Source organism: Oncorhynchus mykiss, chromosome 25 (assembly GCF_057628025.1).
Source record: "Oncorhynchus mykiss isolate SJ-2025 chromosome 25, ASM5762802v1, whole genome shotgun sequence".
Taxonomy (NCBI): Eukaryota; Metazoa; Chordata; class Actinopteri; order Salmoniformes; family Salmonidae; genus Oncorhynchus; species Oncorhynchus mykiss.
In genome coordinates, this window is record NC_143046.1 from 34006036 (window position 1) to 34150214 (window position 144179).

Below are 144179 nucleotides of genomic sequence, written 5' to 3' on the forward strand. Positions count from 1 at the left end.
TGCTGAAAGGAGGGATGGGGAGGCTTTAAATGGAGAGTTCGTCAAGTTCATAGCTAACTGGTCCAACTGTGTTTTTATTTGTAATTTCCCTTTATACAGAGGAAGAGGTTGGGACAAAGTAAAATGGCTGCCACTGACTACTGTTTCCTCAGAGAGGGCTATGACTGGAATGAAAACCTTCAGAACCAAAGCTCTGGTCCAGTCTCACTTGATGCAAAAGTATGTATTGCAGAATGTGCTGAATAGTGATATCACTAGAAAGGGGGAAAACAATTCTGGGACTGAGAAAGTGACTAAGAGATACAGACAGACAAAGAAGATACAGACAAAGACGGAGACAAACGGACAGACATACAGGCGAAGAACGAGAGACACTGACCTCCATGAAGCGGGATATGCTCATGATGGCCTGGTCAGTCTCGTTGAAGACTTCCCTCCAGGTGAAGGCGGTGCCGTGGGGACGTGTGTCCTCTGAATGTTTGGTCAGGAAGTTGGAGACATCCTCCACGGTCCACTCTGTGCCCGCCAGTTGGGAGGTGAAGAACCTGGCGGTGCCATTGTTCTTCAGTAGGGTCTGGGAGAGAGGGAGGAAGAGCAGGAAAGTAGCCGTGAGTAGCTGTCCCGCCTCCCTCCACAAGATGCCAGTGTTGACCATCTGAAAGGGCTACTTACCACCACTTTACTTTATAATCATGTATTTTCTTGTTTTGCTATGTTAACTGTGTCATGTCCTGGGTGTGTCTCTGAGTTGCTATGTACTGATGCCATTCCAAAACAATTTCAAAGGTGCCCTACAAGGGTAACAGAGTGCCTTCAAAAAGTATTCACACCCCTTGACTTTTTCCACATGTTGTTGTGTTACAGCCTGAACTTAAAATATATTACATTGAGATGTTGTGTCACTGGCCTACACACAATACCCCATAATGTCAAATGTGAACATCTGAACTGTCTTGAGTCAATAAGTATTCAACCCCATTGTTATGGCAAACCTAAATAAGTTCAGGAGTACAAATGCACCAAACAAATCCCATAATAAGTTGCATGGTCTCACTTTGTGTCCAATTATTGTGTTTAACATGATTTTTAAATGACTGCCTCATCTCTGTACCCCACATACAATTATTTGTAAGGTTCCTCAGTCGAGCAGTGAATTTCAAACACAGATTCAACCACAAAGACCAGGGAGGTTTATCAATACCTCGCAAAGGCGCCTATTGGTAACTGGGTCAATTTTTAAAAAAAGTAGACATTTAATATCCATTTCAGCATAGTGAACCGGGGGCACCGGTTAGTCCTCAGAACAACCTCAATTTGTCTGGGGGTTTTCGCTCCTCCTTTGTACTAGATTGATGAATTAAGGTAATTAATTAGTAAAAAAAACTCCCCTCACCTGGTTGTCTAGGTCTTAACACTAGGCCCTCCATGGAATGTGTTTGACAACCGTGATCTTGCCCAATCACCCTCTGAATGGCACACACACACAATCCATGTTTCAATTGTCTCAAGGCTTAAAAATCCTTCTTTAACCCCCGTCTCTTCCCCTTCATCTACACTGATTGAAGTGGATTTAACAAGTGACATCAGTAAGGGATCATAGCTTTCACCTGGATTCACCTGGTCAGTCTATGTCATGGAAAGAGCTGGTGTTCCTAATGTTTTGTACACTCAGTGTAAGTGTGATGATGGCTGTAGTAGAGACAACAGATAAGTCGGACATACCCTTACTAGGTCCATCTGTTCGCTACTCTCCAGGAAGGTCCAGACCTTGGGCCTCACCTCCTCCCACATGCCCCCCAGCTCTCTGAGGACCCCCAGCTCCTGGAACGTTCTGTTCACCTGCGGAAGAGGAAGAGGGCGAGAGTGGGGCAGTTAGTGTTCCGCTTAAGACAAGCTAAAGCAAAACTACCACTTAACGCCGGAATGAACTCTGGATGAAGTGCAGCAATATGCTGTAGCCATGTTGTATAATTGTACTGATACCCACCTCGTGGATGATCTTCTGTGTGGCGGGAGTGGCAGGGGTGTACAGGATCTTGCCCATGAGCAGAGGCTTCAGGGCCTGCCAGATCATCCTGGATACGGGGCTGGACTCCATGTTCCTCATCATTGCGTTGCAGTATGGAGCTGCAGGGGTCACAGAAGAAACATTGACGTCCAGTCTAGACCAGGATGTCACAACAATCTTCGAAACAGTTTTGGACAATCAGGGAATAGATAACCACGAAGAAGAAGTTGCTTACTGGATGCGTTGTCGTAGGCAGAGATAGGTTCCTCCCCGTCGGTTGTGTTGTAGTTGCCGAACAGGGCCTTGTAGTTGCTGTCCTCGTACCAGTTGAGGGACTTGATCTTTAGTCCGCCGCCCTCGGGGTGGCCGCAGACGATGCGCGACACGGCCTGGTACATGTGGCTGGGGGAGGACGTGGCGTTCTCCGTGAGGAAGATGATCTCGTTACGCAGGTCGCTCCAACTCTTCATGCTGGCCAGCTAATTTGGACACAAGGGGTTGTGATGTTAGCAAATGGGGGTCAGGGAGTCATCTTGTAGGATGCAGGTGGGACTGTGGCCTGGATTTGGAGCAGTTCATTGTGATTCGAGACCAGCTTGTTGACATGGATACATATTGTTATGAGGCAATTTGTCAATGTGATGGAATTACTTCCTGTATGTGGACAGATGGATACTTTAGGCTTCGCCTTCTACCTATGACCTCAACACAGCCATGCAAAAACCATCATAAATCACACCCCCTCGTCTATTAATGCTTTATCGATCTATTATGGTTTTGGCAACCTTGGTTCTTAGTTCGGTTTACCAGAGCATTTTACAACAACTTGTGTTTCTGGTCACAATTTGATTTTGATACCGGATTATAAAAAGGGAGAGACTCTGAGCCAACTAGGAGCATTGAAAACACAACAACAGATCTCACAAGAAGCCTGAAAAGCTTGTGTGCTAACTGTCCTAATTCCCCATAACGCTCAACACCTTGTAACAACATTAACACAATACAGTACTAACAAATGTACACTCTTATGCCTGCACAGAAAAGCTAGAATCTTTTGTAGCAGATTTGCCATTCTACGTTTGCCCTCTTCTCTCTCACTCTCTTTTTCTATCCTTATTTTTCTCTCTCTCTAACACGGGTATCCTCACCCAGCATTTGGAAACAAGGAAAGTCAGGATTAAGAGAACCCAGTAAGTGCTTGAGGGAAAGATGACTCTCGGTCATTCATCACTGGCAGAGGAGGAGAGAGGTGTTATCGACTGGCGACTGAGTCTAGTTGACAATGTGGTTACATACATGCCAGTCAGGCCCTTCCGTCTCCTCCCCTTCCCTCCTCCCCCCCTCTGACTCAGCCCGGCCACATCAGCAAGAAGGCAGTCACATGCTTCCAATTTAGCCCGGGCAACACACCGGGAATGGTGTGTGTGTGTGTGTGTGTGTGTGTGTGTGTGTGTGTGTGTGTGTGTGTGTGTGTGTGTGTGTGTGTGTACGCGAGAGATGCGGGGGAAACAGCTGTACACACTGAACTCTCACACAAACGGTCATAACCAAATGACAGCAGCTCTGGACCCCTCTAGAGGTGTCTGTGGGGGGTTGGTTAAAGTAGGAGGGGCCATACCCAAACATAACCCCAGGGTAATGTGCCAAACCAGGACAAGTCATATTTAGTGGCTCAGAGTTTCTTGACATCTTCAGATACATTGTTGGGCTTAGCAGGGAACAAAGAACAACAAAGTGTGTGTCTACAGAGTGCTGGGGTTGTTTTAGAAACTCTTAAGTGTAATTGCCCTAAAGACTGTACACCATACTTTAGTTTAGTTAAGAGCCTTCATAAACATTACATAAATATTCATACATAGCTTATGACATGTGTATGCAGCTGCAACATACAGATGTAGGGTCTTAATTTGATCACTCTTTTGTCGCTGAGAATGTTCATGCACAGCAGGAAATGCTAAATTGTACTGTATTTTAGTTTTAAAAAGGCATATATAGTTTGTAATTTACACTTGATTTGCCCTCACGAAAAATGTATCAGCCCCTACTAAAATGTCCATTCATTATAATCCACATAATAATTCACATTTCCTGTAGCTGCAGGATTATGTTCCTGCTGAAGCAAACGGTCTCAGAATAAGATCCTGCATCTGTATTGGTTTGAAAACATAAGAATTAATGTATACTTATAGGGGTTATTCTTATTGATTTGATTGATTGATTTGAATTTAATTATTGTAAGTAAATGGTAATTCCACGGTGACAGAATGATGCTGAGACTGAACATTTGACAAAAACACATTTACTTGAAGAACAGCGCAGATGCTAAGTTTGGTAACAGAATGGCGGTTTGTGCCGTTTGTGCCGTCATTCTCTTACCAAACTTTGCATCTGCACCGTTCTTCAAGCAAATGTGTTTTAGCGAAATCTTCAGTGGAAATTATTAAAAGTCATCATTGTGCATAGAGTTGTATGGTTCGTTTAACTTTGCAATCATTGCTTTTTGTTTGGCGTACATTTTAAAGCGACACAAATCTGAGTCTTAGCATCACTCTTACTGTGGAATTGCCCCAAAGTATTCAACAGAGCACTGATTGGTTGAGAAAACACAGCCAACACACTTGGGTAAGGTCGAGCGAGTCTTAAAACCTCCTGGTGGTTGTCATAGGGGCATGCATTCACCTCGTAGTGTAAATCAGTCAACTTGAGTCAATTTTCCTTTGGGTAAATGCTGACCAGCCCACTAACTTGTTTAGAAAGCCTTTCCTCTTTGTTCTGCTGTTCCCAGTCATCTATCTCCCAAGGGAAAAAGGATCTTTTCTATCTGGACTCAGAGACACTGGATACCTATACAGTTACTGCCAAGACACTTACAAGGGCCTTTTTCTACCGCTGTGGAGGAGAGTGGAACTGACAAAGCAAGAAAATAGCGAGAGCACACAGCAAGAACACAGAATCGAGAAATTCTCCTGTTCAAACTGAAACATATAAATGTGTCAGACCTACAAGTACTTGACTTCATATAAATAGGTGTAGTGCCTCCATCCCATTCTGTTTACCTTTTCACATGAGAAAAACTGTGATTATCATCACATTAGAACATTGGTAAACAGTTGTCCTCGACATTTAGCTGTGGCTCAAACGCCTAGGGGACAATTGCAAACAAATCCAAACAAATTGGGTCAGAAGGTTATCAGGCAACAAACAGGAGGGAGTTGAAGGGGGCAGATAAACACTACATACAGTTTTAGTCCAGCCTCTACTTCCTTATGCTGTGGAACTTCAAAGAAGACCAGATGCAAGAAGTACAGTAAGGGGAAATGAGGTCGGGGAGGGGGGCTCTTGGCGGCCATCTTGTAATGATGGGATAAAGAAACTCCATTGATGTTTTCATCCTATACATCTACGGTTCTGTCTGTGGCCCTGCCAAGAGTAACCTGCTTCGCTGCTGATCCAAGGTAGGGGAGCTCATTATGGTCGACACAAAACAAAACATGGACAAAATACCAGGAAATGCACTTGGCTACGAGGGGGCTTATTCTGTGGGTCTCCGTCTGGTGACACATCGAACAACTGATAATGATGAGGTCAACCTCAGTAACCGTAATGGCCAAATGTAAGACCATAACCATTTTCAATGCATAAGAGAGCCTGCTAGGAAATGAGGCAGCAGCAGAAACCTTTCTAGTTGTCAGAAATGTGTTTAGTGTAGTGATGAGAGTGATGCCCACCTCAATGGCCAGGGATCCCAGGCTCTCCAGAAGGTTGTCTGTGGCCTCAGCCACTTGCTGGACAGCTTCAGGGTCAGCCCTCACATCTTTCTGTAGGGGGGAAGGAGCGAAGAAGTGTCAATTCGCACACGCATACAGTCGAAAAGACGAACAGCGACATTCTGTTGGTTACAAAACACCCCCACAGTCCCACGCCACAGCTTCCTAACATATTTTCACAGGAAGTCATTTTCCCATCGGAACAAGAAACTTAACAGCAACGTTTTGAACTGCTCTTGGAAACCCTGTGAACTGTTTTGATTTAATAGCACCCTGCATGTCTTGTCGCCTTGTTTACCATGTCTTGTTCCCTAAAGGCTACAAAAACAGTAACCATAAGGACACAAACACACTGTTTGTTATCATATGAATAGGGAAACTGACCGCTGTGGCATGTCAAAATGAGGACAGGGATCACATAATAACACCTTGCCCTAGACTCTTCCATGTTTATCATTGTGGACAGTCATACTGTATCTGAATGACAAGGTGATACAATCCTAAGCACTTTTATATATAACAAATCACACTTCTCTGACTGATTTCCTGGATCCTTGTTCACAAGCTGTCAACACTGCGCAAGATGCCCTTGATCATGCAATTTCTGACCATTGGAATTCAATTAATGGTCTACTCTCTGGGCAAAATTATCATATTGCAAGGATGGTTAATGATATATTTCCCTTGCACTGGTGCTAAGGTGTCGAATTAAAAGTTACCTTTATAAACTATGACTCAGAGAGAAGTGATACTCGTGAATGACTAACGTTTAAAGATTGAGGCCAAATCCTCTATTTGACGGCAGTTCGTCTTCAAACGTATCTCCAGAGTTGGGTCGACAGGCAACAACATGCCTCCACCTACGCTTACCCCCTTCTTTCTGAGCCTCTGCTTTTCCCCGGGCCCCTACGCTTTGTTTGGTTCTCGGCACTGTGCACGTCAGTGAATTAGGTCACCTGGCTCTGGTCTTCAGTGGAGAAAAACAACCATGGGAGGGGGGCTTTGTGGTGGGCCTCTGTTGTGATGAGAATTGATCCTCGCCACTATATCAACTAGCTACGAGGTAGGGGTAAGGTCCACATTCCAAAGTCCCTAAAGGTGTCAGCATGCTTCAGTTCGGCTGGCGCCCTTAATAGATATTTTATACATTTTTGTTTTTTTTTTGCAATCCCCTCCCTCTCAGAGAACGTTTCTGATTTGCTGATAAAAATCAGTTCAACTCATTTGGGCCGTCCCCGACTTGCTGGGTGGCCTCTGTTGGTTTCACAGCTCCTCTAGAAGCAGCAGATTTTCAGAAGGGGCCATAAAACAACTAGAGTTCTGATCAATAGTGTCTGCCCAAAGCCACGTTAATTAACCACAGACAAATGTCAACGTAACCCATGGCTATACGACCCTGTGGCCAGGTGGCAACAGAGTTCTAAATTAAAAATGTTTATTCGGAGCACAACATAACATTTTAGGAGCATCAGAAAAGCTTTTTTTTTCCCTTCTAGCTACTTTTTAAGCACACGCGGAGCACTTGAAACTATTAACTCTGGAAAGACGTTGTTTAAAAGGCAAACATTTTGAAACAAATACCTGTCACTGAAATGACAAAGTAATTTGTGGAATATTATATTTCTATTATATTTTGTAAAAGCACTATTTTCCTATTGAGAAGGACTACCTGTAGCATTGTCTCTTCACGAACATCAAGAGATCAGTCATTCATTCCTTTATATTGCAGTGGTCACTTTATCTGGGTCAAAATGCAAGTCGAGATCTACTGCTCAGATTTGTTTTTAGCATGACTTAGAAAACATAAGCCTATGCAACATTAACCTATTAGAAACAAGTCTCTGCAGTAGGCTATAGGCTATAGTAGACTATAGGCCCAATACATTATCATCGCATACTGGCTATGCTTGAATTGCCCTGCCAACGTTAATTGTTCTCAGACCGTTTAAAAATGAAGGTATGGTCACACCAGTAATAGATCAGTTGTTGTATTACTTGTGACTGAGGCACAGCTGAGTGATCAAACATTGAAATAATGATTTTCATTTTATTGGACTAATGAGGCCTGCATCTGATGGTCAGTTTCAGTTTCCTTCAGCTCTGCTGAGACTGACCGTGACCAAAAAGCGGACACGGTCTTCAAGCTGATGGCGAAACTCGATTCTCACCACATTATTTCTGCCTCATCCACAAATTCATGTTGTTACTCTTTATGACAAGAGAAAGTGAAATATTCCTTGATATTCAAATAGACACAAGCCGCTAATACTAATAGCGTAGGCCTTTTGAATCACTTTGATATTCATTGCAGCTACAGTGTTGGCTGAAGCACATTTTATAGCTTCTTCATGTAATTATACAACAGGTGGGTCTAATCCTGAATGCTAATTTGTTAAAACCGCATCCCAGCCGGTGTCTATTCCACATAAAAATGTAAACATGAACTCACTCAGAAAAACAGCTTTGCTGTATTTGTTGACAGTCTCTGTCGTCATGGTTTTACATTTTTTAAATATCACAGTGTTAACTTTGCTGTGCGCTCGATTGGCCAGCCGTGGGCCAATAGGTGCACTTCATTTGCTCTACGTGTCCGTGGAGTATGGCGCTCGACTCGGAGGCAGCGGAAGGGAAAATTTTAATCATAACTACAATTATTCTGGGTGATTTTATTTGTAGTCGCACTGGTGCTCCCATATTAAAATGTCAGGTTGCTCAGCAAAATATTTAGGAGCATATGCGACCTTTGAGCCCTGGGTGGCAATAACCTAGAAAATATGTGGAAAACCTCTGACAGGAGGAACATCTCTTATGTGGTTTGTAAAGTTTGTAATGGGATCTTCTGACATTTCTATGCTAAAACTGACCGTCTGAGATCAGTGTCTCGAGGTAACTTCTACCTCAAATCAAATCAAATTGTATTGGTCGCATACACATATTTAGCAGATGTTATTGCGGGTGCAGCAAAATGCTTGTGTTGCTAGCTCCAACAGTGCAGTAACATCTAACAATACACAACCATCTAAAAAGTAAAAGAATGGAATTAAGAAATAGGCCTAGAGCCCATTTGTGCTTACCCGTATTGGTTTGAGGAAGTCCAGGTTGTTGAGGAAGTGGCTTTCTGCTTGGTTGAGCCAGGAGCCTGGGGACCGGCAGAGGATCTCCTGGACCAGACTGGACACCTCGCTGTCTGTGATGGTCACAAAGTCCTCCACACTGGTGCCGTTGCTTTTGCACATGTCCCTCAGGTGGACACCGAAGCCTTTGACCAGCACCTGGAGAGGGAAGGGGAGAAGGGTCGATGGGTAATGGAGCAATGACTAAAGACAGGCAGAGAACAGTATTTCTCAAACCTCGAAAGTTGCACGTTTTTCATTCATCTAAGCAGATGTGCTCGTGCAGGGTTCGAACAAACATTTGAAACACGTAATTTTCGGGGGGTACTGAAAGAACAGAATTGAGAAACACACATGGGATAAGGCCGTGTGACTTTGGAGTTGCATGCATGTTGTTATCTCGGGGTTGGATACCACGGAGCAATATTAGGACCTGAATTGTTTACATACTGTATCTAGATTCCCATTGCTTCATGCTGCTGCAGGATTGTGTGTGTAATGTGAGGGCATTGTCACTATCAAATTGTTGTAATCCATTTAGCTGAAGAATAAGGCCTAGTTGAGATTATTTCCACATAGGCCTACAGTGGGAAATCATAACAGGAGACCTTGAACATTTAAAAGATCTTTAACGGGGGGGGGGGGATAGGATAGGAAAAACCAGATGGCAGTTTCTAAAACTGTGAAAGAAAACAAATATATCTTCATGTTTTTGAGGAGAGAACAAAGACAGTGGAAGATGATGTCTTGCAGTAAAAACTCTCCAGTGGTGAAGGCTACAGTACTAGCCCTTTGGTCTACTCACTGCTTCATCACATTCAAACACCGCAGTAGACATCTCTACCCTCTCTCTGCCCTCTCTCTAAAGGGTTATGCCCCTGAAATAAACAGACTTAATTAACTCACAGGTGCTCCATCAAATCTAACCCAGAAACGCTACTGACCTGTTCTATATCCGCTACTGGGAATGTTCAGCAACTACTACACGGCTTCTAATACTGTCCATGATCGACTGAACTGACCGCAGTAATAGGCCTTTGCCTCATAGAACTTTGGGAGGGTGGCATTTTTCCCCTCTTACCTTTTCCAAGTTCACGTCGGCCTCAATGATCTGGTGCACGGCGTGTTCCGAGAAGGAGGCGTTTCGCAGGAGGAAAGTGGACAGGGTCTCATTGTCGTGGAGGAAATCCTTCAGCTTGAATCCTGTGGGAAATAAACACAACAACGTGTTCAAACTAGCCCTCTCCTATACCCCGACATTACTAGGTATGTGTGTGTGTGTGTGTGTGTGTGCTTGGATGGAATGATCTATCGTAATAGGGATATTTAGCAAGTTTTGGATGTTCCTTCTGCCAAATCATGCTATTTTCCTTAGTTGTGGGTACTGTATTAGCTTTCAACCTCATTCAAACTTTTGTTTTGCCCAATTGTCATGGAGCTGCATCTGATTGGTTGCTAGTTACTCAGGTGACCAACCCTACAAAACGATTGCCGGATTATTTGGATAAGCTTTCTTTTTGTATTTTACAGTTCAAATTACAGGACAGTAAGTTATACCTCCTCAGACCACACACACAAACATCTAAACAAACAACTACGCTGTGGCTCCAGTGGCACAAACAAAAGCAGGTGAATACTTAACCCCCCTTTAACCCTACCTTTTAAAGGAAGCTTCGTGAATAGCTTTTCAGAGGCTGGAGAAGAGTTTCCCTATGCAAATACTGACAACAACATAGGCTAGGACAATTCTGTACATGTTCAAGGCAAAACGGCCAACACCGAAGTAGACTGGGGTCCATGAGAGGTAAAATAGCAATATACACACATTTGCTGCCTGGTAACATCTTCTGATTGCTGTTGATCATTTCAATGAGGTGCCTTTAACATTTCATTCATTTAGCAGACGCTCTTATCCAGAAGTACTTAAAAACACATCACAATCGAATGAAGTACATTTTCCCTCAACAATGACATCCCTCAACAACAACAACATCAACACCAAACACCTTGCAGACTGTAGCCCATTGCCAGATTACATCAATTTCAACAATTCATTGTGTGTGAACTGAAATAATCAACCGTTGACAAAGACCTGTGGAGAATGAGGTGACACATCCACAGAAGGCTGCCGAGAGGAGGACGGCTCATAATAATGGCTGGAACGGAGAGAATGGCATCAAACACCTGGAAACCATGTGTTTGATGTATTTGATACCATTCCACTTATTCTGCTCCAGCCATTTCCACGAGCCCATCCTCCCCAGTTAACGTGCCACCAACCTCCTGTGCGCACATCACACTTTCAACCACAGTGACGACATTCACACTGCAAATCGTCTGCTAACTCAAATCAAAGTGCATTTGTCATGTGGACAGGATACAGCAGGTGTAAACAGTACAGTGAAATGCTTATTTGCAAGCTCGTCCTTAACTTTTTATAAAAAATAATTTATAAATTTATTTTTTATTTTTTATTATTCACCTTTATTTAATTAACCAGGTAGGCCAGTTGAGAACAAGTTCTCATTTACAACTGCGACCTGGCCAAGATAAAGCAAAGCAGTGCGACAAAAACAACTACACAGAGTTACACATAAACAGACATACAGTCAAAAACACAAAATAAAAATCTATGTACAGTGTGTGCAAATGTAGAAGAGTAGGGAGGTAAGGCAATAAATAGGACATAGAGGTGAAATAATTACAATTTAGCATTAACACTGGAGTGATAGATGTGCAGATGATGATATGCAAGTAGAGATACTGGGGTGGAAAAGACCAAGAGGATAAATAACAATATGGGGATGAGGTAGTTGGGTGTGCCATTTACAGATTGGCTGTGTACAGGTACAGTGATTGGTAAGCTGCTATGACAGCTAATGCTTAAAGTTAGAGAGGGAGATATAAGACTCCAGCTTCAGTGATTTTTGCAATTTGTTCCAGTTATTGGCAGCAGAGAACTGGAAGGAAAGGCAGACAAAGGCAGTGTTGGCTTTGGGGATGACCAGTGAAATATACCTGCTGGAGCGCGTGCTACGGGTGGGTGGGTGTTGCTATGGTGACCAGTGATCTGAGATAAGGCGGGGCTTTACCTAGCAAAGACTTATAGATTACTTGGAGCCAGTGGGTTGGCAATGAATATGTAGTGAGGGCCAGCCAACGAGAGCATACAGGTCGTAGTGGTGGGTGTATATGGGGCTTTGGTGACAAAACTACATCCAGTTTGCTGAGTAGAGTGTTGGAGGCTATTTTGTAAATGACATCGCCGAAGTCGAGGATCGGTAGGATAGTCAGTTTTACGAGGGTATGTTTGGCAGCATGAGTGAAGGAGGCTTTGTTGCGAAATAAGAAGCCGATTCTAGATTCAATTTTGGATTGGAGATGCTTAATGTGAGTCTGGGAGGAGAGTTTACTGTCTAACCAGACACCTAGGTATTTGTAGTTGTCCATATATTCTAAGTAAGAACCGTCTAGAGTAGTGATGCTAGTCGGGCGGGCGGGTGCGGGCAGTAATCGGATGAAGAGCATGCACTTAGTTTTACTAGCATTTAAATGCAGTATTCAATATAAAAGGTAAGAAAAACTGAAAATCCAGAATATAATCTTACAAAGACCACAGATTCAATACTAGGTCAGATAAAATAAAAACACACAAGAACACCTGGTGTTCACGAGCAAAATGACATCTAAAAGACGGTTCTGAATAAAATTTGAAAATACGTATTTTCCAGACGTTGAAATATTTTTTTAAAAGAACTTTCTACAGCTGTACATCAATTCACTTATATCTACATGTCAATTAAGAAAGAATTATATCACATTCAAACATTCTTATTCCAATTAAAAGAAACTAGAGCCAATTCAATATTACAGCTTTGAACACCTATTTTTGCCATCACATGTTTGCTTTTTCAAAAGTTTGAAACTTGCAATGATTATGCTTAAGCTTATAACCAACAGAACTCTTAACACTCTCAGTAACAGTTACAGAAAAGTTTTTCTTGCTTTGACTGTGATATGTGGTTGTTATCTACCTTAGCTGAATGCACTGACTGTAAGTGGCTCTGGATAAGAGCCAATCATAGACGTCTATGTTTCACAGTACATAGAGCACAGAAGAGTGCAATAGAATGCTATGCCGCACAGTAAAGTACTTTAGTAGAGTAAAGTACAGTAGAGTACTGTAGGGTACAGTAAAGTACAATATAGGACATTATACTGTACTCTACTATGCTGTGCTCCACTATACTGTAATCTAGTGTACTACACTCAAATTTTCTTTACTATACTGTTCTATGCTGTTCAAAATTCGATCTGAACCAATCATAGATGTCTACGCTTGGGGCCAAATCAAGTTCGGTGCGGACCAGACCAAAACTGGACCAAATATAGACGTCCATGGTGGGTTCAGATTTGGTCTGGACGGACATTGAAATCAAGGCCAGTGCGGACGGACCAAATGCCAACGTATTTTCAACGTCTGTGCTCACAGGGTCAGTACCAGTACTATATCAATGTGTAGGGATACTGCCCTCCCTCTCCACTTGGCTCCTTCCCTCAACTCCTGGGCCCTTTCAAAGAACAAACGCTGGAAGTGGGTTCTGATGGCAGTGGGGGGTCGGGGGAACAAAAGGCCAGGAGGTGGCAGATTCCTGAAACATTAACCCCCCCCCCCGGCTGGATGGATGTTTGAAGACAGACGAGGTGAGTGGGTGGGAGGTCAAATAAGGTCTCTGAAAATCTGGGGCCTTTTCAAAAGCTGACATACTTGTTTAACTGTCTAAAACATGCACCCCTGTAAATCATTAGAAATAAATGTCAAAAGGAGTTACAAATTAGCAAAAAATATCCAACAAACCATGAACATGCTTTAGAATTTTGCGATAGGTCAATTGAATCAATGTTCCTCCACTGGTCACAGTCCACTCCCATCCCCCCATGACACCTTTCAGTTAATCTACTCTGACAAATCCTTCAGTCTATTGTATTGGGACATTCACAGGCTTTTGTGAATTCCTGTTGAATCCCTGTGAAAAGCCTCTCTGGAGGTAAGCCATTGTAGCCAAGGGCTTGGTTTTTACAGGACTGTCTGACAAAACATTGGTGGCCCTAGGTCGAGTTCATGATCCTTACGGCGTCTGCATGCTTCCCAGCCGAAACAGTTCAGAAGAGTTCATGCATATATTATGATTACATTTTGCGATGTTTTCGTTCGTTTTTGGACTTCGGTGAGGAATTTTTCAGCTGCTCGGGCACATGACACTTTTCTAGAGGCAAGCTAGTGTTCAAAGCCAAAGTCTCCACCCCTTTGTCTGTGATTGGTCAACAGTAGGGATTCTTAAATAATGTCTTTGTTGTCATTCAACAAGAGATGACTCATTTTCATGCACATTTTTTTCATTGAGAAATACTGCACCAAACATCTTAGTTAGATGTAAAATTGCGTTACTAAGATCTCCTCTGCAAAAATGTCAAAATTAATGACAGATTTCTTTAATTATTTTAGATGAATTCTGACAATTTTGAGAATTGGCTACTGCGTCTCAAAATGGACAAACAGTACTATTGCCACTTTTTTCTTGTTTTTCAAGCCAAGGTCTTTTAAAGGAGTATGAGAGCACACTTGTTCAGTTCGCCTAGACGAGTGAGGCGCCAGCCAAACTGAAGCATGCTGATGCCTTTATTGTTAAACGTGAGATTAATCAATCTAGATATTACAACATATCATGTTAAAATCCGTCTATAAAATGTGTGCCCTGCCGAACACCAAAAAGATGACCCTTCCTGAAATAGATTGGATCCAAAACTAGAAAATCAAATCAAATGTTATTTGTCACATGCTTCGTAAACAACAAGTGTGGACCAACAGTGAAATGCTTACTTACGGGCCCTTCCCAACAATGCAGAAAGAAATAAAATAGAGAAATAATTGAAAAGTAAAACACCTAATAACAAAAGTAATAATAGATACATAATGATTAACAATAACATGGCCATATACTAGGGGTACCCGTACCGAGTCGAGGGGTGTGCAGGGGTATGAGGTAATTGAGGTAGATATGTACATATAAATAGAAATAAAGTGACAGATGGTAAACAGTAGCAGTAGCGTACGTGATGAGTCAAAAGAGTTAGTGCAAAAAGGGTCAATGCAGATAGTCTGGTAGTTATTTGGTTATTTAACTAACTATTATCAGTCTTATGGCTTGGGGGTAGAAACTGTTCAGGGACCTGTCACCAGACTTGGTGAATCGGTACAACTTGCCATTGCGACAGCAGAGAGAACAGTCTATGACTTGGGTGCCTGTAGTCTTTTTTTAGGGCCTTCCTCTGACAACGCCTGGTATAGAGGTCCTGGATGGCACGGAGCTTGGCCCCAGTGATGTACTGGGCCGTAAGTACTACCCTCTGTAGCGGTCGGATGCCAAGCAGTTGCTATACCAAGCGATGATGCAGCCTTTCAAGATGCTCTCAATGGTGCAGCTGTAGAACTTTTTGAGGATCTGAGGGCCCATGCCAAATCTTTTCAGCCTCCGGAGGGGGAAAAGGCGTTGTCGTGCCCTCTTTACGACTGTGTTGGTGTGTTTGGACCATGATGAATCCTTAGTGATGTGGACACAGAAGGACTTGAAGCTCTCGACCCGCTCCACTACAGCCCTGTTGATGTGAATGGGGGCATTCTCAGCCCTCCTGTTCCTGTAGTCCACATCTTCCCGACGTTGAGGGAGAGGTTGATGTCCTGGCACCACACTGCCAGGTCTCTGACCTCCCTATAGGCTGCCTCGTCATCGTCAGTGATCAGGACCAACCGCCGTCGTGTCATTGGCAAACATAATGATGGTGTTGGAGTCGTGTGTGGCCACGCAGTCATGGGTGAACAGAGAGTACAGGAGGGGACTAAGCATACCCCCGTATTGAGGGTCAGCATGGCAGATGTGTTGTTACCTAACCTCACCACCTGGTTAGGAAGCCCATGATCCAGTTGCAGATCCTGGACTTACAGCTCGTTGAGTGCAGTCTTAATGCCAGCATCGGTTTGTGCTGTTAAATAGAAAGCTACGAAAAATATTGTTGAAAATTATATGGTTTACAGCTTATCATGAGGTATTCTAAGTCAGGTGAGCAGAACCTCGAGACTTCCTTAATACTAGAGATTGCACACCAGCTGTTATTAACAAAGAGACACATCACCACCCTTGAGCTTATCCAACGCTGCCAACGCATAGAAAACACAGCTAAAATATTATCCATGTTTCCGAGAAAAATAGGATGTTAAAGTTCTCCAGGACCCGTTGATAGGATAGTCTCGAACGGAGTTTGTTCTCCAGTGATTGTACATTTGTGTCACGCCCTGACCTTAGATATCTCTGTTTTTCTATATATTTTGGTTAGGTTAGGGTGTGACTAGGGTGGGTACTCTAGTTATTGTATGTCTTGGGTTTTGGTAATCTAGGGCTTTTGTATGTCTATGTTGGCCTGATATAGTTCCCAATCAGAGACAGCTGTTTATCGTTGTCTCTGATTGGGGATCATATTTAGGTAGCCATTTCCCCATTGTTAGTTGTGGGATCTTGTCTACAGTAAGTTGCTTTTGTGCACTCCAGTAGCGTCATGTTTCGTTTGTTTAGTGATTTTCTCTTTATTACAATTATGTGGAACTCTATGCACACTGCGCCCTGGTCTCACTCATACGATGATCGTAACAATTTGCCAATAGGCGGTTTATTTACTCGCTGCCGTAGTTTCATCTGGGTGCCCGCACGTCGGCCACTGTACCACTTTCTCTTCCGAGTATTGGGGATCCGGGCCTGATCCGGGGTGTGCAGTACGTCCTGCGCCGCTGACTCATTCAAGAAGAACAGTGGTCGCTGTTCTGATGTCCAGAAGCTCTTTTCAGTCATAGGAAATTATGGCGGAAACATTTTGTACAAGTTAAGATCAGCGCAAAGAAACTGTCACGACTTCCGCCGAAGTTGGTCCCTCTCCTTGTTCGGGCGGTGTTTGGCGGTCGACGTCACCGACCTTCTAGCCATCGCTGATCCATTTTTTTATTTTCCATTGGTTTTGTCTTGTCTTCCATCACACCTGGTTCCAATCACATCAATTACATGTTGTGTATTTAACCCTCTGTTTCCCCTCATGTCCTTGTCGGTGATTGTTTATTGTAAGTGTATGTGTACGTCTGTACTGGTGTGCGTGCGTCGGGTTATGTTACCCATTGATTTTTATTATTATGTTTTCCGGTGTAAATAAACTGCGCTGTTGTAAACGGTTATTTCTCTCCTGCGTCTGACTTCTCTGCCGCCAGTTCACACCCTTACAGAAACACACAAAATAGCCTGTAAAACGGCCCCTATACATTCTAGCACCATTCTCGTAACACAATTGCAAAAGTCAATGTAAGATTATGCAAACCCACAAAAACATTGATTTTGAGCAATTGAGTTGGAGCTAAAATAATTCTGGGAACTTTCAATAAATTCCATGGTTTTCCCGAAATCCCGGTTGGAAGAATCCTAGAATCAGGAGAGAATAAGCTAGAAATCTAGAATCCTCCATCCAGGATTTCTGGAAAACCGGGGAATTGATTGAACATTCCCAGACTTTTTGAACCCTAGTTGGAGACAATCTTATCTACTCTTTTAGATAGATGGCTCCACTATAAATACATTTTACAGTGCCAAATTGTATCTACTAAGACGTGGGTCCACAATGTGTCCAAAAAGTAATACGTCTCTGCCAAAAACAAAAGATATTCAGATTTTTTTTTAAAACATGACAAGGAAGAATATCAGATTCTTTTGGTCCATGTGAAAGCTTCGAGGGCTTTTAAGGGAAGAGCACTGTGCAGTCAAAGCTCTGTTCACAAACTCAATGACACCAAGTATAATCAAAAGAGCTTGAACTCAGCATGAGGGAAGCACACAATACCTGGCAGAACCTTTCAAAGAGTTCATGATGGTCAAGCAGAAGACTTGCTGACATTAAAGTTATTGTGGAATTTGCTATTATTGTGGTCCTTCAAATCTCTGATAACCTATTCAACTATCCTCCGTTCTAACATCTTTATCCCGTTCAGAAAGGCTTGATTAACGGATATCATCAACGTGGATCATCAGGAAGGAGTATCTTGATCACACCTGTGACTGTACTAAAGGGCATATCGTCAGTGCACTGTGACCTCAGGAGCCAGAATGACCGAAATCAACCAACACTGTTTTTAAAAAAATTAATTTTGATAACATTTCTAAAAACCTGTTTTTGCTTTGTCATTATGGGGTATTATTTTAGAACAAGGCTGGAATGTAACAAAATGTGGAAAAAGTGAAGGGGTCTGAATACTCTGAACTCAGGAGCCAGAATGAATGTCATCAACCACCACTGCTGAAGAGATATTGCGTCATCCCTGTTCATACTTATATATGGCGGAGTAATAAACCGAGCCGCTATTGGGATGAGTCGCGATTTAAAATGGTCCTGTCAAACTCTAAGACAGGTTTATCAATATAATGCTTAGACTAGTAAATAGGTCGGGAGACTGAACCAGGAATTGATTAGCAATATCTAATAACTTAATGGAAGTATGTTAAAACAATTGACCACATTAGAGAGAGACCTAGCACATCTTTCACCTCTATTGCCATGAGCAAAGGCTCAAATCAGATTCTGTTTTGGCTCATTTTAATGTTTTAGTTGTTTGAGGCACCTACACTTATGCCTAATTGCACCTCAGTAGAGATTTGTCTACCAGCATCCAGTGGATACACAGACACAGCAAATATATCATTTATTACAGTAGTACTGTATTTGCCTTGATATTGAAGTCTCGTCTGTATGTTGTTATACTACTCCCGTGAAAGGCTTATCCTTTTATAAAGTCCATTACCCAAGCTAATGTAATATAAGGTCACATGGCTAAGAAGGCACAGTCCTATTGAGTATCTCACACTCTTTACAGGAATCTCACACCACTTACCCTGCATACAGCAAGTAAGGGAGTAGGGAAAATCTGTCCTATCATGAATGACATATGAGAATACCTCCAAGCCATGTGCCCAAACATCAGCCCACCCCATGGCCTGCCACAACCTGCCAGTGGGGAGAGGCTCTGCCGACTTTCATCCACCCACGGCCTCTCATATCACGCCACCACTGCCACTCTAAACACAAACTCATCTAAAAGCTCATAACGGAATGTAATTATAGAAGAAATCTGAGTGTGAAATTGAAGTGGCATAATCTATCCATCTACAGTCATTCACAGGCACAGGAGGATCCCCCAGAAGACAGGTTGGAGCAGGACAAAAGGGGATGGGAGTCCCGCTGTGAGTCAGCACAGTGTAAGGGAATTAGTGTTAACCCTATTTTTTCTGCCCAGAAGTGGGCATAACTCTCGGGGGCCAGATCAACAGGGCGGAAAGTTCAGGGCACGGCAAACAGAAATGCACTACGTAGACCTGGAATGACTCTTGATTCAGCTTCAGCGAAACTACTGTCTATTCTGAGCAGTGAGTTCCCCTCAAATGAATTGCCCCCTGGTGTTTCTTGTGAATGTAGTAGTGTGTGTGTAGTCTCTAATAAGTTGGTTTCATTTCATTTCATAAGATAATCCATCCACCTGACAGGTGTGGCATATCAAGAAGCTGATTAAACAGCATGATCATTACACAGGTGCACCTTGTGCTCGGGACAATAAAGCCCACTCTAAATTGTGCCATTTTGGCACACAACACAATGCCACAGATGTCTCAAGTTTTGAGGGAGTGTGCAATTGGCGTGCTGACTGCAGGAATGTCCAACAGAGCTGTTGCCAGATAATTGAATGTTAATTTATCCATCATAAGCTGCCTCCAAAGTCGTTTTAGAGAATTTGGCAGTATATCCAACCGGCCTCACAACCGCAGAGCACGTGTAGCCACGCAGTCCAGGACCTACACATCTGGTTTCTTCACCTGCGGGATCATCTCAGGAGTATTTCTGTCAGTAATGAAGCCTTTTTCTGGGGAAAAACTCATGCTGATTGGCTGGGCCTGGCTCCCCAGTGGGTGGACCTGGCTCCCAAGTGGGTTGGCCTACCCAGTCATGTGAAATCCATCGATTAGGGCCTAATACATCTATTTTAACTGACTGATTTCCTTCTATGACCTTAAACTCGGTAAAATCTTCGAAATTGTTGCATGTTGCATTGATATTTTCTGGTCAGTATATGTTTCGCTAACGTTAGAAAATGAATGATGGAGAAACGTTTGGAATCATTTCCTTGTTTTATGGGTATTATGACTCATACTGTGGCACTCTATGGAGGTGCCTCTTACCTTCGGTGTTGGCCTGTAGGGTCTTCAGGGCTTGGATGAGGTCTTTAAAGCCGTCCAGATTCCGGTCATTCTGACTGTACAGCAGGATCTTCTTGGCATCCGAGAACAAACGAGAGATTCTACAGACATCCCACAGTGAAACAGATTAACAGAGAATACAATTGAATTGGTTCAAATCGAGTTATAAATGGGATATTTTAAAGAAACATTTAAGAGACCATTTTCTTTATTTGGATGTTATTCATCTAATGAAACGAGCCAAGTACAAAATAAAGTGTATTAATATTTTCATGTCTTATTAAAGGGAAACTATCCGATATAGAGCTGCAGCTTGGGGTGGGAACTCACATGGACTCATTGAAGTTGCCCACGACCCCAGGGGACTCTCCAGGAGTGGGGTTGCGGAAGCAGGGGTTGTTGGCGTTGCAGATGATGCCTTGGATCCACGGAAGGGTTCCTGCCGAGGGCATGGCCTTGTTGGGGAAATGACCTGACGGAGACACAGGCAGGGAAACCATCAGTAACATCACTGTCAGTTATGTAGTGGTGAAAAAAGTAACGCTTCCTATTTTCTCCAATGCAAAAGGTGGGTAAACTGTTGGGCAAAAGAATTTACTCTACTACACCACTGGTCAATGTACAGTACATTCATAAGACACACAGAGAGAGGACGCGGGAGAGCAGAGGAAGAGATCCAGGAAGAAAGAGTCAACTTGGTACATGTTGAAATGTAATAATGTTTACACCACATTCAACTACATATATGAATGTAAAATAAGACTTTCAAAGTATTCAATTCCATCTTTCTATTCAGTCTATTCACCCACTATCAACAGAGAGCGGACAGGAGAGAACACCGGGTAATCCAGCCACGTTTGAACTGATACTGAGACACTTAAAAGGCTTCTACATCAACCTGCTGAATCTACTTAGAGTGGTCTTTAGACATCACGTACAGAGCTCCAAAATTGTATTTTTGTCTAGGCAAAATGCAGGTACACCTGGATGAGCACAGATAGCTGATGTGTGTTCTCAGATTGCCTTATCGGGCCAGCAACGGATGTGCTAGCATCAGCTAACCACGTCTTGTCCCATCCTAAGGGTTTCTTTCACTCAGCAGCTACAGACCTTATTGACGTGAGGGAGTGATTGCCTAAGTAAAATGTAGGACCTTGCCCCCCAAGATGCCGTCTCTCCCTCCCCGAGAGGCAAGCAGTTATTTGTGTGTGTTATCAGTAAACCTTAAGACTACCAACTGTCCCACTGCAACGGAAAGCAGAGATAAGAGATAACCCCAAGTAGCCAAGTGCTTAGGAGATTCAGGGTGGCCATCTTGCTTTTAAGAGTGATCGTCATCAACAGCCTACACAGTTTTACGACTTAATTAACTAGTGGGTGATAAATCGGAATCCTAAATGGCATTTAGCTGGGCAGTTTTCAAACGATCACCATATTCAACATAAACCATTTTAAATATTCAAAAAGGGCATTATTTGGTGACTTATCGCTCTGTCATGTTTTTTAATTTTTTTTATCATTTTATTTTTTTGTGTGGTTTACATCCATACCCAAAAGCAATAGGTTAGCCAGGCCCTGTGCAAGGAAGAACATGTCTTTCCTATCTGGTGTTTGAGCAGTTAGAACATACACAGACCCACGTGATGTATGATTCAAAGAATAGTATGCCTCTGCCTAGTGCCAAACCAAGACTTTAGGTGGAAATGAATGCAATTTACCAGCTAATGCTTCTGTTTTCTGGCAGATGGAAAAAGCACAGGCTTCCGGGAATGAAAGAAATTGGATATTCTGTTGTAGACAAGGATTTCTCAGGAGATGTGTTCATCCCATTGATAATAGTTATTAGTGGCTGTATAAATGCTTTGTCCTCCACAACTATATCCTAAAGCACGTTTGTAGACTCTTACACAAAGTAGGATCAATATGTCCACCAGTTTGACTTTGCTAAACACATAGCTGTAACACTATTTTGTGTCTCGTAAAGAATGCAGAGTATCGAGTCCCATACTAATAAACATAAGCTTCTTTAGCATAGGGGAGGTAGCTGGCCAATTTATTGATCCTGTTCTGTGAGGTCCCCCCCAGAGATATAATTAACGGTAACCCAAGGTTTCTCTAGCATATCAGAACGTCTACCGGTTATCTCATTCTGGTGAAAAGATGCTTGGTTCCGCCAGTGCATGTCCATTATGTACATTTTCCCCATACCCGTGCCAAATGGTCTACCTAGGCCTTGCGACCTTCATCAGCTTTCACATATAGAAAGCTGATCATGAGAATGGAGCGGCAATAAAGGTGTCAAACTCTGAAACCCCCCTAAAACCACAAATATGTCCACCGCCATCATGAGCCACTTCACGAATAAACTGTCAAATAAAATAGAAAACGTAAAACATATATCTGTACCGTTTTGGCTGATCAAATAGGCCCATTTGTCTTAAACAAATGATCAAATAGCCCCCCACCACTCTTTTGCATTCAGAACAGCCTCAATTCGTCGGGGCATGGACTCTACAAGGTGTCGGATGCTGGCCCATGTTGACTCCAATGCTTCCCACAGTTGTGTCAAGTTGGCTGGATGTCCTTTGGGTGGTGGACCATTCTTGATACACACGGGAAACGGTTGAGCATGAAAAACACAGCGCTTGGCACCTACTACTTTACCCCATTCAAAGGCACTTAAATCTTTTGTCTTGCCCTCCCCTTCATCTACATTGATTGAAGTGGATTTAACAAGTAACATCAATAAGGGATCATAGCTTTCACCTGGTCAGTCTATGTCATGGAAAGAGCAGGTGTTCATAATGTTTTGTACTCACAGTGTGTTTAAATATATATACACTGGGCTACTGCAGAGGCTGTCGTTTTGTGTACTTTTTCATAACGACAACTACAAGTTTGATGTCGGACGACAGTAGAATGTTCATGATGTCACTACAACAATTGTCTATATAAATGTTGCTAGATGGACAGTAAACCAGCCTTTAGGCTATATTGCCAATTGGTGCCTGTCATACAGTGTATGTGTTCCCCTGAATCAACAACTACCCTAAGAATGAATTACTAAAGGGTTCCGCAAACAAACATTTTCCCCTGGTGCCACTAGTCCCTCTAGCTTTTACAGTTGTTGGCACTAGTCCATGATTTGATGATTTGGTCAGACCTAAATCACGAGTAATCATCTTATTAAGTCCTTCGTGGTGCTTTATTAAGAAGTAGACTACTGAGGTATTCAAGGGGATAAGTTGTTTCATCCAACAAGTCCAAGCAGGAAAGCATTACTCAAGATATTTTGGATGTGCTTTAGACAAAAAACCCAGTCATAAAACATCCACACCTGATAAAGGCCCCATCATAAAAATCAACACGGTTAGGCTGTATGTGGAAAACTATGTATTTCATTTTTTGGCCTGAGTGTGTTTACTCGAGTGGCCAGCATAAATGCCTCCACATGGCACTGTGGCATGTCAGTGCATGATATTGCTAGCTTGTATACTGTAGCTTCTTTGGCCTGTACAGAGCACAGTGTACAATTATTAAAAGGCAACAGAGTTCATCCCCAGATTTCAAATCCAAATGTCTCTGTGGCCAAAACAGCAGGATGCGTTAACCAACCAGTTGAGTGTCTTGTGAAGAAGTGGGTGCTGAAACAATGAAAAGGACAGGGAGGTACGTCATACTTACACTCATGTTGTTCGTACGGAGGGTAGTTCAGTCTCACTGATATCAAAATGAAGAAGATCAACAGGGGCCATACTATCTCAATTAGCAGTTGGAGCTAGAGAGAAAACACAAACAAGAGAAGAAAGCCAGTCAGCATTTTCATTAAGGAGCATGGCCTATGGAAACCATGACTCCTCCCCCTCTTCCCCTCTTTATTAGTGTAGGCCTAGCTTGTCTGCTAATAGTCTGGAGCTCTTAAAAGCTGGCATTCAAAATTGCTCCCTCACTGCAACATATAATATGTCTGCATCAACGCCATACGCAGGCAGGATGTAGCTCTCTTAAGATGGCTTTTATTAGTAACTCATTCATAATAGATGCAAAGCTATCAATGCAAACAACCCTGACTTCAAAATAGCCAATGTTGCACATCCACATCCAGCAACAGTGAAGTCAACTCTGTTTAAGGGTTATCAGGTGTATGCTGATTGAATTAGGAGACAGAGAGATGCTACTCCAGCACATGTAAAGCCATCTAGAGGCAGGATTCTAAGACATGTGGGAAGACTAGTACAGACAAGCTGTAGTAGCAATTAAAGCTAACGTTGCTAAGTTAAAGCGCTGTCCCTGTGGCATGGTTGGGGAGTTGTGAATTACATTTTTTTAAAACCTTTATCTATGCAGGTTTTTCTCACTGAGATAAAATCACTTTTTTCGAGAGAGACCTGGTACAACAGCAGCAGAGGGAACAAAGTTTCAGACAAAACAACTTACATACACTAACACAATATGAACAAAACTATAGACACACATACACTACAACAATTACATATTAAGTAAATAAACACACATGCAACGTAACTGGTAATTTAACTTCATTTTGCAGTAAAATGTGTGACGTAAGCAATCATTTCCTTCCTTTTTCGGCATCAGACCAGCCTTAAGGCGAACACATACTTCCCAGCCGAAACAGTTCTGAACTGTAGACCCAGTATGTTCTTCTTAATACAGTAATAATACAGTAATAATACAGTCATTCCAACATGTTTTGAATATACTGTAAACATTATAACACGAAGAACATAATTATACATTCTATTTCACTAACTTATTCATTTAAGTTTCCAATCAAACAAAGCCAGGGGAAAAAGGTCCCAATTCCATACCAAGGACTTCTACACTTCACACAATCTGATATAAAGATGGACTGCTTACCGTTTGCCTTCTTCTGTAGGTAAAGTTCTTCCACAACAGCAAGCCCAGCTGAGTTGAGATGGACATCTCTACTCTGGACCTCTTACGCGCAAGCTTCCCTTGGCTCTAATTCTCTCAACTGAAATGACACACAGGCAGTGGTGACGTGGGGTAAAAAGACACCAGCAAGTCCAGCCAGCCAGCACACAGCTCAAAGGTACAAGGTCAAGGGTCACTTGTCTATCTGGAGCTGACTAGATCACATCTCTCCAATATGTCCTCCTCATATGGGAACTTCTTCTACAATGTGTTCCCAGGCAGACTGAGAGAGAGGAGGGGCGGCGGGGACGTTCATACATGCAGATATTTACAGGTTTTTAGAGCTTCCGTCAGTGCACTAATCACTGATGATCACTGATGAACCCTGATGATCCCTGATGATCACTGATGATCCCTGATGATCACTGATGATCACTGATGATCCCTAAACAGCACAGGATTGTTTTTTGAATATGATTTAAATAGTAATTTAGCGTATGCACTTGGGGAACTACATTTGAAGTTGTTAAAGGAGATCCCAATTTTAAAAAATGTTTAAGTCCATGATTTAATCAGCATTTCACACAGATGTAATTATGTGATGTCTTTGATAAAAAATCACAAACGTTTTGGGGCTATCACTATCCTGGGTTGCAATGCTCTACCAACATGCATAACAAGGTTATAGATGCTTTGTGAAGCCTCAATTTAATATGATTTTATAAAGCCTTTATTAAGCTGTGCTTATTATAAAGCACAGGTTTATGTCATATTTTACATAGTGGGTTATGTCACATTTGACTTTGGTGGTTATGTCACACAGTTATGAAACCTTTATAGAGCATGACATACGGTTATAGATAATTTGTGAATCATTTATGTGGTGCTTATGAAGACTTTGTGAAGTTATTCTTGTTAGGCCTACGACTTATCTCTTAACGTAGCATAATAACTGTATGTTATCATGTACCGGGCACTATGCATATGCAAAAATCTGACAAGTTCAAACTTTAATGGTGATACTTGAATGAGATACCATTAACAAAATATATATCAAAACAACCCTCCTCTTTGCATTAGTGTGTTCAGCGTAATCAGTTCACGAACCCAATAAATGGGACATGGGTATAAGTGGATGAGTGGGCTACAATCAGCGCCTCTAGCAGTCTTTCAAAGAACAGTCGGTGTACAGTTTAATTATCTCTCTGTATTTTGACCTTACACAAGAGCCAGGTGGACTGCGCAGGTTATTTGACAATATAAATGACAACAAAATAAATTCTCACAAATGATTAACGGACTTATTAATACCATGTTATTTTGCGGGGCTTCGTATGATGTGTAGCCTGCAACAAACAGCCCATAATGTACATTGGAACAAAGTAACTAAAGCTTGTTTCTAACTTGATTATTGCCGTGTTTGGTGGCGATATGTTGCTTCGTAACGTGCGCAGAGATAACTCAACAAAGAATATCATAAAATATGGGATAGTGTTTATTTAATACGTCTACTTTTGTCTAACACTAAGTATGGGTTTACTGAGAATATTCGTGACTTGTGGTGTTCTCAGGTTCCCTTTCAGAGAAAAATCGAATATTTTTTTTACAACTAAAATAAACCTGCATAATATTGAATGTAGCCTATCATCAGGTATTTTTCACATAATGAGTAAATCAATTGTACAAGACAACAAAAAACGTGGTTGCAAATGTGCCCGAGGACTAGGATACAGCAGCCTTGTTCATGTTTTCTAATGAAGTAGCCTACAATAAAAAGCTACGACAAACACCCTTTTGCTATAAAACAAAAAGTCTATAATTGATGTTGACAATAAAAATATCAGAAGTTTCATATTTTTCTTTAGTAGATAGTTCTACCATTGAAATAAGAGAGAGAAAACAAAAAACTAATTAGAGACAATGAATGAGTGGAAAATGGAAAGAGCCTACCTTTTTCCAAAGGCACGAAATCAGACCCCTTTCAGGAATTAATTGTGGTTACTCCCAAGCTAAATAACACTCCACTACTTTTTTGATGTTTTTGTCTCGGCTTGTTATCCAGGCATTTGTGATCTGTACACAGAGGAGGAGAAGCGTTTGAATCTAGACAAGCTTTTATATGGAGAGAACCGTTGCTATATCCGCTTGTAGAACTGATGTTATACTCTCGGTCATGGATATGTTCTGTGATTAAACCCCCCTCTAGTGGAGCACGTGTAGGCTCAAAACAGCTCTTGAAGTGCCTCCTCGCACTTCCCGACCTCCTAAAACATCTGGAACTGATAATCACAATTAGGAGAATCAAAATAAATACCATAGGCCATAAATAACACCGGCTGTACATGTATTGAACGTAGTAGGCTCCGTAGTAAAAAATAATCCACACAGAATGTAATATGAAAAATCACAACTTTGAATCCATGTTTACATTAAATCTCAAACATTACAGTCAACACATAATATGGTCGTGTTTGACTTTCATGAGATCAAATAATTTAATTAAATATTTATCCTGATTTCTTCCAATCATTTCCAGGTTGCATGTACTGGTAGCAATAGGCCAATGATTAATCATATCGATCACTTCAGAAACAACAATCAGTTCAGCTGAGGGGGTGTGTTCTTTGTAAAAGACTGAAAACAGATTCCCAAAGGCAAAACACCCAGTACAATGTCATTGAAAGGACATACATGTGTATTTGAGTATTTGTTATTGAAATACTTTATTGTCTGTGTATTTGAGTACACAGCTGAAAACAAGTACTTTTATTTGAGTATTTGAATAGTTATTTGCAAAAAGGTTGACCAAATTGTATTTTCTACATTTTCAAATACTTATTTAAAATCCTGTTTTCCAATACATGGGTTAAAATATTTTTGTATTTTCTACATTTACAAATAACGATTATCTGAATGCTTGATTTGAATTGTATTTAAAAGTATTTGAAATTCCTGAAATAATATTTGAACCCAGGTCTGGTGAAAACAGTCATTTGCTGTCCAAAAATGGCATAGCCTCTCACCTCTAAATTGGATTAGTTAAAATAAATATTTTAATAGGTGGAAATCATTAGGCCCATTAAATAGTAAAATAATTGCATCATAGGTAATGCAGAGAGTCATGAAACCAATTTTAGTAGATTTAACTTACCAATATTGATCTTTTCAATATGTGTGAAATGCTTGATAATGTATGTCATATCAACAGAGAAGTATATTTTCTGTGTGATTTAAATATTGACTGGCTCTCTCATCAAGCTGCCCACTCAAGAAACAAATTCAAACTGTAACCAGTGCCTGCAACCTGGTTCAGGTTATCAGTCAACATACCAGGGTAGTTACAAACAACACAGGAATGAAATCATCAACATGTATTGATCACATCTTTACTAATGCTTCAGAAATTTGCCTCAAAGCAGAATCCAAATCCATAGGATGTAGTGATCACAATATAGCAGCCATATCTAGGAAAACCAAAGTTCCAAAGGCTGGGCCTAATGTAGTGAATAAGAGGTCATACAATAAGTTTTGTAGTGATTCATATGTTGATGACGTAAAGAATATTTGCTGGTCTGTGGTGTGTAATGAGAAGCAACCAGACGCTGCATTTGACACATTTATAAAACAGCTTATTCCAGTTACTAATAAGCCATTAAGAAAATAACTGTAAAAACTGTTAGAGATACTCTGAATGATCGGCTCTGAAAAGTCAACTGACATTTACTCCTGAGGTGCTGACCTGTTGCACCCTCGACAACCACTGTGGTTATTATTATTTGACCCTGCTGGTCATCTATGAACATTTGAACATCTTGGCCATGTTCTGTTATAATCTCCACCTAGCACAGCCAGAAGAGGACTGGCCACCCCACATAGCCTGGTTCCTCTCAAGGTTTCTTCCTAGGTTCTGACCTTTCTAGGGAGTTTTTCCTAGCCAATGTGCTTCTACACCTACATTGCTTGCTGTTTGGAGTTTTAGGCTGGGTTTCTGTACAGCACTTTGTGACATCAGCTGATGTAAGAAGGGCTTTATAAATACATTTGATTGATTTGATTGATTGATTGTCAAATCCCCTTGGGTGAAAAATTGTATGGTTGAGAGGAATGAGACAAAAGGTATGGCAAATAAGTCTGGCAGCACAACTGAAAGTGTGTGCCCTCAGGCCTGGAGGGAAACTAAAGTCATTCCGCTACCTGAGAATAGTAAAGGCAACTTTACTGGCTCAAATAGCCGACCAATCATCCTGTTACCAACCCTTAGTAAACTTCTGGAAAAAATTGTGTTTGATCAGATACAATGCTATTTTACAGTGAACAAATTGACAACAGACTTTCAGCACGCTTATAGGGAAGGACACTCAACAAGCACAGCACTTATACAAATGACTGATGATTGGCTGAGAAAAATGTATGATAAAATGATTGTGAGGGCTGTCTTGTTTGACTTCAGTGCAGCTTTTGACATTATCGATCATAGTCTGTTGCTGTAAAAACGTATGTGTTATGGCTTTACACCCCCTGCTATAATGTGGATAAAGATGTACTTGTCTAACAGAGCACAGAGGGTGTTCTTTAATGGAAGCCTCTCAAACATAATCCAGGTAGAATCAGGAATTCCCTAGGGTAGCTGTTTAGGCCCCTTGCTTTTTTCAATCTTTACTAACGACATGCCACTGGCTTTGAGTAAGGCCAGTGTGTCTATGTATGTGGATGACTCAACACTATACACGTCAGCTACTACAGCGACTGAAATGACTGCAACACTTAACAAAGAGCTGCAGTTAGTTTCGGAATGGATAGCAAGGAATAAGTTAGTCCTAAATATTTCCAAAACTAAAAGCATTGTTTTTGGGACAAATTGTTCACTAAACCCTAAACCTCAACTATGTCTCGTAATGAATAATGTGGAAATTTAGAAAGTTGAGGTGACTAAACTGCTTGGAGTAACCCTGGATTGTAAACTGTCATGGTCTAAACATATTGATACAAAAGTAGCTAAGACGGGGAGAAGTCTGTCCATAATAAAGCGCTGCTCTACCTTCTTAACAACACTATCAACAAGGCAGGTCCTACAGGCCCTGGTTTTGTCACACCTGTACTACTGTTCAGTAGGGTGTTCAGGTGCCACAAAGAGGGACTTTGGAAAATTGCAGTTGGCTCAGAACAGGGCAGCACGGCTGGCCCTTAAAAGTATACAGAGAGCTAACATTATGATATGCATGTCAATTTCTCATGGCTCAAAGTGGAAGAGAGATTGACTTCATCATTACTTGTTTTTGTAAGAGGTGTTGACAAGCTGAATGGACCGAGCTGTCTGTTTAAAATTCTAACACACAGCTCAGACACCCATGCATACCCCACAAGACATGCCACCAGAGGTCCCTTCACAGTCCCCAAGTCCAGAACAGACTATGGGAGGCACACAGTACTACATAGAGCCTTTTCTACATGGAACTCTATTCCATATCAGGTAACTGATGTAAGCAGTAGAATCAGATTTAAAAAGCAGGTAAAAATACACCTTTAGGAACAACAGGGACTGTGAAGAGACACACACAAAGGTACAGACACATGCATACGCACACATTGTGATATTGTTGTGTGGTGGTATTGGACATTTTGTATTGTGGACATGTGGTGGTGTAGGGATGTTATATGATGTACTGTTTTATCTTTAGCTCATTCAGTACAAACATAGTTCACTGTTTTATCTGTTGTTTTATATGTAATGTGGGTGTTTTGGTGTGTTTGGGCCCCAGGAAGGCAGCAGCTAACAGGGATCCCTAATAAATACAAATACAAATTCCATGCATAAAAGAGGAAACAGAATTGGATTATGACCTTTCCACTCTGCCAATCTGAATGGGAAACTCAGCTGGTTCAGTGGTCAACTAGGCCTACTCAAAGCTCAATAACTTATCAACACAGTAGCCAGGCTTCTGATCAGATAGAGCATATTCTCAGCAGACCACCTTCAACACTCTAATCAGAAAAGGGACAGTTCAAAGTTTGCAAGCCAAGTTGATGTCATCCCATTATAGGCATCAGGAGAAATCTGCAGTTCATGCCTCACTCCCTTAATTAATGTGAAAGATGGGAAGAATGTATTTGCAGAAGCCTAGTACTGTGAAACAAATAACACAGAAAATGTAATGTTATTAACCACCAACATTTGGAGTACACTGATCTGTGACTGGTGACTCAATTCTTTCCAACTTCCATTGCAGTAAATTAAAGGTCCAATGCAGCCATTTTTATCTCAATATCAAATCATTTCTGGGTAAAAATTAAGTACCTTACTGTGATTGTTTTAATTGTAAATGGTCTAAAAGAAACAAAAGTATCTTCTTAGCAAAGAGCAACTGTCTGGGAGTGGTCTGAGTGGGGAGGGGAATACGTAAAACTAGCTGTTATTGGCAGAGAGGTTTGGAACTCTCTTTCTTATTGGTCTTTTAACTATTTTACTGCAGGCAGGCCAAAACTCCATCCCACCAAAACAGGCTGAAATTTCAACACTGAATCTTTGACCTGTCCATCCATTTGACCTTTTGCTGCTGGGATTGGGTAACCCTACTGTTTTGCTGACTCCTCCAACTTTCAATGTTTTTCACAAGGTGTGTCTGCTCTCTAGTGGTGGAAACGAAAATGTAAAGAAATTAAATTACTTCATCACTGTACTGTACAAAGAGAAATCATCTACAAAATGATAACTCATCAAATGTTGCACGTTAATCTATTTAAATGATGTACATTTCATTAAAACAAACACAGAGAACACTTAATCTGTTAAGAAATGTTTTGTCTACATTGTAGCCATACAGTTGATGATTAAAACATGGAAAGATATTCGAAAAGGACAAGGAAAAACAAAGCACTCACTTGTTATGAGGACACACACACCTCTACACTCCCTACATTTGAGAAAGGGGTGCCACTGGCTGATAATGCACACTCACTCATTACAGCCTTACAAATAAAAACACCACGTGCACGCGCATACGCGCTCGCGCACCCACCCACACTCACACACTACTCACTCTCTCCCTGGTACAACAGAAAACAATGGAACAAAGGCCCCCTTTTTTGCCCTCAGACTGCCATCTCCCTGCCATTGCTGTACACAGCCTAGAAGATGGAACAGAGAAGACCAACAAGCGGGTCTCAGCAAGGGAGGCCCAGGAAAAAGGTGGATAACCCGTATTTGGGGACAGACTACAGCATGCAGATAAGTCCTGGATACCGTATGAGAGTGAGGAAAAGCGTTAATATATCTTTGTGGGGAACTTTTGAGGAAACGTTTTGGGAAAAGTGATTTGTGGTTATTTTTTCAGATTGAAAGACATTAGATAGGTATGTCTACTGTACTCATTTAATTATGATTATGAGTTTGTCAACAAATGACTCTTTCAAAAACGAAAAGGGCAGTTGATAGAATATTGATCAAGTAGTTTAGGCTAGAGCATCATCTCTTGGCTGATAAAAACGCATAAATGTATTAGACTCATGTGCATGCTATGGGTTTATTAGGCTACTGTTCACTGTAGCCAATTTGGAATTAGATGAGCAGCAATTGTTATTCCACTGTGTTCATTTTAATTTGATAATTGTGACACAACATATTTTTATTGGAACATGCCCACTTAGTTATTCTACAACCATTTACAATTGTAATATGTGCATCATGTCTTTTTAGGCCCACAACATCTCCAGTTTTCATCATGTCTTATTGCCTGTTATGTACCAGTGCGTCATCATGTGTGGTCACAGTGGATGGACAGAAGGCGGGTAATACAACGACAAAAGTGGCGCGTTTGGAAATTGCGCGCTCCGCCCAACGTCCCGCCATCCTCCTGTTATCTAGTCGGGTGCCAAATGCGCAGGCGCAATGAGATGAATGGACTCTACATTCCTTTTCCGGCTGCACCTGCACAATCCCCCAGGAAGTGTGGTGCGATAAATCCTAAAGTATTAATCCCTTATACCTGGAAGAAGGAGACCGATATTAGTATGCATTTCGGATGGAACATACCATTTGTGTCGCCTTTCTAATCTACAGGTCGTTTAAATCGGCGCTACGCAATTAATGCAGGGTAAACATAATACCGTTAACTCCCTGCAAGTTTGGGTTATTGTTTTTATTGTGCTGTAGCGTTGAGCTATTCGAAAATCGAACCCTGTCCTGCAATGGGATGCTGCGGTAGCACAGAGGTAAGATACCGATTTCCCCCACCCCTATGTTGCATTATTTATTTTAATGTTGCAAATTGAACATAATGGAACAGAGATTAGGCTACATTGTTGCGACCGCTGTCATCCAATGACCATTCTCACCACCCCAGTCAGATTAGATAAGAAGCCTAGGCTATGTTCATCGGGGAAGGCTAGTGTAATCCCTATTATTATCGAAACCGAAAATTAAATATTAGGCTATAGGCTGTAGCTTCCATTATAATGGGACAATAATTTGTCTTATAGTTTTCTAGTGCATTTACCACCGACATTTCGCACAGGCTACCGTTTGAAAGCAGTTTTGCATACCATAAATAGCTCGTGAGCACCGTTAGCCTTGTAAACAAACCTCACCTCTCGCAATGTGCGAGATTTGAAGCTATTGAACGGCGCCTCGACAATGAAGGAGAGAGTATGGTTAAATGTTTGTTTTCAACGCAAAGTGTAACGTTTCTTTACAGTCGGCCACAAATAGCCTTTATCTACGAAAATTAGATGTCAAAGTGAAATTGCGGGGGACAAAGGAAGTCAGAACTTGGCCTAATGACATTCACGGTGACTGCTAGACGGGGCGCGTTCCATTGAGGGACATTTTTTTTGTGGCATATGTGAAATAATATTTGTGTTGCCTACATTGTCACGATTTGAATTGACAAAGACGTCTATAGACTATTTGCTAATGTGGCTCTGCCGATGTGTTGGTATTTTGTTTTCCAGAGGACAAAGAGAGAATGGAAACCCTTGGAGGATCGAAGTTGCACGGATTTGCCGTGGTTCCTTTTATTTACTGTTTTCTGTGTCGGAATGGTAAGTAGCCAGTATGCCGATTCATTTGACAGTTGCAAACAAAGAGCATTGTTAAAAACATACATGTATATAGGTTAAAACACAATAAATACAAGGCTCACAAACAAAAGTAGTTTAACTTGTCATGACACTCTTTTTTTAAATGTCCAGCTGATTGATTGCCTGACAAGTGTCACCTGTGTCAGGTTGCTACAAGCATGCAGACAATTAACACCTGCTGAAGTGTAAAATTGAAGAGTACTTTGACTTTTGAGAATGGGTAACATATGGCTCAAATTTATGAAACAAACAAACCCATCTGAATAGATCAATTTACCAGTCATTTTCACTGTTCTTATGTTGTAAACTCACGCTAACATCATGCAGCACCATCTATTACAGACATGGAATGACGTGTTTCTTGTTACATACAGTAGGGGTTTTCATCGATGTAAGCCTGTTATTTAGGAATATCAGTATATTTTATATTTCCTACGGCATGTGCCTACTAGCCTATACTTAGAGTGAATATAACTTTTTGTTTGAATCTACAACTGAGTAAAGAGTGACTTGAAGAATGATGTTGTAAAACACACACACACAAAAAAAACAAGGTTATGGCCCATGTTTCCACTCAAGCTTTTTGCATCTGAGTAGCTTTAGCTACCAGTAGCCAGTTAGCTGGAAATTGGCTGTTTAAAATCCCGGTCCTGGCGAAGGAGGGAAAAGTAGGTATTTATTTTAGATGGTTTCCATTGCCTACTGTTTTGTCTTTCAAGCAAGACACCTAATACACCCTAAATAGTTCCAGGGACACTGGCACTGCACGGCAGATGACCCTGTGCCTCTCCCAAAATGTCTGGTGTGTTGTCTGGGAGTTTGGAGAGTAGAATAAGAATAGCTGTTGTAACAGATGGACAAATGAATTAGAATTCAATTTATGTGATTTTAATCTGTGTACTTTAAAAAACACCGGTCACTTCAAGCTGCTTGGTCAGCAGGATTTGGCTGTTAATGCTTTTCATTAAACTATCCGTAAGCTTCGCAGTTAGACAGTCAGGATGGTACATTACATTTTATAGCTGTCAACAATCCATTTTTACACAATCATACTCCACTGTCACGCACACACAGTGTATTGAATTTGCAGCATTTAATGCTTCTTTCAGGGGAGTATCTTTGGGTTCACCATTGCCACAGGGGGCGCAGCCCGCCTGGTCTTCGGATATGACAGCTACGGGAACACCTGCGGCCAGCGCAATGAGCGGATTGAAGGGGTCAGACTGAGTGGACTGGATCAGACGGACAAAAAGTGAGTCTTACTTTCTCGGCCATCTTTCAATCTTACTCCACTCTCTCCTATCTTTTTCTCGCCCAACTTTCACTCTTTTAGCTCAGTGACAGTGCCTTTTCAAAACCCACCACTCTGTTTACAAATTCAAATGTTAGGGTGAATTAGGCCATTATTGAGAAATGTTAAGAAATGGCTTTGCCCCGTTGCTCATTGGTTCAATAGAAATGTCAAAATTAAATGATTTTACCACTGGCATATTGGAATCTAGCATAAATAAAACCTTGAATAAATATGCAGAGGCATTAGGACGTTCTGTCACGCTGAACTGTATGTACTTACTGCACACGCCATCCTTTGGGAACACAGGTATTTCAGCCCACTTCATCTGCATGGCAGGCTGATTACATCCCCCCTTTGGACTGACTGTGTGCTCAGTGCTTGGCTAGTAGTACAGACCTGTGAGTCATCAGCAGAGGGTCATTTATTTATTTTGGTTGTGCCACTGAAGAGATATTAATGGCTTTGAAATCGCTTGGCTTTATGTTTTTCCCCTTAACGTTCGGATAGACTGATGGAAGATGGAATTGTTCATCATTTGAAAGCATGATGCTAGTTCCTATTGAACACCCATGTTAATGTGTCTATGGACGTTATGCGTTGTTTAATGTTCTTAAAAGATTCTAAATGCAGATGCGGCGCTGCCAATGTTTACAGACGTAATCATAGGGTGTGGATAACGAAATTGGCTTGGTATCAGTTTGTGACTGTTAGTAAGTGACCGGAGGAAGACGTTTCAGGAGAGGGTTCTGGCTGACACAAGGAGGACCCTGTCACCCAACACTTTCAGATATCATTGGCTGGGAGTCTGTCTCTCTATCTGTTTTTCTTTCTCGCTCTCTTTTGCTCTATTTCTGTTTATTTGTATCTCTCTCTCTCTCTTTCGCTTTCTTTCCATACATCGTTGTTTACGGCTCTGTATCTGCTGTCGGCTGGTGCCAACACCGCCTTGTCTCCGCAACACTTGGCGCGGTCTCACCAGTGTTTTCCCCAAGGAGGTTTTTTTCAGCAGCAGTGGCAGTTTGCAGGGTGGGGGGTGATGACGACGACACTGCTCCCTCTTCCTTTGGAACAACCACAAACTGGCTGACTTGAGCACAACACCCACACAGTTAATTTGTGTGCTGAACTGTCTTCGGTTCCATTTTAAAGTGGAGAGTTGTATCAACAATGAGTAAGCTGATTTCACTTGTAGTGTGCTCTTGATCCTTGTGGTAGGGTTGTGTAAAAACATGCCTGTGGGCAAGGCCATTTTGAAATTAATAGCTATAGGGATATTGGACCCTTTGTTGTTCATGGCTATTGTGTTGCTTGATACCCCTGTGACTAGCATGCCAGTTTGATAGTCACTCATTTGCCCAGTTTGAAATCATCCTCAAACCTCTAGTCCTGGGTAATAGTCTGTGAGTGTGTGTGTATTGACAGGCCCTTAAAAATGTATAGCGGCTTTATTGGCTGAACTATTTAGAAATTCAACATCCTTTTTCCCTTGATGACCCTTTTCAGGCTCACTGGTTAGCTCCCCCGGTCCATTATCACCACATTAGCCAACAATGATATGCTTCATCAAAGCACCTTGACAAGGTTGGCTTATTGATGTGACTGACACTCACACCAGGGTTGAATACAGGTGACCGGTATCCTGGGACATCCCGTCCAAGCTCCTTCCCAATTCTCGAGGAAAAATAATGACGAGACTCGTGGACCAGTAACATAAAAATGTATGCCGCACTTATGCAAAAATACAAGATAAGCAGGTGTGACAAGCTGCATGAATTGGACATATCAACTCTCTGGCTTCATTCATATATTAGACCAGTCTTCACAATGCAAGCAGCCTACCATATTTAGCCTACTTAATGTAAAGTCTCCATTATAAAACATCACTTAGTTGTGTAACTTCTATGAATTGGATTGCTGACTATCATGCGTAGGCTACAAGCGACATCTCAACGCAGTTACTGAAGAAAAGGTCAATTTCACATTCACAAATCTCCAAACTATAGTGCCTTCAGAAAGTATTCACACCCATTGACTTTTCCACATTTTATTGTTATAGCCTGATTTTAAAATTGATTAGGTGTAGATTTTGTTGGTCACTGGCCTACACACAATACCCCATAATGTCAAAGTAGAATTCAGTTTTACATATTATTTTTTTTACAAATTAATAAAAAATGAAGAGCTGAAATGTCATGAGTCTAATTATTCGATCCCTTTTAGTATGGCAAGCGTAAAGTTCAGGAGTAAAAATATGTTTAACAAGTCACAGGTTCCATGGACTCACTGTGTGCAATAGTGTTTAACATGAATTTTGAATGACTATCTCATCTCTGTACCCCACATACAATTATCTGTAAGGTCCCTCAGTCGAGCAGAGAATTTCAAACAGTGATTCAACCACAAAGACCAGGGAGGTTTTCCAATGCCTCGCAAAGAAGAGCACCTATTGGCTGATGGGTAAAAAAAAAAAAGCAGACATTTAATTTTTACATTTTACCTTTATTTAACTAGGCAAGTCAGTTAAGAACAAATTCTTATTTTCAATGACGGCCAAGGAACAGTGTGTTAACTGCCTTGTTCAGGGGCGGAACGACAGATTTCTACCTTGTCAGCTCGGGGATTTGATCTTGCAACCTTTCGTTTACTAGTCTAACTCTATAACCATTAGGCTACCTGGTGCCCCTTTGACAATGGTGAAGATTAATTTAGTGATAGAACTGAGAATGGATCAACAACATTGTAGTTACTCCACAATACTAACCTAATTGACAGTGAAAAGTAGAAAGCCTATACAGAATAAAAATATTCCAAAACATGCATCCTGTTTGCAACAAGGTACTGCTGCAAAAAAATGTGGCAAAGCAATTAAGATGCAAAGCATTATGTTTGGGGAAAACACATTACTGAGTACCACTCTCCATATTTTGAAGTATAGTGGTGGCTGCATCATGCTATGGGTATGCTTGTCATTGTTAAGGACTGGATAGTTTTTTTCTTCAATGAAAAACAAATAATAAATAAACAGAATGGAGCTAAGCACAGGCAAAATCCTAGAGGAAAACCTGTTTGTCTGCTTTCCACCAGACACTGGGAGATGAATTCACCTTTCAGCAGGACAATAACCTAAAACACAAGGCAAATCTACACTGGAATTGCTTATCAAGAAGACCGTGAATGTTCCTTTGTGGCAGAGTTACAGTTTTGTCTTTAAATTTACAAAAGAAATCTATGGCAAGACATGAAAATGGTTGCCTAGCAATGATCAACAATCAATTTAACAGCGCTTGAAGAATTTTGAAAAACCATAATGGACAAATGTACAATCCAGGTGTGGAAAGCCCTTCGATATTTACCCAGAAAGACTGACAGCTGTAATCGCTGCCAAAGGTGATTCCAACATGTATTTACTCTGGCTTATCTAATCAAGATGTATTAGTATATTATACAATTATTCTACAAATGTTCAAATTTTTCTTCCACTTTGACAGAGTATTTTTGTCTTGATTGTTGACCCCCCCCCCCCCAAAAAAAAATGACAAATCCATTTTTATCCCACAAATTGTGGCTAAAGTACAGGGGTGTGAATACTTTCTGAAGGTACTGCAGCTTTGTGGCACTGGTAGAGGCATATAAACTTCTCACTGTTAACAAAAGCGGATGGTGCGTTATGTCGACACACACTCGAAGCAATATACATTTTCAATATTGTTCCATGATGTTACAGTAACAAAAGCGAGTGCATGGGATTAGCTAGTCAGATTTGCAGGGATTTGGTACTGAATCTCTGCTACTAGGCCTGTTTCTTTCTCTGTTTGTTTAGCTGAGAATCTGCTCCCTGTTCACCACCACAATAATCGGGTTATCACGGCGCTACATCAACGAAATGGTGTGGTGACTTTTGGAAATGGTGTGGTGACTTTTGACTTTGAGTTGATTCAATTGTGACTAATACAACAAACTTAGATTCCAGTCCATATTTTTCATGTCAGATTTATTTAGTTGGTATTACATGCTTTTAAATAGCATTTTCCGGTTCGAACAGGAATACCAGGATGGGTGCATACACATGGACAGGCGCTGTAGACTGAGATCACTGGATTAATGCTGGCCCCAGCATGTGTGTGTGTAAAAGTTTCATTAGAAGGCTATTTTGTCAGTTTGGGATTTGATAAGGTTGATAACCAGGAGACAACTCATATACACACACACTTGCCCTATCGGACGCAGAGGGTGTGTTTTTTTTAAATTTAATTTAACCCCCTTTTCTCCCCAATTTCGTGGTATCCAATTGTTGTAGTAACTACTATCTTGTCTCATCGCTACAACTCCCGTACGGGCTCGGGAGAGTCGACGGTTGAAAGTCATGCGTCCTCCGATACACAACCCAACCAAGCCGCACTGCTTCTTAACACAGCGCACATCCAACCCGGAAGCCAGCCGCACCAACGCGCCAGAGGAAACGCCGTGCACCTGGCCACCTTGGTTAGCGTATACTGCGCCCAGCCCGCCACAGGCGTCGCTGGTGCGCGATGAGACAAGGACACCCCTACCAACCAAGCCCTCCCTAACCCGGGCGACGCTAGGCCAATTGTGCGTTGCCCCACGGACCTCCCGGTCGCGGCCGGTTACGACAGAGCCTGGGCGCGAACACAGGGACTCTGATGGCACAGCTGGCGCTGCAGTACAACGCCCTTAACCACTGCGCCACCCGGGAGGCCCTGAGGGTGTGAGTTTTGAATGACGGCACTCGCCTCAAGCGCAACCACCTGATGCCGAACTCCGCTGAGAATGCAGCTATCATGGGATTCAATTAAGGACTACACAGCTGTCAGTCCTGTTTCTATCTCTCTCTCTCTCGGTCGTGCTCTGTGCTTCCCCTCCTCACTTCATAATCTGTTGGTAGATCTTCTCTTCATGTCATTAGACAAAATAACACAGCATTGGTCTATAAAGTATTACTTTCTTGGTGGTAGTCAGACATGGTTTGTCTGCCAGTTTCTGCCATTCTGTGGGCGAAAAAAAAAAAGTCTAGCATCATTGGTGGGGTGGTTAAATGTAGGCCCAGTTGAGGTTGTGTTCAGTGCTGTATTCAGTCCTGCCCTCAGCAACCTTTTACATGACCTACCTGTGCGAGGTATAGGCTAGTGTCACATAATGCGATCATTAGTGACAACAAAGTCAGAGCTTAAGGGATTACTGGTCAGGGTTTATTTGGCTAATACTGTTAAGCAGCTCCTCATTCACAAGGCAGGGGCCAAACGTAAACAGTACAATGCTGTAGGCCTATTCTTCTGGCCATGGCTGCTGGTTGATGATCCAGGATCAGTTGATCCATGTCCGATCCTAACCTTAGCTGTTAGGAAGAACTGACCTCAGACAAAGTCAAACTGCCCTCGAATATTCTAATCAATCCAGTATGACTTGATTTTCATATCGATCTTCCTTTCAACCAGCATGCGTGCAGTGCAAACCACTGAGCCAGCTTATGAATCACCAGAACAGTTCATTTGGACTACGTTCACTTTAGCCTGACCGAGACATTTTTCTGGACCAGTGTAATTACACTGGCCTAGACATAGACTGGGCTTCACCAATGTAGACACTACTGACTTCATTCTCCCAGCATTGTAATGTTTGTCTATGTATATTTTGTTCATTTTCAGCTTTTGTGTGCAACACCCAGGACAATTGCTCCTGCAAGTGTGTGTGTGTGTGTGTGGGCAGGTGAGGTGCCCACCGCGTAGTGTATAAAAGCACCAGACAGATGGACTACAGTGAAGGATTCTCTTATAAAAATGTCCTTGTTCCTTTCTCTCTCTGTTCCACTTGCCAAGTCCCATGGACCAGTTCCAACAGCATCAGCAGCCAATGGCTCTCTTGTCTCGTGCCATTTTTTATCATTTCTCGGTGAATAAGGTATTGTGGAGGCATTGTGCCTTGCTTTGTCCCCAAAACGAACAGGACATTGAGGGGAGGTGTAGGCTTCAGGACTTTCAGGTCATTTTGTGGCTTTTGTTTTCCTCTCTCAATATCACGTTCCCACGCCCACATTTTCACATTCCCTTCTTTCTCGTGACTCATTCCTCACGTCGGTGATGAGGGAAGTGGATTTTATTGATAAAGATCAGATAAACAAATTGCTGATATTCTCACATCCCTTGTTACTCATTCCTTATGTAGGTGTTGATAAAGAACATCTTTGTTTTTTTTTTGTTGTCTGTAGATACGTGTTCTTTCTGGACCCGTGTAACATTGACATAGTGCAGAGGAAGATCAAGTCCATGGCCCTGTGTGTGTCTGTGTGTCCTGATGAAGAGCTGAAGACGTACCAGGACCTCAAGCGGTTTGCCGTGCACAACGGTGAGTAAAGTGGGGGCCCCGAGTGAAACGGAGTGAACACTGTCAGCGGTACGTTTTTCTGCCGTCAAAACCACACAAAAGCATAAAGACTGACAGCATATTGAACCATTCACTGATTCTCTATTCCTCTCAGTAACTCTATTGGTCATGCTGTGGAACCCAACACATGCAAGGTATTGATTTTGAAAATCTGCTTGTCGGTAGCGGGCATGTCATGATTTGATACGAATGGAATTTATTTTAGTCATCACAATCTCACACATCCCATATGTTTTTTAGCACCACAAATCTTTAATGAGAAGGCATACAATCAACTCAAGACTGTCCCATTAGGAAAGAGTGGTATGAGGAGCTGGTGTTTCTCTTCCCCAATCAACAGAAGGCTACTAGGTCATCATTACTGCAGCCATCCATCACGTCATTGACAGTGACTCACTGCCATCCTATGGAACGACAAACACTTTCCACAAACGGTGACATGCCCGTGACCCTGTGTGCCATCGACCCCTTAATACTGTCCTTTCATTCACACACACACGGTCTGGCACAGTGGGGGCACCTTGGCACATGTGGAGAGAGAACTAGATTAACAAAGGCACCATTAAGGACAATTCCACCCGTTGCTGAATGGGTTCTATTGTTAGTGCCATCCTAGCCTGTCCTTCAGCTAGGCTTGTGTGTCTACTGCCAGTACTGTATATACTTATCGTGACACACACACTCCATGTATGCCCCCATGATAGACTGGACTGGGTATATGTAACTTTGCTGTCTGAAGGGGTCTTGTGTTCTGATTCGACTGGCTGTTTCTGAATTCCCGGGGCGGTGAGCATAACACCGTTAATGAGATTGAGGAAATGCGATTTCATCCGTCATTATGCATAACCTGCTCAGTTGCATAAAGGGGAAATGATGGAATCTGGATCAGGATATTTTGGTCTAGACACGATATTGTGCAATAACTTTGATCACTTTTGGGGAGACTGAATTTCATTTAATGATCCTTGTGTTGCTTGGTGTGTTTTTATGGCTGCACTTCAAAATAATATTTGTCTCCCTTTCACTCAGGGTCGGAGCTGTGCTCCTACGAGCTAGCCGGCCACAAATATCCCAGCCTTCCAGAGAGGTTTGACAAATGTCCCAAACTTCCAGTTCCACCAAGGTAGGAAGACTTAACATTAGGGGTGCATTTCAATGTGTAATGTGATTTTTCACTATTCTATATGTACTGAGATGTAATGTTCCAAGCATATTGTTCACTATATGTCTGCTACAGAGAGATGAGAGAGCATAAGAAAATGAGTTTTGATCAGTCATGGAAATAAGTACTCACTAATTAAAAAGGTGGAGAACAAGCAATAGGATGAAAAATACCCGAGTTTTGATGCAGGTACAGATCACTAGTGCTAGCTAACGCTACCTAGCGGAACAAAAAACTACATCAATACTTGGATTCAAAGTATCAATAGATTTTATTTAACTGATTGGTTATTTTCCCCTATCACTTATTTCAATAGTCTTAGACCGCTTCCGTTCCTCTTCTCATTCAGACCCATTAAAGGACTTTCACTTAACCAGTCATATAGATCAGAGATTGTTTTAGAGAAACTCCCAGGTCATGTGACATTTGACCTCTACTTCGCTCTATCCCACAGCAAATCTCTCCCGGTGTTTAACCGCTGCACGCCGGTGGACATCTCCTGCTATGCCAAGTTTGCTGAGGCTGTGGTGACGTTTGTGAGTGACAACAGCGTGCTGCACAGGCTGATCGCTGGTGTGATGGCCAGCAAGGTGATCATCGTGGGCCTCTGCCTGCTGGCACTAGGTGATGACCTCATCTGCAGGCGTTTGTTGTCAGCAGTATCTCAGGGGAGGCTGGATAGGTATAAGTGATATGGCGACATCTCCACCAATCGGGGTTAAGGTTGAGCTACTGCCATTCCTATCCAATTATTTCAGATGGAGAGCCAGGGCAAGGGGATACGGGTTGTTTCTGGACAGGGCCTCCGTCTCTGAACCCAGTGAGAGTGAATAACCTGACTCTTCATTGTATTTCTGGGGCCCACTAGTCTTTGAGCCTTCCCTAATGTGAGCCAGTAAGAATAGGCCTGCATAGGAACCATCTGTCCTGCTCTAGTGCGTTCTGCTGATTCCTCCATATCGGTATGATGTGTCAGTACACAGGCAGTTACTGTAGGTCAGACATGGACGGTGGAGAAACACAGCGCTGGGCGGAAAATACAGCAATGTCATCACATTTTTGATTCTCCCTTGAGACTGTAGGCCCTCTTTGGAATGAGAGGAAGAAGGCTTGAAGGTAAAGGGCATGCCATGGGAGCCATGAACTTGTCCATTTGGGAGTTGAAGCTGACACCTTCAGAGTACATGTGGGTTAGGGTTGGACAAAGTTCTCCTATATGTCGATTCAAGGCCAGTTTTTTTTTTTTGTTCTTTTTTTTTTGTATCCTTCCAATGAAGGAGACTGATTTGAATATTGTTAGCTGATCCTTACTTGGGGAACTCCTAAGTGCTTATTCATGATCCGTTTTGATTGTTTTTTTTTGGGGGGGGGGGGGGGGGGGATAGGGTTGAGGCCGAGGGCGGGGTTAGCTGATACTAGATCTGTCTTCTTAAAGGTTAGTTTAAGTGCTGTTTTTCCTGTGTTGTGCTGCAGTGCTCTCCATGATCCTGATGGTGATCATCCGCTACATCTCTGCTGTGCTGGTCTGGATCTTCACTGCCACGGTAGTCCTGGGCTCTCTGGGTGAGCTCACTTCCTGTCTCTCCTGGGCTTACTTCCTGGCCAGGGTTTTGATCAATCAAGGAGAACTGAAAACAATGACATAGTTTTGCAATTAACAGTCATTCTATAATAATTCTTGGCTGTTCCTCTTTGCATTTAGCAGTGTGCAGCTAGCTGTTCAATCTGTCAATGATGCAGCAGCTTAAAAGCAGTCTGTTTTTCTGTAGCGGGCACAAGCATCCTGTGGTGGATGTACATAGACTACCGGTTAACTGTCAACAAGACCCTATCTAAAGAGACTGAAGATGCTAAGGAGGAAGCTGAGATGTCCAGGGACAATGCCCAGGTGCTGCTGGTGTATGCCATCGCTGCCACCGTATTCACAGTGAGTACAGTGTTTGGGGTGAAAGGGAGACTGTGGGCAACCATGTGTTGTACGTTGTGGGTGGAGTGTTGGGACATTTTGGGATGAATGTCTAGTGCTGCTTTAATCTCAAACTCCTGGCACTGCCCACTTTTTTTTATTATTTTTTCTTCCTTCTCCTTGTTGACTCTCACCTTCCTTTCTCTCTCTCTCTCTCCTCTTGGTTGTATTCCATTTGTTTTAGCTCTCTCATCCTTTGTCTTCCGGTCTCTTGTCTTCCCATGTCCCACCTTGCTCTTTTCTCTTCATTCACTTGCATCCTTTTCCCTCCTTATCTCTCTCCCTCTCTTTCTACCTCTGATAGTCTGCTTGATTATCCCCTTCCTCTCTTCTGTTGTCTCATCCTCTGATTCACTCTCTTCAGGTGATCCTTCTCCTGCTGATGCTGTTCATGAGGAAGCGCGTGGCGCTGACCATCGCCCTGTTCCACGTGGCCGGCAAGGTGTTCATCCACCTGCCGCTGCTCACCCTGCAGCCCTTCTGCACCTTCCTGGCCCTGCTCCTCTTCTGGTTCTACTGGAGTCTGGTGCTGCTCTTCCTCGGGACCACCGGTGAGGGAGGGTGTCCGGGACGGGGAAAGGGGCATTGGTCCTCTTTTGAATGTGCTTGAAGTGAAAAAGGGAGGTATAAATAGGAGAGGGAAGGGGAATGAAAACAGGAGAGAGGGAAAACCTCTTTACATAGGTAAGTGATTCATTCCAACAGGACACTGCACTAGTATGGTTCAGTTTCCCTGGGTTGGCCTTATTGAGGAACTTTTCCAAACTAGTCCCGACCACTAGACTGAGTCTGACATGTCCCCCTCAGGGAATCCGGTCCAGAACGAGGAGACTGGTCTGACAGAGTTCCGGCTGACTGGGCCTCTGCAGTACATGACGTGGTACCACGCTGTGGGCCTCATCTGGATCAGTGAGTTCATCCTGGCCTGCCAGCAGATGACTGTAGCTGGGGCTGTGGTCACGTACTACTTCACAAGGTCTGGTTCAGAAATGTTTTCATGATTTATGTACAAATGTATGTTTATTTGATAGGATATCGGCTATAATCATGCTTAGTAACAATATTTGATTTTATTGTCCGCTTGTCACAAAAATTTGCTTAACCCATAAATACCTCATTTTTTTTTATTTTATCACAGAGATATTGAAATTAGAGAGAATAACAGGAATGCCAATTTAAACTCCTCTCTGCCCCCCCTTTCACTGTCGCTTCATTTAATTTATCGTAATTTATTTTTTGAAGATTGTTTTTCTCACACTCCTAGTAGTTAATACAAACTGAAATTCATGAGCATACAAAATATTAATGGATAAGAGCAATAAAAAAATAAGGGTAAAAAAAGTCAATGTCGTGCATTCTTAAAGGTCCTGCCCAGTCAAAGTAAAAATAGAATGACCAAACATCATATTTTAACACTATTAAAATGCTCAGAATTGAAGAAATTGTACCCTTTCATTTCTCTAGCTATCAGAAAGCCTGAAAGAACAGGCTGAGTGGGCAGGGAGATTATATTCATATGAGCTCACTTTGACTGACCACTCTTTGAAATGCTCTTGTGGTCGTTGCCAGGTAAACAATGGGCCACGTCATTCCGAGCCTAAATAGTATACTGTACCTCAACCAATTTTTCTCTGCAAAATGCTGTCATGGTCAACAGAGTTGATAATGGACTATTGGATGCCAGACAAACAACAGCAATACTCAATTGCATTTCTATTGTTTTGTAACTAATTACAGAAAAGGGGAAGGCAGTAGTGCCTTCCCCTTTTGCCCTCAGAACAGCCTCAATTTGTTGGGGCATGGACTCCACAAGGTGTCGAAAGCGTTTAACAGGGATACTGGCTCATGTGGACTCCAATGCTTCCAACAGTTGTCAAGTTGGATGGATGTTCTTTGGGTGGTGGACCATTCTTGAAACGCACGGGACACTGTTGAGCGTGAACCCCAGCAGTGTTACAGTTCTGACACAAACAATTGCGCTCGGCACCGACCGTTTCCCGTTCAAAGGCACTTACATTTTTTGTCTATTTTTCATCTACACTGATTTGAAGTGTCATCAATAAGGGATCGTAGCTTTCACCTGCTCCGTCTGTCATGGAATGAGCAGGTGGTCTTAATGTTTTGTGTATAGCTCCTATTTTTTATTTAATGTAATATATTTTGTTCTTGTCTATAACTGTTCTGTACTTGTCATGTATTTGTACGTCTTATGCACACCCCAGGAAGAGTAGCTGCTGAATGTAAGTCTCTTTGGATAAGAGCATCTGCTGAATGACTCCAGGTCATCAGAGTGGGCTTGGATCAGTGAGCTGTGCCAAGCAGGGTCAGCATACTCCAGGATGTGGCGCATGTAGCCTGTGTAAATGCTCACCAGATCTTCCTGTGGCACATGGAACCTTAAGGCGTTGAAGGAGAAAACAACGTTTTCTCATTATAATAGTAGCAACCTGCTCGCCCCATTGTAAGACCTTCTGTACTGTTCCCCTGTAAAATGTTCACGCTATCACACACTGAGCTTCTGGCCCTCGATCCGGAGAGGGCATGGGACAGGTGGATTTCTTGTGAAGGACACTGATAGGACCTTGCACTTGGCAGGGTTCAGTGACATTCTGCTTGAATGACGTGTCGAATTTGTTCAGGTCCTGCTGTAGTGTGCTGAGGTAACCTGTTGTGCACGTGTGGACCAGATTTTAGATCGGCAACATATTTCCACCTACTGTCGATGACCCAGGGACGCACAGTCAATGACCGCAAGGAAGATAAGGGCCCATTCCGTCAGCTCCTGCCAGTCTGACAGGCTGTCTCGGTAGTGTACCTGTTTGCGTCCGGTCACAAAACGGCAGAAACACGCTGTGAGGGGGCAGGTCTGACACCCAGTCCAATGGCCACGGGTTGGTGGTTTTTTGTCAAAGGCCTCGGAGAAGTCAGTGGTGACGGGTGGTTTATGGTATTCTCTCTCCCTCTACCCCCCCCCCCCCCATTTCAGGGACAAGAACAAGCTGCCGGTGACGCCCATCCTGTCGTCATCGTTGAGGCTGATGAGGTACCACCTGGGCACTGTGGCCAAGGGCTCCTTCATTATCACCCTGGTCAAGATCCCACGCCTCTTCCTCATGTACGTCCACAACCAGCTCAAGGGCAAGGTAACGCACACAGTTTATGCTCTTCTTTCTCTCTCTTCCATCTCCCTCTGTCTTTCTGTCTCTCTCATTTGATTGTATGGAGAATAATAAAATGCTGTCCTGAGTGATGGGCAAGCTAATCAAGGCTAGCTTTTTGGCTTGTCAACAATAGATTGAAATTGCAGTCGAAATTGCAGTTGTGACATGGCATCGGCTATAATGACTTATGAAGCCTATCTTCGGTTGATCCGTTTAGGACAGTTTACAGAAGAAAATAGAGGGAAAATGTTTATTGTAAAGTTCTATGCAGAGTTAAACTGTATTTTAGGTTCAGAGAGCTGTTTGGGTTTGGTACGGTGCTGGTGATTTTTAGGGTTGTTGGTTTGGATCATAAATGAGACACAATGACTAGGTATTTTGCTTTATTCTCCTTGGTGGGTGACGTAAGCTAGTGTCTTGTCCTTAGCCTGCTGTTTGTTGTTACGCCCCAAGTGTTGTTCATTGACTTGATCAATGGAGAGACACCCTGCAGCACACTGAATGGAAGGGATAAATTAACATTAGAGCTCTGAGAGGGGAGGTAACTTTACCTGAGTGATGCTCTGAAAGAGAGCTGCAAAGTTCGGCACGGCAATCTGACTTTGGGTCTTGTCTGCTTCTCTTTTGGTTTGGCGTTGAGATGTAAGACAACCAAGATTTGGAGCTCTGCGGGGAACATTTTTCAAATGTATTTATCTATTTTTTTAAAAGTAGTGCACCTCGGATACCTCTCTCTCACACAGGAAAATGCATGTGCTCGCTGCATGTTGAAGACTTGTATCTGCTGCTTATGGTGTTTGGAGAAGTGCCTCAACTATTTGAATCAGGTAGGCACTCTTTCTTTCCCCCTAATTTGATCATTGTAAATAATGATGGATGAAGAGATGTGTTGTATCCAGCTTGTTCGCTGTAGTGACTGTAGTCTCTCTCTCTCTCTCTGTGTGTAGAATGCGTACGCGGCGACAGCCATCAACAGTACCAGTTTCTGTACGTCGGCGCGCGACGCCTTTGTGATCCTGGTGGAGAACGCTCTAAGGGTTGCGGCCATCAACGCTGTTGGAGACTTTGTCCTTTTCCTTGGCAAGGTGAGGGGGCTGCTGGGATAATGGAGGGATTCAGAGTAGTGGACATTCATCCCTATACTTACAATGGAATTTTGTTTTTTACCCCCATTTTCGGTCTTGTCTCATCGCTACAACTCCCCAACGGGTTTGAGGACCTTGCACTTGGCAAAGGTCGAGTCATGCGTCCTCTGAAACCTGACCTGCCAAATCGTGCTTAACACCCGCCCACTTAACCCTGAAGCCAGCCGCACCAATGTGTCGGAGGAAACGCGTTCAACTGACGACCGAGGTCAGCCTGCACGCACCTGGCCCTCCACAAGGAGTTGCTAGAGTGCAATGAGCCAAGTAAAGCTCCCCCCAGCCAAACTCTCCCCTAACCCGGATGATGCTGGGTCAATTGTGCGCCGCCCTATGGGACTCCCGATTGTGACACAGCCTGGGAATGAACCTGGGTCTGTAGTGACGCCACTACGATGCAGTGCCTTAGACCGCTGTGCCACTCGGGAGTCCCCCTTTACAATGGGCTATTTAAGAATGAAGCTGTTTCAAGAATTAAAATGGGGTTGACTTTTGTATTAATGCAGGATGTAACTAATGCATTCAGTCGTCATTATCATGTCACTGATGCATATTGCATATGTGTGTGTGCGGTCAGATCCTGATCGTGACGTCCACAGCGTTTGCCGGCGTACTGCTGCTTAACTACCAGCGGGACTACGCAGAGTGGGTCCTCCCCCTCATCATCGTCTGCCTCTTTGCCTTCCTGGTGGCCCACTGCTTCCTGTCCATGTTCGAGATCGTGGTGGATGTGCTCTTCCTCTGCTTCGCCATCGACACCAAATACAATGACGGCACACCGGGCAGAGAGTTCTACATGGACAAAGCCCTGATGGTAAGCTACGCGAAGATATGGTATACTGGTGGGATTTATTTTTTTTTAAAATCTATTTGCACATGTATGTAGGAGTGTGGTTTTGTTTATTGAGCAATTCTCAGGACAGTAGAACGGTATTCAACCATTTTTGGTCCATGTCAGGTTTATCAATGCAAAAAAATTGTTTATAGTGTTGTGGAGTCCTACTGTTCTTTTGAGTTGTTGAACACACTGTTTTTTATCTTTGTATCTTCCCCCTCACTACATGCATCTTTGGATGCTCCATTTATCCTACAACTCAAAATCATCCAGGGATGAACATGTATTCAAAATGTGGCATTGAAATTATTTTTTTCCCGTAACCTTATGCTCTTCTTTTGGGAGAGCTGTCAGCACACTTGTCAGGCATATCAGGGGGGAAAGAAACTCACAAAATATGCAAAGTGGCTTGTTTCATGTAGCACACAACCTTGAACATTTAATGAGAGGTAGTGGGAGAAATCAGAAGGGAGCCTTCTTGACTGGAGTTCTCTGGATGGATGTTTAAAAATGTAGAAGCTGAAAGGAAATTGAAAATATTCTTTGTTTGGGACTCGGCAGTAGCTCTAATATATTCATTTTATATATATATATTACTGCTCAAAAAAATAAAGGGAACACTAAAATAACACATCCTAGATCTGAATGAATTAAATACTTTTTTCTATGTTGAGTGTGCTGACAACAAAATCACAAATTTGATTTCCATTGATAATTTTTATCAACCCATGGAGGTCTGGATTTGGATTCACACTCAAAATTAAAGTGGAAAACCACACTACAGGCTGATCCAACTTTGATGTAATGTCCTTAAAACAAGTCAAAATGAGGCTCAGTAGTGTGTGTGGCCTCCATGTGCCTGCATGACCTCCCTACAACGCCTGGGCATGCGCCTGATGAGGTGGGGGATGGTCTCCTGAGGGATCTCCTCCCAGACCTGGACTAAAGCATCCGCCAACTTCTGGACAGTCTGCGGTGCAACGTGGCGTTGGTGGATGGAGCGAGACATGATGTCCCAGATGTGCTCAATTAAATTCAGGTCTGGGGAACGGGCGGGCCAGGCCATAGCATGCCTTCCTCTTGCAGGAACTGCTGACACACTCCAGCCACATGAGGTCTAGCATTGTCTTGCATTCGGAGGAACCCAGGGCCAACCGCACCAGCATATGGTCTCACAAGTGGTCTGAGGATCTCATCTCGGTACCTAATGGCAGTCCGGCTACCTCTGGCGAGCACATGGAGGGCTGTGCGGCACCCCCAAAGAAATGCCACCCAACACCATGACTGACCCACCGCCAAACCGGTCATGCTGGAGGATGTTGCAGGCAGCAGAACGTTCTCCACGGCGTCTCCAGACTGTCACGTCTGTCACATGTGCTCAGTGTGAACCTGCTTTCATCTGTGAAGCGCACAGGGTGCCAGTGGCGAATTTGCCAAACGTCCTGCACGGTGTTGGGCTGTAAGCTCAACCCCCACCTGTGGTTGTCGGGCCCTCATACCACACTCGTGGAGTCTGTTTCTGACCGTTTGAGCAGACACATGCACATTTGTGGCCTGCTGGAGGTCATTTTGCAGGGCTCTGGCTGTGCTCCTCCTTGCACAAAGGCGGAGGTAGCGGTCCTGCTGCTGGGTTGTTGCCCTCCTATGGCCTCCTCCACGTCTCCTGATGTACTGGCCTGTCTCCTGGTAGCACCTCCGTGCTCTGGACACTATGCTGACAGACACAGCAAACCTTCTTGCCACAGCTCGCTTTGATGTGCCATCCTGGATGAGCTGCACTACCTGAGCCACTTGTGTGGGTTGTAGACTCCGTCTCATGCTACCACTAGAGTGAAAGCACCGCCAGCATTCAAAAGTGACCAAAACATCAGCCAGGAAGCATCGGAACTGAGAAGTGGTCTGGTCACCACCTGCAGAACCACTCCTTTATTGGGGGTGTCTTGCTAATTGCCTATAATTTCCACCTGTTGTCTATTCCATTTGTACAACGACATGTGAAATTTATTGTCAATCAGTGTTGCTTCCTAAGTGGACAGTTTGATTTCACAGAAGTGTGATTGACTTGGAGTTACATTGTGTTGTTTAAGTGTTCCCTTTATTTTTTTGAGCAGATAGATAGATAGATCAGAATAGCCCAGTTAGAAATGTTAGGTTTAGGATGATATAAGCTGCAATACGCAACTTATGTGGCACTCATTAGGAATATAGGTTTTTTGCTTTGAAACTGAAGTACCAAGGATTCTGTGGTTTAATGATGTAGGAAATGCATTCCTATGGTAAATTAACTGACACGGGTGTGTTTCAGCACATGGTATGTGACATTACTTTCCATTCCCCCCTGCAGGAGTTTGTGGAAAACAGCAGGAAGCTGGAGCGGGTGGCAGAGCGAGGGCGAAGCCGGCCCACTGAGGTGGTGTCGGTGGAGGGGATGGAGATGAAGCCCATGGTGAGTGAGAGCGGAGGGAGCGGCGACTTGGGCGGAGAAACTGAGGCGGTGGGCTGGGGCTTGGATGGAGGCGGGGGAGAGTGGGAGGAGCTGCAGGAGTTCCATGTGTATTACCTCCTAGCAGGGGTGCTGGTGGACTGGGCCCTGGGGGAGCAAAGTACCGTGGTCCCCTTGATCCTCTGCCTGACTGAGGACATGGTCCTCTTCTTCTTCGTCTACCTGCCCACCTCCACACTCTTCCTCTTCGCCACGCTGCTCCAGAAACCCTCCCCCGCTGTCGTGCCTCAGCCACAACCGAAGCCACCTAAACGGTCTTCTTCTCATGCTAGCTAACGCATGCTATCTAATGCACAACCACGGCATCCCCCTCACCCTCATCTCTACTAACTATTCAATCCCTTTCCGTTTTTTTTCTCGCCTGTCATCTCCTGGCTATCTTGAACCTGAAGTGTACATTTTGTTCGTTTTTTGTTGTTGCCTTTTCATCACCATGGTGCTTTTTGGTAGAGAAGGACATGTCTGGTAGTGCAGATAATCAGCTGTCAGCTTAGAAAGATGGGGGGGAAATGAACACAAAGGAACCATATGAAATGAACAGTCCGCCCCCCCAAAGTAAACAGCAGTGAGCAACAACAAGGGCAGTTTTTATTCTGCAATGCTAAAAGGGACCGATGGGGAGATAGATGTATGACTCATATTTCCCGTCTAATGTACCGTGCTACTGGATTTCCTGCCGGAATTATTTAGACAGCTGTTAGGAGCTACTGAAGTTGCCAACTCTGTTTACTTGTAGATTTGGCCTTTTCTTATCTCCTAGATACACTCAGATAGCATTATGGGTAAAATTAATATTGTAATTTGGTAGTTATAGAGGTAGTATCTCCCCCAATAGTTTAAAGTAATAAGCTATGTGTATTTGTCATAATGCACAATCAGCGTTGATAACAGCAGCAATTCAGCTTTTACACAAGGATACACAGGTGTTTCCCTCCGCCCTCCTCTGAATGTCCAGCCTTCAGGGCACAAGATGGACCCCCTTACCCCCTCACCATTCCACTGCATGGTGTCCATTTTCTGTAACTTGTCCATTTAAAAAAAAAAAAAAAAAATTTTGGAAATGGACCTTTTTTTTCACCCATTCCATATTTTTTTAAAGACTGCATGCGATACTGTGAATGGAGTAATAACACTTGAATAACTTTGCTTTCCAGGCTCCAGGAACAAGTTCAGCTTGACCAAAATCAACTAATGGAACTTTTTAAAAAGACATTCCAAAATGTTTATTTTTACCAATGTGTAACATGTTTACTATGGTTTCACTCCAGGGAATACAATATTTTAATAAGAAACTGTAAAAACAAACAAAAACAAAAACACTATGTAATGAAGCACTTTATATTGAAGCCCTGCATATTTTAAAAGGCTGATGCATTTTTCGTAGTGATGTCCTTTTTTATAAGACTAAAAAATGATTGCCATCTAGTCGAACACAGTACTAAAATGTATTGAAACACTTTGGGTTGGACATTTGTCATGCAATGATATAGCACTTAGATGTGTGTTTTTAATCAACCACTGAAACTTAAGTACGTTAGACTCACGTTTGCATTTGAATTGTGCGCCATAAGAGTTTTTGTTTTGAAAGTAGGTGTATTTTTACCAGATTGCAGCATACTTCTGAAAGTCCCCCCCCCCCCCCAAGGCTGGCTGTGATTGATTTATTTTTCTTACATTTTTGGGATGTACAGAAACAGAGGATGCGATCATACAACTGTGTGTAACAGCAGGGGGAAGACTACTTCTAGTTCCCATGGTCTGGAGGGACTTGGAGACAAAAGTTACTGCCGATTGGAAGTGTATCCCCCTTATACCTAGACACTTCTTCTTAGATATACAAGGGACCATGAGAAGTTTCTAGGTGTTGGGACTAGGGCTGCGGCGGTCATGAAATTTTGTCAGCTGGTCTCATGGTAATTGACCGTTAATTAACATGAACATGTTTAGCATCTCCTGGCTTCCATGCGTAGCCTACAAGCCACTGATGCAGTCCTTTGGAACATCAACATTTACAAATATATATACATCTATTTAATATAGCCTACAGGTCTAAATAAACATGATACAAAGAAAATGTAGTCTATTTCAGAAGAACAGAATAGCATACTCTGAATTGTCCTTATGTTTGGCCCTGATCTGGCTATGCTACACTTCACTAGTGTACCTACTTGGTACTAAGGGTTCATTTCTTTGAATTGGACTTGACATTAACAGAGAACAATCCAGAAGGCTGCAAAGTCTGTTGCTTTTCTTAGAACTCAACCAATTGTGCCCTAGTCTTTTGATTCACTTGGTTTATTCATCAAACCAGTCAGTCTTTATTTGGATCGATGGACATTTTGACCTAATTGGAGTCCTCTTCCACTGTTGTGGGAAGTCTCAGTAGAAAGCAAACTCAGACTTTGTAGCCCTCAAGCAATAACGCAACACCGTCAGTATTTACCACTACAAAAATGTCTTCCTACTTGCACTACAGTTTTTCAAGACAAACGGTCCTGGCATAGCGATAGCATCTCTGTGATAGGGGGACACAAAGGTGAGGGGGACACAAACTCGCACTTTGCCTTAACCGGTTCCATAGGCTGCGCCCACTATGTTATTGGTTAGTAATGTGACTCCCATAAGTGTATAATGGGGGTAGAAGTGCTGTAAGCCTTAAAGTCCCCTCTTCTTTTTGCAGTAGATTTGTGTATTTGATACCCAGAGCACTGACTCCATCGACATGACTGAAGAACAACTGTCCCCCCCCTTTTGATTGATATAAGTCAGAAAATGCTCCCTTTTTTGTTTATGTGAAGGAGTTCAGAATGATATGAATTGCACATTATGATGTATGCTGTTATTTTGTAATGGGAGTTTAATAATGTGTTGACAAGACTGAATAGTATTCTGAAATTAAGTGATCCTGGTGGATATTTTCAATGTTGTTGAAAGGAGAGGTGACTGTTCACACAACCTTTCATTTTCAGCCTCGTGTGAGCGAACAAGCGCCAGCCGTCCTTCACAAAAACAATGTTTCAAGATAGGAAAACTAAAGTCTTTTGGTAAGCTTTTCTCCGGGTATACACTAGGATTTGCCCAGGAAATATTAAGAGCATGCATGGAAAGGTCAAACCGAATTGTCCCTGCCACAGAAATCTAATGCGCAAAGCATGTTAAGAATTGAATACCACTAAGGTGGTATTCATTTCAACACAGATCAATTTAAGATATCTGTTAAAATAGTTAAATGTCTAGCTTGGTCAGTCAGTACAATTTAGAGCTTTTTCAGAGGACAGAACTTTCCCAAGTGAGCAAACTTGCCCTAAAAGATGCCTAGTGCAATCAATGAATCCACTTATGACACAGGGCATACTACTGATAACTCTGCAATTATCTGGGTATGTGTCCATTATAGAAGACAAAGCTTATGCCCTAGGGACACATTACATCGGGCACTACCAGTCATAACCCACGCTGTTCTGTTTGCCAAACTCGACCAGTCGACGCACACAATAGGAAACTCAAACACTGACAACTTGGACAGAGACGTTGTTGTGCAAAATGGGGGAACACTGATGGTGTGTTAATTTTCAGTTCTGGTTTATTTTTCTTTCAAACATTTTTATTCGCCTGTAAAGCAAGCTGCTCCGCCAACAGCGGAGACGCGATGCTTGATTTGTCAGCTTCTATTGCCGCGCGTCAGAAAGCCCTACTACATGGAAGAGCCAGTATTGTTAAAGCCAGTAGCTACTCAAAACGATGGACCATAAACATCCTGCATGTTTTCCGTCCCGGTTTTATTCTCGCTCCCTTTTTAGAGCGGGCCATCAATATGTTGGGTGTGAATATTACGGCATTAGATCCACGTGACTTAACACTGACTTTACTGATAGAACAATAGCTTTACTCAGCAACAAAGCCACTGTTTTTCGAGATGAGTCAACCTCTTCTTCGTTCTTGGAAACAAACTGCGCGTCTATTCTTGTCACACGGGAATGGACAATTCCTAGAAACAGATACTGTTATGAATAGGCAACATCAGTTTAATTGTCTGGTAACACTAGCTTTTAGCTACTTCTCTGCGGTAAGGTTGTTTAACATTGGACAATGTTTGATTTTTATATTTATTATTTATGTATATTTGTTAAAGATAAAGGTAATAAATTGGAAAATGTACACTTGTCGTTCACTGTCTTAATTGTACTGTACACATATACTTTTGGCCATGTCGTATGTGGACAACTGCTCATCGAACATCTCATTCCAAAATCATGGGCATTAATTAATATGCTGCTATAACAGCCTCTACTCTTCTAGGAAAGCTTTTACACTAGATGTTGAAACATTGCTGCGGAGACTTGCTTCCATTCAGCCACGAACATTAGTGAGGTCGGCATGGCTCGCAGTCGGTATTCCAATTCATCCCAAAGGTGTTCGATGGGGTTGAGGTCCGGGCTCTGTGCAGGCCAGTCTAGTTCTTCCACACCGATCTTGACAAACATTTCTGTATGGACCTCGCTTTGTGCACGGGGGCATTGACATGCTGAAACAGGAAAAGGCCTTCCCCCAAACTGTTTCCACAAAGTTGGAAGCACAGAATCATCTAGAATGTCAATGTTAATGCTGTAGAGTTAAGATTTCCCTTCACTGGAACTAAGGGGCCTAGCCCGACTCATGAAAAAGAGCCCTAGGCCATTATTCCTCCACCAAACTTTACAGTTGACACTATGTATTTGGGCATGTCGTTTTCTCCTGGCATCCATCGGACTGCCAGATGGTGAAGCCTGATTTATCACTAGAGAATGTGTTGTCTGGTGGCGAGCCTTGCATCACTCCAGCTGATGCTGGGCATTGCACATGGTGATCTTAGGCTTGTGTGCGGCTGCTCGGCTATGGAAAGTAATTTCATGAAGATCCCGACAAACAGTTATTGTGCGGACGTTGCTTCCAGAGGCAGTTTGGAACTCCGGTAGTGAGTGTTGCACTTACGGTTGACCCGGGGCAGAAATTTGACGAACTGACTTGTTGGAAAGGTGGCATCTTATGACGGTGCCATGTAGAACATCACTGAGCTCTTCAGTAAGGCCATTCTACTGCCAATGTTTGTGTGTTTGATTTTATACAGGTGTGGCTGAAATAGTTGAATCCACATACTTTTGGGCACATAGGGTAGTTATATTACATTTCATAACACTTGTGTGGCTACAAAGTTCATGACAAAATATGCAATTGAAATGTATAAAACTCTACATGACCATAGTTTGAAATACCTACTGTAGTAAATTGTCTTTGGCATTAATTCCCTTTGGCAGTGCATATACAGTAAATAATACTAATACAATGATTCAGTGAGAATATGGTTGGTCAGGTTTAGTGTTCTTGACCATAACTGACATTATTTACCTTAAAGGCATAAAACAAATGTATCCTGGGTCAAATCCGTACCAGCTGGGCCACTAACAAGATGGCCCTTCCGTAGTCTACAACAGCGTTACCCAAACTCAGTCCCGTGGGCCCCAAAGGATGCACGTTTTGGTTTTTGCCCGAGCACTGCACAGCTGATTCAAATAACCAACTCGTCATCAAGCTTTGATTATTTGAATCGGCTGTGTAGTGCTAGTGCAAAACGGGGCCCCAGGACTGAGTTTGAGAAACGCTGTTCTACAAGGTGGCATTTCAAACCCGTTGCCTAGTAAGTCCACAGGATTCATCACCATCCCTCTCTGTCCAGAGTCCCTAATGGTCACTACAGCTCCTCATCGTCCTCGCTGACCAGTATAGTGTCCAAGTCCTTGCGCTGTGCGCTCTCTGTGACAAACTCTCTCTGCTGGGCCTCCAGCTCTCTGAGCTCCCCCTGCAGGCGCTCCAGATGCAGCGCACGCCGGTTCCTCAACAGCTTCATGGGGAACGGGTTCATGTCACTGAAGGCAATGTTGGTCAGCTTCCTATTGGACAAGCCCAATATTACTCAACCTGCTTATTTCCATACAGTAGAATTAATCTATATGCTGCATGGCTAAATAAATAAAAATGAACAAGTTGTATTGAGCTAACCCTAGGTCTCTAATTGACATTTGTCATTTAGCAGACGCTCTTATACAGAGTCACTTACAGGAGCAATAGCTCCATCTCTGTGTGGTTGTACATGCATGCATTGGTCGGACAGGAGTTTCTGAAAAAGTGATGCCGAGTAATTAATCCTGGCTATGTCTATACAGGCAGCCCAATTCTGATATTTTTTCCACTAATCACATCTGATCTTTTCACATTAAAAGACCAATTAATGAAAAATTAATCAATTGGGCTGCCTTTGTAAACACACCCCTGGTATCTCATCTGCTCTTTGTTTGGAGATAAGAGAGACTGTGGTGAATAGTGCCCTCAATGCACTCATCTGGCTGTATAGCCTCTTATCTCCCAAGTGTTGAGCCCATAGCTCTGCCGTCACTGCTGCTATCTGAATTATATATGGTGATGTCTGTCTTGGCCTACGGAAAAAAATAGCTCCTTAGTCTGCTCTGCCATTAACACACCGACTAAATAGGGCACCAGAAAAAGAATGGTCTCAGAAGGTACAGGACAAAAAGCGCAAACCATATAGATAATAGAACAACTTAACTGGTTACAAATGACAAGCTAAACATGATTTGGTGGAATGGTTCAAAATCCACGTAGGGGTGTATCAGGTGTGTTAGTGCTGGGCTTGGCTGTAACAAAAAAAATGCACACCAGTCCTCCAGGAGTTTAAGACCCCTGCTATAGTGGTTCCTGTCCCACTAGAGAAACACTGACCTAATATAGTGCTATATTTTCACAACACTGCCTCCACATTTTGACCTTCGATGATTTTTGTGGCCCCTCACCTGCCGTCAGAGATGGTCTTGGCAAAGAAGCGCAGGTATTGGTAGATCTCCCCACTGTCATGGATCTTCAAGATGTCCTCCTCTTTGTACTTGAACAGAGCCAGGGCATACCGAAATATCACCTGCACAAAAAACATGCACGCATGTTTACATTAGAAGTGGTTTATTTACTACTACTAATAATTTTATACCAGGTCAGTCAACGAGGCCCAAATTTGAATGCCCCTGGGCTAGGGGCTGTTTCCAGCCCAGGCTCTAGTCTCTCTCAGGTGGGGTACCTTGGTACCCTCATAGAGGAAGGCGTCCCACACTCGCAGGAGGATATCGCTGGGCAGGCTCTCTACGAACACCACGAGGAACCAGTTGAAAGTGATGAGGGACACATCCACGCTATGCTCCTCAAAGTGAGCCGCCAGCCGGGGTATCTTCTCAGCCATGAAGTCCTTTAGCACACACTGGTCTGCCTGCAACATCCACACACACACCACGTCCCACTGGGTCACATCAGCAGACGGCGTTAACCGATATTGACATGTGACAAATCTTGAATTCATTACATCGTTCATTAAACTATGCGCTATTCAGTTCCATGTTTTGGAACAGATGCAGAACTAAAATCAGTTAAAACCACAACTTCCCATAATGTTGTACATTTTTTACTACAGTAGAGAACTTACAGAACTGTAGATCTCGATACCATTAATGCTACGCATCTATGCCGTTGTTTAAAAACATATCCTTGGAGCCGAATCCTTACCTGCGAGGATATGAGCGTTTTGGTGTAGTAGTCCTGGGGCATGATGGCCTCCACCACAGCTACTAGACACCAGAAGGCATCCTGCTCACTCTCCAGCACCAGGAGAGCTATGGCTGCCAGCCTGAAGGGAGAAGGAGTGGCCAACGTCACAGTTGTCCTTGGTCATTCATTTGACATTTTAGTCATTTAGCAGAGGCTCTTTTCCAGAGCACACATTTTCATACTTTTTTCCCCCTTACTGGTTCTCCGTGGGAATCGAACCCACAACCATGGTGTTGCAAGCACCATGCTCAACCAACTGAGCCACATGGCACCCCATATTCTGTAGAGATCATTTTGAGGTCTGTGAAAGCTTGTTTTGTATATTTATAGCCTGCCCTGAGTAGCCAGATAGAAGAAAATGTATGTTTTAGACAAGACAATTATATTTTCACAAAAATATAATTGTCTTCGTCAGGCATTTATTAAGCTGAGAACATTGTGTAGGTAATTGTTTTGGAGTCGGCACTATATATATATATCAGTTTACAACTTTGTCCATTAGATGGCAGTATTTCTTGTTTTTTATATTTTATTCAGCACACTGCTGACTAATATAGGTATGTATTGTGCACCTGTTGAGGCCCTGGCAGTAGCCGATGGTGGGGTTTTGCCAGGAGAAGGCCAGCAGGATTCGTTGGAGCTGCTGCAGGGCGGGGCTGGAGGGTGAGGAGAAATGCTGATTGGTGGTGAGAGTGCGGTACAGGTCCAACTGGATCTGTCTGGAGGCCTGGTGGGGCGATGTAAGGCTCTTCTGGCACAGCTACAACAATAATGGACAGATTTCATGTAGGTGGATGGAAAGATGGACAGACAGATATACAGTCCATTCTAAAAGTATTCAGAACCCCTAGACTTTTTTCAAATATTGTTACGTTACAGCCTTGTTCTAAAAATTGATTTTTTAAATATTTTAAATCCTCAATCTACACACAATACCCCATAACAACAAAGCAAAAACAGGTTTTTAGAATCTTTGCAAATGTATAAAAAAAATTATAACATTTACATAAAGTATTCAGACCCTCTACTCAGTACTTTGTTGAAGCACCTTTGGAAGCGATTACAGAGCATAGAGTCTTCTTGGGTATCACGATACAAGCTTGGCACACCTGTATTTGGGGAGTTTCTTGCATTCTTCTCTGCAGATCCTCTCAAGCTCTGTCCGATTGGATGGGTAGCATCGCTGCACAGCTATTTTCAAGTCTCTCCAGAGATGTTCCATCAGGTTCAAGTCCGGGCTCAGGCTGGGACACTCAAGGACATTCAGAGACTTGTCCCGAAGCCATTCCTGCGTTGTCCTGGCTGTGTGCTTAGAGTCGTTGTCATGTTGGAAGGTGAACCTTCACCCCAGTCTGAGGTCCCGAGTGCTTTGGAGCAGGTTTTCATTACATTTTGGCAAACTCTAAGTGGACTGTCATGTGCCTTTTATTGAGGAGTGACTTCTATCTGGCCACGCTACCATAAAGGCCTGATTGGTGGAGTGCTGCAGAGATGGGTGTCGTCCTGGAAGGTTCTCCCATCTCCACAGAGGAACTCTGGAGCTCTGTCAGAGTGACCATCGAGTTCTTGGTCACCTCCCTGAGCATGGGCCTTTCCCCCGGTTTGCTCAGTTTAGCAGGGCGGCCAAGTCTGGTTGGTTCAAAACTTCTTCCATTTAAGAATGATTGGAGGCTCTTGGGGACCTTCAATGCTGCATAAATGTTTTGGTACCCTTCCCCAGATCTGTGTCTCAACACAATCCTGTCTCGGAACTCTATGGACAATTCCTTCAACCTCATGGCTTGGCTTTTGCTCTGTGGTACCTTACATAGACAGGTGTGTGCCTCTCCAAATTATGTCAAATCAAAAGAATTGACCACAGGTGGACACCAATCAAGTTGTATAAACATCTCAAGGATGATTAATGGAAACAGGATGCACCTAAGCTCAAATTCGAGTTTCATTGCAAAGGGTCTGAATACTTGTGTAAGATATTTGTTTTTTTATTTGTAAAAATGTTTTCGCTTGTCATTATGCAAGTAGATTGATGAGGATTTTTTATTTTATTTATTACATTTTAGAGTGAGGCTATAAAGTAACAAAATGTGGAAAAAGGGAAGGGGTCTGAAATACTTTCCAAATGCACTGTAGATACTGTATATTGAGACATACACTACCATTCAAAAGATAAGGGTCACTTAGAATGTCCTTATTTTTGAAAGAAAAGTTTTTTTAAATGGTCTATTAAAATAACATCAAATTGATAAGAAATACAGTGTAGACATTGTTAGTGTTGTAAATGACTATTGTAGTTGGAAACGGCTGATTTCTTTGTGGAATATCTACATAGGCGTACAGAGGCCCATTATCAGCAACCATCACTCCTGTGTTCCAATGGCATGTTGTCCAAGTTTATCATTTTAAAAGGCTAATTGATCATTAGTAAACCCTTTTTGCAATTAATGCGCTTGTCCTCTTGCTCAGTTGTGCACCGGGTCCTCCCACTCCTCTTTCTGTTCTGGTTAGAGCCAGTTTGCGCTGTTCTGCGAAGGGAGTAGTACACAGTGTTGTACGAGATCTTCAGTTTCTTGGCAATTTCTCACATGGAATAGCCTTCATTTCTCAGAACAAGAATAGACTGACGAGTTTCAGAAGAAAGTTATTTGTTTCTGGCCATTTTGAGCCTGTAATCAAACCCACAAATGCTGATGCTCCAGATACTCAACTAGTCTAAAGAAGGCCAGTTTTATTGCTTCTTTAAATCAGCACAACAGATTACAGCTGTGCTAACATAATTGCAAAAAGGTTTTCTAATGATCAATTAGCCTTTTAAAATGATAAACTTGGATTAGCTAACACAACGTGCCATTGGAACACAGGAGTGATGGTTGCTGATAATGGGCCTATGTAGATATTCCATAAAAAAATCAGCCGTTTCCAGCTACAATAGTCATTTACAACATTAACAATGTCTACACTGTATTTCTGATCAATCTGATGTTATTTTAATGGACAAAAAAAGTGCTTTTCTTAAAAAAATAAGGACATTTCTAAGTGACCCCAAACTGTTGAATGGTAGTGTACAGTAGATTGAGCGATTGAGAGCTACATTGTAAGGTGAACTTGCTTAATCCAATACCACCCACCTGCTGGTAGCGATCCGGGTGGCGCTCCCATAGCGCGCGTGTGCGCACCCTCACCACCCAGCGCCACACCCGTGGGCGGTACTCGCACGGCACGCCGCCCCGCAGAAGGCTTTTGAGCTCCGAAGAGGGGCAGAGGTTGTCGGCCGGGCGGCCCCCCAGATACTGAGCCCAGCGGCCCAGCAAGAGTCTGTCCCCGGCCTCCTGCCTCAGCAGGCTGTGGGAGCGGATCTCCTGGGCCTGGATCTTGGCCAGCAGTTTTATGTCCTCCACCTCGTAGTCTGGGATGATCTTGAAGCCGTACTCGTCGTGCTCCCTGAGGGACAGCCAAAAGAAAAAGATCAATGGTTCTGATGATATAAAAATGTTCACTCATTGTCTGACTGTGTTGTTGATTTAATGTTTTGTCTCTCTCTTATGTCTCATTGTTAATTATCACAGGACCTGACAGCTGAAAGCAGCATGGTGAACAACAATCCAGCGCTGTCATCTGTCAGTGTAGTGAAGCAGAGGAGACAAGGAGACAAAGAAGGAAGCCATTTTAGACTATTGAGCCCCTGTTACCTGACAGGGTTGAGTTTGCGCACGTCATTCAGGTCTCCCTGTAGTGGGTCCTCTCCTTGTAGTTTCCTCACAGCCTCCCGCTGGCCCGGTTCTAGAACCTTGTTCTCCTGCAGCTTCCCCAGTACGCCCAGATAACGACTCTCTATCTGACAGTTACGAGCCTCCAGGTATGCACACTGCAACACAAAATAAGCGCCCCCTAATCAAGACTAAGGTCCCAATTCAATCAACTCGTGGCCAAGAGTGTTTCACACTAACTGCAATCCACTCGAACCCTCTTCCACTTTTATTTTTATTTATTTTGACTATTTTATACATTGTAGAATAATAGTGAAATAACACAGTAACCAGAAAGTGCTAAACAAATCCAAATATATTTCATTTTTGAGATTCTTCAAAGTAGCCACCCTTTCCCTTGATGACAGCTTTGCACACTCTTGGCATTCTCTCAACTAGCTCCATGAGGTAGTCAACTGGAATGCATTTCAATTAAAAAGGTGTGCCTTGTTAATTGTGGAATTTCTTTCCTTCTTAATGCATTTGAGACAATCAGTTGTGTTGTGACACGGTAGGGGTGGTATACAGAAGATAGCCCTATTTGGTAAAATACCAAGTCCATATTATGGCAAGAACAGCTCAAATAAGCAAAGAGAAACAAAAGCCCATCATTACTTTAAGACATGAAGGTCAGTCAATCTGGAATATTTCAAGAACTTTTAAAGTTTCTTCATGTGCAGTCACAAAAACCATCCAAGCGCTATGATGAAACTGGCTCTCATCAGGACCGCCACAAGAATGGAAGACCCAGAGTTACCTCTGCTGCAGAGGATAAGTTCATTAGAGTTACCAGCCTCAGATTTCAGCCAATTATAAATTCTTCACAGAGTTCAAGAAGCAGACATCTCAACATCAACTGTTCAGAGGAGACTGTTTGAATCAGGCCTTCGTGGTCGAATTGCTGCAAAGAAACCACTACTAAAGGACACCAATAATAAGAAGAGACTCGCTTGGGCCAAGAAACACGAGCAATGGACATTAGACCGGTGGAAATCTGTCCTTTGGTCTGTGTCCAAATTTGAGATTTTTGGTTCCAACCGTCGTGTCTTTGTGAGATGTAGAGTAGGTGAACGGATGACCTCCGCATGTGTGGTTACCACCGTGAAGCATAGAGGAGGAGATATGATGGTGTGTGGGTGCTTTGCTGGTGACACTGTCAGGGATTTATTTAGAATTCAAGGCCAGCATGGCTACCACAGCATTCTGCAGCGATACGCCATATCATCTGTTTTGCGCTTATTGGGACTATCATTTGTTTTTCAACAGGACAATGACCCAACACACCTCCAGGCTGCGTAAGGGCTATTTGACCAAGAATGAGAGTGATGGAGTGCTGCATTAGATGACCTGGCCTCCACAATCACCCGACCTCAACCCAATTGAGATGGTTTGGGATGAGTTGGACCGCAGAGTGAAGGAAAAGCCGCCAACAAGTGCTCAGCATATGTGGGAACTCCTTCAAGACTGTTGGAAAAGAATTCCAGGTGAAGCTACTTGAGAGAATGCCAAGAGTAGGCAAAGCTGTCATCAAGGCAATGGGTGGCTACTTTGAAGAATCTCAAATATATGGTTACTACATGATTCCATATGTGTTATTTCATAGTTTTGATGTCTTCACTACTATTCTACAATGTAGAAAATAGTACAAATAATGAAAAACCCTTGAATGAGTAGGTGTGTCCAAACTTTTGACTGGTACTGTATTTGCTACTGAATAGCCCACATAGTGACTAGGCAGGCCTACCTTCACCATAAGGCTTTTCTCCTGCTCGGAACTGTTGAGCCATAGCTTGGTCAACTGGTAGAGCTCAGAGTTCAGGAACTTGTTCTGGATCTTGTAGGCCTCAATGTCATCCTGTGAAAAATATGAATAGAGAGCTAGGAAACACAGGGTACGGGGTATTTAAAGAAGCAAAGAAAAAAAAATGCTTCAGATTTGGACTACCAACATAATCTACTTCAAAAGACTATGGTTCTGGTCTGGGTCTGAGGCCGGACTTCACTCTGATGGTCGACCGATCAAACCACAAACCAACCTTGAGGTTCTCTGTGTCCTCATTTAACTGGCGGAAGGTCTGGGGCTCCAGGCCGTTGGTGGTGGACACTGTGCGTGTAGGGTCGGCCAAGCAGGCTGACACCTTCTCTAACAGCTTCAGGATCACCTGGAATGATACCAAGAGACAATGATATCGTAAATCTTTAGATTAGATCAGGAAATGTAGAGCTACACTGGGAACAAAATAGAATAGAATAGACCCTCGAATCCCAAATCAACCCCTAGATCTACCCCTACTTTGCATTCTGATTGGTTACTTGGAATTTCACCGTAATGCTTAAAACCACCTATCCAATCCTTTCAGGATAATGATGACGACATGCCTATTCTAATCCTTCCCTAGCTGACCCTTCCTGTCTGAGCCTCACTTCCTGTTTTGCGTGGTTCTTCTTCCTCATCAGGGTCACGTTCTCCTGCAGCTCGGCCACTTGGGCGTCCCTCTGGGCTAGGCTCGTTCTCAGGTCTTCCCCCTCGGCCTTCAGCTCCAACAAGCGGCCTCGTAGGTCAGCGGCGTGACGCTCGTAGTGCCTCAGCAGCTCCAGGCGCTCCTGCTCGCCCTCGGCCGCCAGGAACTCTGTGCACGTCCGCTTCTCCAGCTGAGCCACCTCCAGGGCCTTGTGTAGGAGCCACACAAGTTCCTGGATGGGGGAAGGGTGAGAAATAAGAGGATAGGATGCAGGAGCAGGGTGGGAATACAACAAATTTAATGGAGCTGCTACTGATATCAGAAGACACTGCTTACTAGTGTGATTGATGAACTTTGGTCTTAGCTCTAACCTTCTGGGCCTTGACGTCCTCATCCAGTATGTGCTTCTCGTGCTGGAGGCAGGTCGTCCTGTCTGCGCTTTCTGAAGGAGCTTCCCGGAGCACCGCAGGCATGGTGGCACAGCTTCCCCTCGTCTTCTTCCTGCTCCTCGGGGACGGCAATGGGCACGACCTGCCTTCTACAGGGGAGAGCTGGTCCCTGGGGTCCACCAACAGCAGCAGGGGTGTAGGGGTCAGGGGGTCAACGGAAGTCCTAGGACCTATACACTCTTGGAAAAAAAGGTGCCATCTTGAACCTAAAAGGGTCCTTCAGCTGTCCCCATGGAAGGACCCTTTGAAGAACCCTTTTTGGTTCCAGGTAGAATCCTTTCCACATAGAGTTCTACATGGAACCAAAAAGGGTTCTCCTTTGGGGACAGTCGGAAAAACCCGTTTGGAACCCTTTTTTCTAAGAGTGTAAGGGGGCATGGCTCTGTGGTTATTATGGACTGTGACAAATCACTAATGTGTCAAGGAAAATGTATTTTAGTTTAGTCAAGAAAAAATGACAATACTGTACATACAGTGCCTTGCGAAAGTATTCGGCCCCCTTGAACTTTGCGACCTTTTGCCACATTAGAGGCTTCAAACATAAAGATATAAAACTGTATTTTTCTTATTTATTATAGTCGTGATCATATCCGTTCCTTGGGTTGGAGTATTGAGAAGACAACCCTATTCAATCTTCCATAGGCATGTGGCATCAGTAATATTATCCTAAGGAGGCCTTCACTTTGCAACCCCTGTCATTCAAAGCCTAGTCTTCACAACTAAAATAAGATTTCAGTAAAGCTACTCTTCTGTCCCCACTTGTGCCCCACATGCAAAGTATTATGTGTCAGAAGTGTGAAGTTATGTACAGTTGAAGTCGGAAGTTTACATACAGTGCCTTGCGAAAGTATTCGGCCCCCTTGAACTTTGCGACCTTTTGCCACATTTCAGGCTTCAAACAAAGATGTAAAACTGTATTTTTTTGTGAAGAATCAACAACAAGTGGGACACAATCATGAAGTGGAACGACATTTATTGGATATTTCAAACTTTTTTAACAAATCAAAAACTGAAAAATTGGGCGTGCAAAATTATTCAGCCCCCTTAAGTTAATACTTTGTATTAACCTTTTGCTGCGATTACAGCTGTAAGTCGCTTGGGGTATGTCTCTATCAGTTTTGCACATCGAGAGACTGACATTTTTTCCCATTCCTCCTTGCAAAACAGCTCGAGCTCAGTGAGGTTGGATGGAGAGCATTTGTGAACAGCAGTTTTCAGTTCTTTCCACAGATTCTCGATTGGATTCAGGTCTGGACTTTGACTTGGCCATTCTAACACCTGGATATGTATATTTTTGAACCATTCCATTGTAGAATTTGCTTTATGTTTTGGATCATTGTCTTGTTGGAAGACAAATCTCCGTCCCAGTCTCAGGTCTTTTGCAGACTCCATCAGGTTTTCTTCCAGAATGGTCCTGTATTTGGCTCCATCCATCTTCCCATCAATTTTAACCATCTTCCCTGTCCCTGCTAAAGAAAAGCAGGCCCAAATCATGATGCTGCCACCACCATGTTTGACAGTGGAGATGGTGTGTTCAGGGTGATGAGCTGTGTTGCTTTTACGCCAAACATAACGTCTTGCATTGTTGCCAAAAAGTTCAATTTTGGTTTCATCTGACCAGAGCACCTTCTTCCACATGTTTGGTGTGTCTCCCAGGTGGCTTGTGGCAAACTTTAAATGACACTTTTTATGGATATCTTTAAGAAATGGCTTTCTTCTTGCCACTCTTCCATAACGGCCAGATTTGTGCAATATACCATTGATTGTTGTCCTATGGACAGAGTCTCCCACCTCAGCTGTAGATCTCTGCAGTTCATCCAGAGTGATCATGGGCCTCTTGGCTGCATCTCTGATCAGTCTTCTCCTTGTATGAGCTGAAAGTTTAGAGGGACGGCCAGGTCTTGGTAGATTTGCAGTGGTCTGATTCTCCTTCCATTTCAATAGTATCGCTTGCACAGTGCTCCTTGGGATGTTTAAAGCTTGGGAAATATTTTTGTATCCAAATCCGGCTTTAAACTTCTTCACAACAGTATCTCGGACCTGCCTGGTGTGTTCCTTGTTCTTCATGATGCTCTCTGCGCTTTTAACGGACCTCTGAGACTATCACAGTGCAGGTGCATTTATACGGAGACTTGATTACACACAGGTGGATTGTATTTATCATCATTAGTCATTTAGGTCAACATTGGATCATTCAGAGATCCTCACTGAACTTCTGGAGAGAGTTTGCTGCACTGAAAGTAAAGGGGCTGAATAATTTTGCACGCCCAATTTTTCAGTTTTTGATTTGTTAAAAAAGTTTGAACTATCCAATAAATGTCGTTCCACTTCATGATTGTGTCCCACTTGTTGTTGATTCTTCACAAAAAAATACAGTTTTATATCTTTATGTTTGAAGCCTGAAATGTGGCAAAAGGTCGCAAAGTTCAAGGGGGCCGAATACTTTCGCAAGGCACTGTAGTTATCAGACAATGAGAAAACCTGATCCTTCTGACTTCAATCAGCTGCCAACAGAGGGCAGAAGTATGCCACCAGTGTAGAACACCAGTGTATTGGAGAACATCTCCAGAAGCTGCGGTGTGTGTGAGACGTACCAAGCCTGTTGTGGGCTGTCTGGGAGGGAGTCTTTGAGGGGTTCAGTGGGTTCCAGGGAGGAGGCACCTCCAAATGGAACACACTCCGACTCCGCTCCAGGGAGGACCGCTTGGAAAACAGACTGTGCACTGAGTTCCTGTAGGAGCAACACACACACAAACGTAACCATGCAGACCAACATGCACGCACAGCAGTATCATTAACATGCAATCAATCTGACCCACACTTTTGAACAAAACAACTATACCAGCTGCACTGAAAGTGAAAACCCACTACTAGGCAAAACAATTACTTTCATCTCAGTCACTTTTGCTACTAAGTAAATCTTGGCATGTTAGCAGATAATAAGCACCTATAGTCACAAAGCCACAAACAGTTGTAATGACTACAATCAACAAAGTCGATGAATATCAACTACTTCAACGTATCCCATACCGTATGTTGTAAAGAACCAGTCATATGCCTCAATCACAAATGAACGGGATAAGACGGGAGCATCTACAAATGATGAGGCATTTACTGAATCTCTATCAGAGGGTGTTTGATCGAGAAGTTGCTTAGGGGGTTCCGTTGTGGCGGCGCGGGAAGATTGGCGGCCTCCTCGCCTATGAGGCCTGGCGGGGTCTTCACCTTGGGCAGGAAGTAATCTACATTACAGGAAGTAACAGCAAAGAACAACGTAAGTGGGATCACACCCTCTGGAGCCAGGGAACACAAAGGACACAGCTACTCATGTAACAAGCAGGAAACTTCCGGCTAAAGACAATGAGAGTGATATCATGGGTTGAAATACAGAGGATAAAGATTATGACTGGGCATCAGACTTGTGTTAACTTGTTCTTCAGGTGTAGTTGTTTGCTCTTACTGTACTGCTATGAACGGAAGATTATCACATTGGGTGAGAGCTGGGAAAAAAATCCAACCCATTGAAACGTCAAGATATTCATATATTTTTGCGTGAAAGGAACAATTTCCTGACTACTTTTGGGCAGCCAGGTTGTGCACGCTGGATGAAACTAGTCAAAACAATACTGTTTTGTTCCTCCATAAGCTCTGTGAAATATTTTGGGCCTGTCAGGACAAGCATGAAATACCTCACAATTCACAAACCAGTTGGTAGGAAAGGTTGTGTCTATACCAGGAGCAAACTCAGTTATGTTGGTCATAGTCATAACAGGGTAGTAACAATAACATAACTTTCACGTTGTTCCTTCATGCTTATTCCAGACATCTGACTTGAACACTTGACTATCTTAGGTCATCTTATGTCTCTTTTAAATTCAAGCTGTTTGCGCTTCAAAATAACACAAGGATGTACAGCACCAGTCAAAAGTTTGGACACACCTACTCATTAAAACATTGTTTCTTTGCAGCAATTCGACTATGAAGGCCTGATTCACGCAGTCTCCTCTGAACAGTTGATGTTGAGATGTGTCTGTTACTTGAACTCTGTGAAGCATTTATTTGGGCTGCAATCTGAGGTGCAGTTAACTCTAATGAACTTATCCTCTGCAGCAGAGGTAACTCTGGGTCTTCCTTTCCTGTGGCGGTCCTCGTGAGAGCCAGTTTCATCACAGCGCTTGATGGTTTTTGCTATAGCACTTGAAGAAACTTTAAAAGTTCTTGAAATTTTCCTAATTGAATGACCTTCATGTCTTGAAGTAATGATGGACTGTTGTTTCTCTTTGCTTATTTGAGCTGTTCTTGCCATAATATGGACTTGGTCTTTTACCAAATAGGGCTATCTTCTGTATACATCCCCTACCTTGTCACAACACAACTGATTGGCTGAAACATATTAATTCCACAAATTAACTTTTAACAAGGCACACCTGATAATTGAAATGCATGACTACCTCATGCAGCTGGTTGAGAGAATGCCAAACGTGTGCAAAGCTGTCATCAAGGCAAAGGGTGGCTACTTTGAAGAATCTCAAATATATTTAGATTTGTTTAACACTTTTGTGGTTACTACATGATTCCATATGTGTTATTTCACAGTTTTGATGTCCTCACTATTATTCTACAATTTAGAATATAGTACAAATAAATGAAAACCCTTGAATGAGTAGGAGTGTCCAAACTTTTGACTGGTACTGTATGTTGATTTATTGGACCAGAATAGCCGGTAGCCTGTGTGTAGTGTAGCCATGCTGTGCTGTAACCATGGTTATATTTAGTCTGTGGGCCCTGCAGCCACCTGCTCCTAGTGCAGCAGGGTGTCAGACGTGCACTTCCTCTCTCTCTGGGCAATGCAGAACCACTTCCTGCAGCTGTCAGAGGGGCTGTAGTCTAAACCTGAGTTACCCAGACTCCTCAGGGGTGAAAGAGCAGGGCACGCTGGAATCACCTGGGACACGTTCAGTAGGCAAACTTTGTGGAGCTCTCAGAAATGTCTCTGAATACGATCGAAATATGTCTCTCTGAATAAGATCGAAATATGTCTCTCTGAATAAGATCGAAATATGTCTCTCTGAATAAGATCGAAATATGTCTCTCTGAATAAGGAATGTTAGCTCTATTCATGACATTTCTATCTGCAACATTCTACAACTTTTACCCTGGTTAGATTTCGTTGACCACTTCATATTCTACTGTTGAAATACTATTGGAAAATTGGTGGTGCTTATTTAATTGACTAGCTAAGAAAGTGTGGCGTAGCAACGGAGTAATTCTGTTGGGTAATACAGTACTGCTACCAAGTCATATCTAATACCAAGTGGATCAAATCCAACTGAGCTTATCTTCACATTCAGATTGAATGACGGTACATTAACTTCTCCATTCCTGTAAAATCACTAATGGTAGATAAGTGGCTTAAGTCTCCAGAGACGAAAGCGGAAACGCATCCAACGTGAGCATTACAGCTTTGCGATCCAGTCAAGCCAGGCACTGCCAGGAAATGTCTTCAATTTGCAGATGGAAAAAAATCAAAGCACATCTTATCAACGTTGTTTCCTGTCCCAAACCCCACCCCAGCAATCTCAACCTTGGCCAGGTCACCCATGGGACATGAACTACACATTCAACACCGGAATGCTGAATCATTTATTTTCAATGATGAAAGCCTGTGTAGGTGAAAATAACCTTCAATCGTTTTCATGAATATGCCATGACCCTAAAGGCCTTTAAGTAGTAAATCTACATTTAGGGCCCAAAAAGGGAAGCCGAACCTTAATTTGTTGAGTACGTTTAAGACATTCTATTGTTTAGACAGCAAATACCAGTGTGTCAGTTATCTGTTTCGAAGTTGAAACATGAATGTTGGCTATGAATGAACATTCTTCTCGAAACTATTGCAACAGATAAAAGCAATCTGCCAGGGCCAGTCATTGTGTACAGTCACCTCCAAAACTATTGACACCCTGGATAAAGATTAGCAAAATAGACTTTATCAAATAAATAATACAAATACTGAGCTATACTGTATGCAAAAAAAAAATCTAAAAAAGGTTTTAGTTTATAGTAGTACAATTCCTCAGAGAAAAACATTGTTTAACAAGCAATACAAAAAAAAAATCTCCCAAAAATTCTTGCCACCCGTTGTCATTACTTTGCGCACCTTCCACTTGCGAGGATAACGACACTGAGCCTTTTTCTATAATGTTTTATGAGATTGGAGAACACATTGGGAAGGGATCTTTGATCATTCCTCCATACAGAATCTTTCCAGATCCTTGATATCCTTAATCTGCGTTTTTGGACGGCCCTCTTCAATTCAAACCACAGCTTTTTAAATGGGGTTCAAGTCCGGAGACTGAGACTGATTTTGCGGTCAATTAACAATTCATTTGTGGATTTTGATGTGTTTGGGGTCATTGTCTTGCTGGAAGTAAATCAGGCCCACCACTGTTGTGTCGTCAGCATACTTGATGATTTAGTTGGAGAACTGCGTGGCCACACAGTCATGGATGAACAGGGAGTACAGGAGGGGGCTGAGTTCGCACCCTGAGTACGCACCAGCATTCTTACATAGGTATTCCTCTTGTCCAGATGGGATAAGGCAGTGTGATGGCAATTGCGCCATCCGTGGATCTGTTGGGGCGGTATGCAAATTGCGGTGGGTCTAGGGTGTCAGGTAAGTAGAGGTGATATGATCCTTAACTAGTCTCTCAAAGCAGGTGAGTGCTACGGGGCGATTGTCATTTAGTTCAATTACCTCCCTTTCCTGAATACAGGAACAACGGTGGACATCTTGAAGAAAGTGGGGACAAGGGAGAGACTGAATATGTCTATTGCATAGAGGTGGCATCTAAATTGTAGATTTGGAGACCTCAAGTTCTGTAATTCTCCAAATGTGGCCGTTGGACTTTTCTTTGACTCCAGAACCATCTTCCTCACTGCGCGTAGGGACAAGATACACATGCATCCTCTACCAGGAAACTTTACCACTGTTCAGGTGGTTTTAAACGTTTTAATTGTTCCCCTGTAAGTGGTATAAGTCAGAAGTTTACATACACTTTAGCCAAATACATTTCAACTCAGTTTTTCACAATTCCTGACATTTAATCCTAGTAGAAATTCCCTGTCTTAGGTCAGTAAGGATCACCACTTTATTTTAAGAATGTGAAATGTCCAAATATTAGTAGAGGTAATTATTTATTTCAGCTTTTATTTCTTACATCACATTCCCAGTAGGTCAGAAGTTTACATTCACTCAATTAGTATTTGGTAGCATTGCCTTTAAATGGTTTAACTTGGGTCAAATGTTTCGGGTAGCCTTCCACAAGCTTCCCACAATAAGTTGGGTGGATTTTGGCCCATTCCTCCTGACACAGCTGGTGTAACTGAGTCAGGTTTGCAGGCCTCCTTGCTCACAAACGCTTATTTAGTTCTGCCCACAAATGTTCTTTCCATATGGTGATGGATGACAAAGGGATTTTACATGAGGTAACACGCATCTTTATTCCCCAGCAAAACAGGAAGCCATTGAAGGTGAGATTAATTTTAAAAAGTAGAATGTTAAATGTTACATTTTGTTAGATTTTATTTACAAGAATCCTTAGGGGTGCCAATAATTTTGACTCTCATCTTTAGTTTTTTTTGTTTTTGTATTAATGGTATATAGATCTTTCTATGACAGACTGGTCAGGTGAAAGCATGATCCCTTATTGATGTCACTTGTTAAATCCACTTAAAATCAGTGTAGATGAAGGGGGGGGGGGGGGGGACCGTTAAAGAAGGGTTTTTAAGCCTTGTGACAATTGAAACATGGATTGTGTATGTGTGCCATTCAGAGGATGAATGGGAAAGACAAAATATTTAAGTGCCTTTGAATGGGGTATGGTAGTAAGTGCCTGTGTCAAGAACTGCAATGCTGCTGGGTTTTTCACGCTCTACAGTTTCCCGTGTATATCAAGAATGGTCCACCACCCAAAGGACATCCAGCCAATTTGACACCACTGTGGGAAGCATTGGCGCCAACATGGGCCAGCATTCCTGTGGAACGCTTTCAACACCTTGTAGAGTCCATGCCCCAATGAATTGAGGCTGTTCTGAGGGCAAAAGTGGGTGCAACTCAATATTAGGAAGGTGTTCCTCATCATTTGTACACTCACTGTAATATTGAGCAGACAATATACTAGATTCAGCTGCAGGGTTTGATCTTTTCTTGAGCAGATGATCGTGGGGCCGAAACTTAATTACAAATAATTAGTAGACCGCAAATTGACTGCAAGAAGCCTAAACCGATATAATATTGAACTAAAACGTAACCATTTCAAACCTTGCTTACATTTATATACGATCGCATGTCTTACAGACTTTCTATTATCTTTATCAAGGGTGACAATAATTTTGGAAGTGACTGTATATTATTTATATACAAATGCCTGATTTTATTATTGTGGAAATATTGTATCTTACACGACGGAAACTAGTAGCAAGGAGAGCTTCCTTATTATTTTGAAAAACAGGTCTCTATTCAGAAAGACTTTAAAAAGGAAAAATAGGCCAGTTGTTTCCCAGTGCCAGACATCAGCTGACTGGACTGTTGGAGGAGCATGACACAAGTCTGTTGATCCTCCAGAAAGGTAAAACACTGGAAGGGCCTGTTCAGAAAGCTGCAACGTTACAGAATGTTCAGATAGAAATTCATTGCGTAGAACAGATATGACGGTCTGATATAAAAATTTAAAAAAAAGGGAATCATGTCAACGCTTCTCATAGTATTTCTATCTGGAATGTTCGGAGTGCTTCAATTACCTGAATACACATTACTGCTTCCTTAGTAACCTTAGAGTGTAACAATGATGAGTTACATTATTCTTGTTTGCACAGTGGAACAAATATTGTAACATTAAAGCTTCAATTTTGTATGTATACTAGTTGGTTTTACCCAATGTTACATTCATGTGTCTTGACTGGCTTGCTACACTTGATGTGCACAGTGGATTTGCTCAATCACTGAGAGGAAGTGGGTAAAAGTATTTCAGGAAAGCTAGGGGTCAGTGAATAGGGAAATCCCTAGTGCCTAACCAACCAGGGACATGATATTTAATGAAGTTACTATGTAGCCAAGGGATGAGTGTGGTAAATATGAACACCACACTGCAATTTATTTATGTCTGTTTTCACCTCATTGATTTACAGTAAACTATTGACTGTAGTATACTCAGGTTTGAGGGGGGGGGGGGGGGGGTATATCGCCAACATACCACGGCTAAAGGCTGTTCTTATCTACAACGCAACGCGGAGTGCTAGGACACAGCCATATACAGTGGGGCAAAAAAGTATTTAGTCAGCCACCAATTGTGCAAGTACTCCCACTTAAAAAGATGAGAGAGGCCTGTAATTTTCATCATAGGTACACTTCAACTATGACAGACAAAATTAGGAAAAAAAATCCAGAAAATCACATTGTAGGATTTTTAATGAATTTACTTGCAAATTATGGTGGAAAATAAGTATTTGGTCAATAACAAAAGTTTCTCTCAATACTTTGTTATATACCCTTTGTTGGCAATGACAGAGGTCAAACATTTTCTGTAAGTCTTCACAAGGTTTTCACACACTGTTGCTGGTATTTTGGCCCATTCCTCCATGCAGATCTCCTCTAGAGCAGTGATGTTTTGGGGCTGTCGCTGGGCAACACGGACTTTCAACTCCCTCCAAAGATTTTCTATGGGGTTGAGATCTGGAGACTGGCTAGGCCCCTCCAGGACCTTGAAATGCTTCTTACGAAGCCACTCCTTCGTTGCCCGGGCGGGGTGTTTGGGATCATTGTCATGATGAAAGACCCAGCCACGTTTCATCTTCAATGCCCTTGCTGATGGAACAAGGTTTTCACTCAAAATCTCACGATACATGGCCCCATTCATTCTTTCCTTTACACGGATCAGTCGCCCTGGTCCCTTTGCAGAAAAACAGCCTCAAAGCATGATGTTTCCACCCCCATGCTTCACAGTAGGTATGGTGTTCTTTGGATGCAACTTAGCATTCTTTGTCCTCCAAACACAACGAGTTTAGTTTTTACCAAACAGTTCTATTTTGGCTTCATCTGACCATATGACATTCTCCCAATCTTCTTCTGGATCATCCAAATGCTCTCTAGCAAACTTCAGACGGGCCTGGACATGTACTGGCTTAAGCAGGGGGACACGTCTGGCACTGCAGGATTTGGGTCCCTGGCGGCGTAGTGTGTTACTGATGGTAGGCTTTGTTACTTTGGTCTCAGCTCTCTGCAAGTCATTCACTAGGTCCCCCCGTGTGGTTCTGGGATTTTTGCTCACCGTTCTTGTGATCATTTTGAACCCACGGGGTGAGATCTTGCGTGGAGCCCCAGATCGAGGGAGATTATCAGTGGTCTTGTATGTCTTTCATTTCCTAATAATTGCTCCCACAGTTGATTTCTTCAAACCAAGCTGCTTACCTATTGCAGATTCAGTCTTCCCAGCCTGGTGCAGGTCTACAATTTTGTTTCTGGTGTCCTTTGACAGCTCTTTGGTCTTGGCCATAGTGGAGTTTGGAGTGTGACTGTTTGAGGTTGTGGACAGGTGTCTTTTATACTGATAACAAGTTCAAACAGGTGCCATTAATACAGGTAACGAGTGGAGGACAGAGGAGCCTCTTAAAGAAGAAGTTACAGGTCTGTGAGAGCCAGAAATCTTGCTTGTTTGTAGGTGACCAAATACTTATTTTCCACCATAATTTGCAAATAAATTCATAAAAAATCCTACAATGTGATTTTCTGGATTTTTTTTTCTCATTTTGTCTGTCATAGTTGAAGTGTACCTATGATGAAAATTACAGGCCTCTCTCATCATTTTAAGTGGGAGAACTTGCACAATTGGTGGCTGACTAAATACTTTTTTGCCCCACTATACCACAAATCCCTGAGGTGCCTTATTGCTATTACAAACTGGTTAGCAATGTAATTAGAGCGGTAAAAATAAATGTTTTGTCATACCCATGGTATACGGACTGATATACCAGGGCTTTCAGCCAATCAGCATTCAGGGCTCGAGCCACCCAGTTTATAATGTCTTATATTGTAGTGCTTGGTTGCAATTTTGACTTCAATTCAACTAACTGTATTTATCCCCTCATTAACAGTTAAGAGGGTTTTTCTACCTCTGCAATCTGCCGTAAGACATTGTAGTCACACATTGTCATAGGGTGTGTTCTGCAGCAGTGTTTGGAATATTGTAGCCTACATGGAGATTACATTTAAAATAGCATGTATCAAGAGGGAGCGGCATAACTTGCGACATAATTGTTTTTGTCAATATACTTGAATAAAAGTTAATTTGAGGTACAAGACAAAGTATTCATATTAAACATTTTATTTACATATTTGTATTTATTTAACTAGACAAGTTAGTTAAGAATAAATTCTTATTTACAATGGTGGCCTACACCTACCAAACCCTAACGACGCTGGGCCAATTGTGCGCCGCCTTACGGTACTCCCAATCACGGCCGGTTGTGATACAGCTTGGAATCAAACCAGGGTCTGTAGTGACGCCTCTAGCACAGTTCTTTAGACCGCTGCGCCACTCAGGAGTCCCAACTTTAGTATGACATCAACAACAAACAGAAAATGTTATCAGCTATCAAAGCAAAACTTGATCCAACTGGTTACAACATTTTCATAAATGAAACCAGTCATTGTTGATGGTACTGCAGTGGATAGCATCCATTTTACGGACTGCTGACCAATTCTGCTATTCTGTGTTTTTTTTACGCTGATCTTAATGCAAATAAAAATATCTTTAACTCTGCATTGTTGGTAAAGGACCCATATATAAGCATTTCACTGTTAGTCCACACCTGTTGTTTCCGAAGCATGTGACAAATAAAATGTGTCAACTAAAAAAAAAATCCCGCTGAGGAACAGATATTGAAACTATGCAAAGTATATTGTTCCTATTTTATAAGTGTGGCACTGATTACGTGTGTGATGGCTTTTACCGTTCAGTGCCATGCTGTGCCATTCTTGAACCATTCTCTTTCATCTTTTAGTGGTTCCCTAAATCATTAACCATGCATGGGACATGATGGCATTTGATTTGAACTGCTGGTATTCTTAGCCTGGTTGCCAGATCTGTTTCTACATGAACAACCTTCTCTGTCGTTCAATGTCAGGCCAAACATAATCTTGATCGGTGTCTGGGGCCACTTCATCCTACTCCCTGTCTTACTGTACCTGTGCAGGTGGTGGGTAGTTCCCCCTGTCCCTCTGGTCTCTTGTGGTCAGTGCAGTGGCTTGTGGATTCTCCTGTCAGCTGGTCTCGGTGCTGCCATCTCTTCAGCTGCAGCTGCTGTAGCCAGTACATCATGACCTCCTGGTTAGCTGCCTGAAACAGACAGAAGAGATATTGTTAGCCTACTGTACATACACGAGTGTGCCATGAGTCAGAATATCTGTAATGCATGACTTCTGAAATGTTTTGGAGTTCTTTTCAAATCAGAATGTATCTTTGTGGACCAAGATAAAGTATTCCAATGCCAATGTGTGAATATGAGTATATTTGTCTTCCTGTATATCAAACATGGACACGATAAACAATAATACAACAGTTTCTTCTACTTTAAGGAGAAACAGAATAAGAGATGCCTCCATTTTGTATTAGTAAGCGTTCCCATTCAGCTCTCATGATTCAGCTCTTTGACAAAAATGGATCTGTTGTTTTCTTATGGAGAGGAATACTGTAGATTGACACTACACAGCTGTGTGACCCAAAGAGCTGGGTTAACATGAGACAGGTATTCAAATACAAGAGCACCACTGTTTCACTGCCTCATTTTTTATAACCTCTTAGCGGTCTTCCCCATCCCTCCCCCAAAAACAATGACCTTTCAGAAATTTTGATGACACTCACATTCAGAACAACGTCCTACATTTCAAACCCTGGTGATATAGTGAAAATCCGAGGTTCCCTAATGTGATTCCCCTCTAATCAGGGACTCTCTGGCCAACCAATGACATTATTCATTAATTAATTAACTAGTCATTCAAGAAAACCAGCAGAACTGTCAACATCAAAGCTCAGATTTAAATACCCATTGAATTGAATATTCGATAAACCTTACCTTGAGGACAAAGGTGCGTTCGGGGGTCTGGATGTGAAAGGTGCCCTGCTCTCCTAGGAGGGGGTATCCGAGCGTGGCGCTGCACAGCTGGATTCTCCCCAGAGAGGTCACATCCAGCGCCGTCCTGTAGTAAAACAACTGTCTCTTCTTCACCTCGTACGTGAACCAGCGCGACTTCCATGTCTTCAGGGGACCTCCTTGTTTAAGGAGGTACCCACAGAGTTTACTGTTAGACAGGCTTTCCGTGGGTTGTTGCTGGGCTTGGTCGTCCGTGGTGGTGGCGGACTGAGTAAGGAATGCTTGGCTCTGGCTGTTGTCTGTGGTAGCGGTCTTAGCCGGGACCTCTTCAGTCTGGTGGTCTTGACTCGGCTGGCCCATGCTGTTTGTGTGTGTAGCGGTCTCTTCAGTGCTCCCAGTCCCCAGTGTTGAGATACAATCATCACCATCATCATCCGCTGGGCTTACCGCCTCTGCTTGCAGAGGAAGTGAGTGAGACGAGGCAGCGATGGGATTTCCTTCTGGGCCCTCTCCCTCCATCACGCTGAGAGAAGAAGAGGGAGAAGAAAAAGGAGAAGAAAAACAAAGCAAACAATGACTTGGTAGCCTACAATAGAGAGGTCAGGATGCTATATTTAAGCAATTGGACACTTGACATAGGAAGTGAGGGCTTCACGATGGGATCAGCATGAACACATTAAAGGTCCTATGCAACTGTTTTTATCTCAATAACCACTCATGTGTATTAAATTATTTAATAGGCCAATAAGAAAGAGTTCCAAACCTCTCTGCCAATAACAGCTAGTTTTTAGTTTCCCCCTGCCCACTCAGAAAACTCCCAGGCAGTCCTGGCAAAATTCTTGCTTAAGAAATGTCTATTTTTATTGTAACCCAGAAATGATTTGATATTGAGATAAAAACAGCTACATTGGACCTTCGAGCTTTTAACTGGGAATTGATTTAATACACACTTCAAAAGATTCACACACACATGCTCACGTACAGACACACACACTTGATATGACCACATTTTACGCTCCATTGATGTTGTGTAGGGAACTTGTAAATACTGGTGCTCTCAAGACAACTGCTAACTCGGGAATAACCAAGGTCAAATCATGACCTTGGTGATCTTCTGGTAATTAAGTCAGAGCTCTTGACCGCACTGATGTCGGAAGTCAAAGATTTCAGAGTTCCCAATTGTTTCGAATGCGGCATACGACCTTCCTACAGGGAATAATGCATGCGAATGCCCCTCCACTCTTAATTATGCCTAGCGGCTCGATCACACTGACAGCGTCTTTGCACAAAATGGTAAGCAGCATCATCTGGATATGTGTGCAACAAAAGTTTAACATTCGCCTTTTGCTACCATTTCTGTCAAGCCATCTATGCATACAATTCGATGCAAACGCTCAATCCAACGTATGCACCACACAGAACACACTGCAACTGCCTCTGCAATGAATGTACGTCAGGTGTAACAAAGTGCCAAAATGCTGTAGGTGTGATTGAAGCGTTATCCATTCTATTGACCAGATACTCTAGTGGCCACATGAACAATGAAAGTAAACATCTTGAAAAATGGAAGATAGTTGGGAGGAGGCAAGATCAGGTGGGACCAATCTAGCCAATGAGAGGGAAGATATGGGTGTGAACAACAGGCACAATGGTTTCCACTAGTTACAACAGCCAAGTCCAAATTGGCTATAGCACCAACATTTAAGTAAACAAAAATGTGCTTTTTTTTGGTCTTAATGTGGGGGTGTCATAATAACTAGCAGTCAAACAGGGAAATTGTTTTTAGAAACACTTCAAATAATGGCTGTGTTTCGTGTAGGCTTACCCTGCGTGATGTTTTCATAACCATGTAAATCTTTCTCGAACAAGGAGACTTTTAGCAATATATTCAACTATTTGCTCTCTGATTCGAAAGTCCTAATCAGCGTCAACATAGACATCATGCAAAACTACAAATCCCTGCAAGCTCCTTGCACATCATCTCTAGCTGACACCTTTGTTGACAGGTAGTGTCAATTTAAAACTTGCACAAGATAGTTCACAGAAAAAAAAAAAAAAAAAAAAAAAAGAGTTCACAGAATAGCCACATTAGCAGCTAATTATCGTTTCGTTTTTGGGGAGTAAAAACAGGCGAATATACTGATAAAAGCCACATGTTACTAGACAGATTTACACGGTTATCAAAACGTCCCACCAGGACAAGCCTACAAATGGGAAAAATGAATGCTGTAAAAACAATTGGAACAATTTCCCAGTTTGACTGCTAGGTTTTCTAGGTATTATGACTCATACTGTGGTACTCTACTATAATTTTATCAGTGTAGTTAAGATTAGGTTTAAAATCTAATTTTAATAAGAAGATAAATTGTAGAAATAAGCGGGGTTTCTTTTCTCAAAGTTACCGGGATGTCACTTGTCCTACTTATATCAGTACACTTGTAACAACCTAATCATTATGGAACTTAAATAGTGCAAGAGGCGTCACTGCAGTACCTGGTTCGAATCCAGGCTGCATCACATCCGGCCGTGATTGGGAGTCCCATAGAGCGGCACACAATTGGCCCTGCGTCGTCCAGGTTTGACCGGGGTAGGCCGCCATTGTAAATAAGAATTTGTTCTTAAACTGACTTGCCTAGTTAAATAAAGGTTAAATAAATAAATAAAATACAAAATTAAGCCATTACAATGTTGTTAAACAAATTCGTCACTCTCTCAATGAATTTCATACAAAAACTCCTCGCTTTGTAAGCGAAAAAAAGCCACTTGCTGGAAAAACAGATGTTGAACCCAGTTATCCGTCTCGAAGCCCCTTCCTCTGGAATAGCTGGCTTGGACCTAGTCCGTCGTCAAAGTCACGCAATTTTCCTCCGTACAGGAAGAGGGAGACATTGAAAGAGGGCTCTTCGTATTTCTGCATTTTACGTCAGGGTTGTAAAGTGAATAATTTGACAGCGCAGCAGCACGTGTGTTGTGTTGTTGATACAGCAACGTTAGCTCTTGCAAATGTTATTGGAGCTACGCAAAGGTAGGTTAGTTAGCTATGTGTCACATCATGTAACTTCTTTATTTTAACTTTAACACTGAATGCCATGGCTTGTCTCTGCACGCACAGCTAAGTGAGTTAGCTACCTTTCCATATTGGCTAGCTTGCTAGCAACAGATGCTAATCAACGCTCATTGCTCCAATCTGCGTATAGGTAAATAGGATTTGTGTGTGATGCGCAACTTGAGGTTGCTGAAGAGCCTTCGTTGCTTGAAGCTGCAAGGCCCGGGCACGCCGCAATGTTTCACTGTTCGGACGGACACAGGCACGGTGCTCATCGCTTCAGAATACTCCGTCACAGAGTTGGACACACGAGCTGGCCAGGTACTTTACGCATCGAAGTGTTCTCCAATCCTAGTCCTGGAGAGCCACAGGGTGCAGGTTTTTGTTCCAGCCCCTCACTAACACACTGTATTCAACTATTCCTATACCCATCATGTTCAGGTGGTGAATGAGGTGTCGTTGACAGTTGAGCGCTATCTTCCAGAGGATGGCGGTGGGACAGTTGTTGGTATCCAAGACTTACCAGACCAGGAGTCTGTGTGCGTGGCAACAGCCACTGGTGATGTCATTCTCTACAATCTCAACACTAACCAGGTATTAAGATTTGAAGTAGTAACCCTGTTTATTGAAATGACATAAGACTGCACTCATAACAGGTCTGTTTCTGCCTCTGTTTTCACATGTGTGTGGGTGTCCATCTCAGCTGGAGTGTGTGGGCAGTGTGGACAGTGGTCTGTCAGCCATGAGCTGGAGCCCGGACCAGGAGCTGGTCACTCTCACCACTGGTCAGTATACCAACCACCTCTAGATGATGGTCATTTATTGAATAGTCTATTGTTCATGTGGTCTATCATGAGCCATCGTAAGTCATGCTCTCGTTCTTGATACCTTTCAGGTCAGGACACCATTATCATGATGACCAAAAACTTTGAACCCATCACGGAGGTTGGGATCCATCAGGATGACTTTGGAGAGGGTAAGTGATCAAATTACATTAAGATGGGGCCACAATGTGAAATGTCTGTGTATGTACACGACACATATGGTTGACTGACACACCTTTTTATGTGTTTTAGGGAAGTTTATCACAGTGGGCTGGGGGAAGAAAGAGACACAGTTCCATGGCTCAGAGGGCAAGCATGCTGCCCAGAAGAAGACTATAGTAAGGAGTATTATTCACCCTTCACCCTAGAAAGAGCAGTTGAACACTATTTGATGAAGGTCTCTGTCCCTCCTCTCTCTCTCTCTCTCTCTCTCTCTCTGTCTCTGTGACAGGAGGTGCAGCCGGCCATGTCGTGGGACGACCGCAGGCCGAGGGTGACGTGGAGAGGAGACGGGCAGCTCTTCGCTGTGAGCTCAGTTTGCCCCCTGACTGGTGAGAATCAATGTTTTTCACAAACTCTAAGGAGTGAAGTGAAACAATTTCTGTAAAACGATAAATACTGTAGATTGTGTTGGTATCACATGCATTGCATATGTGTGGTGTTTCAGGTGCCAGGAAGGTCAGAGTGTGGAACAGAGAGTGTGTCTTACAGTCGACAAGTGAAACCGTCAACGGTCTGGAGCAGTCACTGTGTTGGAAGTAAGATTTCTGTGGAGAATCCTTCATCTTTGAGTACCTTGTTGTATTATAATTTAGGGATTGGGTAACTCAAATACAATGAATATCACAACATAGTTTGCGTGTGAGCTACATTGAAACCAATGCCTTGTTTCAGACCGTCAGGTAGTTTGATAGCGGCCACACAGCGTCATCCTAACAAGCACAGTGTGGTGTTTATGGAGAAGAACGGCCTCCTACACGGCGACTTCACCCTGCCCTTTGGCAAAGAACAGGTCAAGGTAGGTGACGGTCACACAAATACTATACACACTGATCTAAGATCAGTTTAGTATTTTCTTAATGGTTAGGATTTGGGGAGGGCAACTGATCCTAGATCTGTGTGACTGTTGCAGGTGAAGGACCTGCTATGGAACAGTGACTCGACTGTGTTGGCTGTGTGGCTGGAGGACATGACACCGGGAGAGGGGGGTCAAGTCAACACATATAGTAAGATACTCTACCCATTACTCCCAATATTATTTCTTACATTTATAACATTGGTTAATCAAATTGTCTTTCAGTCAATTTGTTGCCTTTTTACCAAGTAGATGTTCTAATGTGTTGAACTGATCCGGAGGGACGTTCAGCATACATTGTAGTATCAAGGATGAAGCCAACCGTGGCATAGCTTTTTTTGACCCCTGCCTCACTCCCTCACCCTCCCTCCTCCAGTTCAGCTGTGGACAGTAGGTAACTACCACTGGTACCTGAAGCAGAACCTGTACTTCGGCAGCGACCCCCAGAGGGCACCAGCCTACGTGAGCTGGGATCCTGAGGTGCCCCTGCGGCTGCACCTTGTGACCCGAGGCTGGGTCAGCCTGAACTACGACTGGGGCTGGAGCACCGACCGCAGCCACGGGGAGGACGGGCATGACAACGCCAATGTGGCCGTGATCGACGGCGGTGAGTCAGTCAGACACGGACCTTGTTTGTAGTAATCTTTGACAGATCACTGATATATAAGTGAGTGGATAGATGAAGACATGATTTCCAACCCCATTGCTTTTGCAAACAGTACTGTGTCAGATCAGTGATTTCCTCAAGGACAGGAAGAAAGGAAATGTGCCTTTAAAAAAAAAAGTATTCATAAAGGGCCAATGAATTAGAGCAGGGGAGATATGGAGCATCTAAAACGCATCGAGTTTGTCTGAATGCCTCTGTTTTGTAGACAAGCTCCTCGTGTCAACGTTTCGTCAGTGTGTGGTGCCCCCGCCCATGTGTGCCTACGACCTTCAGCTGCCCGCCCCCGTCAACCTGGTGACCTTCCAGCGCCAGAGGACCAATGAGCTGGCAGCGCTCACAGCCGACGGACACATCTCTGTCTACGGCCAAGGTGAGCCACCTGAAGTTTCCTCTTATTTCTCAGCCATTACTCTTCTCTCTCTCTTTGCCCCTTATTCTCTTGATACATGTATCTCCATGGCTGCTTTTTCCTCTACATCCCTTTTCCCACTCACACTGCTATTAATTCATTAAGACAGGTACTGGGTACATAAAGTCTGCTTATGTGTTCAGGTACTGAGAAACTGAGTGAGCCTGCAGCCGGATTGGGAGGATTCCGATCTGTCACACACACCCCTCAGCTAAAGACAACCTACAGGTACAATCAGGACAGTCATTCATCCAAAGCTTTTTCTATTATGACCCTCACACTAACGTTGTATTGCGCCCTAACATTGTGGCTGTGTTGCAGGGTTGCGGTGGATCAGGAGGAACCTCTGGCTTTGCGTCTGCTGCTGTGGCTGAGAGAGGATGTGTTCCTGGGGGTGGGGGCCTGTACAGACGGGCCGTCCCAGTCCAAGATGCTCATCCTGGGACCCTCAGAGGCCCAGGGCCCCCAGCCAACCCTGGAGATCAGGTAAGGAGGAATTGTAGTTGACGACAACAACACAACTTGCTTTGGTTATTACTGCATTGTCGGAACTAGAAGCACAAGCATTTCGCTACACTCGCATTAACATCTGCTAACCATGTGTATGTGACAAATAAAATTTGATTTGATTTGAACATATGTTCTGTCAAATGTCCCCCTAACTGTTTCTATATCCCCAGGTCACATGTGGAGGTTGAAGGTCACGTGATCAGCATGTGTCACAGCTCCAAGACGGGCACGGTGGCGCTGCAGCTGGAGGATGGCCAGATCAGGAAGTTCCTCTGGGGTCAGTAACGACTACTTCCTGGGTTATGAGAATATTGCTTGTAGACTTACTTGCAGAGTTCGATCATGATGTCTTTTACGTCTCCAGCTTGAACAGCCCTGTATGTAAAAAATACATAAATAATTATAATAAAAAATATTAAAATTTGATCTGTGCATGGTGTCCCCAGACTCTTTGAAACCTAGTGTGGTGGAGTGGCAGGACTCAACAGGCTGCAGAATCAACTTCCCAGATCCCTGTGTGCAGACGGCCCTCTTTACCATAGAAGAGGTAAGGAAACAATCTAACTGAATACTGTTCTCACAGAAAATGGCAATATTGCTATAATTTGGTGATTTGATCATTTTGATTGTGCCAAAAGTACCTACCTCCTGGTCTCTAATCAAGGTGATATTTTTTTTTCTTCTTTTTGGTAATGTCAACAGGAGCATCTGTTAGGGCTTACGGACCGATCTCACCTGTTTGTTGGTGAGACAGAGGTATGTCTATTGTTTTACCTTGGTGATTCAGCACAAAGGCAGAGTTATCATTGTGATGGATGTAAACACCTCTTACTTGAATGAATGAGCTGCAGTGAGTGTGGCACTCAATGTCATATTCATTAAAAACATTTAACTTTATTAACCAACCTGATGGTGCCATTGCCTCCCTCTGTTCATCATCCACAGGTGGCCTCCAACGTTTCCTCTTTCGTGGTCTACGACGACTTCCTGCTGCTCACCACACACTCGCACACTTGCCGCTGCTTCCGACTCACCGCGCTCACTGTCAAAGGGCTGCAGGTGGCCTTGGCTGCCGACGGAGGTCAGAATCAGAATGACCAGAATGACGAGACTCTCCGCAGGGTAGAGAGGGGCTCCAGAATCGTCACTGTGGTCCCCCAGGACACCAGGCTCATCCTACAGGTCTGAACTGTTCCGTCTGTCATAAAACAAATTAAAAACCCAGGTTACATCATCGCTATTACCCATATTGCTTAGCTCTACGTCTCTGGTCGTGTTGATTTTTGAGCACGTTGGATGTGTGTCTGCAGATGCCTCGCGGTAACCTGGAGACCATCCGCCATCGAGCACTGGTGTTGGCTCAGCTCCGAAAGTGGCTGGACAGTCAGAGGTTCCGAGAGGCCTTTGAGTGCATGAGGAAGCTGCGGATCAACCTTAACCTGATCTACGACCACAACCCCAAGGTGGGTGAACGCACAACCAGGTCGCTTCTTCTTTTTCAACTAACCTGTCTGTGACCTTATGGTGTAGAATGGCACATGCAACAAGACTGTGTATGCTTTCGGGCAGGTGTTTTTAGAGAGCGTGGAGACTTTCCTGAGACAGCTGGACTCTATCAATCACATCAACCTGTTCCTCACAGAGCTCAAGTAAGAACGTTCAGCCTTTTGTTTTTTCTACAACAATGACAAAACCATGCCCATTTGTAATGTATTTTAGGAAATTGTCATTTGTTTCAGTATGTACTTATTTTGTCCTTTTTCAGGGAGGAAGATACCACTACAACAATGTACCCTTGTCCAGTGAACACTACAGGACAGTCAGCCCCTGCAGCTTGTGGGAAAAAGGTGGATATTGTCTGTGATGCGTTACGCCGCACCATGGAATCTATGGACCAGCATAAGTGAGTGTGCTCTTGATACGGGTTATCCTTATCCTTTTTGTCATTGAAAACAAATAACATTTGCTTTGTATTGCACTATTTACAGAGCATTTGAACTAAACTCAGCAAAAAAAGAAACGTTTCTTTTTCAGGACCCTGTCTTTCAAAGATAATTCGTAAAAATCCAAATAACTTCACAGATCTTCATTGTAAAGGGTTTAAACACTGTTTCCCATGCTTGTTCAATGAACCATAAACAATTAATGAACATGCACCTGTGGAACGGTTGTTAAGACACTAACAGCTTACAGACGGTAGGCCATTAAGGTCACAGTTATGAAAACTTAGGACACTAAAGAGGCCTTTCTACTGACTCTGAAAAACACCAAAAGAAAGATGCTCAGGGTCCCTGCTCATCTGCATGAATATGCCTTAGGCATGCATGAGGACTGCAGATGTGGCCAGGGAAATAAATTGCAATGTCCGTACTGTGAGACGCCTAAGACAGCGCTACAGGGAGACAGGACGGACAGCTGATCGTCCTCGCAGTGGCAGAACACTTGTAACAACACCTGCACAGGATCGGTACATCCGAACATCACACCTGCGGGACAGGTGTGAGTTACTGCCTGAGTTACACCAGGAACGCACAAGCCCTCCATCAGTGCTCAGACTGTCCACAATAGGCTGAGAGAGGCTGGACTGAGGGCTTGTATATCTGTTGTAAGGCAGGTCCTCACCAGACATCACTGGCAACAACATTGCCTATGGGCACAAACCCACCGTTGCTGGACCAGACAGGACTGGCAATAAGTGCTCTTCACTGACGAGTCACTGGGGCGGGATCGATTTGGAGGTAGAGGGTCCGTCATGGTGGGGCGGCAGGGTAGCCTAGTGGTTAGAGTGTTGGACTAGTAACCGGAAGGTTGCAAGTTCAAACCCCCGAGCTGACAAGGTACAAATCTGTCGTTCTGCCCCTGAACAGGCAGTTAACCCACTGTTCCTAGGCCGTCATTGAAAATAAGAATTTGTTCTTAACTGACTTGCCTGGTTAAATAAAGGTAGAAAATAAACAAATACAATTTTAAAAAATGGTCTGGGGCGGTGTGTCACAGCATCATCGGGCTGAGCTTGTTGTCATTGTTGTCATTGCAGCCAATCTCAACGCTGTGCGTTACAGGGAAGACATCCTCCTCCCTCATGTGGTACCCTTCCTGCAGGCTCATCCTGTTATGACCCTCCAGCATTACAATGCCACCAGCCATACTGCTAGTTCTGTGTGTGATTTTCTGCAAGACAGGAATGTCAGGAATGGCCAGCGAAGAGCCCGGATCTCAATCCCATTGAGTACATCTGGGACCTGTTGGATCAGAGGGTGAAGGCTAAGGCCATCCCCCCCCCCCAGAAATGTCCGGGAACTTGCAGGTGCCTTGGTGGAAGTTGGGTAACATCTCACAGCAAACTGGCAAATCTGGTACAGTCCATGATGAGGAGATGCACTGCAGTACTTAATGCAGCTGGTGGCCACCATTGCTGCAGATACTGACTGTTACTTTTGATTTTGACCTCCCCTTTGTTCAGGGACACATGTATGTGGAACTTGTTCAGTGTATGTTTCAGTTGTTTCAGTTGTTGAATCTTGTTATGTTCATACAAATATTTGTATGAACATAACAAGATTCAACAACTGAAACAACTGAAACATACACTGAACAAGTTCCACATACATGTTAAGTTTGCTGAAAATAAACGCAGTTGACCGTGAGAGGACGTTTCTTTTTTTTTGCCGAGTTTAGTATTGCACTTGAATCATGTTTCTTTTACAAGATTCTTGATTGAGAGAATAATATTGTCATTATCATCCTCAGGTACTGTCTGTCTATTTTGACGTCACACGTGAAGAAGACTGTTCCTGAGCTGGAGGTTGCCCTGCAGAAAGTCCACGAGCTTCGAGGTAAAACGGACGCGAGCAGATCAGCCAGACGAACAAGGAATTGTTATCAAGATATCTGAAATCTGTGTTTGTAACGTGTGTATTTGTAGTGAACCCACCCAGTGCTGCCTACGCAGTGAGTGCGGAGGAGGCTCTGAAGTACCTCTTGTTCTTGGTCAATGTCAACGAGCTGTATGAACACTCTCTGGGCACCTACGACTTTGACTTGGTCCTCATGGTGGCCGAGAAGTCCCAAAAGGTGAGTGACAGTCGAATAGTACTTCACTGTACAGAACAGTACCTAATATAGTTACCGTGACGAAGCCATTGCTGCAGAAACTTTGGTGGACGACTGGGCGTTCACTGCAAATAGAGAAACAACTGTGCTACTTCCATCCATTTTTATGGGTATTAAAGCGATTTGATTCAAATCAAATGTATTTATATAGCCCTTACATCAGCTGATATCTCAAAGTGCTGTACAGAAACCCAGCCTAAACCCCCAAACAGCAATGCAGGTGTAGAAGCACGGTGGCTAGGAAAAACTCCCTAGAAAGGCCAAAACCTAGGAAGAAACCTAGAGAGGAACCAGGCTATGAGGGGTGGCCAGTCCTCTTCTGGCTGTGCCGGGTGGAGATTATAACAGAACATGGCCAAGATGTTCAAATGTTCATAAATGACCAGCATGGTCAAATAATAATAATCACAGTAGTTGTCGAGGGTGCAGCAAGTCAGCACCTCAGGAGTAAATGTCAGTTGGCTTTTCATAGCCGATCATTCAGAGTATCTCTACCGCTCCTGCTGTCTCTAGAGAGTTGAAAACAGCAGGTCTGGGACAGGTAGCACGTCCGGTGAACAGGTCAGGGTTCCATAGCCGCAGGCAGAACAGTTGAAACTGGAGCAGCAGCACGGCCAGGTGGACTGGGGACAGCAAGGAGTTATCATGCCAGGTAGTCCTGAGGCATGGTCCTAGGTCTGACGTCTCTGATTCTCCTTTGCCTTCCCAAACATTCAAGGACCCCAAAGAGTACCTTCCCTTCCTGAACATGCTGAAGACTCTAGAGCCCAACTACCAACGCTACTCCATTGACAAACACCTCAAGAGATACAGGAAGGCCTTGCATCACCTCAGCAAGTGTGGTGAGTGTGTCCTGCCATGGTCATCTCAGCATGTTATCAAGAGGACAATTCATCATTTGAAATGAATGACCTAAACTGGGTGTTGTGTTTTGTGCCAGGTGAGAAGCACTTCACCGAGGCCCTGAATCTGGTGAAGGACCAGAGGCTGTATAGTGAAGCCCTGGGGCTCTACCCAACAGACAGCCCTCAGTACAAGGTAATGCACATTTTAATAAATAAGTAGCCTCACGATATGCTACTGTTATGTCTCTGACCTCTAACCTCTGTCCAGGCGCTGAGCTGTGCCTACGCCGAGTACCTGGTGGAGCAGCAGCAGGCGGAGCAGGCAGGGTTGTTGCTTTGGCGCTGCGGCGAGGCGACCCGCGCCCTCCAGGCCTTTGTGGGCAGTGCCAGCTGGAGGTATGCCCTCTGTGTGGCAGAGCAGATCCCCCTGCCATCCGACCAGCTGGCATTGCTGGCCAGGGACCTGGCAGGTACAGTGGCTACTCTGCGCCACACAGCTCCACCATCAAGTCTTTAAAGTTGCTGTGATATTCAATATGTGCTGCTCATTTGGTTTCATATTTCCCCCTTATCATTTCAGAGAAACTGATAGAGCTCAGAAGATATACGGAGGCGGCCATATTGTTGGAGCGGTATGCCAAGGACTGTGAGGAGGCCATCTCAGCTCTGATCACAGGTGCAGTCTGGGAAGAAGCACTTCGATTGGTGAGTTAACAAGATGGCCTCCATCGTTCAACATGCTCTTCAAACATTTCCCAAACCAAGACAAAATGACATTCTCTTTTGTCTGTTCTAGGTGTATTTGTACAACAGACAAGACATAATTGAAACGAACTTCAAACCAGCTCTCTTGGAAGGTAAACCCCCATTTTGCATGACAAAGTGCTAATGATATTTCAATGTTCAATATTTTTGTTATATAGGTCATCTTTATGGCACCAAATGTATATGCATTGTTTTTATCAACACTGTCTTTAGCATGTAGTTCTCAGGCCTCTTACCTGGAAGCTCAGAAGGCGATGTTCACTCGTCACAAAACCCGTCTGTCCGTGGTACGGGAGCTTAAGGAAAAAGCCAGGCTGGAGTTACTGGGTAAACCATTAATTGTTGCGTTACTTACGCAAGTATACAGTTTATAATAGTTTTAAGGCTCTGACAATTTGGCTTTTCCATGTTACATTGACCTGCCTCCCTCGCTTTGTTTCTCCCTTTCTCTTGTTCTGTCTCTCCATCTCTCCTTCTAGATGAGGATGTCCCAGACTGTCCGGAGGCAGAGCTCTATTCAGAGGCCAGTAGTGTGATGACAGGCAGTCATGCTGGCTCCAAGTACTCACATAGTAACTCCCGCATCTCCTCGTGAGTCAGCATTTTACACATTTGTATCAATGACATGAAATACCTAGTGGGGTTAGATGTGGGTTTAGGAGTAAGGTGTCAGCACTATGAGATAGGAACTGACCTCTGTCTCTCAGGAGGTCGTCTAAGAATCGCCGGAAGGCCGAGCGCAAGAAGCTGAGTCTGAAGGAAGGGACCCCCCTAGAGGACATGGCCCTGCTGCATGCCCTGGCAGAGATCATCCACTCTGTGGACAAGATGAGAGGTGGGAGATGCACATCCTTAACCCTTCCCCCTTTATTTCTCTCTCTCTTTCATCCCTTTGACCTACTCTCACACAATGATTTTCTCTGAAGTCCTCAATGGTATTACAGTTACCTGGTTGGAGTAGTTTTTAATCGTCTCATTCATGTTTGTTATAGTGCTACTTAAACGGTAGAGTGGTGTGGGCAGCTCCTGTGTGATTTACATTGTTTTGTTCCACCCCTGCAGAAGAGGTGCACAGCCTGCTGAAGGCCCTGGTGCTGTTCCAGTTTGACGGACAGGCCGGGAGGTTGCAACATGCCTATGGGGAGGCTCTCCAGATGATAGAGGTGGCCCTTCCCGAGGTGTGGCAGGAGGGTCTTCAGCAGACCCAGGCACCGGTGAGACACACACACACACACACACACACAAGGACTTGTTCTTAAGAGTTCATTTAACCTTATTCCATTTTGTTCTTCAGATCACAGGTCCTAACTCCACAGCCAACAGCATCATGGCTTCATTTCAACAGGCAAGACCCTCAGCAACCCAAGGTCAGTTTTAGTAGTATTCCTATTGAAAATATAGTATTTACTTATTTGTTTAGCAATACTAGGTGCTAAAATGTTTTAATTCCCTTTTTAGTTTAATTAATAAAATATGCTCTTCCTTTTTGCAGATTCAGAGACCCCACCACCCCCAAAAATGAGAAATGGTGTCAAGTGGAAGCTGAGTATTCTGAAGTAGCTTTTTGTCATCATTTTTTTTTTTTTTTTTAACTGTAAAGCAATAATCATCTTATCATAAACGTATCCTATTAATAAAGATGTATACTGGATCTCTTGTCATTCTTGTATGACTAACATGCTGACCAGACCGGACACGTCGCGTGCGTCCCAAAATAAATGTAGAAATCCATGTTATTCAATTACTGCAATGCCAAGGGCTAAAATAGAAGTCCTTTCTATATCTGACGCAGATCATGCTGCAAGTCCTGCCTCTCCTCATTGGTTTATAGAAGCAGGTACCCTGGTTATACCCACGTGATTGAAAGACTAACTGTTTTGCAGGTTGTTGTGGTAAAAGTGTAGATGCCAATCACCATATAAGTTCCAAGATGAAAAAGCCTGGAAATAGGAGAGATGACTAGAAACGATTCTGTTGGCTGTTTTATGTGTGGATTAATTGTCGGAGTAGAGGACCTTGTGCATTTCAGGTAAAATAGCAAATGTTTATATCCCAGGACAAATTCGCTAGCCAGTGCAAGCTAACTAGCTAAATTGCCATACATGTTCAATGCGTCCGTGCCCTCACTTCAAAACCAGTCCACTGGCCCTACCATAGGAATACGTGGATACAACCGACTGATGCCGAAGCTCTCGAACATGATTTCGGCTAGCTTTTTAATGGTGGTCGGACTATGGTGGGTCACGTGAAAGCGCGTCGTGCTCTTCGCTTGGGATACACAGCCTCTCTTTGGCATCCCATTCTGTTACTATGCCAGTATCCCACGTTAGCCGGTGCATATGTTTGGGTTTTCTAAGATTTCACTTCCCGCGTTTGTGATCCAAGGAGCATTGGCGCACCAAACCCATAACACTGGGAATTACAGCGAACCGAACCCGGCTTTCAGGTATCTAGGCCCGACATCGATGACTACACACTTGGTGCACTAACCATTTGGGAAAGCAGCCAAGACTTTCTCTCCTACATAAAAGTAACAATTATTAAATTTGTTAAGATATGTAATATTTCAGAAAATGTCCTTAATACCAGACCCCAGCTTTTCGTTCATCTGCATGTCCAGCCCTTCAATGTTTTTTCTTCTTCCAATAAATAAAATATTGGGGGCCAACAAATTGCATAAAGATTGTTCAGCCTTCCTGTTGGTCAACAATCCGAACCAGCTCTTGTCAAATTGGCAGGCTGCACATTTAGCAGACGCTGGTATCCAGAGAGACTTACAATAGTGAGTGCATACATTTTATACTGTAAATCGGACTATCAAGGCTCAATAAGAGGGCTGCTCGACAGAAAATACTTTCACTTTGTTCCTGGTCAGAAATATTTTTTATTGGCCCAGACAAGAAATGGTACATGTAAATCCAGTCAACCACTGACACGTAATCAATACATAATAGCAATCCATGCGTTTCACATCTAGGAACACACGTCAACACACATGGAAAGGAATACCATCGCATTCAGGGATTCAAATTTTAAAAAAGGAGACAAATAACAGCCCTTTTTATTTCTTGCAGTGCAGTAAAACAAAACAATGGCTGACCAGACTGATACGAGGCAAAATATTGAACCAGACATTCTTGAGAGAAAAAAACGCAATTAAAAAATATATTTACATTAATCATTTTTTAAAATATATATAAAAAAAGTTTTTCTAATGCCCATCACTGTACTCCCAATACCCCAGTGTTTTCCCTAGTTAGACCTTGTCTTAGGCATGGCGCGGGAGCCCCACAACAGCAAACACGGACTGTCAATTGGGGCCAAAGCATTTTGGCCTGAACAGAGATGGGAGGGAGACATTACCCGGCCTGCCTAAAGCAATGGTAGGGAAAACACTGCACAGTCCCATGGGCAGAGCAGCTGGCATGCCGATGGAAGGGGGCTTGTGGGGTTAAGCAGGGCCATACTCAGGGTTTCCAGAGCTTGAGTAGGCCGTCCTCGCTGTACGTGGAGATGAGGTTCTGGTGGGGGTGGTGGGCGATACCAATCACATCCTTCTCATGGACCTAGGGTAGGGGAGACAAGATGTCATGATGAGTTTCTAACACAACCTTTAGACTAGTCAATCCTGGCTCTTTTACATTCATCTAACTAGGGCGACAGGTAGCCTAGTGGTTAAAGCATTGGGCAAGTAACCGAAAGTTTGCTGGTTTGAATACCCGAGCGAAAAGGAGAAAAATCTGCTGATGTGCCCTTGAGCAAGGCACTTAACCCTAGTTTGCTTCAGGGGCGCCATACTACTATGGCTGACCCTGTAAAAACAACACATTTCACTCCACCTATCCGGTGTGACAATATACAGTACCAGTTAAGGGTTTATTTTTATTTGTACTATTTTCTACATTGTAGAATAATAGTGAAGACTTTAAAACTATGAAATAACACATATGGAATCCTATAGTAACCAAAAGTGTTAAATAAGTCAAAATATATTTTAGATTTGAGATTCTTCAAAGTAGCCACCCTTTGCCTTGATGACAGCTTTGCATTCTCTCAATGGAATGAGTAGGTGTGTCCAAACTTTTGATCGGTAATGTATGTTTTTTCCAACAGAAATGTTGAATTGCGTGTCTTGTCCCTGACCTTGTCTGACTAAATGACATCAACACACAAATTATTTCTCAGGTAAAATAGACAACTCTTATTTTTATTTTAACCAGGCATGAGTTAAATGTTAATGATTGCAATGCAATTTCCCCCACCTGCAAAATCAAAATGTGTTCATCTGTACAGTTTTTGGGTGTCTGGATATATAGTGGTAATATTCTCTCCAGAGCATAAAAAACTACCATAGGCCTATTTCCTGGCGCATGTTCTCTCTTTAAAAAAAAACTGTTTTGATAGGCCTACCACGAAGCCATGTTATCTATAATATTAAAAACAGTAGACCTGTAGGTTAGGGCTGGTCCTGCATGTCCGATGTGTACTCTCATTTGAGTCGAAGTAGCTAGCAAGTTAGCTTCGGTGCTTGACTGCCATTGTGAGGTCAGAACGCTCGGATCAATCCCACCCCTTGGCCTGAAGCGTCCAGTGTGCTCTGAACGCTCCGAGAGCGAAACACTCTGAATTTACAAAACGGACAATCTGACAAACTCTGAATTTACAAAACGCCCAGATCGCACTCTGGCACTCCAGATTGAATTAACGAACACACACTAATATAACTACTGTGATGCATAATTGCCATGGTAATTTGGAATTACCCATCAACGAGTATTATAGGCAATGTAGTCATTCTACAGATACATTGGCCTACAAGTGCTTACACCATTTCCATTGCGAGAGCATGGTAAATAAGCAAACAATACAAAACACAGCTGAATCTAACATGGCCAGTAAGAGGTCAACCCGCTTCTTTTGAGCCTGAAATGAAGACAATTGGTGCAATATTGTAGGAGGAGATCCTTCCGCAGTTAAGGCATATTGTATTAAAATATAGATGATTTGGAATTAACATACTGTCAGGGTTCTCTCCAGCTTGCCAGTGACCGTGCTGAAGCAGTAGAGCACAAAATCCTCTCCTACACAGTAGATCCACTCGCCACGGGGAGACAGCGTGCAGCAGACAAAGTCTCCTCCCTCCCTCTTACCAGAGCTAAAACTCCTCACAATCTGGAGGACAGAGGGAATAAGGTCATACATGTCATTTTCAAATATTCAAAATTAATACTTATTCAGTTATACGTGGGTTTCTGACGACCGTAAGGGGTCAAGTTGAGTCCTGACCTGGCCCTGCATGTTCATGATGACTACGGTGTTGGAGCGGTTGCACACCACAAAGTGCTCTGGGTTCTTGGGCAGCAGGATGACGTTGTTGACTGTGATGTCGGTGCCGGCCGAGGTGCCAAGGGACTTGAAGGTGTTGGTGCATTCTGTGGTTTTCATGTTCCACACCTGACAGAGATTCACAGACAAGGGTTAACAATCAAAAGCCGAGAACATTTATTATGCTATAAATGCAGGTATACTGGTCATACTATGAACTAGACAATCTGGTATAGGGTGGAGACAAGTCAATATACACGTGTGTGTGTGTGTGTGTACACACACATTCAAATTAGTGGATTCGGCTATTACAGCCACACCCGTTGCGGACAGGTGTATAAAATCGAGCACACTGCCATGCTATCTCCATAGACAAACATTAGCAGTAGATTGAAAGTCTCTGAGCTCTTCAGTAAGGCCAAAATGACACCGTCATAGGATGCCACCTTTCCAACAAGCCAGCTCGTTAAATTTCTGCCCCGGTCAACTGTAAGTGCTGTTATTGTGAAGTGGAAACGTTTAGGGGCAACAACGGCTCAGCCGCGAAGTGTTAGGCCACAAGCTCACAGAACGGGACTGCAGAGTGCCGAAGCGCATAAAACAATTGTCTGTACTCGGTTGCAACACTCACTACCAAGTTCCAAACTGCCTCTCAAAGCAACGTCAGCACAAGAACTGTTCATCGGGAGAATCATGAAATGGGTTTCCATGGACGAGCAGTTGCACACAAGCCTAAGATCACCATGCGCAATGCCAAGTGCCGGCTGGAGTGGTGTAAAGCTCGCCGCCTTTGGACTCTGGAGCAGTGGAAATGCGTTCTCTGGAGTGATGAAACACACTTGGTAGTCCGATGGACGAATATGGGTTTGGCGGATGCCAGGAGAACGCTACCAGCCCGAAAGCATAGTGCCAACTGTAAAGTTTGGTGGATGAGGAATAATGGTCTGCGGCTCTTCTTCATGGGTCAGGCTAGGCCCCTGAGTTCCAGTAAAGGGAAATCTTAATGCTACAGCATACAATGACATTCTAGGCGATTCTGTGCTTCCTACTTTGTAGCAACAGTTTGGGGAAGGCCTTTTCCTGTTTCAGCATGTCAATGCCCCCATGCACAAAGCGAGGTCCATACAGAAATGGTTTGTTGAGATCGGTGTGGAAGAACTTGACTGGCCTGCACAGAGCCCTGACCTCAAACCATCGAACACCTTTGGAATGATTTGGAACGTTGAGTGCGAGCCAGGCCTAATCGCCCAACATCAGTGCCCGACCTCACTAATGCTCGTGGCTGAATGGAAGCATGTCCCCGCAGCAATGTTCCAACATCTAGTGGAAAGCTTTCCCAGAAGAGTGGAGGCGGTTATAGCGGCAAAGGGGGGACCAACTCCATATTAATGCCCATGATTTTGGAATGAGATGTGTGACCAGCATGTAGTGTAGGTGGAGCCAAGTCAAAATATATGATGCAAATAAAAGTTTTCCTTGTACATTATGGGACTGCTGGCTTCTAAGCAGCCTTTTGCAGCGTTGGGGTTCATACCTTTACAGTGCCGTCAGAGGAAGCGCTGATGATATGGTGTCCGTCAGGTGTGAATGTTGCTTCATTAACAAACGAAGAGTGTCCTCGGAACTCTTTCAGCGACTTGCCCGACTTCAGCCCGTGAACCCTGTGGAATGCAAAAACATAACGGTTATGGTTCATTGGTGACCACTGATGTACAGGTAGGAAGAAAACAAAAAAAAAAAGAGGAGAAAGTTAGAAATGAGAAAGCATGAGAGAAAAATGGTTTCATATCGGAAGGTTACCTAATGGTCTGGTCGAAGGAGGCACTGAGCAGCTGGCTGCTGTCCTTGCAGAAACTGAGGCAGGTGACACCTTTACTGTGGGCGCGCTCAAAGCGTCGCAAGCACTGGCCACTCTGGATCTTCCACACCTGTCAGAGGAGAGACGAGGTAGGGAAGATGGGTTGAGTGGAAACTCACACTAATGCAAGAGTTTGAACATCAAAAGTTGAAGGAAAAGTGACACTCCTTATAGACCTTTTTAAGGAGGCGTGGAAGTGAACCCTGGAGTTGTGCGTTTGTAAAACAGCCATTCCATCACAGCTGTGAACAGCTAGGCTAGCTAGCTTAGTCTAGTTGTTTTCTCAAGGTCAAATCAGCATTTCGACCGTAGTATTCATGGATGGGATGGTCCTTACGATCAGGGACAAATCTATTTTGCAATTTAAAGATTTCCCAAAGAAGCATCGCTGCGTTGCCTGCATGGATAGTAAAGTCAGCAGCGGGTGGTGGCGGTGCCAGGACGATGTGCAGCACACAGGTAATTGGATTACGGCATCTATTTTAGCTAACGTCAGCTACATATTAGGATAGACAGCCACCCCCAAAAAATGTATGACAAACGTTCGCTACCTAGCTAGCTACTGAACCGATTTCCCGGAGAACTACGACAACACAAAAACACAATTGAAACAATATCAAATGCAATATCACTTGAGAATACTGAAGCAAGTCCTGGTCTAATTTTGATCGTTTCCTAACTTCAGACACAGACCTGTGAAAGCTGTTAACCCGGTCTGCAGATGAAGTTCTGGGGGGACTGAAGGGTATATCTCCAATGGGTTATATATAATATTGGTTTACTGTTACAATTGCTTGTAGGACAAAAAAATAAAAATACTTTAAAAGTAATATTACATAGATTTAGAACATGCATGGCCGACCTTGCTCCTAGAGCTCTAGCTACTGGTTGTGCAGGCTTCTGTTCCAGCCCAGCCCAGACATACTGCTTATCATGTGTACTTGACACTATTCAATCATCCCTTGTTTTGGAGTAAGATGGATGTCTAAACCCACTAATCATTTATATAGGCTTTCTTTGTAGGATATGAAATAAAGTTTTGATTCTTTGAATTAAGTATAGTGCATTGTTTGGAAATTGAACATTCCCTGTTTTATTTGGTTGTCACTCACTACGATTTTGTCTGATGATATTGCACAGATTTGCAGCTGATGTCCTTGATCATTGGTGTGGGTGTAACAATCCCTGTATGGCTGACCTAGGATGCAACCACTGTCTACAGCAACACTTCATACACCCAAAGCAGTGTCCATTATCCTACCAAAACCATGATATTGGTTGGGCTAGGATAACAGTACTTGAGGTCTCAGGGTGGGTGACATCACCACACAATGGCTACTAGGGCTTTGTCTCAATTTGTCTTTCCTTGATTACTCACATTCTATCGCAACTGTATTGGAGGAGAAGGTACAAGGTCCCTCCCCCTCAATTTCTTCTCCAACTGGTTTTCAGGTGATGAGAGGAATCGAGGCAGGATGAATTGAGAAAGCACCAGTCACCCCTCCTGCAATTTTGCTTCATTCTGCTACACTCACCCTCCTCCAGTGGTTGGTACACTAGCTTCAAGTCTCATTTGATTAAGGTTTGCGTCCCGGGATGGAACTCATACAATTAATGGCTACTTTGCTGCCCATGTAAAAGTGACCCTTCACTGTGGTCACTCTCCAGGGTATTTGTCTAGCCTCCACTATCCGTGCTCTAACCTTTCGGTTCCATAGCTTACAGTGGATGTGAGATTATTTTTGGCATGCATGCCTCATGCAGACATATGATAGGATTAGTATCGGCTTCGTGGGCATGTCCAATGAACATGTGCATGTGGCTTGTCATTTATATACTGACACAGGATTAGCAAATCGTCACACATTGACGTTTTGTTGATGTTCTCTATTTTATATGATAGTATTGGGAATATTAAAAAGCATTCGCGTCCGAGATAACTTGGGAATCATTTGCTAATAACTTGAAAAGAAACGGCTGATAAATGGCAAGAGCAGTGTATGGGTTCTTAGCAAATATCACCATCATGAAGGTGTTCAGAAAGGTTCATTTGATTTAATTACAAAATATATTTGTTTGCCTCGTGTTATGTATGATCCTGGTGTAATCATATGCAGTCCAACATTATAACCACAAGGTGTCAGCTCTAGTATTTGTATACTGAACAAAAATATAAAACGCACCATGTACTGTAGTGTTGGTCCCATGTGCTAAAATATTTGACGTGTATCTTTTTTGACACACAAAGACCCAAACGGCATCTTTGTGTTGGTTGAGAATGAAATGACTGAACAAGTGAACAATGAAACAGCACAGCAAGTAAGTGAAAGAAATAGGTTTTAATTATGTTTTACTGTTAATGGGGACATACGTAAATGCCAACAAAATAACTTTTTGGTGTGTGTGTGTGTAACCTTTATTTAAATAGACAATTCAGTTAAGAACAAATTCTTATTTACAATGACGGCCCAGACGACTGGGCCAATTGTGCGCAGCCCTATGGGACTCCCAATCCCGGTCAGCTGTGATACAGCCTGGATTCGAACCAGGAACTGTAGTGATGCCTCTTGCACTGAGATGCAGTGCCTTAGACCGCTGCGTCCACGTGTGTGTGTTAACTATTTAACTGTACTAAAACAGCCACAAAAATGTAAAATATTGGTTGTCGGTATGTTTTTTTTTGGCGAGGAATGTCATATCGGTGCATCACTACTAAGTAAATAAGCCATACTTTTATAACCGCTGAACACCAACCATCAACCACTTAGATCATACATTTTCAGTCTCCGTGTTTGCTCTTCGCAGTCCGGACAAGTTTAAGCAGGCGCGCAGTGGATTATGGTTATTGTAGTCAATTACCACATTTCCAGCGCTAAACTACGTAGAATATTGGTCTGTTGGAAACTACTACATTGCACACTTCAGGAGTGACCTGATTTAGCGCTACAGAAACTGCACATCGAACTCACAGAAAAAAACTGAACTAAATGGAATTCAAATTGAACTGACGTCGGTCAAATTAGAGGTTTAAAAAAGCGGAAAAATAACCAACATCTCAGTTAATCGTTTAGCACTATAGTACATACCTTTATTTTGCCGTCCTGGGCCCCTGTGGCCAGCATCTCTGTGTCCCTGCTGAAGCACATACATAACACTGCATCGTCCATCATCATGAAGTTATCCTGCGCCTGGTACTTCAGATCCTATCACAAACATTTGATTAGGTCATTTTACAAAATGCTAGCAAGGGTATTTTCAAAACTCCATGAATTGAAATCCAGTGATATTTTCCAAATTGCCACAAATCCGAGTATCATTTGGAGTTGGATCGCACACGTACCTTTCTGATTTTGCCCGTGGTGAAGTTCCAGACCTCGATGAAACCATCAACTGATCCCGTGACCAAGTACTGACCATCAGGAGAGAAGCGGGAACACTCCACATGGGACTTCTGCCCAAACTAGTAAGAATAACACCGCATTATTATAACACCCAAATAGCACTCCTTGTTCTTGTTGTCATGCATTAAGCGTTTTTATGCATTGTTTGATTCAATTATGCTTTGCATAACCAAGCCAGTACCATTGAGATACAGGATTCTCTGTTGTAAGAAAGAAACAGCCAAGAAGCAGCATCAAAACCACCCTCACTAATAAAATACACTGACAGTACCAAATCTGGGCATACAGTACCTTTATGTGTCTGGTGAGCTGTGTGGGGAAGCGCTCCTCCTCCACATCCTTCACAGCTGCCTTGCCCCTGAACAGGTCAATGGTCATACCTGGGGGCAGGAGACCCTGGTGCTGCTGCCATTTTAGGGACTGAGCGAGATGGTGGTTAAAAGATGGCAGTTAAAATACTAAAATCGGTGGTCTCAAAATGTGAGACATCAAGCTGCTGCAACAGAATATTAGCCTGCTCGTAGCTCACACTGTGTGTGCTGAACTAACGTGAAAAGACCCTATGATGGGTGCCCAGAGGTATAGGAACATGTCACCCACCTGTCCCAGCAGGGCCATGAGACGGGAGGGGGGCACCACGCTGACCTCCCCGGCCAGGGCCTGGGCGATGGCCACACGCCTCTTTTCCTTACTGCTTCCGTCTGGGTAGGCCTGGGAGGACACAGAGGGAGAGCATACAGACACTGGGCAATGACAAACAAGACTGCAGGAACTCGTAAGATACCATAACAAAAACCGACCCAGTCCCGGTTTCCCGGTAGAGCACCCTTCTTTCAAATGGCCAAAGATGTAACGTTTCCCCAAAAAAGCACGCAGAGAAAATGTTCGCTAAGGCATCTGTCGATACCGATAGGATTGAAAGAAAGGCAGCGCTGCTCTCTGATCAGATTTCTTCATTCATAATCGTGTTATATTTATTCCACAATACTGCCGACAGATCAGCTCCTAAAGAGATATCACCTATTGCTGAAAATGTTTAGGCGGCTTATTCTAATGAGTAACCAATAGGCAAATAATGCATTAAATCAAGATTTGGCACATTATTGCATACGTTGTTACGCATTATTAAATATATTGAGAAAATTATTTCAATATGATTGAAATATATAGGCCTACGTAGCCTAAACTGTGTTCATCTTTTAATACAGTCATCTGTTTTCATGTAATTAATATTTTTATCCATTGCTTGTTTGTAACAATTGCAAAAACAAACTTCTTATTTGTAGTCGACTTTGTTCTGAAGTTATCTGCGGTCACAGAGACAAATAAACATCTTGATTGTTTGTTTAGGGGAGATCTTCTGTATTTAAAGTGACATGGAAGGGCAAAAAAAAGCATCTAATAACGCACTTAGCTGTTCTACAAGTGATCTGAGGCAGCCTGTAAATAACAACCGTTTTCAAGTGCAACTTTAGTAACAATGATTTTGGGACACAACGATGCTCCTACACAGCGGCGACCCGTCATTCAGGGCAGGTGAGGCAGAGCACCACACTTAAGTAGAAGTGAGTAAGGCAGCTCCATAATGCAGGTGTTTCAGCCTAGCTCAGGTGTTTCTGTGGTGGGGCTAGCCAGCAGAAAATGCAGAGCGGTGCACCTGATTGGCTCAGTTTTCTGTCACTCATGGGACAATATGTCACCCAATTCTAAGGTTAGAGCTCAAAACTTTTAACACCTTGGGTTCTGCTATGGAGTTATATTAGAAGTGTCCATCCAAGAAAGCTCAAGGTTATTAGCCGCAGATAGAATGACATCAAATCATGTTAAATCTACAGTAGCTTTGATTGGACTGATCACGTCAACACATTACTTTTAAAGTCTTAGCTACCAGTCATCATCAAGTCGACAATATACTGGCAAATCCTTTTTAATACTTGTCATATGAAGAGAAATAATGGAGAAAATATAGATACAATTTATCGATGCTCATCGACCATAAACATTACATAAATTGGAAATCGCAAATTCAATAATGAGTCGTTTGGAAGTAATCAGCGGCTAACTGTAAGCGTTGCAAAGAAACCACTAATGTTAGCCTGCTATTCAATGGAGTGACTGTGTCCCCCCCCCCCCAAGTTCCCTCCATAAATTCAGAGAATGCCAGACTTCGACTTCACAAGGTGAGTCCAAAGATATATTGTATGCTGCTCCATAAATTATGTCATATGCAAGGGAGATATGTATACTCTAACTAAGAAAGTAATACTAAGTGTATCTAAGACACTGCATCGTCACTGCAGTACCTTGTTCGAATCTAGTTAATAGAGGTTGTGTAGTAAGCGGTTAGTAGCCCGTGTGCCTCACCCTAATAATTTGGTCTATTTTCACCAAAGCGGTATTGTAAACACATCGTTTGTGGCCCGGTATGTGCTTGTTTGGCTCCTTTTTTGGGTACAGCTTTGACAGTGCTACTGATAGTAGTTGTGGTGCTTGTCTTGCACGTGCAAATCCAGCACACACAACATTCTATAACATAATTGTGTTATTTGACGTGTCAAATTAAAAGCTTATTTAAGGCGTCAAATAGTGTTAAATGACGTGTATCTTTTTTGACACGCAAATACCCAAATAATGTGGTCTATTTTCACCTCTTAATTTAGCCTACTGTTCTAACTTGGTGGTGCACATATAGCCTATAACCTGTTTTAGAGAAATGTAATCATTGAATATTGTAAGAGCTTTCATTGTCTGTTTATATGTCCCATTTATTTATTGTACGGTTCTGACGTGTACAGGGAGTATACTGTAAGGACGGCCCATGTTCTGAATTCTGTCGCTGTACATTTCAAAAAGTGCTGAACAAATAGTTAGTGACTACGTCCGTCGTCGCTTGCTCATTAATGTCTTAATCGAAATGACGGATTGCCTCTTATCCACTTGTCTCCTTACGCTATAGTTTGTACATCTCAATGGTCAGTAGAAGCCACATTTGTTTAAGCAAGTCTGCCATATCAGATATGTTTATGCGTAGTGGCTTTGCTGGCATGCATCACACTTATTTTTGTTTTGCCCCACCAAGATTTAGATGCTAAAATTGCCACTGCTCCTACAACGGTTCTAACAATGAACTTAGCCTTAAGATGCTTTTAGGAATTCGGGCTTCATTTGAGTGACAATGGAAGAAAAAGATACAAGTGGCAAAGTCAAAACTCTATAGGACATTTCTTCATGCTTTATTTCAGGGGAACACAAGTAAAGTTAGGGTGATTTTTTGGTGTTCAATAAATGGATGTCCAGGCATGCAACTGATGCACAGAGAACCAGACTCATGACAGAACCTGGAAAACAGTGCATACGGAGTTATATCTCCCCTGTGCAGGGTGTAATGTTGGGAGATGTCAACTCACCTCTCTGGGGTCAAAGTAGGAGCGAGCCAGCAGGTTCTCCAGGTGAATGTACCTCTCTGGTTGGGTCTGCTTCAGCATGATCATGGGGTCTGTTTGCCTTAGCAAAGACCTGGCTGCGCCCAACTCTCTCAACTCAATGAGCTCCAACACCACCTGGGGGGGAACAAACAAATATATTAACTCTCCATCTTACAGAAAACATATTGACATAGCAGTAAATTACTAGATGGTAAATACAGTTATGGTACATACAAATTCAAAATGCAACACACCAACTTCTTACCTGTTCATACAAGTCTATCAAAGTCTTGTCAGGGAGCTTGAGTGACTGGATAGCTTGCAGCACAGTGTCCCAATGGCCACTGTTGATGTCTGCCACGAAACTCTCGATACTGTCCACAGTGTTCAAAGACACGGTGGTCTCTTCCTGAAGGGTGGTCAGTGTTCGGTGCAGATTGTTCTCTTTCAGGTACTGCATTATCAGACGAATCACGCTGCAAAATCAAGGTAGACTCCATCAAGGTACGTCATGTTTTGATGCAAGACAAGCTCGGTCTATCTTGTTCGCTTGCAAACTAGCTAACGTTAGCTAGCTGGGCTGATTAACGATGTAGCTAGCTAGCCTATCAGAACAGCTAAGTTAGCGAGTACATACTATATGGCTGCAACACTATCATAACCTAAGCTAAAAGACCACTAGTGGTTACAAAAACACACAACACTTGCTAATGAAACATAGCTAGGTATCTAGTAGGCTGGTTAGCAAAGTGATGTTAGCTTAGCAAGCTGGGGGTGGCTACAAGCTGCTTGCAGGTTGTGGTACTGTTAGGCCTCAACTGAGTTTAGACCTGCCACGTGAACCACAATAAAGAAACAAATCAAACAACCATTTACAGTTGTGCAAATATGAACACCTAGAATACTTACTCTGCCGATTCCACCTCCAAAGACATGATTAAATCGCCAAAAAGTAGATAGTTGTGAGGAGAGAACACAGCGCAAACGCAATGAACGAAGTCGTAGAAGTGGGCGGAGTTTTCACTAGACGAAAAATATGTTTTAGTAAAAGACAAAAACGTCCACAAGATGCAACATGCGCACCGGATAGTAGCTAAACGCCCGCTCAGGGTCTTATTCGGGATAAACAGTTTCCATGCATGTGCCTTTGATATTTCCCGCTCACGAGTAGGCTATCCCTGTTACCATGATGAAACATAATTTCCCTCATTTAAATGAATATGGGTTAAATGGAATAGTATTTGAAATATAATAATATAATATAATATAATAATAAATATAGTAATTGAAATATGGACACTTGATTGTAGGCCTATAATCTCTCACATGTCGAGTACTATAATATGTACTCCTGCAGGATTATGCATTTCTTGCAGTCAAATTATCAAATAAAATACAATTTATTGGTCACATACATGAGTTTAGCAGATGTTATCACTGGTGTAGCGAAATGCGTGTGCTTCCAGTTCCGATATTGCAGCAATATCTAACAATTCCACAACAAATACCTAATAGTATTGAGTATCAGCAAAATAAATGATTACGGAAATTATTATAGTGGATGACCTGTACAGGTAGCCTGCTTTTTTTAAGTGATTGGTTTGACAATCAGACAAACATCATAAACAACACCCATGATAAACGAAACTGAGTCTGCTCAGACCGTGAAAAACAACAGTAAACTGGATAAGATGTTTACATGCCACAGTATCCCGTCTAAATTCAGCATATCCCAGGTATCTTTGGCTCCCTTCACCTAAAAGAGCCGTTAATTTGGCTCCCAAACTGCTCTTCATTCAGTACTTAGAAAATACCTAAAACCATGAAAAAGTTTTCAATCTCTAATTTAAAGCCTAAAACGTACCATTATGTCAGAACTTGAAATGTGATTTCAAATACATTTTTACCTGACCAAATTATTAGATGGCCTGCAAAATAAAGGGAAAAAAATGTATGCACTGAAAAAATGAGTGTTGACCGGAATTTGTATCTATATTGTTCCTTACCATCTTCAGAGAATGTTTTTATAATTTATCTGCAGATAATTGTTGCCTGGAGCTCAAAAAGCAATAGTAACAGTATGCAAATCAGGAAGCAAAATTAATGGCTCTTTCACAGATAATTCAATCAGTCAAATGTATTTCTAAAGCCCTTTTTACATCAGCAGATGTCACGAAGTGCTTGTACAGAAACCCAGCCTAAAACCCCAAAGAGCAAGCAATGCAGATGTAAATGCATGGTGGCTAGTAAAAACTCCTTAGAAAGGCAGGAACATAGGAAGAAACCTAAAGAGGAACCATGCTCTGAGGGTTGGCCAGTCCTCTTCTGGCTGTGCCGGGTGGAGATTATAAGGGTACATTAAAGTCAGATCGTTAAAGTCAGATCGTTCTTCAAGATGTTCAAATGTTCATGGTTGACCAGCAGGGTCATATAATAATCACAGTGGTTGTAGAGGTTGCAACAGGTCAGCACCTCAGGAGTAAATTTCAGTTGGCTTTTCATAGACAAGCATTCAGCGGTTGAGACAGCAGGTGCAGTAGAGAGACAAAGATAGAGAAAGGGAGAGAGGGAGGGGGAGAGAGAGGGTCAAAAACAGCAGGTCTGGGACAAGGTAGCACATCCGGTGAACAGGTCAGGGTTCCATAGCCACAGGCAGAACAGCAGAAACTGGATCAGCAGCACGACCAGGTGGACTGGAGACGGGGACAGCCAGGAGTCGTCAGGCCAGGTAGTCCTGAGGCCATGGTCCTAGGGCTCAGGTCTCTGGGGAGGGGAGAAAGAGAGATGGGACAATTAGAGGGAATATACTTACGTTCACATAGGACCCCAGATATGACAGGAGAATTACACCAGATAGGACAGACTGATGTGATTTGGTTCCCGATTCGTTTGTTCCCTTCCAAAAGAGCTGCTTTTACTCTTTTGTCTGAATTTGGCTGCAGGCAGTTAAACAGCTGAATTGTGCTAGAAAACAGTTAATTAGGCCTACTCTGAGCTTCGATATCAGTTCATAATGCACATTAGTGACATCTGTTGGTCAGCAATAAATAGGAAATCTAATTTTATTGGTCACATACACATGGTTAGCAGATGTTATTGCGAGTGTAGCGAAATGCTTGTATCCTTCCTGTTTGGCCCGGTCTGGGGATGTCATCGGATGGGGCCACAGTGTCTCCTGACCCCTCCTGTCTCAGCTTCCAGTAATAGTAGAGTTTGGAGTGTGACTGAGGTTGTGGACAGGTGTCTTTTATACTGATAACAAGTTCAAACAGGTGCCATTAATACAGGTAACGAGTGGAGGACAGAGGAGCCTCTTAAAGAAGAAGTTACAGGTCTGTGAGAGCCAGAAATCGTGCTTGTTTGTAGGTGACCAAATACTTATTTTTCACCATAATTTGCAAATAAATTCATAAAAAATCTTTTTTTTTGTCTGTCATAGTTGAAGTGTACCTATGATGAAAATTACAGGCCTCTCTCATCTTTTTAAGTGGGAGAACTTGCACAATTGGTGGCTGACTAAATACTTTTTTGCCCCACTGTACATCTCGTGTCTGAGCCGCTGAATTGTGACTCCACTTTGTCTCTATACTGACATTTTGCTTGTTTGATTGCCCTTGCGGAGGGAATGATTACTCTGTTTGTTTTCTGCCATATTCCCAGTCGCCTTGGTATGGTTAAATGGTGTGGTACGTGCTTTCAGTTTTGCGCAAATGCTGCATTCTATCCACAATTTCTGGTTAGGGTAGGTTTTAATAGTCACAGTGGGTACAACATCTCCTTATCTTCTCTAGGGTAGGGGGCAGCATTTTGAATTTTTGATGAAAAGCATGCCTAAATTAAACTGCCTTCTACTCAGGTCCAGAAGTTAGGATATGCATATGATTAGTATATTTGGGTAGAAAACACACTCTAAAGTTTCCAAAACTGTTAAAATAATGTCTGTGAGTATCACAGAACTGATTTGGCAGGCGAAACCCTGAGAAAAATCCATTCAGGAAGTAGGATTTTTGTGTTTGTTTGTCGTTTTCTATTCAATGCCATTACAGTATGCATTGACTTAGGACTCAAATTGCAATTCCTATGCCTTCCACTGGATGTCAACAGCCTTTAGAAATTGTTTCAGGTTTGTATTCTGAAAAATGAGGGACTAAGAGCAGTCTGAATGAGTGGACCCTGCCGTGTCACAGAGCTTTTTCATGCGCGCGACCGAGAGAGTGCCTTTCTTGTTTACCTTTTATATTGATGACGTAATTGTCCGGTTGAAATATTATCGATTATTTAGGGTAAAAACAACCTGAGGATTGAAAATAAACATCGTTTTACATGTTTCTATGAACTTTATGGATACAATTTGGATTTTTTGTCTGCCTGTTGTGACTGCGTTTGAGCCTGTGGAATACTAAAGAAAACGCGCAAACAAGAGGTTTTCGGATATAAAGAGAGACTTTATCGAACAAAAATTGAATAAATGAATGTCTTCTGAGTGCAAACATATGAAGATCATAAAAGGTAAGTGATTAATTTTCTCTCCATTTCTGACTTGTGTAACTCTTCTACTTGGCTGATTACAGTTTGTAATGATTTGTCTGCTGGGCTATGTTATCAAATAAATGTAAGCTATGCTTTCGTCGTAAAGCATTTTTTAAATCTGACACCGTAGTTGGATTCATAAGAAGTTCATCTTTAAACCTATGTAAAATAGTTGTATCTTTTCTGAATTTTTATAATGAGTATTTCTGTATTTGAATTTGGCGCTCTGCAATCTCACTGGATGTTGGCCAGGTGGGACGCTAGCATCCCACATACCCAAGAGAGGTTAACACTTCCTTATAAACTCACTCACCGAATCTGCGTACACGTCGAAACAATTCTCTGAGGCTACCCAGAACATATCCCAGTCCGTGTGATCAAAACAATCTTGAAGCGTGGATTCCGATTGGTCTGACCAGCGTTGAATAATCCTTAGCATGGGTACTTCCTGTTTGAGTCGTGGCCGTCGTGGTATCGGCTTGAGGGGGATATAAACGGCTGTGATAATAACCAAAATAATTCTCTTGGGAGATAATACAGGCGGCATTTGATTGTGAGGAATTCTAGGTCAGGTGAACAAAAGGACTTGAATTCCTGTTTGTTGTTACAATTACACCACCATACATCGTTAATCATGAAACATACACCCCTGCCCTTCTTCTTCCCAGAGAGATGTTTATTCCTGCCGGCACGATGCACTGAGAATCCAGGTGGCTGTACCGACTTCGACAGCATATCCCGAGAAAGCCATGTTTCCATGAAACACAGTATGTTACAATCCCTGATGTCTCTCTGGAAAGCAACCCTTGCCCTGATTTCGTCAACTTTATTATCTAGGGACATTAACGAGTAATATACTGTGGGTGGTGGGTGGTGTGCGCGCCTCCGAAGTCTGACTAGAAGACCGATCCGACACCCTCTCCTCCGGCGGCGTTGTTTTGGATCGGCCTCTGGAATCAGTTTAAATGCACCCTGGGTGGTGCGGACAAAGCATCTGCTTTTAGAAAGTCGTATTCCTGGTCGTAGTGCTGGTAAGTTGACGCAGTTTCGATATCCAATAGGGATTCCTGGCTGTATGTAATAACACTTAAGATTTGTAAGAAATAATGCATTAAAAAAATACTGCAACGTTTCCTAAGGACTAGAAACGTGGCAGCCCTCTCTGTCGGCGCATCGTTTTGATTGTCAGAGTTTTTGTCAGAGTTTTTTTCCTACTGTTTTCATCAAAACTATGTGGCGCAGCAGTAAGGGGTGGCGTTATTAGCCTACTGTCAGTTGGAATGCCATAAACAAATTATTTTACCAACAATGTGCAAAAAGTGTGGTTTCACATAAAACCTTTTTCCAAATAATTGTCCTTCTCCAAGATTCGACCCGATACCCTTACATTGCTGAATGTTCCATAATGTCATACTTTACCTGCTATGTTACCGGTCAAAAAAAAACAGGCCTACATGTAAAACATCCTAACTGCATTTGTAAGTACGTTATCCAGTAGAGGTCGGTGTTTGGATGCAGCTTGGAATTGAAGATTGGCACACTGTTTTGGTAGTCTGGGGGTTGACAACGGAGAGGACCTCGAGCAAGCAATGGCGGAAGTGGAAGTATTGTGCGATTCTGTTGGCGTGAGTAAGTTGGTGAGAATGAGTGTGCGATGGTAAAGAAGAGTGGAACTTAAAGGGTTAAAGTTGGAAATGTACACCAGTTTGATGGAGTGCAATTCACGTGTAGTTATGTTTTTTTGAGTGACCCGTTTGCGGTCTCAAAGATTGTGATGGACGAATTGGGAAAAGCACAATCGGTCAGAGTGACATGGAGAGGAATTATGTTGATTTTGTGTGTGTCAAAAGAGCAAAAGGAGAAAGCTCTACAAGCTATCGACATATGTGGAAAGCTAGGAGTTTCTGAGTCAGGCACTAATCTTGTCATCTCTGGCGTCTTGTTGGACATAGGGCTTTGTGGTTTAGGTTGAACATGCCAGGAATGGTAAACACATGATAGCCGGAAAGAAGGAGGAAAGCCAATCAGTTTACTGTTGTTTAATTAATGAAGTGTTGCTCCCAACTCATGTAAAATCTAGGTATGTGAGATACAGTTGAAGTTGGAAGTTCACATACACCTTAGCCAAATACATTTAAACTCAGTTTTTCACAATTCCTGACATTTAATACTAAATTGTTGCCAGCAACACAGTTGCAGTCACCAACGCTCTGGATAACATAAACACAGTCTAACCAGCTCTGCTAGGGCGAGTAAAATGGTCAGTGAGCTGTTCTCTCATTTGTGGCTGGAATTAGTTAGCTAATGTTAGCTTGGGTGCTTGACTGCTGTTGTTAGGTCAGAACACTTGGATCAACCCTTAAAGAGATGGGTGGGGCTAAAGCTTAAGAGGGTGGGAACGATACTGAATGGGTGTAGACAAAGAAGAGCTCTCCAGTAGATACCAAAACATTCAAAGGCCATTTTCTGAGGTTACAAGTTTATCAACTTTCAAAGCAGAATTACTTTCCCATTGTTCCTCAATGTAGTGAATGAAATACAATTTTCTAGCTCTGATTCTCTACTTTTAACCAATGTAAAAAAAACACAATTGCAAATTTTGCCTCGAATCGAGCCAGTCGGTCACATTTGATTTGTCACCTTACCGTGAAATGCATACGTACTTACAAGCCCTTAACCAATAATGCAGTTCAAGAAATAGAGTTAAGAAAATGTTTACTAAATAAACTAAAGTAAAAAATAAAAAGTCATACAATAAAATTACATAACAATAACGAGGCTATATAAAGCGGGTAGCAGTACAGAGTCTATGTGCGGAGGTACAGGTTAGTCGAGGTAGATTATACATGTAGGTTGGGGTAAAATGACTATACATAGATAATAAACGGCAAGTAGCAGCAGTGTAAAAACAAAGGGGGGGGGGGGGGTCAACGTAAACAGGTGCAAGAGTTACAGGGTGTGTTGAGTGGTAGTGTCCCGTCTTCCCAGGCCGTTGGCATGGTGCAGAAGCAGATAGGGTCAAAGTAGTGGAATGGTGTAGTGAGTTTTTAATGACTGTAGGGTTAGTAAAATGGATTCATAGTATAGTCCAGTTGGGGGCGGTAATGCAACATATTGGATGCCAACTGACGTTAAACTCCAAAGAAGAAGTCAACTGATTTTCGATTTTTGACACGTCTTTGGGCTCCAGTATCAAATGTAACATCACTACTGAATAGTCGGTTGTTATGTTTTGATAACTTTTTTGTTTTAATCATGGCTACAAAATAAATGTTTGTTTTTAGCAGCGGAGGTTCAGGTATGCCTACTTGTTGATAGAGGGCTAGGCACTGTTCAGACTACGGTAGGCCTACTATGTACTTGAGATTTTTAATTGGCTGAAGCTTCTTATTTGATTATTTTCTCTGGTTTCTCGCTTGTTCTGGATTCTTAGCCTACTGTGTGCCAATTTGCTGTGGCTGGTAATTGGATAAAGTCATGAGCTGTAGTGCATTTGTTTTCTTCCCCGGTTCCTAATCCAGAGTACAGGTTGGCACTGAGGGGATTCGATTAAACTGTCCCGGTGCCTCTGCAAAAAGTGATTACATTTGTTTCGGAACCAGGCTGCCTTCCCTCCGTGAACCTGGTTCCCCGTTCTGGCTGTCGGCCAAAGAAAACTATTTCAGGTTAATGAATAGGAGTAATAAGTAGGATTCAGTGTTTTCACATGCAAAAGTGATTGCTTTTGATAAAAATGATTTTTCTGCATTCCCAATGAAACCTAGTCTGAAAATTCAAGCATATGTTTCATGGGAAAGAGATGTATGTTTCTGAACAATACATCATGCTGGCTTGGTGACTACATGACCGAGCACCACAAATGACAGTTTGAATTGAGCAGGGTGTGCCTCCCTCACCGACTTTGCCCGGTCACGTGACGGGCCATAGCTCTGTTCAACCCGGGCCAGCTTAATCCAATCCCCCCAGTGATTGCATTTGTTATGTAACTCCGGCTGCCTCCCAGACATGCACACTGAGTCAGGTGAATTGTAGAGAGATAGAGATAGGCCAGAGTGCAATACTAGAATAGGTTAATATGCTACACTATTTATAATGTTTTCTGTACAAGTTTCATTTGAGTATAGTGCTATAAAAACACTGTTAGATCATACTCCATCTTTGAATCAAACCACAGTAGACTAGGCTTAATACCACCCTGGCACCATCCCTTGAATGGCCCATGGCACTTTGACGTCATTTGCTGCTTTCTCCAATTTGTTCAACAGGGGGCGATAGGTCCACGTTTACAGAGAGGACAGTGTCATCTCAGTATTCTCTGCCAGTGAAGGTCTTTCAAGGTTATGATGTTCAGTGCTGTGCTACACCAGTCCACCTTGTAATTCATTTCATGTGTGTTGGTGAGGACATTGGCGCAATCCTGCTCTGAACAACATCCACATTGCAAATTAATTTGTCAGACTGCAATTCAGGCTTGGTTATTAAATGACCTTTGACAGAGAAAAAAAACGTATCGGTTTGCATTGTGTGCAATGCAATAATGTTGCAGACATTTGAACATAAATAATTTCCTCCTCCTCTGTCGCCATTTGCATGTGTTTTGGTCTTAAATGTTAGTATTTGGGATGTTGATTGTCACATGAAAATGTATTGTCACTGTGTATGATATAACACTAATAGCTGTTTGAGCCCACGCATGATGGGCCTTTCTCATGATAACATCAAATACATTACCTTATAAGGAAGGACAAGATGGCTGTTCTGGAGAGAGCCAAAAACTTGAGAGGAACCAACATCGTCAACGAGGGCTACTCGGAAGCTGGGCCCCAGAGGCGGAAAGAACTTATCCCAGCTATGAAAGCTGCCAGAGAGCATGGGGACATTGCGTACATCTGCTAGATTAGACTAGAAGTTTAATAGTCACATGTACAGGGTTGCAGGTGTATTGGCAAGATACAGTGAAAATCTTAATCTCCGAGCTCCAACAATGCAGGTCCAAAATTAAAAACAATACATGTAATAAAGAAGATAAATAACATTTACACAACTGAACAAGAGGACAAGTACATTAGAGTGTCTAGTTTGAGAAACAGACGCCTCACAAGTCCTCAACTGGCAGCTTCATTAAATAGTACCCGCAAAACACCAGTCTCAACATCAAAGTTTATTTGTCACCTGCGCCGAATACAACAGGTGTAGACCTTACAGTGAAACGCTTACTTACAGGCTCTAACCAACAGTGCAAAAAAGGTATTAGGTAAACAATAGGTAAGTAAAGAAATAAAAACAACAATAAAGCAATAAGCAAGGCTATATATACAGTAGCGAGGCTACATACAGACACCGGTTTGTCAGGCTGATTGAGGTAGTATGTACATGTAGATATGGTTAAAGTGACTATGCATATATGATGAACAGAGAGTACCAGTAGCGTAAAGAGGGGTTGGCGGGTGGTGGGTGGCAGGACACAATGCAGATAGCCCAGTTAGACAATGTGAGGGAGCACTGGTTGATCGGGCCAATTGAGGTAGTATGTACATATCTACATGAATGTATAGTTAAAGTGACTGTGCATATATGATAAACAGAGTAGCAGCAGCGTAAAAGAGGGGTTGGGGGTGGCACACAATGCAAATAGTCTGGGTAGCCATTTGATTACCTGTTCAGTAGTCTTATGGCTTGGGGGTAAAAACTGATGAGAAGCCTTTTTGTCCTAGACTTGGCACTCCGGTACCGCTTGCCATGCGGTAGTAGGGAGAACAGTCTGTGGCTGGGGTCTTTGACAATTTTTAGGGCCTTCCTCTGACACCGCCTGGTGTAGAGGTCCTGGATGGCAGGCAGCTTAGCCCCAGCGATGTACTGGGCCGTATGCACTACCCTCTGTAGTGCCTTGCAGTCGGAGGCCGAGCAATTGCCGTACCAGGCAGTGATGCAACCAGAGGATCTCAGGACCCATACCAAATCTTTTTAGTTTCCTGGGGAATAGGTTTTGTCGTGCCCTCTTCACGACTGTCTTGGTGTGTTTGGACCATTCTAGTTTGTTGGTGATGTGGACACCAAGGAACTTGAAGCTCTCATCCTGCTCCACTATAGCCCCATCGAATGAGAATGGGGGCGTACTCGGTCCTCCTTTTCCCGTAGTCCACAATCATCTCCTTAGTCTTGGTTATGTTGAGGGATAGGTTGTTATTCTGGCACCACCCGGCCAGGTCTCTGACCTCCTCCCTATAGGTTGTTGCCAGTGATCAGGCATACCACTGTTGTGTTGTCTGCAAACTTAAAGTGGGTGAACAGGGAGTACAGGAGGGGACTGAGCACGCACCCCTGGGGTGCTCGTGTTGAGGATCAGCGTGTTAGATGTGTTGCTACCTACCCTCACCACCTGGGGGCGGCCCGTCAGGAAGTCCAGGATCCAGTTGCAGAGGGAGGTGTTTAGTCCCAGGATCCTTAGCTTAGTGTTGAGCTTTGAGGGTACTATGGTGTTGAATGCTGAGCTGTAGTCAATGAATGGCATTCTCACATAAGTGTTCCTTTTGTCCAGGTGGGAAATATTAGGACTAGCAATGTCAGAATGGCATTGACTAAAATACAGTATATAGATATGAGATGAGTAAAGCAGTATGTAAACATTATTAAAATGACTAGTGTTCCATTAAAGTGGCAAGTGATTCCAATGTAGAGCAGGGTTGAGTAGCCGGGTGGTAGCCGGCTAGTGATGGAAGTAGTCTTTTATTGTCCCCAGCACAAGGTTAACAAGATGGCGCCAATATACATGGTTGCTTGGTTCCTGGCTCCTAAGCAACTTTGCAATATTTTGTTCGTTTTTGTGTTATTTCTCACCTCATTAGCTCAGGACTTTTTTTGTATTATTACATACAGTCAGAAATAACTTTGGATATCAGAGCAGCATTTTGACCAGAAATACCCCCCAAGCCAATTCCACTTATCCAAGGGTCTGCTCCAAGACACTGCTGGTGGAGAAGAAGTATTCGGAGTGGACTTTTAGTCCAACTCAGGAGGCATGCAAACCATCCAATGCTTCCGAGTATATTACCCGCTAATGTTCAGTCCCTGGACAATAAAGTAGACAAGCTCAGGGCAAGGATATCCTTCCAGAGAGACAGAGACTGTAACGTACTCTGTTTCACGGAATCAAGGCTCTCTCCAGATATACTGTCCTTGTCCATACAGCCAGCTGGTTCTCAGTACATTGCGCAGACAGGAATAAAGAACTCTCTGGGAAAAAGAAAGGCGGAGGTGTATGTTTCATCATAAACTACTCATTGTGTGATTGTGGTAACGGACAGGAACTCAAGTCCTTTTGTTCACCCTATCTAGAATACCACACAGTCAAATGCCAACCGCATTACCTCCCGAGAGAATTCGTCACAGCCATGTATATTCCCCCTCAAGCCGATACCACCAAACGCTCTCAAGGAACTACACTGAATTTTGTGCAATTTGGAAACTGCATATCATGAGGCCGGATTTATTGTAGCTGGGGACTTTAATAAACCAAATCTGAGGAAAACGTTACCAAAGTTTTACCAACACATCGCCTGCGCTACTCTCGCATCAAAAACTCTCAACCATTGCTACTCTCCCTTGCGGGATGGCTACAAGGCCCTCCCCACCCTCCCTTTGGTAAATCAGATCATGCCTCGATTCTGCTCCTCCCTTCCTATAAGCAGAAATTCAAAGCGGAAGTACCCACGGTAAGGTCTGGTCAACGCTGGTCTGACCAATCGCAATCCACGCTTCAAGATTGATTTGATCACACAGACTGGTGTATTTTCTGGGTTGCCTTTGAGAATTACATTAACGTATACACTGACACGGTGGCTGAGTTCATCATGAAGTGTATAGGGGGATTTGTTCCCACCGTGACGATTAAAACCTATCCAAACCCAAAAACGTGGATAGATGGCAGCATTCGCGCACAACGGAAAGTGCGAACAACCACATTTAACCACGGCAAGATGACTGGGAATATGGTTGAGTACAAACAGTCCAGTTATGCCGTCTGTAAGGCAATCAAACAGGTAAAATGTCAGTACAGAGATAAAGTGGAGTAGCAATTCATTGGCTCAGACACGAGACTTATGTGACAGGGATTCCAGACAATCACGGATTATAAAGGGAAAACCAGCCACGTTGTGAACACCGACGTCTTGCTACCGGACAAGCTAAACACCTGCTTCGAGAAAAACACAGTGGCGCCAACGCTTGCCACTGCTGCTTCCGAGGACTGTGAGCTCTTGTTCTCCGTGGCCGACGTAAGGCATTTAAGCGTGTTAACCCTCGCAAGGCTGCCAGTCTGCTGTCCCCACTTGCTTCAAGATGTCCACCATTGTTCATGTACGCAAGAAAGCAAAGGTAACTGAACTAAATGAATATCGCCCCTTAGCACTCACTTCTGTCATCATGAAGTGCTTTGAGTACTTTTTTTAACAAGCTTTTCACTACACCCGCAATAACATCAGCAAAATATGTGTATGCGACCAATAACATCTTATTTGATTCGACCTGTGTAATGTTAGTCAGCTTCTTGATATGCTACACCTGTCAGGTGAATGGGATTACGCTCACTAACAGGGATGTAAACAAATTTGTGCACAACATTTTAGGGATATAATATTTTTGTGCTTATGGAGCATTTCTGGGATCTTTCATTTCAGCTCATGAAACATGGGACCAACACTTCATATGTATTTATATTTTTGTTCAGTGTGTATCATCCACGTGTATTGATCACATTTTTACCAATGCTGCAGAACCCTGCTCTAAAGCTGTATCCATACCAATTGGATGTACTCACCATATTATAGTGGCCATATCTAGAAAAGCCAAAGTTCCATAGGCTGAAACTAAAATAGTGTATAAGCGATTATACAACATGCTTTGTACTGATTTCTATGTTGAAGATACAAAAAAGTATTTGTTGGTCTGATGGGTGTAATGAGGAGCATCTAGATGTTGCACTTGGTGTATATATATATATTTTTTAATCCAGTTATTGATAAGCATACACCTATTAAGAAATGGACTGTTAGAACTGTTAAGGCCTCCTTGGGCAAACTTGGGAAAAATTGTGAAAACTGAAGAAAAATAACAAGAAATTGTGTTATGAAACCAAGATAAATTATATAAAGTATGATGTAAAAAAACTTTAGAATACTTTAAATGAAATTATGGGCAGAAAGACTTTCATTGAATCAGATGTCTAATATATCAGAAAACCTTTTGATATTGCCAATTTCTTTAATGACTATTTAATTGGCAAAGTAGGCATATTTAGGCATGAAATGCCAACAATGAGCCATCATATTCATGCATCAAATACTAAATAATGAAGGAAACACATTGTAATTTCGATTTTTTTTAAGTTAGTGTGGCTGAGGTGAAAAAATTATTATTGTCCATCAATAATGAGAAACCACCAACTATTGACAACTTAGAGGGAAAGCTACTTGAGGATAGTAGCAGACTATATTGCCATTCCTATGTCATATCTTTAATCTGAGTCTGGAATTGTTTTCTTGTTGTCAGACCAGGAGGAAACCAAAGTCATTCCACTACCCAAGAATGGTAAAGCACCCTTTACTGGTTCTAACAGCCGAACAATCAGCTTGCTGCCGACTCTTAGCAAACTTTAGGAAAAAAATGGTGTTTGACCAGATACAATGCTATTTCTCTGTAAACAAATTAACAACTGATTTTCAGCATGCTTATAATGAAGGGCACTCAACATGTACTGCACTGACACAAATGACTGACAATTAGTTAAAATAAATTGATAACAAGAAGATTGAGGAAGCTGTGTTAGATTTCTGTGCAGCATTTGATATTATTGACCATATCCTGTTATTGAAAAAACGTACGTATGTGTTCAACCTCTGCCATATTGTGGATCCAGAGTTATCTAATATAACACAGAGGGTTTTCTTTAATGGAAGCTCATTTTAATGTTAAACATATGAAGTGTGGTGTACCGCAGGGGAGCTCTCTTGGCCCCATACAGTTTTATATATTTTTTTACTAATGACCTACCACGAGCCTTAAGTAAAGCCTATGCGTCAATGTATGCTGATGATTCAACATTATACACGTCAGCAACCACTGCTAGTGAAATCACTGCCCTAAACAAATAGTTGCAATCAGTTTTAGAATGTGTGGCCAGTAATAAACTAATCCTGAACATTCCCTAAGTTCTAGACCTCAGTTGAAATCTGGTAATGAGTAATGTGACTGTTGAGCAAGTCGGGGAGACTAAATTACTTGGTGTCTAGCTCCCTGGTATACAGAAAATACCCGAGCCCTGAAGCAAGCTTCCAGAAAATTCGAAAGGAAATGGTGCTACACCAAACTGAAAGTCTTCCGATTAGCTTGGAAAGACAGTACCGTGCAGTATCAAAGAGCCCTCACTGCTGCTCGATCATCCTATTTTTCCAACTTAATTGAGCAGAATAAGAACAAAACTAAATGTATTTTTATAAACCATAATTCCCCAAGCGAGGATGCCTTCATTTCAGCAGTGATAAATTCATGAACTTATTTGAGGAAAAGATCATATCATTAGAAAGCAAATTACGGACTCCTCTTTAAATCTGCATATTTCTCTAAAACTCAGTTGTCCTGACTCTGCACAACACTGCCAGGACCTAGTATCACTATTGGACCACTATTGTTTTCATTATATATATTTTACCTCTTGGTGATGTCATTTGGAAACATAATGTTAACTTTTATTGCTATGCGGACGATACACAGCTGTACATTTCGATGCAACATGGCGAAGCCCCAAAATTTGCCTCCCAGGAAGCCTGTGTTTCAGACACAAGGAAGTGGATGGCGGCAAATTTTTACTTTTAAACTCGGACAAAACAGAGATGCTAGTTCTAGGTCCCAAGAAACAAAGAGATCTTCTGTTGGATCTGATAATTAATGTTGATAGTTGAACAGTTGTCTCAAATAAAACAATGAAGGACCTCGATGTTACTCTGGAACCTGATCTCTTTTGACGAACAAATCAAGACTGTTTCAAGGACAGCTTTTTTCCATCTACGCAACATTGCAAAAATCTGAAACTTTCTGTCCAAAAATGATGCAGAAAAATGTATCCATGCTTTTGTCACTTCTAGATTAGTCTACTGCAATGCTCTAATTTCCAGCTACCCGGATAAAGCACTAAATAAACTAAAGTTAGTGCAAACACAGCTGCTAGAATCTTGACTATAACCAAAACATGGTATCACATTACTCCATGCTAGCCTCTCTACATTGGCTTCCTGTTAAGGCAAGGGCTGATTTCAAGGTTTTACTGCTAACCTACAAAGCATTATATGGGCTTGCTCCTACCTATCTTAACGATTTGGTCCTGCCGTACTTACCTACACGCATGTTACGGTCACAAGACGCAGGCCTGCTTATTGCCCCTAGAATTTCTAAGCAAACAGCTGGAGGCAGGGCTTTCTCCTATAGAGATCATTTTTTATGGAATGGTCTGCCTATCCATGTGAGAGACGCAGACTCGGTCTCGACCTTTATCTTTATTGAAGATTAATCTCTTCAGTAGGTCCTATGACTGAGTGTAGTCTGGCACAGGGGTGTGAAGGTGAACGGAAATGCACTGAAGCGACGAACCGCCCTTGCGGTCTCTACCTGGCCAGTTCCCCTCTCTAACCCTATTACAGGGGCTGAGTCACTGGCTTGCTGGTGCTCTTCCATACCGTCCCTAGGAGGGGTGCGTCACTTGAGTGGGTTGAGTCACTTACGTGATCTTCCTGTCAGGTGCGTGAATGAGGACCCAAAAGCGAATTAACAAAACAGAGTTTCTTTAATAACGAAACACACGTAGGCTCAGATGGACAGGCAGATTCCGACAGGACAGGACAAGGTTAGATGAACAGGCAGATTCCGACAGGACAGGACAAGGTTGCAGCAAACACGACGATAGTCTGGTTCAGGCATGAGTAACACAAACGAGAATCCGACAAAGACAGAAGCAGAAACAGAGAGAGATATAGAGACCTAATCAGAGGGAAAAAGGGAACAGGTGGGAAAAGGGGTGAACGAGGTAGTTAGAGAAGACAAGGAACAGCTGGGGGAAAGAGGGGAAGAAAAGGTAACCTAATACGACCAGCAGAGGGAGACAGGGTGAAGAGTAAGAACAGGAACAGGACACAACATGACAATACATGACAGTACCCCCCCACTCACCGAGCGCCTCCTGGCGCACTCGAGGAGGAAACCTGGCGGCAACGGAGGAAATCATCGATCAGCGAACGGTCCAGCACGTCCCGAGAGGGAACCCAACTCCTTTCCTCAGGACCGTACCCCTCCCAATCCACTAGGTACTGGTGACCACGGCCCCGAGGACGCATGTCCAAAATCTTACGGACCCTGTAGATAGGTGCGCCCTCGACAAGGATGGGGGGGGGGGGGGGGAAGACGAGCGGGGGCGCGAAGAACGGGCTTAACACAGGAGACATGGAAGACCGGGTGGACGCGACGAAGATATCGCGGAAGAAGAAGTCGCACTGCGACAGGATTAATGATCTGAGAAATACGGAACGGACCAATGAACCGTGGGGTCAACTTGCGAGAAGCTGTCTTAAGGGGAAGGTTCTGAGTGGAGAGCCAAACTCTCTGACCGCGACAATATCTAGGACTCTTAGTTCTACGCTTATTAGCAGCTCTCACAGTCTGCGCCCTATAACGGCAAAGTGCAGACCTGACCCTCTTCCAGGTGCGCTCGCAACGTTGGACAAAAGCCTGAGCGGAGGGGACGCTGGACTCGGCGAACTGAGATGAGAACAGCGGAGGCTGGTACCCGAGGCTACTCTGAAAAGGAGATAGCCCGGTCGCAGACGAAGGAAGCGAGTTGTGGGCGTATTCTGCCCAGGGGAGCTGTTCTGACCAAGACGCAGGGTTGCGAAAAGAAAGACTGCGTAAGATGCGACCAATAGTCTGATTGGCCCGTTCTGCTTGACCGTTAGACTGGGGGTGAAAGCCGGAAGAGAGACTGACGGAAGCCCCAATCAAACGGCAAAACTCCCTCCAAAATTGAGACGTGAATTGCGGACCTCTGTCCGAAACGACGTCTGACGGAAGGCCATGAATTCTGAAAACATTCTCGATGATGATTTGTGCCGTCTCTTTAGCAGAAGGAAGCTTAGCAAGGGGAATAAAATGAGCCGCCTTAGAGAACCTATCGACAACCGTAAGAATAACAGTCTTCCCCGCTGACGAAGGCAGTCCGGTGACAAAATCTAAGGCGATGTGAGACCACGGTCGAGAGGGAATGGGAAGCGGCCTGAGACGGCCGGCAGGAGGGGAGTTACCGGACTTAGTCTGCGCGCAGACCGAACAAGCAGCCACAAAACGACGCGTGTCATGCTCCCGGGTGGGCCACCAAAAACGCTGGCGAATGGAAGCAAGCGTACCCCGAACGCCAGGGTGGCCGGCTAACTTGGCAGAGTGAGCCCACTGAAGAACGGCCAGACGAGTAGGAACGGGAACGAAAAGAAGGTTCCTAGGACAAGCGCGCGGCGACGGAGTGTGAGTGAGTGCTTGCTTTACCTGCCTCTCAATTCCCCAGACAGTCAACCCGACAACACGCCCCTCAGGGAGAATCCCCTCGGGGTCAGTGGAGGCTACTGAAGAACTGAAGAGACGAGATAAAGCATCAGGCTTGGTGTTCTTAGAGCCCGGACGATAAGAAATCACGAACTCGAAACGAGCGAAAAACAGCGCCCAGCGCGCCTGACGCGCATTAAGTCGTTTGGCAGAACGGATGTACTCAAGGTTCCTATGGTCAGTCCAAACGACAAAAGGAACGGTCGCCCCCTCCAACCACTGTCGCCATTCGCCTAGGGCTAAGCGGATGGCGAGCAGTTCGCGGTTTCCCACATCATAGTTACGTTCCGACGGCGACAGGCGATGAGAAAAATACGCGCAAGGGTGGACCTTGTCGTCAGAGAGGGAGCGCTGAGAAAGAATGGCTCCCACGCCCACCTCTGACGCGTCAACCTCGACAACGAACTGTCTAGAGACGTCAGGTGTAACAAGGATAGGTGCGGATGTAAAACGATTCTTGAGGAGATCAAAAGCTCCCTGGGCGGAAACGGACCACTTAAAGCACGTCTTGACAGAAGTAAGGGCTGTGAGAGGAGCTGCCACCTGACCGAAATTACGGATGAAACGACGATAGAAGTTCGCGAAGCCGAGAAAGCGCTGCAGCTCGACGCGTGACTTAGGGACGGGCCAATCAATGACAGCTTGGACCTTAGCGGGATCCATCTTAATGCCTTCAGCGGAAATAACAGAACCGAGAAATGTGACGGAGGAGGCATGAAAAGTGCACTTCTCAGCCTTCACAAAAAGACAATTCTCTAAAAGGCGCTGGAGGACACGTCGAACGTGCTGAACATGAATCTGGAGTGACGGTGAAAAAATCAGGATATCGTCAAGGTAAACGAAAACAAAGATGTTCAGCATGTCTCTCAGGACATCATTGACTAATGCCTGAAAGACAGCTGGAGCGTTAGCGAGGCCGAAAGGAAGAACCCGGTATTCAAAGTGCCCTAACGGAGTGTTAAACGCCGTCTTCCACTCGTCCCCCTCCCTGATGCGCACGAGATGGTAAGCGTTACGAAGGTCCAACTTAGTGAAAAACCTGGCTCCCTGCAGGATCTCGAAGGCTGAAGACATAAGAGGAAGCGGATAACGATTCTTCACTGTTATGTCATTCAGCCCTCGATAATCTATGCAGGGGCGCAGGGACCCGTCCTTCTTCTTAACAAAAAAAAACCCCGCTCCGGCGGGAGAGGAGGAGGGGACTATGGTACCGGCGGCAAGAGCTACAGACAAATAATCTTCGAGAGCCTTACGTTCGGGAGCCGACAGAGAGTATAGTCTACCCCGGGGGGGAGTGGTTCCCGGAAGGAGATCAATACTACAATCATACGACCGGTGTGGAGGAAGAGAGGTGGCCCTGGACCGACTGAACACCGTGCGCAGATCGTGATATTCCTCCGGCACCCCTGTCAAATCACCAGGCTCCTCCTGTGAAGAAGAGACAGAGGAAACAGGAGGGATAGCAGACATTAAACATTTCACATGACAAGAGACGTTCCAGGAGAGGATAGAATTACTAGACCAATTAATAGAAGGATTATGACAAACTAGCCAGGGATGGCCCAAAACAACAGGTGTAAAAGGTGAACGAAAAATTAAAAAAGAAATGGTTTCGCTATGATTACCAGAGACAGTGAGGGTTAAAGGTAGCGTCTCACGCTGAATCCTGGGGAGAGGACTACCATCCAAGGCGAACAAGGCCGTGGGCTCCCTTAACTGTCTGAGAGGAATGTCATGTTCCCGAGCCCAGGTCTCGTCCATAAAACAGCCCTCCGCCCCAGAGTCTATCAAGGCACTGCAGGAAGCTGACGAACCGGTCCAGCGTAGATGGACCGACAAGGTAGTGCAGGATCTTGAAGGAGAGACAGGAGTAGTAGCGCTCACCAGTAGCCCTCCGCTTACTGATGAGCTCTGGCTTTTACTGGACATGAAGTGACAAAATGACCAGCGGAACCGCAATAGAGACAGAGGCGGTTGGTGATTCTCCGTTCCCTCTCTTTAGTCGAGATGCGGATACCTCCCAGCTGCATAGGCTCAGCACCCGAGCCGGCAGAGGAAGATGGTAGTGATGCGGAGAGGGGGGCAACGGAGAACGCAAGCTCCTTTCCACGAGCTCGGTGACGAAGATCAACCCGTCGCTCAATGCGAATAGCGAGTTCAATCAAGGAATCCACGTTGGAAGGAACCTCCCGGGAGAGAATCTCATCCTTTACCACTGCGCGGAGACCCTCCAGAAAACGAGCGAGCAAAGCCGGCTCGTTCCAGCCACTGGAGGCAGCAAGAGTGCGAAACTCAATAGAGGAGTCTGTTATGGATCGATTACCTTGACATAGGGAAGACAGGACCCTGGAAGCCTCCTCCCCAAAAACAGATCGATCACAAACCCGTATCATCTCCTCCTTAAAGTCCTGATACTGGTTAGTACACTCAGCCCTTGCCTCCCAGATTGCCGTGCCCCACTCACGAGCCCGTCCAGTAAGGAGAGATATGACGTAGGCGATACGAGCAGTGCTCCTGGAGTAAGTGTTGGGCTGGAGAGAAAACACAATATCACACTGGGTGAGGAACGAGCGGCATTCAGTGGGCTCCCCAGAGTAACACGGCGGGTTATTGATTCTGGGCTCCGGAGATTCGAAAGCCCTGGAAGTGGCCGGTGGATCGAGGCGGAGATGGTGAACCTGTTCTGTGAGGTTGGAGACTTGGGTGGCCAGGGTCTCAACGGCATGTCGAGCAGCAGACAATTCCTGCTCGTGTCTGCCTAGCATCGCTCCCTGGATCTCGACGGCTGAGTGGAGAGGATCCGAAGTCGCTGGGTCCATTCTTGGTCGGATTCTTCTGTCAGGTGCGTGAATGAGGACCCAAAAGCGAATTAACAAAACAGAGTTTCTTTAATAACGAAACACACGTAGGCTCAGATGGACAGGCAGATTCCGACAGGACAGGACAAGGTTAGATGAACAGGCAGATTCCGACAGGACAGGACAAGGTTGCAGCAAACACGACGATAGTCTGGTTCAGGCATGAGTAACACAAACGAGAATCCGACAAAGACAGAAGCAGAAACAGAGAGAGATATAGAGACCTAATCAGAGGGAAAAAGGGAACAGGTGGGAAAAGGGGTGAACGAGGTAGTTAGAGAAGACAAGGAACAGCTGGGGGAAAGAGGGGAAGAAAAGGTAACCTAATACGACCAGCAGAGGGAGACAGGGTGAAGAGTAAGAACAGGAACAGGACACAACATGACAATACATGACACTTCCTGCTCGGGTTTGTGCCCCACTCGGGTTTGTGTCTTTGGGGAGATCTTTGTGGGTTATACTCTGACTTTTCTCAGGGTATTAAGTTGGTGGTTTGAGGATATCCCTCTAGTGGTGTGGGAGCTGTGCTTTGGCAAAGTGGGTGGAGTTACAGTTAAAGTCGAAGGTTTACATACACTTAGATCATTAAAACTCGTTTTTCAACCACTCCACAAATTTCTTGTTAACAAACTATAGTTTTTGCAAGTTGGTTAGGACATCTACTTTGTGCATGACACAAGTAATTTTCCCAACAATTGTTTACATGCAGATTATTTCACTGTATCACAATTCCAGTGGATCAGAAGTTTACATACATTAAGTTGACTGTGCCTTTAAACAGCTTGGAAAATTCCAGAAAAGGATGCCATGGCTTTCGAAGCTTCTGATAGGCTAATTAACATAATTTGAGTCAATTGGAGGTGTACCTGTGGATGTATTTCAAGGCCTACCTTCAAACTCAGTTCCTCTTTGCTTGACATCATGGGAAAATCAAATGAAATCAGCTGAGACCTCAGACCAAAAACAATTGTAGACACAAGTCTGGTTCATCCTTGGGAGTAATTTCCAAACACCTGAAGGTACCACATTCATCTGTACAAACACAGAGGGACCACGCACCTGTCATACCGCTCAGGAAGGAGATGCGTTCTTTCTCCTAGAGATGAACGTACTTTGGTGCGAAAAGTGCAAATCAACCCCAGAACAACAGCAAAGGACCTTGTGAAGATGCTGGAGGAAACAGGTACAAAAGTATCTATATCCACAGTAAAACGAGTCCTATATCGACATAACCTGAAAGGCCGCTCAGCAAGGAAGAAGCCACTGCTCCAAAACCGTCATAAAAACTAGACTACGGTTTGCAACTACACATGGGGCCAAAGATCGTACTTTTTGGAGAAATGTCCCCTGGTCTGATGAAACCAAAATAGAACCGTTTGGCCATAATGACCATCGTTATGTTTGGAGGAAAAAGGGGGAGGCTTGCCAGCCGAAGAACACCATCATGGGGGTGGCAGCATCATGTTGTGGGGGTGCTTTGCTGCAGGAGGGACTGGGGCACTTCACAAAATAGATGGTATCATGAGGTAGGAAAATTATGTGGATACATTGAAGCAACATCTCAAGACATCAGTCAGGAAGTTAAAGCTTGGTCGCAAATGGGTCTTCCAAATGGACAATGACCCCAAGCATACTTCCAAAGTGGTGGCAAAATGGCTTAAGAACAACAACGGTAAGGTATTTGAGTGTCCATCACAAAGCCCTGATCTCAATCCTATAGAACATTTGTGGGCAGAACTGAAAGAGCATGTGTGAGCAAGGAGGCCTACAAACCTTACTCAGTTACACCAGCTCTGTGAGGAGGAATGGGCCAAAATTCACCCAACTTATTGTGGAAGCTTGTTGAAGGCTACCCGAAACCTTTGACCCAAGTTAAACAATTGAACTTCTTGGTGACAGGGGGGCAGTATTGCCTGCTACTCTGTTCCAGATGCTAATATATGCATATTATTTGTAGTATTGGATAGAAAAAAACTCAGAAGTTTCTAAAACTGTTTGAATGATGTCTGAGTATAACAGAACTCATATGGCAGGCAAAAACCTGAGACAAATCCAACCAGGAAGTGGAAAATCTGAGGTTTGTAGTTTAATTTAAGTGATTGCCTATCCTGTATGCTGTGTCTATGGGGCCAGATTGCACTTCCAAAGGCTTCCAGCAGATGTCAACAGTCTTTAGAAAGTTGTTTGAGGCTTCTATTGTGGAAGGGCGTCAAATAAGAACTGTTTCAACAAGTGGACTAGGCTGAGGCCAATCAGTTGTTTACTGCGCGGTCACGCGGGCGCGCCGAGCCTTCTTTTTCCTCTGTAATGAATATGCTATTGTCCGGTTGGAATATTATTGAAGATTTATTATGAAAAGACCCTTAGGATTGATTGTAAACATCTTTTGACACGTTTCTACAAACTGTAATGGAACTCTTGACCTTGTCTGGATTTTGTGCTCGCGCATTGTGCCTTTGGAATAGTGAACTAAACATGCGAACAAAACGGAGGTATTTGGACATACATATGGACGTAATCGAACAAAACAAACATTTCTTGTGGAAGTGGGAGTCCTGGGAGTGCATTCCGACGAAGATCAGCAAAGGTAAGTGAAGATTTATAATGCTATTTATGACTTTTGTTGACTCCACAACTTGGCGGGTAACTGTATGGCTTGCATTTGTGGCTGAACGCTGTTCTCAGATTATTGAATATTGTGCTTTGTCAGTCTGTTTTATCTGGAGTATTTCTTGTCTTCTCCGGTGTCCTGTGTGTATTTAAGTATGCTCCCTCTAACTTGCTCTTTTTTCTCTCTTCTCTCAGAGGACCTGAGCCCTAGGACCATGCCTCAGGACTACCTGGCCTGATGACTCCTTGCTGTCCCCAGTCCACCTGGTCGTGCTGCTGCTCCAGTTCCAACTGTTCTGCCTGCGGCTATGGAGCCCTGACCTGTTCACCGGACGTGCTACCTTGTCCCGGACCTGCTGTTTTTGACTCTCTCCCTCTACCGCACCTGCTGCCTGTAACTCTGAATGATCGGCTATGAAAAGCCAACTGACATTTACTTCTGAGGTGCTGACCTGTTGCACCCTCTACAACCACTGTGATTATTATTATTTGACCCTGCTGGTAATCTATGAACATTTGAACATCTTGGCCATGTACTGCTATAATCTCCACCCGGCACAGCCAGAAGAGGACTGGCAACCCCTCAGAGCCTCGTTCCGCTCTAGGTTTCTTCCTAGGGGAGGGTTTCCTAGCCTCCGTGCTTCTACAACTGCATTGCTTGCCGTTTGGGGTTTTAGGCTGGGTTTCTGTATAGCACTTTGTGACATCGGCTAATGTAAAAGGGGCTTCATAAATACATTTGATTGATTGGTGTTACCTTAGATTGTAAACTCTCATGGTCAAAACATTGATTCAATGGTTGTAAAGATGGGGAAAGTTCTGTCTGTAATAAAGAGATGCTCTGCTGTTTTGACACCACACTCTATGAAGAAAGTCCTGCAGGCTCTAGTTTTATCTTATCTTGATTATTGTCCAGTCATATTGTCAGGTGCTGCAAATAAGGACCTAGAAAACTGCAGCTGGCCCAGAACAGAGCTGCACGTCTTGCTCTTCAATGTAATCAGGGGGCTAATATTAATACTATGCATGCCAGTATGTATCTCTTGGTTAAAAGTAGAGGAGAGACTGACTGCATCACTTCTTGATTTTATAAGAAAATAATTAGAAGATTCCAAATTGTTTGCATAGTCAACTGACACACACACTTACCCCACCAGACATGCCACCAGGTTGTTCAAGTGTGTTCCCAGCCAGAGTATGTGAGCAGAGTGGAGCAGGGAGCAGAGCGTGCTCAATTTGACTGGACTGACTAGCGAAATTCCCAAAGGTTGGAGTGTTGCCTTCTCACCTGCTCCAATTTCTCACCTGCTCACTTCACGAGCTCAAAGCATGCCCGCCCTAGCCTGCATACTTGTGTGCTGCTATAGCCCCTTGCTTCAGCTACTGTCATGGAGTTCGCAAAAAAAATGTTTTTTATGAAGAAACCATAAAACACACACGTGCTAAATCAAGGTGACTTACAAAGATGAGGACCTAGAGCACGAGAGGGAGTGCGGTGATGTAGTGTCCACAACTAAATAATCAATGTGGAATATGAAAAGACACTTATTCCAAAAGCATGATGGTGTACTTACTACGTGCATATGCTAATTGAAATGAACGAGGCGGGTAGAGAACTAAGTGTGTCATTGTAGCAAAATATTTATTAACTAAACATCTGATCTCGTAAACGTTTAGTTCATTTTCGTTCTATTTTCTATACAATAGTCCAGGGTTCATCAACAATTTAATTCTGAGCTAATAGTCAACGGGCCAGAACATAATTAGTACATAATATTAGCACAATTAGTTGACCTACAACATTTGTAATACATCTGATTAGTACATATTACATTCTGTGACAATAACAAAATGAATTCGATCTGATTACACTCAAAATCATCATGTCTCTATTCAATTATCATTTTTGCCTATTTCTCTGTGCGTTCATTGGTGGGGAAAAACAGGGCTAAAAAGCCTCCTTCCTGTAGGCTACACTACTTTTTTTTAAACAACATTCATTCAGAACAATTAGCTTGATAGCGAGAGAAAATGTTGCGCTCAAAAAGTAACACAAATGAATTCAAAGGTAATAATAAGTCATTTTTCATTTAATTTGTACTTAATTTTTAATAAGTCACAGTCCATGTGCGCAACTTATAGACTATAATGGTTTAATACAACAAATGTTATTTAAATGCTGAGTGCTTTATGTCCCTACCAGCCTATTGTGTCGCACTCGCAAATGCTTCACAATGTATTTCTTAGTATGCTATAGCCTTGAAATTACTTAAATAAAATAGCCTAAATAATTAATTTTCGTTCCTTCTTAGGCTCCCTGTCTGTCTCCTAAACTATTTAGTGTTTATATGCTGTTTAATATGATATGTAGCCAATTTGAAATTATGTTTGCTTCTTACATTCACCTTTTCATGTATATTAAACTACTTTTCATTCAAATCCACATGGTTTGGTTTCAATACTTAAATACCAATTGTTAGGTCCAGGTTGTCACAAAAATAGATGGGTGTTGGTTAAATTTTAAATTGTAATGGAGAGAAATTTGTGGAGCTGCAGTTCTTTTCTTGTGAGTGTGGAGCGTTTTTTAGCGGAGCAGTAGGAAAGAACATGGAGCACTGGAGTGATGCGCAAGCACCGCCCGACGAGCGGGATTTCCAACCGCTCAACACCTCTTACATGCTCTGTGCCCAGCTGATACACAATACACAAGGGGCCATTAATTTGTCCCAAGAAGCTATTCACCTCTGTTCACTAACGGCTGACGTGTGCATTAGTCTGCTCTCGAGTCTGAAGCAGGGGATGGTGGGATTAGGCCATAGATAGATTTTCCCTCTAGGCAGCTTCTCCCATGGATCCTAGCTCTCCTATTGGCACTTGCATCCTTTTCACATGGCATTGGAAGGGAAAGGGGATTCATTGATAAGCCATTATTGATCCTTCAGTCTCACATGCTGAGAGAGGAGAAAATGAGTGTGAATACTGAAGCAGAGGTCTAACCCATTCAAAAGGCTGTAACATTCACATGGCTTACAGTGAAAACAAACCCCACTTACAAACCAGCTGGCATTGGAATACAATGAATGATGGCACACCAAGGTTATAAAAATGCTTTACAGTAAAAATGAGATTGTGCCTGTGAGGTAATGGGTCTGCACACACACCGGGACAGATGTATGGGGCTCCCTGAACAGCCTGGCTTGGAGAGATACACAACAGAAGGGAATCCGTCTTCCTGTAATGCAATAAATGGAGTCTAGGCTCACCACAGAGCAACTGCTCAACTGCTCTTAAGTGGAAAAGCTGTTTCACATTGTATTGACATGAAACTCCCAGCAAAGTGCTGACACAAGCGGATGTTCTGAATAGTGCTATCACTATCTTTTCAGGTGCTGGGCTGTCTCCTCGGCTGAGGCCGCTGCCCGGATTTAAGTAAATGTGACGTGCAATGTTTGTTCTCTCTTTGTAAAGAAGCCCCGCTATTTGGTGCGTTTGCTGTTGAGAATCCACAAGAGGTCTGTATGAGCATTATAGGCTATGACTGTCTTGTCAGTTCAATTGCTGATCAAAGGGATTCTTTTGGGGGGGTTGGATGCATTGGCTGTACTGTGGTTTGAAACTTATATAGTAGAGTTCTGTTATTGAAAAAAAGGGAATGAAGGAGAATGCATCACAGGTTACCATGTGGCTTATTTGTATAAACTAAATTAGCCACCAGAAATGTTGCATACTCCTTGTCATAACATACGTTACAGTAAACTAATTCATAGGAATCGATCAAATTCTATCTACACCACAGTTGACTTGCTAGCTACTTGCTAGCTTGCCTGCTGCAGTAAGTAAACAGTGAGCTTGCTATCTGCCAATGGAGATGCAGCGAAGTGACAGGCTAAATTGTAATTGTTGAGCCATCCTTGCTCATTGTCATCAGCGACACTAACACTCCATACCGTACAGCTCAGAGTGGAGCCATAACATGACGTGCAGTCAGTAACTGCTGTGATCACGAATTTACATTTGCACATGCAGACTCAGGTTCATACTGAAACAGCAGGTAAGTTTAACAAGTTTTGACGAGGCAACAAAAGACAAAGAAAGACAATTTGCGGTAGCCTAATTATTGCTGTAATGACAAAGAAATTGTGAAACGCTAGATAGAGTGCTGGAAGTAACATGTACTGCATATAAGCCTTTCTTCCATTGTTAACAGACTTCAACAATACATTTGTATTTGCCTCACACTTCCTGAGTAGTTATGTACTCCCAGTGTCTACTCATTGGAATGCAGAGTTGAGATAATAACTACATCTATCTTCTGTTGCTCTCTGCTTACTCCTTAGCGGTGGAGTTGCTGTACCAGGCTGTGAGGACAGTATGCTCTCAATGGTGCTCTTAGCTATGCCAGGCTAATTATCCACCCTCCCACCAAAAAGCCTGGGAGTAGTGAGAGCTTCTATGTCAGTAGCTTCAGCCCCACATCACACACACACACCCCTTGCAGTAAGGTCTAAAGAGGTAGGACTGGTGAGGGTCCTTTTCAAATATTAGAACAGGCTCAACAGCGCTCGCTGGGGAACAGCGCTCGCTGAGAGGGAACCAAACCAAAATATCACTGCCTCACACTTACCCATTGTGCTCCTTTGTGTAATAATACTTTTTAAAATGAGAGTAGCGTTTGTCGCCATGGGAATAGGCCTGGCTGCCGGAAATGATTGAAAGTACAGAAAAACAGAGTTTGAAATGGTAAAACCCCAGTAATGAGAATTGAAGGCCATTGTTCCCCGGATATCAAAGTTCAATTTCAAGATTCGACATGAGTTATGACCACAATTACCTTGATGAAGTACTTATTATTAGCATAGCATATTATTATTGAAGAATGAAGTTATTATCAAAATGGAGGAAGAAGTCATTCTCTCTCCGAGCTTGCAAAAATAGGAAGTGTGATAGGCTAATTACTACCATCAAAAATTGGAACAGTCATATAGACTTTAAAGATGCCACTTAAATTTGACACTTCCTAGTCAGCTGTTGATTTACATTTGCACATATTCCAGCTACAAGGAAGGCCGCCTTTCCTATGTGAATGAGCCGTGTGCTGTGCCACAGTATTTCCATATGTCTTCATTTCCAGGAAGTAAGCAAACCCCTGCAACAGATGAATGAACAATCGTTCCAATGTCCATCTAGAGTGCCCGTTTTTTCCCACCCTATCAGTGGGTGAATGCTCCTCTTGCTCACACAGACACACTTGTGGTGACTGGAGTGTGAAGAGGAAGATGTGTGTCCATCCGTCAGCCTTCCCCACCAGTGCATCTGATGCATTCTTGATCATCACCAGGGACGTAAACACAAGTAAACACAGTTTACATACCTTTTTATTTGTGAAATAGCGCTTACTCACATTTTTGTTTGTTAATTATTGTTTACCCACTTATCTAAATTGCATACTCCTCGCATCCTCTCGCCTTGCCTTCTTCTCAAAACCCATTGGATTAGAAAGCCAGAGGTCCCTCCCCTATGACTTTCTTCTCTAATGGAATTTTTGAAGGAGGCGAGGAGAGAGGAGAGATTCTATCAGTATTCTTGTGAGATGCCAGACATAAGTCCATTTTTTAAATGTCCCTCGACTCTTGCCGAGTCAACAGACATCCCCCAAACAAAAAACCTAGACTCTCGGAGAATGAGTACACTGTACAACTGGTAAATAGTCGCTGATATTTCAGTCAGATGGCTAACTGGCTAGCTCAAGGCAGGGCTTTGGCTACTGTTAGCCAGATAGCAAGCTATAACCAGCTGCCTAGAAGCATGAAGTGAGAAGCTAACGTTAAATTGAGCCTGACCTTTGCAGGAGCAGTTGACTGAAATTAAGCTATAGCTAGCTATTCCTTAACAAAATATAGGGTACTATAAATTCTCCTAATAAAATAACTTTGCTTTACACAGAGTAGTCAGACAGACAGTGGTGAGGCAGGCTGCAATGCAGGAGGCGAAGGAGAGAGGAGGCGAAGGAGAGGGAGAGGTTAGTAGTACAGTAATACAGTGGTTCCCAAAAATGGGGTCGGGTCCCCTGAAATGTAAACGGAGTTCCCTGAGAGAATCTTTAATCTCAAACACATTCATAATTTGTTTCTCTTCAAATGGGTATAGAATACAACATTTTATAGTCAACTAAGGGCCTTTAACACTGGTGCACTTTACAATACAGAAAACTGAATTGCAGTGCAGCTCACATGAGATACTATGAACATGATTAAAAAGATCACATTTGAATATAAACATCCTATTTTTAGACTGTTCTAGTGTCCAGTCCAAATTAACTGTTGGGATGGATTTTGTGTAATTTTTTATTTCAGAAAAATACATTATTAAGACCTGCATGAAAATGCGTTCAAACAATTCCGTTTTAAAAATGTAATATGTTTTGGTTGATATCGGTGGTTGCTTGTCTTATCTCGATCGCCCCCCTGGAGTTTATAGTTTACCCACTTACATTTTTTTTACCACTACATCACTGATCAGCAAGTAAAGGGAAAGGTAAAATTCAAGTGGCTGTACTATAGACAACCCACAACCTTACAATTCTCCCAAACCTATCCTCAAGTAAGGTTGTTCCTGGCATCAACGCAGTCTTAAGCTATGATCCAGGAGGAGCATGTCAGTGTATAATGGCTATAATCATTCATCAAGACACCTGTAACTGAGCTGTAACCAAGCTCGGTTGCTTTCAGAACATTCATTGAACTTTGCATGTAGTCCCAATTAAGAGATCCCTCCCGGGGAGAACAAGAGGCGTTCAATATAATCACCTGTGATTTATTGACTTCTCATGGACGGCGTGGAAGAGCACCGGTAAGCCAGTGACTCAGCCCCTGTAATAGGGTTTGAGGCAGAGAATCCCAGTGGAGAGAGGGGAACCGGCCAGGAAGAGACAGCAAAGGCGGTTCGTTGCTCCAGAGCCTTTCCGTTCACCTTCACACTCCTGGGCCAGACTATTCACTCATAGGACTTACTGAAGAGGTGAGTCTTCAATTAAGACTTAAAGGTCGAGACCTAGTCTGCATCTCTCACATCGATAGGCAGACCATTCCATAAAAATGGAGCTCTATAGGAGAAAGCCCTGCCTCCATCTGTTTGCTTAGAAATTCTAGGGACAGTAACAAGGCCTGCATCTTGTGACTGTAGCGTATGTGTAGGTATGTACGACAGGACCAAATTGGAAAGATGGGTAGGAGCAAGCCCATGTAATGCTTTGTAGGTTAGCAGTAAAACCTTGAATTCATCCCTTGCCTTAACAGGAAGCCAGTGTAGAGAGGCTAGCTCTGGAGTAATATGAAAACAATTTTTTGGTTGTACTCAAGATTCTAGCAGCTGTGTTTAGCACTAACTTTAGTTAATTTAGTGCTTTATCCGGGTAGCTGGAAATTAGAGCATTGCAGTAGTCTAACCTAGACGTGACAAAAGCATGGATTCATTTTTCTGCATCATTTTTTAACAGAAAGTCTCAGATTTTTTGCAATGTTACATAGATGGAAAAAAGCTGTCCTTGAACGTTGAGGTCCTTCACAGTTTAATTTGAGACAACAGTACAACCATCAAGATTAATTGTCAGAATGTTCTCCTCACATCGATATAATAACATCATTGCTTCACTGCATTCTTCCAACATTGCACACATGAACAGCCAGAGACAAGGGAGGAATGCTTCCCATTTGTTAGGGAGACATTTGACTCTTATGGACTTATTATCTGACCCTACTACAGTACACAGGAAGTCGATTCAGGTATAATAACATTCTGGGAGTCAGCCTAGATCATACATATGCCCTTTTACAGTGTGGCTGCAATGCTAACAGGCTGTCTTCAATCTGTTTTCTCACAGCAGTTTAGCCATTTATGCTGAACAGCAAATTCCACATAGTACACAATGAGGGCTCTCTAACTTCTTATGGCTGGGGGGCGGTATTGAGTATCTTGGGTGAATAAGGTGCCCAGAGTAAACTGCCTGCTACTCAGGCCCAGAAGCTAAGATATGCATATTATTAGTAGAGTTGGATAGAAAACACTGAAGTTTCTAAAACTGTTTGAATGACATCTGTGAGTATAACAGAACTCAAAAAATCCAACCGGAAAGTGGGAAATCTGAGGTTTGTAGTTTTTCAACTCTTTGCCTATCCAAGATAGTGTAAATTTTGTCCGGTTGCACTTCCTAAGGCTTCCACTAGATGTCAACAGTCTTTAGAACCCTGTTTGAGGCTTCTACTGTGAAGCGGGAGAGAATGAGAGCTGTTTCAACCAGAGGTCTGGCAGAGTGCCATGAGCTCAGTCTCACGAGCGCCGTGAGATTTAGCTGCGTTCCATTGCATTTCTAAAGACAAAGAAATTGTCCGGTTGAAACATTATTGAAGAGTTCTGTTAAAAACATCCTAAAGATTGATTCGATACATCGTTTGATATATTTCTACGAACTGTAACAGAACTTTTTGACTTTTCGTCTGGACCTAGTGCTGAGTTTGGATTTGTGAACTAAACGCGTTAACAAAAGGAGGTATTTGGACATAAATTATGAACTTTATCAAACAAAATAAACATTTATTGTGGAACTGGGATTTCTGGGAGTGCATTCTGATGAAGATCATCAAACGGTAAGGGAATATTTATAATGCTATTTCTGACTTCTGTTGACTCCACAACATGGCGGGTATCTGTATGGCTTGTTTTTGTGTCTGAGCGCTGTACTCAGATTATTGCATGGTGTGCTTTTCCGTAAAGCTTTTTTGAAATCTGACACAGCGGTAGCATTAAGGAGAAGTGGATCTATAATTCCATGCATAACACTTGTATCTTTTATCAATGTTTATTATCAGTATTTCTGTAAATTGATGTGGCTCTCTGCAAAATCACTGGATGTTTTGGAAGCAAAACATTACTGAACATAACGCGCCAATGTAAACTGAGATTTTTGGATATAAATATGAACTTTATCGAACAAAACATACATGTATTGTGTAACATGAAGTCCTATGAGTGTCATCTGATGAAGATCATCAAAGGTTAGCGATGAATTTTATCTATATTTCTGCTTTTTGTGACTCCTCTCTTTGGCTGGAAAAATGGCTGTGCATTTCTGTGACTAGGTGCTGACCTAACATAATCGTTTGGTGTGCTTTCGTCGTAAAGCCTTTTTGAAAATCGGACACTGTGGTGGGATTAACAACAAGTTTACCTTTAAAAATGTTGTAAAATACTTGTATGTTTGAAGAATTGTAATTATGAGATTTCTGTTGTTTGAATTTGGCGCCCTGCACTTTCACTGGCTGTTGGCATATCGATCCCGTTAGCGGGATTTCAGCCGTAAGAATTAAGGGTGAAGAATTAAGGATTTATAAAGACATGGTGAATGTCTAGCCGTACATTATGGATCTTTTAGTAATGTGTATAGTCCAGCTACTAGTGACAACTAATTTCTGATATAAAACTACACCTTTAGATTTTCACAAAAAACACATTTTAAAAAGCCATAAAGCCACAAATTCACAGTCATTCTAGTTCTCATCAGGTGAGACACTATCCAATCGCTTGTTTTATCGACTATCAAACTCTCTACTCCATCTCAAGGAGTCAGCCTGTATCTCACAGGGCTGTAGAAAGATGACAAAAATAATTAGTGACACAGGGGAATTTCAGGACATGTTCCCTGCGATATTAAAGGCCATCCAATCTTTCTCAGATTATCTCTCCCCTGTTGTCTTTCTTTCGGTCTTGAAGCCACAAAGAAAGCTTTACTAAACTAGGAGTTTTCTCCACTGAGACTGCAGTCTATGAGAGAGCAACACATACCGTTTTAATCAATAGCCACCCTCATGAATACGGTGTTTTGATGGGTTTAATTAGCTGCTTCATCCCTAAGAGTGCCATGGGGGAATTCCCAGATTAACGATTGCAGTCTGTGTTGGCGTACAATCCCCTCAATGGGAGACAGAATTAGCCCATGCCTAAACTGTTAGGGTTTGTCCTGCACTGCAGTGGGATCCCACTTCGGACACCAGTGTAATCATGTTTGACTCCATCTTTATTCCCATTACTGTTAGTAGTAGACTCCTAATCATTTTGTGGTACTCACAATGAAGACATGCCTTGCACTTAAAACAATGTCTTCAGGAGTTAATGAAACTCAAATAAACCAAAACAATACCCAGATAATAAATCAATAACAGTTTGAGGGCTTCAGTATATTTTGTGATAGACCTATGTCATGCCATATTAGTCAGTCCAATACGTCTTAAAATACACATCTTTTCAGTGGCTATTATTCATATTATAGTTTTTGAAAGGTTGATGCTCAGCCACACAACACTGTAAGCTGCACCTGTTCGGTGGTGAAAAACACTACAGACAAAAAGAAGAACCAGCCATATGGTCCCCAGATCCTCTTGACGGAACATGTTTTGAGCTCCTCCTGCAGATTCATTCAACGTCATTACACACCCCCTGAAATACTCTCAGCTACTGTGTGTGACTGAGCATAAAGACCCGTCTCCTTTTCGTTGGCTCAGGAACACAGACAGTAAACAAGTCTGCCTTGTTAGTGTCAAAAGTAGTTTAATGTACATTCAACCATCTGATCTCCCCGAGGCAGTCATCCAAGAAGAAAACAAGTCACCAGCATCTCCTAGCCTCTGTAATTTCATACCGTTTGACAATACAATAATGGCTGTTGAATACATCTGTTGATATGGTAATCACAGGTTGGCCTCAGGAGTCTCCATGGATGACTGCTCTCTGGTGGTTCATTCTGAAAATAAATAAGTTCCTCTCAAAATAGTAATGCAGATCACGCTTGCTGGTAAATGTAAATGTTCTCTAAACTGTAAAAGAGAAGGTCGCCTTGCAATTCAGTCATGTTTGATCGTGCCATTTTCATGGCAATTTTAGCAAGTCATTTTGGATTGTGGTTGTGTGGTTTCCTAAGAGATATAGACTTTAATATTTTAAATTTTTTAATCACAGAATCATTTGAATACCTTCACAACAGGAGCTACTGGTACATGAGTGCCGAGTTGTGAATCTGTTACAACACCTCCGCTGAAGATATGACCATCATCATGAAGGCCATCTTGTAGTAACAAGGTTATGGATGTTATAGATGTGGAACTCTGTTCGAACATGTCCTATCCATACAATGCAACTCTGTTCTAAAAGGCTTTTTAGGATCTCAAGTCACATTATTATACAACTCGTTCCAATATTTTATTGAATTTAAATAATGTATTTTCTTATAGCATTATGTTACTAGCCTGAAATAACATGATTCAATTGTCTGCTGGGATCACTACATACAAATACAACTATAGTAAAGTCTACTCTTTACGTTTGATTTGCCTTTTCCCGTAAAAAAAAATAACAACGTAAGTTGAAATCAGAATGACACAGGAATTGCTTTAAATTAGAGTTGCTTTAGTCCAATATCGTAGTGTGGTAACATGTAGTCTCGGAAACCCAGACCTAGGAGCGACAGCACTAGGTCTGGGAATAATGACGAGTTGTCTTGGTAACTGTGTGGGGGGGGGGGGGGGAAGGATACAATTGTTACGGGCTGGGTCCTCTTCAGACAGACAACTCTCCCAACAAATCACAAAGCAGACATGCCAGAACATTGCAATTCGAAACCAAAGTGTGCAGGTAAAGACTTTGCAGTGGTTTTAGTGAAGGTAGTTGATGCAAAATACACTCATTAACCTATCTTGCTAGCTACTATTTGTGTGTCTGGGGAATGTTTACGCAACAAGGCAGTGATGTAAGAAAGCTGGATGTCTCAACTCCGTCCTTTCCTCTAGTCTATGCCAAACTGACATTGTATCCATGCAGACGTGTCAGCAGGATCATTGATACATTGTGGGAGGCAACCCGTCTGTCTACCTAACATGTATCTGCGCTGCCAGAGAGGTGTGGGAAGACTTGTGTCTTCACAAAGCCACTGTCAAGCTCTGCAGAAATGACATCCGTACTCGGGGCCTCTGTGCTTTCAGGGCACTTCATAGATTTCCTTAGTTAAGAGAGCCATTGGATGGAGATTAAATTTATGATCAGTCACATATTAACTTAAAAGCTTATTAAACAAGCGAGCATTTAAAAGTGTATCCAAAGGAATTTACTTTGCTATTATTGGGTAACTGTATATTATATAATTAAGATCGTTGAGATAGTTTGGCACCATTTATTGTATTGTCTGGAGAGTTGAGAGTTAGCACATCAGATCAGACATTGCAGTGTAGTGTTTCTGTAGCCATGTTGTCAGACTGTCACCGTGTTGGTGGTACTGGGAGGATATAGAATCCCTCTGCCAGTCCTAATCCACTCCGCACCGACGGCCCAGGCTCCCCATCCAATCCCCATTCCCCTATGTCAAGCAGCTCCACGCATTTCCTGGGCCAGACAATGATCAAACCTGGCATCCTCAAAGCAGAGAGACGGACTAGTACACCATGTCTGTCATTGAATTGTCTCTTCCAGGATCATGAATTCTCCGTCTTTGTTCCACATGTCCTAATTTACTTTCTCTAGTTTTTTTATACTGAAATCGGCTTTCATTCTTGTAATATTGCGAAGCCAAGTAATTATAGGTCTGTGTAGTCTTTGTAATACGGCAGATGTATCAGGTTGTAATACTGTTGTGAAAATAAAAATTTGATCCAAAGATTAAGGTAGAGACTATTTAATGATATAACAAAAACATCTTTAAAATACAAGCAGCAGCAAGGGAGATCTCTGATTTCACAGGGAAAAACTCAAAGAGTAAATTATTGTATGTCTCATATAGTGCGAGGTTACAGTTCCAGAACACATTGGCCTTGTGTTAGGATGCAGACATACAAGGAGTCTATAAAATGCATAACATCACAGTAAAACACAGAACATATCCCTTGAGAAGTTACAACAGCTCAAAGGACCCAATCATGTGACGGACAGCTAATAAGAATTGAGAGAGCCATGTGAGCGAGAGGTGCTTCGGAGCATGGCGATTGGCAGCCGGGAGAATGTAATTATAGTCTTTATGTTCAGCACAAGGGCACAACGGCCACTTTGGCTGCAAGGCATGGATTTTTTTAGGGGACATTATGGCCACACCAGGGCTTGAATTTCCCGGGGCCAAAGTGGCTGCTGGCAGGTCCTGAAGCCTGATAGCAGCCATGACTACTTTAAAGGCTAGGTCAGTCTCAGCTACCATATGGGCAATGCCAACACTGAAGTAAGGGCTTGAATAATTTACTGTTGTCTATATATAAACATAATACCTTACCTTTCACTTCTTTCCCAGGCTGTATATTTTCATCTTGGTCTGCGTTGAGGATATTTTCACCTTTTGTATTTTTCAACATCGTTTTCACTTTCTCATCACTCAATTTTTCTGTTTTTTTTTATTATTATTCATATCTCATTCCATCAGACACTCATAGACTTTGATTTTAAATAGTCGCTCAAGTCTGCAGCTAAATGTCACCCATCTCTTGATATTCTGTTTTCATAAGCCCTAAAATTTCATTCCATAGTGTTTCCATATTATGTTCAATATTACAAATATTGAAGCTAATCAATGTACCATTTTTTTGTTACTGCCCTGTCGAAATGACCAATTTAGGGTCGGCACTGAGTGGCACAGTTTCAAACCTATACATCCTTTGAATAATAGTTCCTTAATTGCTCAGTTTTTATATACTGGATTATTTTATTTTGAGAGACCAATTATCCATTCAGCTTCTTACCTCTTTAATACCCCCGTGTACAGTTGAGACAAAGTGAAAATGGATTTGTGTCCAACACAATGGCTCAGTTTAGTGAATTAATCCCAACTAATAATTCAAATTGGGGAGGGGGTACAAACTTTCCTAGTTCTGGGCAATTCCACCTACAGAATGAGACAGATTTTTTCCTTTAAAATGTATGCTTAACAAAATCCAGTGATTTCAAAGTTAAATAAACCATACAACTCTATGCAGAAGGACAACTTTGGACAATGTCCACTGAAAATCTTACCAAAACACATTTACTTGAAGAACAGTTCACATGCAAAGTTTGGTAACAGTATAACAGCACAAACAATCATTCTGTTACTAAACGTTGCATCTGCGCTGTTACCATGCAATTGCCCTTCTGTAATGGATGTTACCAGTGCTCTCAGAACTGCTGA

At 43.0% G+C, this 144179-nt stretch overlaps 5 protein-coding genes across 17 annotated transcripts in view; 2 read left to right on the top strand and 3 right to left on the bottom strand.

Annotated features, from left to right (window-relative positions):
• Positions 1–27284, bottom strand: part of LOC110505064 (phospholipid-transporting ATPase ABCA1-like) — a 40920-nt gene extending 13636 nt beyond the window's left edge. For 2 of the 3 annotated variants that reach the window (XM_021584015.3, XM_090219723.1), the window contains exons 1-11: positions 25100–25403; positions 23906–23999; positions 20552–20693; positions 20204–20322; positions 9970–10091; positions 8850–9047; positions 5737–5826; positions 2244–2487; positions 1988–2127; positions 1723–1839; positions 380–574 (exon numbers count right to left, since the gene is read on the bottom strand). In XM_021584015.3, the coding sequence (XP_021439690.3) occupies positions 380–574; positions 1723–1839; positions 1988–2127; positions 2244–2487; positions 5737–5826; positions 8850–9047; positions 9970–10091; positions 20204–20322; positions 20552–20693; positions 23906–23999; positions 25100–25165 (1527 nt within the window). In that variant the 5' untranslated portion in view covers positions 25166–25403. Of the gene's footprint in view, positions 1–379; positions 575–1722; positions 1840–1987; positions 2128–2243; positions 2488–5736; positions 5827–8849; positions 9048–9969; positions 10092–20203; positions 20323–20551; positions 20694–23905; positions 24000–25099; positions 25404–27067 lie in introns of those variants that run through there. The other variant, XM_021584014.3, reaches the window with a different exon arrangement.
• A 4874-nt stretch (positions 27285–32158) lies between these two features.
• LOC110505066 (choline transporter-like protein 1) lies at positions 32159–56814 on the top strand. 8 transcript variants are annotated; one of them, XM_090219727.1, is made up of 16 exons: positions 32162–32303; positions 34064–34153; positions 35302–35444; positions 41710–41846; positions 42915–43008; positions 43502–43671; positions 44521–44610; positions 44817–44974; positions 45378–45564; positions 45821–45989; positions 48000–48156; positions 48918–49001; positions 49122–49259; positions 49894–50130; positions 52496–52597; positions 53809–56814. In XM_090219727.1, exons 1-16 carry the CDS (start codon positions 32250–32252, stop codon positions 53830–53832), a joined length of 2034 nt encoding a protein of 677 aa, XP_090075853.1. In that variant the 5' UTR covers positions 32162–32249; the 3' UTR covers positions 53833–56814. The 8 variants fall into 8 exon arrangements, with proteins under 8 accessions (XP_090075852.1, XP_090075853.1, XP_036826310.2 ...); XM_021584019.3 differs by having other exon boundaries at positions 32167–32366; XM_090219728.1 differs by lacking the exon at positions 32162–32303 and adding an exon at positions 32910–33325.
• Position 56815: 1 nt separating this feature from the next.
• Positions 56816–82977, bottom strand: LOC110505065 (TBC1 domain family member 2A). 4 transcript variants are annotated; one of them, XM_021584018.3, is made up of 16 exons: positions 82592–82977; positions 80081–80621; positions 79194–79344; positions 70068–70194; positions 69547–69683; positions 66875–67131; positions 66466–66735; positions 66078–66203; positions 65786–65896; positions 63985–64160; positions 63424–63736; positions 60871–61058; positions 60257–60377; positions 59778–59963; positions 59500–59621; positions 56816–58581 (listed from the first exon to the last, which is right to left on the bottom strand). In XM_021584018.3, exons 1-16 carry the CDS (start codon positions 82639–82641, stop codon positions 58383–58385), a joined length of 3075 nt encoding a protein of 1024 aa, XP_021439693.3. In that variant the 5' UTR covers positions 82642–82977; the 3' UTR covers positions 56816–58382. The 4 variants fall into 4 exon arrangements, with proteins under 4 accessions (XP_021439693.3, XP_021439692.3, XP_090075851.1 ...); XM_021584017.3 differs by having other exon boundaries at positions 59778–59993; XM_090219725.1 differs by having other exon boundaries at positions 57731–58577.
• Positions 82640–94003, top strand: LOC110505067 (elongator complex protein 1). The gene is made up of 34 exons (XM_021584023.3): positions 82640–83123; positions 83296–83465; positions 83586–83738; positions 83848–83929; positions 84040–84120; positions 84221–84306; positions 84420–84519; positions 84636–84726; positions 84863–84986; positions 85101–85194; positions 85420–85650; positions 85916–86080; positions 86263–86347; positions 86441–86605; positions 86800–86906; positions 87076–87176; positions 87332–87385; positions 87575–87811; positions 87940–88092; positions 88199–88278; positions 88395–88532; positions 90380–90465; positions 90555–90703; positions 91461–91584; positions 91683–91780; positions 91856–92057; positions 92168–92292; positions 92384–92444; positions 92566–92679; positions 92832–92943; positions 93060–93187; positions 93415–93566; positions 93647–93719; positions 93845–94003. Exons 2-34 carry the CDS (start codon positions 83316–83318, stop codon positions 93910–93912), a joined length of 3969 nt encoding a protein of 1322 aa, XP_021439698.3. The 5' UTR covers positions 82640–83123; positions 83296–83315; the 3' UTR covers positions 93913–94003.
• Positions 94004–95212: 1209 nt separating this feature from the next.
• Positions 95213–107462, bottom strand: LOC110505068 (WD40 repeat-containing protein SMU1). Its single transcript, XM_021584024.3, has 12 exons — positions 107271–107462; positions 106627–106837; positions 106344–106496; positions 103537–103647; positions 103228–103356; positions 102876–102995; positions 102622–102738; positions 99478–99605; positions 99212–99338; positions 97639–97806; positions 97372–97524; positions 95213–95918 (listed from the first exon to the last, which is right to left on the bottom strand). Exons 1-12 carry the CDS (start codon positions 107294–107296, stop codon positions 95820–95822), a joined length of 1542 nt encoding a protein of 513 aa, XP_021439699.1. The 5' UTR covers positions 107297–107462; the 3' UTR covers positions 95213–95819.
• Positions 107463–144179: the final 36717 nt, after the last annotated feature.

Bases quoted from the DNA above. Each gene is read 5' to 3' on its own strand.
- LOC110505066 (XM_036970415.2), top strand. From the start codon at position 32,250: ATGGAACAGAGAAGACCAACAAGCGGGTCTCAGCAAGGGAGGCCCAGG. The intron at 34,154-35,301 runs GTAAGTAGCCAG...TGCTTCTTTCAG, and splicing joins CTGTTTTCTGTGTCGGAATG to GGGAGTATCTTTGGGTTCAC. The intron at 41,847-42,914 runs GTGAGTAAAGTG...CCTTTCACTCAG, and splicing joins GCGGTTTGCCGTGCACAACG to GGTCGGAGCTGTGCTCCTAC.
- LOC110505065 (XM_021584017.3), bottom strand. From the start codon at position 82,641: ATGGGACTCCCAATCACGGCCGGATGTGATGCAGCCTGGATTCGAACC. The intron at 80,622-82,591 runs GTACTGCAGTGA...TTCTTCTCTCAG, and splicing joins GCAGCCTGGATTCGAACCAG to CGTGATGGAGGGAGAGGGCC. The intron at 60,378-60,870 runs GTGCACAATACA...TTCTCCCTTCAG, and splicing joins TACTGCCAGGGCCTCAACAG to GCTGGCAGCCATAGCTCTCC.
- LOC110505067 (XM_021584023.3), top strand. From the start codon at position 83,316: ATGCGCAACTTGAGGTTGCTGAAGAGCCTTCGTTGCTTGAAGCTGCAA. The intron at 86,606-86,799 runs GTAAGGAGGAAT...CTATATCCCCAG, and splicing joins CAGCCAACCCTGGAGATCAG to GTCACATGTGGAGGTTGAAG. The intron at 90,704-91,460 runs GTGAGTGACAGT...CAAACATTCAAG, and splicing joins TGGCCGAGAAGTCCCAAAAG to GACCCCAAAGAGTACCTTCC.
- LOC110505068 (XM_021584024.3), bottom strand. From the start codon at position 107,296: ATGTCTTTGGAGGTGGAATCGGCAGA. The intron at 103,648-106,343 runs GTGAGTTGACAT...GTGTCCTCCCAG, and splicing joins CCTACTTTGACCCCAGAGAG to GCCTACCCAGACGGAAGCAG. The intron at 95,919-97,371 runs GTATGTTAATTC...CCCCTACCCTAG, and splicing joins AGCTGGAGAGAACCCTGACA to GTCCATGAGAAGGATGTGAT.